This window comes from Leuciscus leuciscus (genome assembly GCF_965113295.1).
Source record: "Leuciscus leuciscus genome assembly, chromosome: 2".
Taxonomy (NCBI): Eukaryota; Metazoa; Chordata; class Actinopteri; order Cypriniformes; family Leuciscidae; genus Leuciscus; species Leuciscus leuciscus.
This window is the reverse complement of record NC_138726.1, coordinates 33,140,247-33,284,425: the sequence shown is the minus strand read 5'-3', so window position 1 is coordinate 33,284,425 and position 144,179 is coordinate 33,140,247. Positions and strand designations below refer to the sequence as shown.

Sequence of the window (144,179 nt, the reverse complement as noted above, 5' to 3'; positions counted from 1 at the left end):
ATTAATATGAGTTCCCCTAGCCTGCCTATGGTCCCCCAGTGGCTAGACATTTTGATAGGTGTAAACCAAGCCCTGGGTATTTTTTTAGAAAATGAAAGCTCAGACGGGCGAATCTAGAATATTCCCTTTATGTCGTCATAAGGGGAAAGGTTACCTCCCCTTTCTCTTCTTTTCCCGCAAAGAGAATTTGGCCGCCCATGAGAATATGAGCTACGCCAGCGCAATATTGTTTTTTCCTCTAGAGACATCAAGGCTTGCAAATGAGCGAGGCATGGCAGTTGCTCAGTGTTTGGATGCACAAATGAACACAAAAGTATTTTTTTAGTTCCTTCATCCGAGCCTCTGAAGAACCAGTGGGTTATGTGAATTTCTGATGTGTAATTGTTCAAGTTCAGACAGATAATCTTTCTCTCAAAATCGTTCAATACTGTTTATGCATAAGTAAATCAAGCCAGTGACTAAACGATCAACTTCACATCGTTTCTCTTGGTAGGATGAAAATAATCTTATTTAAACTGTAATTAAAATATATACAGAAAGCAATCAAAGAACATTCCCTTTCCAATCGCCCAAGCTGTCAATCACACAGCGCAAGTTTATCTGGACACTTGCCAAAACTCGTTATGAAATCAATGACGCTGTTACACTGCACAATGAAGTTCTTACTGTACTTACCTCATGTTTGCATTGGTGATATCATTAGTGAGAGTGCAGAAACTGCGTTGCAATGATAAGATCTTCAATCACGCGATTTTTTAAATACTTAAACTTCTCAAGATTCGTTAATCTCGATAGCTGTAATAGTAAAAACGTATAATAGCTGTAATAGTAAAAGTATTCGAGAGAGTTCCACATGTAATGCTAACTATATCATATCAGCCAATCACAGCAGTGGGCGTTTACACTGAAGTCTCACAGCAGACACGCCCCTCAAACAGAGCGTTCAAATCAGAGGCTAAAATCAGGCTAGGAAAAATGCCTTTTATTTCTAAATTATTTAAACTTTTGATCTTAAAAACATACTTAACATTATAAGGGCACCCCAGGAAACATTATAAAATAATGAAATAATCCATGTCATGGGACCTTTTCATTCTTAATTCTTTAAGTCAGTTTTTGTAGTGTTTCTTGGAAAATGACCTTTGACTGAAAATCAGGAGTCAGGAATCAGAAGCAGGAATTAAGGCCCATTAACATCAAGGACGATAACGATAAAGATATCATTCTAAAAATTGTTCTCAGTATTAAAAAGTAGCTGAGTTCACACCACAGCCATAATGATAACAGGACAGAGAAATGATATCGTTGGAATCACTTTCAGAACAATTTTATCCAGCTGATGAACGATAAAAACATTGACAGCCAATCATAATCCATCCTGCTGTGATTCGAGTATTTAGAGTGACATGCTTAGAATAAACAGAACGATATCATCTACTGGTTTGGACGCTAATGTAGTTATCAATATAGTTATCGTTCTTGGTGTGAACGGGCCTTTAGCCTATACATATCCTTGTTATTGTTGTTTACCCTTTTTTTGTTTTGGCATAAGATTACAAATAAATTATAAAAATAGTAGCCTATTCTTGATTCTACCGATATGAATCTCTCCCAACAACATACAAAAACACCAAGGGCAGCTGAATACATCAGAACATACTACAGTTTAGACCAGTTGTCTCAAGTTATCTGTTATTTCAATGAAGCTGCATTGCATTCTATGCCTTCAGGATTCATTCTTTTAAACATTTATTTAACATGCAGCTCATGTTTTCTCTTTACTTTGAATGGAAGACAATGTGGTGGGTCAAACAGTAACGGTAAAAATATTGCTGTTTTTTAAAGATGTTTTAGTGTAAGTTGCAGTTGGAAACAATATAAATCAAAGGGTGGGTAAAGGATTATTAAATATGTGCATTCACATACATAGACATGTACAGTCAATCATAATTGCTGGTATAAATAGATGAGGGGATAGGGGAGATAAGTTCTCAGATGACTTCCTCTTGGTCCAGACAAAAGGGGAGAGAATGAAGGCAGAAAGATAGAGGAGGGAGAAGGATTTATTTGGAGAAAACATGTTAATCAGTTTGAAAGTATATATGGAAACAATACACTGGAAACATTACATTTTTATTTAAAAAGATACTTAACATTCTGGTGTAAATACCTGATTAGATTGACCAAAAGCTACAAGAATGTTTCACATATAAAAATGTGTTGAAAACTGCTTGTTTCTCAGTCAGCTTCTCTGCTCAGTGGTGCGAGGAACAAGGCAAAAAGCAACATTTAATGCACTTAAAAGTAACTTTAGCTTGACTTTTTGCAACCTAGATATTTTGAAGATGAAAAGCTGGCCTTCATAGGTTATACAATTTAACTTAAACCCGAACCACCATTTATGACTCAAAATACTATATACATTAAAAATATATATTTTAACATTTAATAATACAAACTCCTGCCTGTAGTCTGTTGTTGAATTAATGTTATTGGGCAGAAGAGCTCAATGGAACCAGGTTAACAACTCAATGAAGGAACATTATACAATTTGACATTGTATTAATGAATAAAAAGCTTTTTTTAATGATAAGCACACACGTCTCAAGAATAAATGAATAGCTCAGACTGTTGTACAACACACAATTTTATTGAATTTCATTCATCATTGAACCTAAAATAATATAATGAACCAAAGTGTTAAAGACACATGCACTCACTCCTAGAAACACATAATTGTATTTCTCTTTCCCCTTTAAATAAAGCTTTCATTCAGTTTTACATCTCTCATTCCCTGAAGCTGAGAGGTTCAGACAGAGCCTGTTACTCCTGAGAGCAACGTTTATCATGGTTTTAAAACATTTCCCTCATGTTCTACTTCTCACATTCCCAAAATACAGCACACAGCATTTTGCTTAAAATGATTTTTCTCCAACTTACTACTGCTAGTAAAGACAAAGAAAAACATGATGTTGTTGTTGTTTCTTTTCAGAACAGTGGAAATGGTCATTGGTATCATTTGCAAGATTATCTTTTGTGCGTGACTTCTTTTAAAAATGAGTTTGCGGTCATACTAAACCTTCACATATACGCAAGAACAATTTATTTATTGCTGGTTTGTTGCTATACTGCATACGAGTCGTCTGGGGTACCTTAACATTGTAAAAAGTAATAAATATGAAAGAATACCAGGCTCAAAGAAACTGATTGCACTTAATTTGCTGAGATCCCCAAACCTACACACTAGCCCGGTGATACCTCTCATATTAACTATAGAAGCCGCTACAGATGATAAGCAATACACAATAAATGAAGTAAAAAGAAAAATGACTGTACTGGAGAACAAGTGACAAAAGCACTTAATTCTATAATACAAAGGCAATCACAGATTGCAAACCTTTGAGGCCTTCCAACCTTTAGAAACCTTTAAATGGACTTCATTACACCACGAGTTTACATTAATACAAATAGGCATCCTTGACGTTTTAACTTATGTTCGACTTTTATTTCAAGATGCCACTTCAATTCTCGATAACTAATGTTTCTAGTTTTACTTTTGGTCTGCGTTAGCAACAAAGTATGACAAAAGTATGATAAATTCAGTCAATATACTACACTAACCAGCCTGCACAAATGTGATTGGCAATCAAACCTCTCTGGTACTCATAATAAACACTCAAGGCGGTCAGTCTGTATGGGAGTCTCGCAATGCTGCAGGTTTTTTTCCCAAAAATTAAACTACAACAAATCCTATTTATACAGTACACAGACCTCTTTGGATATTTTGCACAGTCTTGAATTTTTTTTCCCTTTGATTTCTCTTTCGGTTCTCCAGCACAAAGTAAAACACACAAAAAATGTGCACTTCCACACCACTTTTTCCCCCCCTAGTCTTAGACATAGGACCAGCACACACACTCATTTGTATATACAAAGTTTCACTAAGCTATGATTTTGTACAGTCCTATATTGGCAGTCCCAGCAACCTGGTAATAAGGAGACTGATGTTACCAGTAACACTACTGCAAGGAACTGTAACAATGACAACGCTGATGGTAGTAATGAATGCCAGGGGTGTTCGAAGGTGCTGTTCATGGCACACCGGGCCATCTCAGACCAACCCGCTCTTTTGTTTTCTTGTATCATTATAAATAGGAGAAAAATTAAGAGCAGAAGTTACACTTGGACAGAAACCAGGGACACCCAATATAGTCTCAGTTTGCACGCCCTCTTTTTTGGCACTCTTCAGAGCTCATTTCATGGCCTCTGACACCCGCTTAGTCATTATGAGGCTTCTCAGTCGAGCCCTGTGGAAAAACAGACAGTCCGTTAGTAAAGAAAATACAGTGTTTGCATAACCAAATAAATTCATAACCAAATCTAATTCCCATAGAATATAGGGCATAAACTGTACTAGAGTGCAACACATGAAGCAATTGAATTAATATAGTTAAGTATTGGAAGTCAGTTAAGCAATTCAAAATTGGTTGTCACAAAGCTGAACCTGGTCCAGTTAAAGCCCACTTGGCCCCTCAAAATTGTTACTATAATTAGTATGCACTATATATGACAAACACAAATTATACAAGGCTTGTGTGGATGGGGGAGTTCTGTAAAATATGATAGCCTCTCATAGGTCAACACTCTCTCACATGCCTCACCCATGGGCAGCTGGCTAGCCTCCCAAGAAGAAGACTAAAGATTGCTATATTTAATCATCCAAACTAGGGGTGTGCATGAATATTCTATCTCTATTTGAATTTTGCAACATTTTGCTTTGCGGGCCGTAAATGTAGTGAAATCCTAAGCACGCAAACTAAAACTCGCAGTTATTACTAAATGCACTGGGTGGCGCTCTGGAGCGTGTAAACAAGTTGAATGTATTTGATCACAGAATGTCATTGTCTGCCTCTAGGGGCAGCGAAGTTTGGAATTACTTTGATAAAAAATTATTCCTATGGATCAACATGTTGTGTGGAAACAGTTATCATACATATCAACACCATGAAATCCAAACACCAGTCGAATGAGGAAAGAGATATCCATCACTGCATTTTCTACAGGTAGGCCTAAGCACAGCTGTACCCCGAGTTATCCGAGAACTTATCCTTCCCTAAAGGTCTCGTCGAGGGAGACCAGCAGTTGCAACATCTGTCGACAGAACGCATTTTCTCTGCACCCGGCCTTATCAGACTGAGGAGCCAACTTTAACCTAGCATGTGGATATTCTTTTTTTCCTCAACATGACCATGTGAAACAAACACTAACAATATGTCAACTCGAGTGTATATGTACGTTCTGCACGATAACTGGCACAGTCGGCATTATTAGAGGTTTTTTCCCATTCACTCTGCTTCCATCTTAAATGCTTTTGTTTTGTATATTTTTTGTATACACACCGTTTAATGTTTTCAACTAAAAGAAAATCTCAAGATAAAATGTAAGCTGTTTGTGTATATTTGCTAATCAGAGGCTTGTTCAGAAATGGTGACAAACTTAATGATTAAAAAAATAACGTATTTCTCGTTAATCCAAACAGTGTATAGTCCAAGTTGTTTAATGGTAATCAATCAATGTTTTACTTCAAATCTTCACAAATGTTTCAGAGGTCTGTTAGTACTAATACATACAAATTTTAATTGGTAAGAGTTATATTTAGAAATAGTCAGTTGAAGACATCGCTTCCAAATAGAGAGTCACAGAGGTCCTGGTTTAGTATATTCAGGTACATCTAGTATGGGAAGTCCATTGAATCTCTCAACTGGCCATTTCATAAAGAAAGTTGAGAAAAATACTAGCAGAGCACTAATCCCAATTGGTCAAGCAAAATCAGCTGGTGCCAACTCGAAAACAAAAAACACCAAGTAACAACATGTAGAATGCACCACTTGGAGCCAGTAAAGCACTTTGACCATTAGCATGAAAAACAAGGAGCGTAATCTGCTTTCACGCCCTTATTGAGAAAGAACGAGGTTATGTCAGCAAGACAAAGAGGCACAGCTGACTGAGAAGGCTTGGATGGGATAGCACAAACATGCCTCAGACTACAATCAGCAACTAATTAAGATGTCCAGGCATGACGTTTCAGCCCAAGCACGAGATAGTGAGGGTGTCAACAGCACTGGAAACTTAAACTGATCACTCTAAAGGAATGTACTTGATCGATTTTTACACATTTAACCTTACACATACTAATTAATTTAGGAGTGTTGTAAGAGAATGAAGTACAGTCTAAATCCCTAGTTTTTCGTGAGATCAGGTACATTTTCAAATCAAACTTTTTTTGGTTCTCTAAAACAACATCTATAAAAGTTACAAGGAAAACTGCCAACCACTTTTCAGCTAACTCATGGGTACACAAAGAAATCCCATTTAGATAAAGTTCTGACCTTCATCAAATACAGTAACCAAAGCTAAAGTTTGTCATTGTGCTGCCTTTTATAAATGAAAAACTTGGATACCAACTACGTCTGAATCAGTTTGTGAAATCAGACATTGTTTGTTAATGACTATCTCAAACGTTGTTAAATTGTAAACATTGAAATTGTTGTGTGTAATAACCTGGGTCTGAGTCTGGTTTGGTTCCTAAATCATTCAAGTTTGTTATTATGAGAAGAACTAAACATTTACACTGAGTGCTGTGAATTGCTGAACCATTCCAGGATACAGTTTCACTTTTGCTTATGTGCGTGTGCCCCATTTTAAGTTTCATTTCTGAACCACTGGCCTAGTGCAAAGCACTCCAGGAAACTAAAGACAATACTTGAGTCATTTAACAGAGTTACTGTACAGGAATGATTTAATGGAATATAAAAGACAGCAAAAAAAAAAAAGGTTGAAGCAGAAAATATGAGGAAATGTTTCTCACCATAGCTAGCTGTCGGCCGATATTTCCTACGGTCACTCCACCAGAGAAGAATATACAAGGCAGCCACGAACGTACATACAAGAAGTCTGGAGACGTATACCTGAGAAACAAAGAATAAAGCTCTGAAACAACTAGCTAATAACCTTTAACAACTGTTAAATCCAAGCAATTGGGGAAAAAGTGACATTCAGACCAAAACACTTACAAAAATATCCTATCTGATGACTGAACATGTTCTACAACTGCAGATCTAAGTATGGAAGCGAGTCTGTAACTCAGCCGTTACTTGGTAATAGATGACACAATGTTTTCCACTGCATGTGTGTCAGTCATAACTTACTGGTAGATGCCATTGTAGACCAGCAGCTGAGCAATGAGAGTGGCTAGAAGAGCAGTGGTCAGCCCTAAACCAAAGCCACTCCTGGAACGGTCAAACGTCCACCACAGGCCCAGAGACAGGGCAGCCAGAGTTAATGAAAGCTGCACATTATTGGCAAAGTCCAGTTTCTGTGAGGTACTTTGACTTAAGGAAATAATTAGTTAGTACTAGTTGAGCACTTTTCTTGGATAAATGTTAACAAATGTTTTGAGACTTCATGTGATGTTAATTAAAGTACTCACTGGTATTTGAAGAAATCTGTTATCTTGATGTAAGTACAGTAATAATACATATCTTTTTAAATTAAGACTGGAATACAGTACACCACTTTTGCCTAGATTTTTTTTTTTGTGTGTGTTCAGAACGAAAGTCTGTGATCATCAGTTGTTTAGGGTATGATGCCAGGTTTTTCCTCATTAACTATTTATAATGTCGGCAGGTGTATGATGCAGAGTGTTTTAAAACCTTTTTCAAAATCAGATTTTAAAAGTGGTGTGGTATATTCCAGCCTTAAAACACAAATCTCAAAAACAGTTTAAAAGTTTTCATTTTCCACAATGTCTACAATTTCATGAGTGGCACTGGTAAGGATACAGCACTGGCGTGATTGATGCCCACAAAAACAGCAATGCAGCGCATCACACTTGCCCACTCCCGTTTAAACTTGTGTGGCTCTCCGAGATGGCGATCCAAACAGGGGTACAACAGACCAACCACAGCTGCGGAAAGAGAAAACGTAGTTCTTTAAATAACACTAATTCTCAAACAATGTGAGGAAGAGAGAGAGAAAAAAAGAAAATAACATTTGATGTCTGAATCTCATTTTAAAGTTAATTATGTTCAAATGAAATTTGTTTGACCAAATGTTTAATAAATAAATAGACAACATTAGTTTTAGACATACATTGAGTCACATTAAGTGTAAGTTCACAAAAAGTACTACTGAAAAGGATGTAGACTGTGTATGTGTCCACATCACCACTATGTGGACTGTGAGGAATGCAGGAGGCGGAGTCGTTATTAATTTATGTTGCACACGACTTCCGTGTTTCTCTTCTCGGCTAAGTGGCATGTTCGGCGTACCAGCCAATGGCGTGCCTCCCTCGCAGCTCACCCGTTTTGAGCGCAGCCAATGAAAAAGCGGCACCCCAAGAATGAACCCGAATGCCCGGCTGTTTCCAGGGCAGTACTTACCGATAGCGACAATGCCCAATGTCAACAAAACTGCTATCAACCACCAGTCTAGAGACTCTTACGTAATGTAAACACGATATCAAAAGGCCCACAGCAAGCAGACCGTGTTTGTCTAATCGACACATACAAAACAGTGTATTCGAGCCCTAAGTTACCGTTACTGACTTACCAGCAGCTGTGCCGCAGCAGAGGGGAATCCACCAGGCGGAAGAAAACAGCGTGTCCAGCACTTCTTCTGGGAACAATGTAACGTTTCTCTGGATCTGTAGCAAGTTTAACACCAAGGCAAGAACTACTCCAACGATAAACAATACAAGCCCCCGTCGAATTAAATTAGCGGACTGGAGGCTGTGCAGAGAGCCGTATGCGTGGCTCAGCACTGAGGTTATGATGGACATCATTTCACCCGTTTTACAAACAATCCAGCTGGCGCTTGACAGGTCCTTCGTCTTTACACTGGTTGAACAGGAGCAGCTCCAACAGTGTTCCTCTAGTCTTGGCATTTGGCACTGTGAGAATCAAAAACGTAATGCATGAGGGGAAAAAACGCACAAAGAAACGTTGTAATAATGTTGAAAGCCAAGCTGTTGCGCTACAAATACTTAAAGTCTTAAAGACAAACTGTTCTAAGTGAGTTAGGGGAAGTAACGTATAGGCTATGAAAACCCACCTTGATCCTTAGGCAGTATCCTCGTCTGCAACGCGACTGTGTTTTAAAACTATTTTGCAAACAAAAGATGGTTTCAGATGTGTTGTTTGGTCATCTCTTCACGAAACGCTGCTGTCTTTTTTCTTTCCACAGTACAATACTGCCGCACGCGCGCTTCCTCTGCAGAAAACAAGCGCGGTCATGTCTGGTGAGTCGGGCTGGCCAATCAGAGAACGGCGGGCCATATGACGCGAACGCACGCCACCTCCCTCTCACTGACACGCGTTGTTGATGTTCACGTCCCGTCAGCTGTTCGTTCGCTGGAATGTGTGTGTGGACTGACGTGATGATGTAAAAGAGTTGTGCAAAGTTTTAAACTTCTGGATTGCTAAATGGTTTAATGATCTTACTTGGCCAAATCCTTTTCAATGAACAATACAGCAATGAATAGAGATTTTCTTGTTTTTCAATTTTAAGTGGTGTACGGAGTCCCTAAAGGGACATGGTGAAGAAAAAAAATTAGATGGGAGGGAAAATAAGTCAATGCTTGTGCGTTCTCTCGCAAATGTTTTGCGTTGCCCAAGAAAGTTTGATTTTACTTGCAAAAAACACAAACGTTTTTGCCAGCGAACGCAAAGTTTCTTGGGGTAGCCTAACGCAAAATCTTTGCGAGGGAACGCAAAAGCATTGTTTTATCGTTTTCCCTCCCATTTAATTTTTATTTTTATTTTTCCACCACCAAGTCCATACTACATAATCACCTGTTTGAGCTAAAACAAAACTGCCTGTTGGGGAAATGAAGTTGTACAGGCTAATCTTTTTAGCGGAGCGAAAAGAAACCATTATGTGAATCTGAACACTTCTTGTGAACGAACAGGCCCTGTGAGAGCTTCAGATGATAAGGATGTGTTGGTTATACGTGACAGTGTGCAGTATGTGATGCGTGTGTTGGACAGTGGCCATGAGACTGAAAGGAGGGAATTGGGTCATGATGATCAGTGGGCTATTCCCCCATAGTAAATAAGCTTGTGTACACATAGTACATTTATTGATTCAGAACAGAGCAGAGTTCAAACTCTCACCTGAGTGGAACCACTACTCACTAGATAGATGGGTCAGATGTTTGCCCTTTGTCAATAGCGAAGCGACCGTCAACAGCTAAATTGTGGCTTATCGTTCATGCGAGGACATGTGATTGCATAACTTTGCTAACGTGGTCGCATACGCTTTCACAAAAACAACATGTAGCCGACGTTACTGACATGTGGTTAGCATTGTAGTTGTGTCTGCATTTCAGTTGTGTCTTGTTATTCAAGCTCAAACAGTAGGCCTATGTCTGTCCTTCACCCAGAAACATGTCTCAAGTGCTATGGCTGGTGCTGAAGATCATTCATTTAGCAAGTAAGCCCCCTTAACTGCCGGATCCAATTCAGTGTTCAGTTCAATTAGATTTATTTGTCTTGCGCTTTTCACAATACATAGCCTATTGTTCCAAAGCAGCTTTACAAAGAATAGTGCCAAAGGCGACAGCAGCAGTTGAAAAACTTAAGTAGACGAGGAAGAACCTTGGGAGGAACCGAGAGTGGGCTGGGAAGCCTTTCTCTAAAGGGCTGGCGCATATTTATACAACAAATTTATGACAAAGCATACAAACAATCATAGACCTATCTGTAATGCTCAGGAGTGGAAAATAAGCAATTATTTTGTAGAGCTTGGAGATTAACAGAAATCCATTGTGAGCCTACTTCACATTATCTGGGTGAAAGTACCAAAACTCACAGCTTTGGAATGTGAATGCTCTTTAGCTTCTGGCTGAAGTGAATCATCTTTCATCTTCAGATTGTTTTTCTAAGTGTTGACACTTTTGTTTAAATCCTCAGGCAAGCACAACAGAAAAGCAATGACTAGTGATCAATCGTATATATATATATATAGTAATTAAAAATTTAGTGACTGTTGTTATTCTGAGATATCAGAGATATAGTGCTCTCGTTCTCATTTACCCAACATGCGGGAAAGACGCATTCTGACAAAAAATAAGTAATTTGTCATTTCCTTTATTTTAAGTGCGCAAAGGATATATATCTGCTCAAAAACTTCTTTCATTCCATTACTTTTAAAGTTAATAATGATTAAATAATATAGATGAATTAGAACGGTATTTCAGCTTGAATGCAAATTCAATTCAGTGTACACCTTTGAATAGGAACCCTTATTGACTTGAAGGTCTTCAGGTCTTTAGTTTTTTTATTTTATTTTTATTTATTTTTTGTGCACATTATAACCTAGAAGAGCTATTTTCTAAATCTGTATAGGTCAGATTCGTACTTGGAAGTTTTCCTATACAGGGGTTTCACATTTTAATGTCAGTACACACAGTTAATACACTATTAGGATGAAATCAAAGACCTGAAATCTGTCAACACAAACAAAACTATCTTTCAATCTTTCATTGTTTTGGGCACAATAAGTTCAGTCACTGTTTCCTCAGTCAAGAATCAATCAGTTTTGAGACATGATGTGACCCAGGTTAGTGAACAGGCTACAAACAATAATCTTTAATTGTTTCTAGAATACATTTTCATCCGTTTCTGTCCCTTAGAGGCTTCAGGTTCTAATTTAGCCTCATGAACTGAAGACCGCATTCAGTGCCATAATGAACAGGAAGCTCATGCTTGATTTAATTTTTGTCCGGTTGAGAGGACAATACGCCATGTGGAAGTTCTGCCCTATAGTGACTTAAACTTGCCAGTGCTTTGTGGCAAAACATCTGTGTGGCAATGTGTGGGAGAGAGATAACGTCTGGGGAGGGGGAATTGGTGGTACAGAAGCATGAGGCAGACAGGAAACTCCCTACGGCCATCCTTCCTCATATTACTGAGGTCCCAGTGAGGCTCTTCTCATCATTCAACACCACACGCACATGATTTCATACAGTTATCACACTGCAGCACTGTATACAAACATTACATTTTTCTTCTTCTCCACAAATGTTTGCAATCAATTCAGCTGGGCCACTTTAATGAACAGACGCCATTCAAAATGTAATTTTGACTATATAAGCAAAGTGGCGGAACCAAAGGTAAAAAATGTCTTTACTTGCATTGACCTAAGAGCTGAAGGACATGGTACTGAATAAAGAGAAATCGGGGAAAAGAGAATCCTTGAAATGGCTGGTAGAAACGTGATTGTATAAAATGAAAGTGAGGGCACTCAACAATGAATTTAAGGATTTGGACACAAAAATAATAATATTTTATTATGTTAAGAAATTTATAATTATGCATAATCATTCAAAATATTACCACTTCTAGACACCATTTAAAAGATAGTTCACCCAAAAATGAAAATGATGTCATCCAAACCTGCATGACTGACTTTCTAACACGGGTAAATGGGAACCGAAACAGTTTGATTTTCAACATTCTTCAAACTATCTTATTTTGTGAACAATTGTAGGTGGATCCTATTGTATTTTGTGTTCTAGAAGAAAAGAAATGCATAGGTTTGGAACGACATGAGGGTGAGTAAATGATGACTTGCAATGAAAGTGAGCACGAAAGAGCATGCCAAAAATGTATATTTAAATTAAAATATTTACATAAAGGAACAGTTTTGCAAAACACTGTACATGTTTCGTATTTGTATACAAACACATTTGCAATATAAACGACTCACGTTTGTCTCATTATTTCTCTTTATTTCTGCAAAAAGCAAAAGATAAAAATATTTTATATTCATCCCTGCCTTCCCCATGCAGTCTCTCTAGACGCTTCAGCAGCAGGATGTTATGACAGATCAAATGAATCCCAGATGAAGCGTGGCAGAGATTAAGCAGCAAGTCTGGGTGGAATATAGCATTTTCAAAATAATGAAAATGTTAAAGTGGCTGCTTTAAATTGACTCATCAGGCGAGACATCCTTATGCCCTCCCCTGACACAACATGAAGTTATGTGGTTGAAATGTTCTAATCCATCCTTTGAGACACAGGATTAAGCTCAAGGGCCAATTTTATCCTCTTTCACAGAATTTCTGGCAATACATTGCTGGGTGAATGCTTGTTGATGTGTTGCATTTTGCTTCCATATATTTTCCCCCCTCCTTTTAGATGTAAATACAGAGCTCATCTTCATTTGCTGTTGGACGTAGTTTTTGACTTCACCTTACCATTTTTAGAATGAATCTCCTCAACCACCTTTTGTTGGGTCCTCTAGAATCAACACTCTTCTATGCCTCCCAAAAAATTTAAATTGCTAATGAGAACAGTTCATTATTTGAATAACCATTGTTGCTGTTGGAGAATGCTCAGCAGTTATCATTTGCAAGTTAATTGGAGACAAAATATTCTAGCAACAATAACACATAAGAGCACATTTAGAAATACGGCAAATGTACTATAATTATAGTATAATTAGCCTGTGCTATATGATCTGATTTTCCTGCTAAAGTACAAAGGTTTTGAAAAACAACATGAAGTATGGGCTCAGTATTGTTAGCCAACCCGCTGACTGCCAGAGGACCTTGTGGTTGAACCAACCAATCATGAAACAGCAACATGTGGGTGTGTGACAGACACTGGCAATGTTCATTCATAAAAAAGTCAGGTGCGGTTATAGTGCCTTAAGAAGTACATAGAGTACACTGTTTATACCTTTGCTGATTTAATAAGACTGTTTGATTTTTAGTTTTCAAGGTTATTTGTCTTGTGCACAAGAGGTCAGTGGCAACTGTACACAGAAATGCTTGTAGTGTAGTGGGGTGGGAGGAGACGTGGGGAGAAACAATTAATGTCTTCTTATCATGGAGCTTAAAAAAAGCCTGGTTTATCAAATGTACATATCATTCATAAACAGCTTTATGACCTGAGGCAGTAAACATAGACTATTGAGTCTTGCTTTGAGTATGTGTGTGTGTGTGTGTGTGTGTGTGTGTGTGTGTGTGTGTGTGTGTGTGTGTGTGTGTGTGTGTGTGTGTGTGTGTGTGTGTGTGCTGGGAGCATGAGAATCTTGCCACCTCCCACAAACTCTGGTTAATATTTAATATTTGTTCTAAAATGTTCTAGTGGAATGTTATTTCTGTCATCATTCTGTCAACAACAATATAAAAAAAGAAGCAAAAAGCAAACTTTTCTTCCAACAAATGAGCACAACAACAGAACATGTCACTTTTAACCTGATATTAAATTATTTTCTGACTTCAGTTTTGTTATACAGCAACCAGAAATATAATGTTTGCTGCTGTTAGAAGATGTTTATGGCAAGATTTAAGACTCTTTGTTATCTCGCATTCATCTATGAATTGTATCCTTGTCTTTTCTTTTTTTTTTCTTCTTGTTATTAGGAGAGCCAAGTTTATCTTGGTCATTTAGTGTGACCCTCTGTGTGGTTATCTAAAAGATTAGTTAAAGCTCAATACTCCCTCATCTGGCCAGGACTGGAACTAGGGTTTTAAATGCCATGCTAGTAGCAGTGAATAGAACAGTAGTGTACAGTTTAATGCATTTTGTGCAGTATGCACTGTATATTCGCAATATATTTTTAAAATAGCGAAAAAACTAAAGCTGCGTGTGAATTATAGAACTACTACCTGCAGAGTGGTCATAAAAACATCAGGATGTCCTTTGAAAATAGTAGGGGTTTAACCCCAGCATCCTGTCCAAATTTGCCCATTGGCTTCTGTCCATCACCATGGCCCCCTAATCATCCCCATATGGTATAATGATTGGCTTTAGCTCTCTGTGAGCGTTCTGGCGCACTATGGCTGCTGTCACATAATGCAGGTGAATGCTACACATTGGAGGAGGTTAAGAAGATTCCTCCTGCCATTATGTAAAGCACTTTGAGTGTTGAGAAAAGTGCTATGAAAATGTAATTAATTATTATTATTATTATTAGCATCATCATCAAATGTATCAGACAGTATATGTTGTTGTCAAATTCAGCATGTGATGCATATTGCATATTTTTTCATATGTAATAAGATCTAATTTGGCTTTAAACAACTTCTGGGAGGACGTACAGTTTTAAAAAAAAGTTAACAATATAAGCTATTCCAGGTTGTTACAGCCCGTGCTAAGGATTTGCCAAAGTTCGCAAGGTTAGTGACATCAAATGCTGTCGCCATTCAAAATAATTCTGTTCTTCTGCAATTCATTAAAGCTGTGGAAATACGGACTGTACGATGAGGGCTCAGCATGTATTCCAATATTTTCCTACACGAGGATTTAAATTATGTAGAAATGTTAGTTGACTGTCAACAATTATTATAGGCTATTTCTGATAGACTCACATGCTTGATTTCATTAAAGGTACAATATGCAAGAATTTTTTGCCGCTAGAGGGCGCTACATTCCAAACAACAACAACGGCGTAGCTTGATGACGATGTGAAGGAGCGTGGAATGATGGGAACTGTCGTTTTAAACTCCACCGTGGATGTAAATCAGTCAGACGGGAATCGAAAAATCATGTTCATGGATGAGGCAAGTTCTATTTTTATAAATGTTGCGTTTAATGACATGCTTTTTGTGGCGAGGGGGGCGTGGTTCAGCGCGGTCTGTGATGGGAGAGAAAAGAGACGAGCAAGTAGGTCAAGTGCAAATGCACCTGTGTCTTATTGCAGTGATCGGCGTGGAGAGACCGCTTATAAGCCGCGCTGGAACGAGAGAGAGACTGGAGAGAAAATTGGACGCAGAGGAAGAAAACCGGTGGATCCAAGCTCTCATTTTTGAACTGTTTTGTGCCGTCGCGGTTGCCACAGTGAATGCGCGTTGTGCGCGGCTTTTGTTTGTTTTGCTTTATTTTAATAAAGTACGAGTCCCAGTCACGACGACGCGTCTTCTTCCTTCCTGACTCTTAAACCTCATCACACTTTTATTTCATTAAAATGAATTAACCGCAAGAAAAGTAAGGTTTAATACTTCATAGATGTTACTGTATTTGTTGAATTCATTGTTGTGATAACGCTGCGCAGTTTTACATGTTCTAAACAATTGTTGTAAAAGTACATTCGAACATGCCCACATCATTTGCCAAAATACTGATTAATCTTTATGTATAACACATGCTATGTTTATTTACATGGCCATAAACACCAGACGTGATAAACAATGTCAATAAACTAAACACAAATCTAAAGCAATAATACTTTCCTTACATAAACATAACTATTACCGAATGCTACATTTGGAAAATATAAAATTAAGCATGCTTTGTCGACAGAACCAGCTGCAATCGGTAAAGAATAATTGTGTCCCATAACGACTGCAAGAAACAAGCTAAAGTTTGTAGCTTGATAGACGCTACAACTACAACTTTCGCATTTGTCCAGGACTCCACGCAGTACGAGCGGAAACCGAGGGTGACGCGGATATGACGCAATTGACTGGCGACTCCCAGCTCACCCCTGCCAGAGAATGTCTAATATGGCCATAGACAGTATAAGAAATGGACAGAGTCATCTCATTGGAACTCAATTGAGGCAAGTGAAGCCCATTTTCAGCGATTTTTTCGGACTTCCGTTCCTGACGCGCAGACTCAAACTGAGCTTGACGACGTATATGTGACGTGAGCAACCCGTCTGTCTTCTAGTGGCTGTGGCATGAGAAATCTGAATCATTCCCTTCCGAATCTTGCAGAGACGGAGATCGTGAGTAGGAGGTGTCCATGAGCTAGGAGCAGGAGAAACTTTTGCTAGGTATTCTGATTAATTATTTTGTCATTTTGCCTCCACATCTCCCCGATTGCCCGTGAGCTTCTCCTCCCGTCAATACGGTAATCTCTCTACTGTGCGACAGAGAGTCGTGTGGTTATGACGCAATCGTTAGCCTACTTTTACAAAAACTGTTTTTACGGGGCCATAACATAAGCTACAAGGTAATGGGGCATTTTATACATTGTCGTGTTTCTTTAGAAATAAATAATGGACAAATGGAGTCTTTAAACGCCTCAGATGTAAAGTTATTCGCTGTCAAAGTGACGCCAAAATGAATGGGATTCAATGGGATGCTAACAGCAGGTGAAGTTCTGCTACAAGATTGTGGCACGCGGCCGGCTTCAACTTCCGGTCGACTTCCTTCCCGCTTGAATATGGCGAGAAGTTTCACTCTCACTACACTTCCGGCTTCTGAACTGGTTGCAGTTCCACTCTGATTCCATATGAGGGCGCTCACAGGACGAGTGCAGAATGAATGGAGGTCAATGGCGGTATACCCCTCAAAATCCACTTTTCTCAGGATATAATTTTTTGTCTAGTAATTTGAATGTTGTATTCGAAAGGAGATGCAAAGAAATTACACATTGCTGGGTGTTAGATTTTTTAGAGTCACTTATTTGATTTAAAAAAGTCTTTCAAAATGTCAATGACGTCAGAATGCTGACGTCATTAGCAGAATGCTAGCGTGTTATGGGCAACAACAACTCAACCTGTAAGAAATCAAAACGACATAAGTACTCGTTCATTCAACTTTCGACCTAAAACCCATGTTGAACTTGCAAAATCTACAATCACATCTGAGATTTCTCAACGGCAATCGGGTGAAAGAGACAAATTTAGCCGTCTAGCCCCATTGACTCCCATTCATTTTGCACTCATGGCGAGCGCCCCCAGTGGAACTCTGGTGGTACTACAACCAAAATTCGGTACAATAGGGCTTAATAGGGAGTGGACAGGCTCTCCGTAGACGGGCTCTGCCCCTGCTCTAACGCCCCGTTTCCTTGGTTAAAATCGCAATTTTCTCACGATTTAAAAATAGTTGGAAACATTTGGGATATTGTAAGTAATAAACTTAACAAAATATATAACACTGGCCTTGAGATTTTGGGATATTTTAATGCAAAATTCTTACATATTGTACCTTTAAACATGAGAATATATATTAATATTTGCAACGTTGCTGAACAAATCTCAGCATGTTTATTTTAAAGATATTATTTAATGTACTTCATGATTAGTTCAGCTTTTTTGCACTTAAAACACTTAAATGATCTGTATAAATAAATACCACTGCTAAATGATGTATTCTGACCAGAGTCCCATGTTAATGTTGTTTATTTTTTTAATGTCCTGCTGAGCAAACATTCAGCATGAGACGGGCATTAGGAAAAAAGGAAACAGTAGGAATCTATTAGCCTGTGCATGAATAATTTGACTCTCAAAAAGATGAGTAAAGCCTAAACTCACAAATGAGCCACTCGTGACTTTATGACTGCTGGACACTGTATTTAAAGTACAAATTATTACATCTTACTGTTATAGAACAGCATGTGGGAAAAAAGCAGCTGTATGCATCTTGTGAACTCATTGTGGCTTGTCTCTGTGACCATACAGTACTGGGTGTTTATTAGTGTTTATTTGCAGTGCTAATTAATTGTAATCTAGTGGGAGAGGAAAGGAAAGACTGTTTTGAAGTAATGTTGAAAAATGTAAATGTGTCAAGTTTTGACTACATGATGAATATCCCTGGATTTGACCAAACAATAGCCTCGAGGCAGAACTACAAACATTCCTGGTTATTACGCAATAAGAACTGCCCTTAATGCTCTTTAATCTTTTGATGACTGTTAATAGATGCAAATTATAGAAATGAAAAAGTGGTAATAGAAACATTAAATTATACCTAGTTACCAACAGAGAAGATATTATTTAGAAAGTGACCATTAAAAGGATGGCTGCAGTTCATTTATCAGCCAGGAGGGGGCAGAAGCAGAAAACCTTTTACCTTGTTCAAACTGAGGAGTAAGTGAAAAAGGGAAATTATGTACTATTATTATTATTATTATTATTATTATTATTATTATTTAAATTTCAGTCCATCTGTTTTATTGTCAGTTGAATTTCTTTAGGGGTTATTAAGTAATAAATGATTAGAACTTTTTAGGCTTCCTCAAATCGAATCTTTCTTTCTCGCTGGCTCAAACACAAATACACAGACCCACAAAGCAGCCACATCTGTCCTTTTATGGCACAACACTTCTTCAACAAAGAACAACAGAGATGCTAATTGATAACATTTGAAGATAATTACAGCAATTATTTCTAAAGTTCTCTTGGGCAATAATTGAGGCTTGTTGTAGAATCACGACCTTTATTAGACAATAGAACGGGGCTGGATAGCTATTTACAATGGATTCATATCAATTACTTAAATGCACTAAAAGAAAATGACAGTCTTGATATAACTTGAAATCATTAGTCTGTTGGATTTACATAAATTAACTAAGAAAGATGTTTTAATCAACTTCCAGTTACTGAATTAATTTCAGAGCTGAATATTTTGGATTCTATTGTGATTCCATTGTGACTGAGATACTGAACACCTGTGTGACCGTGGGATTTTCTTCTTTGATGGAGAGTCATAAATATTGAAGAAAAATAGGTTTCCTCGCTCTGTCATCTCAGGTTTATTTAGTGACTAGAATGCTTATAGGGCCCATGAAGTTGAAAACTGTTGATCAGCAATGTTAGCTACTCTTCAGACTGCTTTTCATATAGCCTAACTGAGCATGTCTCTCAAAATGAAGATAGGACTGGTAGAAAAATGCATCCAAAATAAATTGATTGCAGCCACAACAGCTAAGCAATATGAGATATTATCTGGACAACCTGGATAATATGGATGAATGAGCACTTAAATTAAAACTGACAAACAAAGTTATTAATCTTACTTAGCAATGGATGTTTGTTGGTGCCTTTACTGATTTGTTATTGGTTGGTTATTTTCTCATTAAATGATTGCATTCTTAAATTTCACAAAGAAAAATCTAGGGATCTAGTCTTGTTGGACTGCATACTGGATTCTGTCAGAGAGGTAATTCGTCATATGTGTTTGTGCGTGTTGTCTCATCAGACACCTTAAATATTTTAAGTTTTATAGCGTATTAGCCCTGCTCGATATCGAAATATCGCAAATGTAGCCTAGGGAAGACCGGGGACAGTTGCAACGCTTTTTGCATTTCTCTCAGTTAGACTATTTGGACTAGACCAACCAAATTTGTATATATTAAACTTGCATTTGTCTGCTAATTACCCATACCATTTAAAGATGATTACATATGACATATCGTTCACAGTAGTTATTTGAATGGAAGAAGCCAGATGTTGCAACTGACCCCGACCCATGGGGACAGTTGCAGCAGAACCCAGGGACGGTTGCAGCAGAACCCAGGGGACAGTTGCAGCAGAACCCAGGGGACAGTTGCAGCAGAACCCAGGGGACAGTTGCAGCAGAACCCAGGGGACAGTTGCAGCAGAACCCAGGGGACAGTTGCAGCACAACCCAGGGGACGGTTGCAGCACAACCCAGGGGACGGTTGCAGCACAACCCAGGGACGGTTGCAGCACAACCCAGGGGACAGTTGCAGCACAACCCAGGGGACAGTTGCAGCACAACCCAGGGGACGGTTGCAGCACAACCCAGGGGACAGTTGCAGCACAACCCAGGGGACGGTTGCAGCACAACCCAGGGGACAGTTGCAGCACAACCCAGGGGACAGTTGCAGCAGAACCCAGGGGACAGTTGCAGCACAACCCAGGGGACAGTTGCAGCACAACCCAGGGGCGGTTGCAGCACAACCCAGGGGACAGTTGCAGCACAACCCAGGGGACAGTTGCAGCAGAACCCAGGGGACAGTTGCAGCACAACCCAGGGGACAGTTGCAGCACAACCCAGGGGCGGTTGCAGCACAACCCAGGGGACAGTTGCAGCACAACCCAGGGGACAGTTGCAGCAGAACCCAGGGGACAGTTGCAGCACAACCCAGGGGACAGTTGCAGCAGAACCCAGGGGACAGTTGCAGCACAACCCAGGGGACAGTTGCAGCACAACCCAGGGGCGGTTGCAGCACAACCCAGGGGACAGTTGCAGCACAACCCAGGGGACAGTTGCAGCAGAACCCAGGGGACAGTTGCAGCACAACCCAGGGGACAGTTGCAGCACAACCCAGGGGCGGTTGCAGCACAACCCAGGGGACAGTTGCAGCACAACCCAGGGGACAGTTGCAGCAGAACCCAGGGGACAGTTGCAGCACAACCCAGGGGACAGTTGCAGCACAACCCAGGGGCGGTTGCAGCACAACCCAGGGGACAGTTGCAGCACAACCCAGGGACGGTTGCAGCACAACCCAGGGGACGGTTGCAACATGTTAAAAATACCTTAAATTTCACTGATTAACTATAGCTTTTTGTCTCAATGAACATAGAATTCTGAAAATATTAACTGTTTTAGGCCTACTATAATATTTTAGTATTATTAATTTATACAATAATACTATTGTAGCCTATTTATTTAGTCATATTTATCAAATAACAGTTATTGAGTTTTGTTTGTTCATGTGTAGAACATAGGCCTAGATTCAGTGTGCAGGTGTTACAGATGCTATTCAATCTCTCCATATTTCAGTGTCAGACAGGAAGAATTGAACAATTTGCAATGCAATAAACTTTTACTAAACATGCAATATATAACTTGTTGCAACCGTCCCCGACCCTATCAGCCATGACAGAACATCATAAGCCTGCTGGACACACTGACTTTGACACATGCTAACCATGTCACTTAGAAGTCAACAAAACAATAATTCAAACTAAGTAAGTTTTGATTAATTCATACAAAATGTCAGGACAGTATGACAAAAATACATCTCATGAAAAAATTAACTTTCATACCTCCAAAACAAGTTTTGTTCAATAAATGCAGCAGCAACCTTTAATAGGCTACTTCAAAAAGTTTTAGGTCGACGCATATAGCAGAGAATAGACTGGGCACACGACTGTTACTTACATGTGACTTGCTTGATGTTAAAAAGAGTCATTAAGTACAATAAGCTGCGGAAAATAACTCATTGCTTTACTCGCTCTGTCTGACACACACCCAAAGTGCGCGCACAGAAAGCCTCTCAGACAGCGTGCAATGCCGAATTAAATTCTCTTTCACTGCACTCGAACAGTCAAACACAGTTATGTCAAAATGCATGTCTTGGTGAGTATTCATGTAAACACAGTCGGTAATGTCTTAAGTTAATGTATCGGATGTGTCAATAAGATTTGTGCATTAGGTCTTACAGTGACAGCCGCCAAATACTGTAAACCTGCTGCTGTCTATCAAACAAGAAAATAACTCACTGCTCTTGACTGAATAACTTTTGTTGCTTTATTATAAATCAATGTATATTTAATTCATGTAAAGACAGTATTTTATTTTTACATTTGCTTATTCAGTTTCTGTATTGTTTCTTACTTTAATGTTATTAAAATAGATCTAATGTAGGCAAACCTACCTGAAAAACTTGGCATTGTTTATTAGGGGTTCAAGCGCTTAGCACTGAAACACTTTTGTAATTTAATTTGTATCTTTGTCAGCAGCCATGTCACCCTGTAGCCCAAGACCGGTTGCCCACTGAAGCTAAGCAGGGCTGAGCCTGGTTAGTACCTGGATGGGAGACCTCCTGAGAAAAAACAGGTTGCTGCTGGAAGAGGTGTTAGTGAGGCCAGCAGGGGGTGCTCACCCTGTGGTCTGTGTGGGTTCTAATGCCCCAGTATAGTGACGGGGACACTATACTGTCAAAGAGCACCGTCCTTCGGATGAGACGTAAAACCGAGGTCCTGACTCTCTGTGGTCATTAAAAATCCCAGGATGTCTTTCGAAAGAGTAGGGGTGTAACCCCGGCATCCTGGCCAAATTTGCCCAGTGGCCTCTGTCCATCATGGCCTCCTAATCATCCCCATATACCGATTGGCTTCATCACTGTCTCCTCTCCACCAGTAAGCTGGTGTGTGGTGAGCGTTCTGGCGCAAATTGGCTGCCGTCGCATCATCCAAGTGGATGCTGCACATTGGTGGTGGTTGAGGAGATTCCCCCCTTCTATGTAAAGCGCTTTGAGTGCCGAGAAAAGCGCTATATAAATGTAATGAATTATCTTTGTTTTATTGTATTTATATTGTTTATAATGTGCCTTTTCTTTTTTCTTTTTAACAACAAAGATAAATTAAAACAACAAAAATATCTAATCGTTCACCCCTAGTTTCAGGTGTTTTTGTTTTCCTGGATGTTCTTGATGTTGTGTTTTCAGTTTTCCAAGTTGAGCAAAGAGTTGTTGGTATTTAAATCGTTTTTTATTTTTTTACACTGATGTTAAAATGACATTGTCAGATTTGTGACATTACTTTTTTAAGTCAGTTTAAATATAATTTAAATAGATTTTACACTTAAAGCATTATCGTATCTGTCATGATTCCTGTCTTGTGTTCCCCTTGTCTTGTGTGGACTTTTGTTATTTACTGCATGTTTTGTAGTCCTTTGTAGTTTTACTTGTTTATTAGTCTTCCCAGGTGTTTCTAATTAGCCACGCCCCCTTGTTATCTAGCTTAGCTTGTTTGTCCTTGTGTATTTATAGCCCTTGTTTCACTTGTTACTTTGTCAGTTGTTGTACATGTATGGTTGCTTCTAGTTCGGTCATTCTCGTGGTTTTGTTTCTTTATCCCTGGAGTTCTTTATTATTTGTTCTATATGTTATTTAATTAAAACCCTGCAGATAGATCCTCGCCTTCGCCTGCTTTCTCCAGCACGTTACAGTATCGCATATCGAATATTACATTATTTCACAAATTACATATTGCATTTTTCTTCAATATCGTGCAGCCCTGTTAAATAGGCTATATATGTCATAATGACTATCCACTGCTAGAAAATATAGCGTACTGTGATGAATATCAAAATGTGAAAGTAAAATCAATTTAAAATCAATTAGGTCCATGTAATTGATTAAAATGGAATGAAGATAATTTTTTCTTTTTAATCAACCGAAGTTATTAAAATACTCCATTTAATGTATGTTAGAGGGGTAATTGAAAAATTGATCAAAATTAATCAGAGGGGAGTTTCCATTTCAGGATAGGTTTTGTGAACAATACCTTTAATAAGCTGCTGTGATTTTTAACATTATTTAATACCTATAACTTTTAATGAGGTGTCTAGTGTAATACCACTAAAATGAGTGATATTAGGTTTCTAATTTCCTAAATAAACCTGTTTAAATTGTTACTGAAAAATACCTTAAGAAAAAGGCTAGGGTTGACAGAAATGATATGTTAATATAAATGCTTCAGTAACATCAGATACATGTAGATAAAAGCAACCAGAGTTATGTTTTTTGTTTTGTTTTTTTTTAACAGGCCCCAGTGCATATGGAAGAAGAGAGGCTGATTTTGACAGGAAGACACAGGGACAAAGAAGCAGTGGAAAGGTATTCAGAAACCAAAAGGTGTGTTATATGAGTGTGACATAAAGAAAAAAAGAGCAAGAGATGGAGACAGAACAGCTCTAGTATGAACAGGTGCAGTTGTTAGGTCCTTTTGATCTTGCACCGAGCCACGTCCCATAACACCATCATTACTCACCATACAGACCCACAGACAAATACACATAAAGGGTTCTGTTCTTTGCCAGCATCATCCTTTTTAGCACTCAATCCATCTCTTCCTCATTCTTTCTTTTTCCACAACATGCAGGTCCGTTCAAAATGGCATGCACTAAAATGACTCGACATCCTTTGTCTGACCTGATGTAGCCAATATAATTGTCATAAAAACTCCATATGGCAAATCTGTGGACTCTTGCAGTTCTCGAACGGATAGTAGGCCTAATGTTGACCACTGTGAGTATGAATTTGGATTGCACCTTGCTATGTACCACTGTGAAACAATAAACCAACAAAGAGCTATGACCACATAACTTTCAGATACAAGAATATCAGTATTTGTGCAAGTTTTATGCATTTTCTTGACTTGTAAGAATAATAAATGTAACATGCATATAGGTCTATAGTTCTCAAATCGCAGAATTTCAGAGACTTAAAACTATTCAGTACAAAGAAAGTTTAATTGACAGCATGTGTGGCATAATGTTTATCAATGCAAAAAAAATGGCTAAACAAGCAACAACAACAACATAAAAGTAAATGGGGCAATCTACAACATTAAAATACCTACCGTTTCAACAGTGCATACGCATAAACGTAGTGTTAACATGATTTTAGTGTGAACAAAATCGCTACCTTTTAAGTATAAAATTATATCCAATTTTACAACTTAATTGCCATGACGATGTGACCATAAAATGAAAAAAATATGATTTAAACAGCCGCAGCTCAAATAATGCATATGTTTTAAAAGATGCATTAATGTAAGTGCATAAAATTATAAACTACTTAAATATTTACATTTTTTCTCAAGATAACAAGGTAAACATTGGAATTAATTTTTATGGTAATCAGCATAATGCCCACGTCCACGTCAACCTTCAAGTATCAGTCAATTCTCTCTTGGGATTAATGTACATCTACTTCTCTCCATCAACTGGGTGCTTGTGTAGTTTTTTGTGTATTGGTGACTGTATTTGTACAGGTGCCTGATATGACCTCAGAATTAGTACGTAGATCTTTCGGTAACACTTTATAATAACTGCACACTATTAATCATTAATTAAGCATTAGTAAATAGTTAATTAATAATTTATAAAGCATTAATAGACATTAATAAGCAGTTTATAAATACAGCTATAAATGCTTTATTCTTGATTTAAAAGCATATCTAATATGTTTACTAATTGTATTGCAATTCATCATTTCTAAATGAAGTATAGCATTATTTACAAACCAGTTATTTAGGAGTTGCCAGTGATTCATAAGATCACTTAGAAAGTGCACTGTAAAAATTAAAGGAGCCTCAAATATCCTGTCGGATACTCAAGGAACTTCAAAATGTAATTTAAGTGCCTCAAAGCTCTTTCTCCTAGTAGGGTTACTGGAGGAGCATTGACATTCTTTGAGGTTCTTGCTGGAACTTATGGGATCCTTTAAGCACTTTGTATTTAGTTCAGAGGTTCTGGAGTCACCTTTTCATTACCATGAGACCTCGAAGTGCTTTGGGGGAAAATAGAGGAACTTGAATGCGATAAAAGGGTTATTGGAAGATCTTTTAACATTTAAGTGGTTCCTGGAAGATCTCTTATGTTAAAGCCAGCATCTGGAGGAACCCAATGGTTCTGTGAGGCCAAAATGAGAATATTATTATCCTATTATTATTATTATTATTATTATAGGCTATAAGTTTGATTCAGTATAGCCTACATACCCAGGTGAAAAAAGACGTACTATTAAAAACGTACTTGAGTGTGTTTTTAGTAGGCCTACAATACAAATATACTTTAATGCATTTTTAATACATTTAACAGTAGCCTACGTCTTTTTCACCTGGGTAGCTTACATTTATTTAGTATCTATAGGCCTATTTTGTTGATTAATTTAAACCTTAAACAACAACACTAAATTATAATAATATTAATAAGAAGAATTCATTAATTATTATTGAATAAATAATAGTAATAAAATAATAATTTTTACCTACTTCTTCATAAATTATTATTTGAAGAAGAAGAACTAGGAGGAGAAAAGTTTTATTCTGTCACGAAACTGCTGCTATTCCCAGAGCTATTCCTCTGCTGTCGTCGCTTCAGTGATCCTTCAGTGGATCCAGTGATCCAAAGCTTCCGCCGTTTGATCGGCTCTCCGTTACAAGGTTTGTAAACTCGCCAAATAAATATAAATACAGAGTCTACTCACTATATATTCAAACACACATATATATAAACTAAATTGATTATACATTACTACTTTTTTACAGTGTTTACCACTCGTTTATTGCACAGTATCTGGTATGAAGGTTTTAGCCGCGATGCTAACTACGTTGATCTAACGTAAGTTAAAGGTATAGCGGAGGATGTTTTACTTCCTGGTGGGTAGTCTAAACTATTGGTCCTCCTAATTGTCAATCATTCTGGTGAATCAATCAAACTTTTCAAAAAGTGGAGAGGGCGGGTCTTATCTAAAATTTGGAAAGATCCTCCGCTATTCCTTTAATGAACAAATGGAAATTATTGACTTATTGTCTTAGATTGATTTAGTCATTCAATTCAACATATTCTGTAAAACTGTGTCTTCAAATTGCTGAGATAGCCTAACTAATGTAGCTGATTCCTGCTGTCGTCATTGGCGTTTGTTATGAATAACAAAAGCAGGTTAATATAGTTTGGTCTGTTTTTGTTTAGCCTAACTTTACTTACTACAGGTGCCCTCATTCTCTCAAATACCATTTTAAAGCCATTTACTGGTCAATAAATATTATGTTGTGAATAATCAGCTTTGTTCTTTTGTTTCCCCAGAACAACCAGTAAGTTACATTTCTAAAATAATCTGAACATTTACTTTATTACTATGAACTTTCTCTGTGTGAAATTGTATTGTTTGACTGTGTACTTTTTTAATAAGTTATTCTCTGAAAATCTTCCCTCATGCTCTCAAATCTCATTCATGTTACTCAGAAAAATAATATAACAGGTTTGGAGCCAATAATGCTATGCATTTTTTATAGGCTATACCTTAATCATATGCATTTGAATATAAGACATTTGAACCCTGAATTATAACTTAAAGTTTAGTCTTTTTCGACAAAAAAAAAGGAAAAAGCTATTATATGACTTCAGAAGACTTACAACACAACCCATAACACATGAGTTGTGAACTCATTGACTATTTTTAGGATCTTTTCTGGGACATTTTTGGAGCTTAACCATTTTTACATAAATTGTTGCATTGAATTGAACTAGACAAGTGTACATAAGAATAATTTGAATGAATTACAAAAAAAATGTATGCTTGTGTTTCATGCAGTGATATTGAATGGTGACGGGTTGCATTATGCCTGAGATCTGCTTTCGGGTTCACAGACAGAAAGTCAAACAGGTTTGGAACGTCACAAGGCTGAGGAAATTATTTAATAACTTTAATAACTCTAACAGTAAATTTTGTACTTTGCAGGGATCTCGGTAAGCTGAAATACAAGTTTGATCAAGAATAAAAATCCTCCTGTAGACCTGAAAATCACTGAAGTGCCTGGACCATCCACCAGAAAAGAGGAAAAGCAAACAGAAAATGAAGCTGATGCTCCTTTTCACTTTTCTAACTCGTTAAGTACCTCACGTGTCACTCGTGAAGATTTTATAATTGATTGCATTTTATGTTGCAGCGAGTAAAGGTGCATCACATTTGTGAATTTCGTGAAATTACACAGGCAAAAAGACAAAATTGCTGATCGTGTGGATTCTTATTGAAATGACTGAATTCACCAGTGAACATTCACAGAACAACAGATCATTTTACTGCACCTTAACTCTGTTAAAATGGAAAATGTTTTCTGCTTGTTGTGACATAAGGAATACTGTTTCCGGGTCGAAGCCTCTACTTCTACTTTCTCTATCTTGTTTCTAGATATTGAGAATACTCAACAACCATTTATGGGAACTGTTGATTCAAGTCACACATGTAAGCTTTTCAAAAGGCATAGTGTACATTTCAGTCTCCAGTCTCACGGCATCCCAGACTTCAACATTTTATGATTCAAAATAGCTGAATAACTAACCATCTGAGATTTCGGAATAGAGATAAAGGTTAGGATCCTAATTTTCAGGAATATTACAGCACAATGAGTGTATATTAGCACTGTTTGTTGTTTGTTTTTGGCATCTGATAGAGCTTTTGGACTTGGAAACAGTGACGTTAGACTTAACAAGCGGACTGAAACACATGTTTTAAAATTAAGTGAAGATGGACATTTTTAATTAGTCAAAATTGTAATTTTTTACATTGATTTATTACATGGAACATGTGTTTTCCATGCATTTTGATGAGATGTCTTTTCTTGTGTAGCCTATTGTATACACATGGTTGATTATTCATGTTACTTATGTATTATACTATTTTTTGTGTGTGTGTGTATTCATTGATATTAATCTATTACTAGCTTTTTTTTTTTCAAGTGCATGGAAGTGTATGTATTAAAATGGATCTAAAATATGTAATAAACAATTCTTATTTTGTATTTGGTTCAGTTTGTTTATTATAATAGAAGTTAATGGTGGTAACCATAGTAACAACATGAAATTAATTTAATACAAATAAAATAAAATTGAAATTTGGTTCCTGGAGGCACCCACAGTGGTTCCACACAGTGCCTAATATAAGAGTTCCTCAGGAAACCTGTGTGGTTCCTCAGAGAACCGCCCCTTTTTAAAGGGTGCCTAGAGGATCTACAGACGGTTCCGCCGGTGTGGCAAAGTGAAGAACCCCAAAAGGTTCCTCCAGGCACCTTTTATTTTTACAGTGTGTAAGTAAATGTAGTAAATTCAGGTAGTTATAAAGCATTTAGTAGTGGTCAGTTAACTATTTGTGTGAGCTCATCTAAAGTGAGGACTAGTTATGCCTTGTAAAGCATTTATAAAGGAGATTTAAAGACTCAGTTATCTTCTAAACAGAAAAAAGAAACAAACACAACACAGTGATACAGAACATAAAAATATCAACAGCCTTTAAATCTCCATTGTAAATGCTTTACAAGGCATAACTTGTCCTCACTTTAGATGAGCTCACACAAATAGTTAACTGACCACTACTAAATGCTTTATAACTACCTGAATTAACCATGAATTACAGTAGAAATACATGTTAATAAACCATTTATTAACACACTAAGTAACTATATATGTCTGAATAATAAGATGTATGAATGTATTTATATATTTTATTAATGATTTACTTAAACTTTCTAAGTGATCTTATGAATCACTGACAACTCCTAAATAACTGGTGTGTAAATAATGCTATACTTCATTTAGAAATGATAAATGAATCATTTATAAAGTATGAAAATACAATATTAAACACATTATAGATATGCTGTTAAATCAAGTATAAATCATTTATAGCTGTATTTATAAACTGCTTATTAATGTCTAATAATGCTTTATAAATGATGAATTAACTGTTTTCTAATGCTTAACTGCTGATTAATAGCGTGCAGTTATTATAAAGTGTTACCGATCTTTCTCATCCCCCTCTCTCTAACTAACATGTACACACACACTAAGTCTCAAGACCTGTAATTGCTCCACAATCAATGACATCAAACACTTTCCTCGGATGCATGAATTTAAATCAGCCTCTTTTACCGTCCAGCACTCTCCCAAAGACACACACACACACACACACACACACACACACACACACACACACACACACACACACACACACACACACACACACACACACACACACACACACACACACACACACACACACACACACACACACACACACACACACACACACACACACACACACACACACTTTATGTTCTCTGAGCATTCATAACAAGAGGTTGTCATAGATACCAGCACAAAAAAAATCCTCACCATTTTTCCATTCATGTAGGCTATCTGAATGTGTGAACTGCCGCCTTTTTCAGTTATTTTTTTTTGTGGACATGCTCAGAGTTTGGCTATTAAATTTCAGTTTGTGTGTGTGTGTGTGTGTGCACTTACAGGTTTATATTACATTGTGAGGACCAAATGTCCCCACAAGGATAGTAAAACCAGAGATTACCTATATTATGGGGAGCAGCCAGCGGTCCCCAAGAGGGAAATGGATTAATAAACATACTAAATTATATATATTTTAAATATAAAGATGGGAGGGTTTAGGGGTAGGGTTAGTGTCAGGGGATATAGTTTGTACAGTTTAAAATCATTAAGCCTATGGAGAGTCAAAGAGATTAAAAAAAGAGACAAAAAAAGAAATAGACTCTTGCTTTTGAGCTTTTTGTTTTCTCAGATGGTGAGCTGCCCCTTCACAATAAAGGTTCTTTCTTTAGTTTCACAAACTTTTTCCCTCACATATTTTAGTCATGTGCTTGTAGATTGAGTAGCCTAGTCTGCTGCTGCGCAAATGCCACAAATACCGTGACGTCCACATTTCGTCAGTAGGGCAAGGTTTGCAACACTGATAATATTTTATCTACAATAGACTAATCGTTAAACTTTGTCAAAGGTAAAAAATATAAATTTTGTTGGTTCGTTTTTTTTCTTTTCTTTTTGGACATTTTATTAAAATAAGCTAAAAAATATGTCAGTCTTAGTTTGAATGAGCAGGATAATTCTGGTTTCAATAAAACTAAATCAAAACCCGGGTGACACTGGTTTAACTGGCCAAATTTCAATAAGGAATATATGTGATATGTGATCATGCTTCATCATCCTACAAGATGGATCTGTGCACCTTTTCTGTATTCTTCCACTCAAGCTAATTATACTGTTTAGAAAACAGCTCAAAGATTTAGTTGAAATAACTGAACTGAAAAAACAGAGGAATGCTGAAACCATCCATTGTTCCTTTCAGTATAAATAACAGCAATCATCCAAAATGTATAAACCACCTGATGATTTTCCATCCTGTAGTTCTCACTCAGGAGGGGATCCAAGGTGCTTTGTTTCCACCTGCATATATTTTGTTGTTTACCAGCAATGCCTGCAAGAGGAGGTTATACGAGTAGAATTTAATCTTGATTGTGAAACTGGGATGTTTTGATACACTACATGCATGTGCCATATAAAATACATTGACTTGTTTTCCATATTTCTATCATGACAACTCTCTGGATATTTTTAGCATGGTAATGAATATGACAATGTTCATGTATTTAGTCTTGTCTAATACAGAGCTGCTCATGTCCCGGGAGTCAAAAATTTGGGTGCGGACATGCTATCGAGAAACAACACTCCCCCAAGCGAGTGGTCTCTCGACCCACAGACCAGACAGTCTGATATGGAGTGTATTCGGCAAGGCAGAGGTCGACCTCTTCGCCTCGGAAAACAACACTCACTGTGCAAAGTTCTTTTCGAAGAGCAGGGACGCGCTGGCCCATCCCTGGCCCAAACGCCCTCTATATGCGTTTCGCGCCAGTCTCTATGATCCCTCAGGTCATCAGACGGATCAAGGAGAGCGGATGCCCAGTCCTTCTAGTAGCCCCCCTCTGGAAAACCCAGGCGTGGTTTCCAGAGCTGGTGCAGATGGTGGACATTGTTCCCTGGCCAGCGCCAATGAGGAAGGATCTCGTCCTTGAACAGGACGATTTGGCACCCTCAGCCCGAATTATGGGCCCTCCAAGTGTGGCCCCTCAACGGGTATCCTGGGACCTCCCAGAAAAGGTCTTGAATACCATCACTGAGGCTAGAGCACGGTCTACCAGGTGCCTCTATGCTCTTAAGTGGTCAGTATTCACTGGTTGGTGCTCAGCCAGGGACCTCAAGCTCCTTCCTGCAAGAGCTTTTGGATAAGGGTCGCTCCACATCCATGATCAAAGTGTATGGGGCAGCCATAGCAGTTTGCCATGATCCTGTGGCTGGCCAGTCACTGGGGAGAAACGACCTCATCGTTCGTTTACTTAAAGGAGCTAGGAGGATGAACCCCCCCAGGCCCCCTACTATACCGGCATGGGACTTCTCCACGGTCCTTGGGGCCCTGAAGGGTCCTCCATTCGAACTGCTACAGTCGGTTGATCTCAAACCACTTTCGCTGAAAACTGCTCTGCTGCTGGCTCTGGCATCAGGCAAGTGGGAGATTTGCAGGCGCTCTCTGTGAGCCCTTCCTGCCTGGAATTTGGGATAGGTGACACCAGGGTCACTCTCAAGCCAAGGCATGGTTTTGTACCTAAGGTGCTCTCAACTCCGTTCAGAGCTCAGGTTATTACATTATCAGGACTTCCACCCTCGGAGAACGATGGGGAGGCTAATTTGCTCTGTCCTGTCAGGGCTCTAAAAATCTACTTGGAGCGTTCTACGCCGTTTAGGTCAGATCAGCTCTTTGTTTGCTTCGGTGGCCGCACCAAAGGGGCCCCGGTCACGAAGCAGAAACAATCTAGATGGATAGTGGATGCCATCTCTCTAGCTAGCATATGAGGCCGTGGGCCAGGTTTGCACCATAGGCGCTAGAGCCCATTCTACGAGAGGCATGGCCTCTTCGTGGGCTTGGTCTAGTGGTGTACCAATTCAAGACATATGTGCGGCGGCCGGCTGGTCCTCGCCGTCCACATTTGCGGGATTTTATAACATGGAGGTTCCTTGCCTGCAGGCTCGAGTCCTCTCAGTATGATAATTAGATCGGACGATGTCTGGTCTTATCAGTCTATCTATTACTGTCCATAAGCACAATTGTCCTGGGACTTATGTTTGGAATGAGCCTGGTTCTTATGCTCCAGCCCCTTATTCATGAAACCCGACTCAGGTCCGGTTACTGTCACTTATGTTGGGGTTTTATTATGGGTTGTTTCTGTGATCCTTGGGGTGCTTCCCTAGGCTCCAGTTGTATGCAGCCAGTTGCTAATAGTGCGGCGTTTTACATTGCGTCCCCACTGCGTATTAGCTATGCAATATGAAGTGACTGTTCTCGAAAGTGAACGTACTTGGTTACTAACGTAACCTCGGTTCCCTGAGAGTAAGGGAACGAGTATTGCGTAGCCTGCCGCACTATTGCAATCTGTCAGGATTTGTCGCTTCAGTCGATTTAACCTGCTATATGGCCAGAATGGGCTCCCTTTATAGGCTTATGCCACGCCCATTTAGGCGCGCTCTGACGTGCTTGGCGCCAAGTCACTTGATTCAGGCACTTAACCATAGGATATGCAGTTGCCGCAGCACAGCCAATGGGCAAGCTAGATGCTCTGCTGTGTTCGCTGTGCAGCTGCACTGCGTTTTAAACTATTAGCTTCAATATTTCTCGAGGAAAGGAGTTTCTCCACTGCGTATTAGCTATGCAATACTCTCAGGGAACCGTGGTTACGTTAGTAACCGAGAACGTTTTTAGTCAGAGATTTTCCAATCTAAAAAAGTAAGCAAAATTTTGTTCTCCTTCTTAGAGCCAGCGTCTTCTAGACCTTACAAAAGCAGTATTGCCTTTCTGGACTGTTTTCTGCTGTGAACTACAGCCTGTTTCTGATTGTGAGTTGGGATGTCCCGGTTGGTTCTGTTTGTTCCTCGCCCGACAACCTTGCTGGTCTGATACTGATTCTCGCCTCACGATTTGGATTTGATTGAATATGTTAATCAGTGGTTGTATATCAATCAATTTGTTTTGTGATTTCACTAGAACAAATAGAGTCTCCGCAACGGCAATAGATTGAAGCGTGTGTCCAAGTGAAGACGAGTTACGAGAATGCTGTATCCATGCAACTGATAGCAGCGGCAACGAGCTCAGCAGCTTGATTCCAAAAACAACACATTTCAGCGCTAGAACGCCTTTTATTTTACCAACGAACAAAATGCATTCCCTACTAGTTAATTTGAGATGTTTTATTTGTTTGTATTATGTACATCCGTGCCGCGAGATGTTTCAAAAAGTGGTCGGGACAATATAGAGCCTGGCAAAAACCCATATTGCTCCGCGACGTGTCAACGATGGTCGCTTTGGCTAGGTGGTATTTATAGCAGAAGGGGCAGGATGCTTTAGATTCTAGAGAGCACTTGATTGGACCGAAGATGTGATGAGAAGCTGAAGTCCGCGGTGACATCACAAAAATCCGTTATCCATTTTAGCGGAAGTGAGAGACTGTGTGGTTTGAATGCTTATATCTCCTAAATGCGAATTTTGTCATTGGTTTGGAACAGACAAGCTTATTCATAACCTTTAGCTTAACATATTCATAGCTAAAAAACCTAAACTTTGATTTCAGGTGGCCTTTAAGAAAAGCGTGCACACACAATTAAAATGAGAATTTTCTGTAAATTACACCGTATTTAACTGTAAAATGAACTGTATTTTACTGTAGGACAGTTAATACAGCATGTTACTGTATTTTAAAGTTGCATTGTGGGAAATATCTAGCCTGGTAATCCAGAGTTCTCGCGAGAGCACAAGTTGAATTTGCTCAGCGAGTTACTCTGATGTCGAGTAATGATGCTCATTAAATATGCCCCTCGATCTGAGCTGCACCAATCACATCAGGTTATCTGATATAGGCGGGCCAGAGGCGAGATAAACAGATGACGACAGCACTGTGACGTCGAAGTCATTAGTAAACATTGCAAGATGGCTATGGATGAACACCAGTTGTTTAAAATGGGTTTGGCCGCTACAATGAACGAGTTAGACTTGGCTTTTTATCTAAAACAGGAACAGAAGACGCCGCTCGAATCGTTCCTTTGAAAGAAGGAAGTTTTTGCTGTTTTGCCGACAGGATACGGTAAGAGTATAATCTACCAGTTAGCTCCGCTGGTAGCTAAGCGTATGGGGTTTATTGTTGTGATTGGTCGTAGTGTTATCCTATTGCGTGCAGTGAGATTTTCAAATGCATGCTTGGTGCCGCCCCTCGAGCTGGGCGATTTTCATTAGTCGACGCCAGACCATTAATCTTTTAGATTTAGGTAGATTTAGCGCAAAACCTGACCAATCACAGAAAAGCTTTTATTTCCCGCTTGGAGAAAGAAGAAAACGAAGACGATGCGAGAACCAGTCAGATGCAAAGGTGTGTACAAATATTCCTCCTTTTACTTTACATATATTATATTTTTGGTTTAACAAAAAAAAAAAAAAAACGCTTCCACTTAACGGCGCGCAGTCACCTCACACTTTGTGCTGTGGGGAGAGCTTGAGAGAGTTGTGGCGACACTCTGTGCAAACATTCATATTTCTTTCTTTTCTTTCCCTTTCCTGAACGTTTCACTGTCAAAATATGGACATTAACAGGTCTCTGCCTTGGGTTTGACCACACCAGGAGCTGGTGTTTCAGTAAGAGTAGACATTTCTGCCGTTACTGTCTTATAAACAGAGACATGTTTGAAAGCAAAGGCACAGACTTAGGTCCAACAAGAACAAAACAGAGTTACCAAAACAGTGTGGCAATGTCTGAAGGGCAAGAAATTTGTGATCAAGTATGGTGTCAAGTTCGATTCTGTGTTCAACTGCCTAAAACACTTTCATGTGTGTGATCTTGGGCTTCCTCCGTGTTTGGCACATGATCTTTTTGAGGGAGTTGTTTCAACAGATCTGGCTTTGTACATAAAACAGCTTGTCACTAGGGAAACACTCCAGCTATGTTCAGCTGAACAGAAACATATCTAGCTTTAAGTTCTGTGGAAGTGACATGAATAATAAGCCATGTGAAATAAAACCTGATGGTGGAAAGTTGACAGGACATGCAGCTCAGAACTGGTGTCTGCTTCGATTGCTCCCATTACTAATTGGGGATCGAAAATCCACTTGATGATGAAATTTGGCAGTTGTGCTTGAAGTTAAGGGAGCTTGTTGAAATTATATGTGCACCAAAAAGTAGCCTACATGAAATGTCTGATTGAAGAATATGTGCACTTAAGAGCTACTGTACCTTGTTTCCAGATGCACCACTGAAACCAAAACATAATTTTTTACTTCACTACCCTGAACTCACAATTAAATTTGGACCACTGATTAGACTATGGACTTTACGATTTGAAAGCAAGCACACATATTTTAAACAACGAAAAAAGCTGCTTTACTCTGGCTTAATGCACTTTTTTAAATCAACACTTTATTGCAAGCCTATTTGAGTGCTGGCTCCATCTTTTCTCCAAATGTGCAAGTAGGTGAAGCAGATGAGTTTCACAGTCACTTATACAACACCCACATTCAGGAAGCTCTAAGGATGCAAGGCTTTCATGACGCTACCTTTGTAACATTAACTGCTACATACAAATGAACCAAGTACCAGACATCAATGGCTATTGTGGTAGATCAAACTGATGATGTATACACACTCGGAAAAATTTAAATGATTCTGATACACTTCTCAAAATTATTCTTTGTTGTTGAAAAGTGTAAATCAGTGGCAGTTGTTGATCTGGGCTACACTTTCTACAACATGAGTCAAGTCCCCATTATTTATGTGTAAACGTAGAGAATCTAGCTGACTATAACCCTCTGCCAGTATACAAACGATTTGTTGCTAATTTTGTTGCACTTCACCACTCTGTTTGTCTTAGGTGAGAAGCTAAAAGATGGAATCAATTAGAGGTGTTCTCCCAATGCTGGATGATGATCAACTTAACCACCTGATATCAGAATTGACTAGAATTGGTGTGAAAACAGACGATGACCTCCAATATTTAACATCAGATGACCTGAAAGACTTCCTTTCACCAATAGACTGCAGGAAACTGATTCATTTTTTCAAAATCAGAGGTTAGTCATTTGTATATAATATGTATATAATATACAGTAGTAAAAAAAATGGGTTTTAAGCCATATTCATTATCAGTGAAGTAGAAATATGTATATTTGTTAAATGATTAATTTACTGTTATTAAATACTTTGTCACGTTTCTACACTACATCTGTTAAATTAGATTTTTATGTTCAATATTCCATTTAGTTTTGTAATAGTAAAAACGGCTTATGTGGGTTTTAAGCATGATCAATGAAGTAGAAATATCTACATTTGTCAAATAATTAATTTACTGTTAGTGAATACTCATAATTTCACGTTCTACACTACATCTGTTAAATTTGTTATGTTCAATTTTTTATGTTCAATATTTCATTTAGGTAATGAAAATATTCTAGCTACTCAGCCAAGCAACCATCCCAACTCTTCAACATTCCCTGTGCAGTGTCATGGATCCAGTCAAGTTACAAATGAGAGTCCAACATCCACTCCAGTCCCAGTTCAAAGTGCAGCATGGGTGTCAGATTTTCAAATACCCTGGGGTAAGATGACACCAAATTTAAGAACATGTCTTGCACAAGGAAAGCGACCTAAAGCCTCAGATAGGAGACACATGGTTAGGGTGATTGTGGATTCGATCAGAGAAGTGTGTTTAAATCCAACCAAGTGGCAATGTTCAGAAGTTGCACAGTCAGTCATCCATAAGTATCCAAACAGTGACAAAACAGAGGAAGGAGAGTTAATTGGTTGTGGTTACTACTCTTTGTTGTGTCAGTTGAGGACAAGGGTGGAACATCTTAACCGGAACAATACAATGGCTCGACGAACAGGAGACGAAGTGGATGATAGCCAACCTTCAACATCTAAATCCGCTAAACTGGATAGCTATGGTTGTGTGAACTGGAACCCTACTGAACTTCCTGAAGGGGAAACCTTTGATTCTTTAGAGATAAAGAGACAGGAGATTCTTAGTCTATTTTCTCAAGAAGGACCTTGTGCAGCCGAGCGCAGCAAAGTCCAGGAATTAATGAAAATGACATTCATTGCACAACGTCACAGCATTAATGCCAGCCCTCCACCCAGTATCTCAGATCTTCAGGCAAGGTGGCCTTTTCTCTTTACGAAGAGATTCTTATGCGCTCATTTTAAGGAACTGACTGGGATTGATCCTGACATCAGATTAAAGGACTTCTATGTAATTTCATTCTGCCGGCCCAGAAAAGTTAGTAAAGACATCGTTAAAATAGTCCAAGTGACTACAGTGGCCCAACCTTAAGTTTATCAAGCGACGAGAATACTTTTTGTGCGCAAAAAAAACTTTATTCAACTATTAATTTTCTTCTGTGTGGGCCTCTGACGCGAGTTCACGAGAGCGCCACAACGCATGCGCAAGAACTGAGAAGATGACGCTCACGATCATTTGATGGGAAAGTGTGAAAGGTAAGCCATTCATTTCGCGGCATTGGTAAGGCACTTTTACGTTTTCTCGTTGGTTTCTCACGATTCGGACATCCAGGAAATGCACACTTTAGAACAATTTTAAACACTACATCGAGACCCATCTGCGTCATCTTCTCAGTTCTCGCGCATTCGTCGTGGCGCTCTCGTGAACTCACATCAGAGGCCCACACGGAAGAAAATGAATTGAATAAAGTCATTATTTTTGTTTTTTTTGCACACAAAAAGTATTCTTGTCGTTTGATAAACATATGGTTGAGCCACTGTAGTCACTTGGACTATTTTAACAATGTCTTTACTAACTTTATATGGCAGATATCGATTACCTAGCAGCCTATGAAGGAGTGAGACAGCTCTCAGATTTCATCAAAAATATCTTAATTTGTGTTCCGAAGATGAACGAAAGTCTTACGGGGTTGGAACAACATGAGGGTGAGTAATTACTAACAGAATTGTCATTTTAGGGTGAACTATCCCTTTAAGAAAACACATGCAAATAGAAAAAACAACTGCAAATTAAGAAAACATCTTCATCAGTTTTACAACACATGTGTGCTCAAAATACTCACAACACAACCAAAGACAGAAATGCGCTGCAAATGGCACAGAACACAACGGAAATGTTTTCAGGGGACCCCAATAAGTGACGAACCCAGCTGTGTACAACCGATGTACGATCAACGGATGTCCGAATTCACTCACTTGTTTTCATTCACTCCTTCAAGTGAACTGTGTTAGTGGACTAACGTAGCGATTAGTGAATGAGGGTTTAGGAGGCGATTTCGGATTTAGCCAACGTAATTTCCTCATTATTTTCACCTGGGATGTTCCCATGACAACGCAGCATGGTGTCCATCAGCTGAATAGCTGTTCTTACGACAGAAATGTCTTATTATTGCTGTTAACATAACTGTTGCAAATAAATACATTTTATACAAAAAAAGTTTTTATAATATGCTTTATTTATTTGTGTGTGAGTGTCTCAACTTTAAAAATTGCTGTCTCATCTTTGGACCCTACATTACCTAACATTTCTTACCTATGAAACATATTTAAACATAACATTACAAACAAATTTTACAATGTTACTGATGTATAGATTAATATCGTACCCTCATGTTCTTTTTACATTTTGTATACAAAGTTGTATGTCATAAACATGTAATCTCTGTATGTTTTGCAAGAAAACAAAAGTAAAAAAAAACAAAAAACAAATTAGACATTGAGAAATAAGCATGTCCCATCCGGGTTCGTCACTTATTGGGGTCCCCTGGAAACATTTCCGTTGTGTTCTGTGTCATTTGCAGCACGTTTCTGTATTTGGTTGTGTTATGAACTTTTGCAGTGCGTTTCTGTATTTGGTTGTGTTGTGAGTATTTGGAGCTCACCTGTGTTAAATCTTTGTCTTAACCTATGTTTAAAAAATGTTTACACATCAAATGATCTAACAATGTTTTTCTGTTATGTAAAGGTTCATTGTGAGGATTAACCCTGACAACAGCAAGTGCTCCTCAAAGTTCCAGGTCAACAAAAGAAGTGGGAAGATGGTGCAAAGGAAGAACTCTGGCCTGAACCCTCATGTATCCTCCTTCATTAAGGAGTTTCTGGATTTTAGCTGGCAAAACTATTAAGCTACTAAGAGCAAATACACTCTACACAGGAGTTTTCTGACTGTAAATTTTTAAGATTGTTCTTATGACTGAATCTGTTCATGAATTGTTTTAAAATGCTCTTAATATGAACATCTGGGGCCCTATTTTAACGATCTGAAACGCAAGTGTCAAGCGCAAAGCGCAAGTAACTTTGTGGGCGGGTCTTGGGCGCTGTTGCTATTTTCCCGGCGGGATAAATGACTCTTGCGCCAGGCGCAAATCTAAAATGGGTTGGTCTGAAGTAGCTTCATCATTCATAGGTGTGGTTTGGGCGTAATGTGAAATAAACCAATCAGAGCGTCATCTCACATTCCCTTTAAGAGCAGACGCGCTTTTTCCATAGCGGATTGCTATTGTAACGGCAGATTTGCCAGACGCGCGCCAGGAGCGGTTCACAGCCAAGGAGAGCAACGCTCTCGTCACGGCCGTAAAAGAGAGAAGTTACATTGAAATGGAGAAACCCACCCAAATTAACTTCGGTTAAACAGGCGTATGATAATTTGGGTAAATGTGTAAGCTAGATGTATGCTTTTATAATAAATTGTCTATCTATCTATCTATCTATCTATCTATCTATCTATCTATCTATCTATCGTAATAATGTATGATTTGCAAAAATGAAAACTGCTGCTTCTGTGTAGATGAGAGAATCAAAGTGCACGTTGTGCACACGCTACATTGATTATGGCCAAGCATGCGCCCTTAAAATAGCATATGAATAACATGCGCAAGGCACCGCTGACTTTAAACTATTTTTCCTGGTTAGTGGCGCAATTGTTTTCTAAACCATCAAAATAGCATGAAGGAACGTTTGCGCCGGAACACGCCTCCTTTTTTGCGCTGAACCGTCCCCGGGAGCGCAAGTTCATTCCCTAGTTTAGCGACGTGCTTCTGTGGAGGGAAAAGCGCGCTTTGCGCGGGTGCAAAATAGGAATGATACATGCGTTGGTGTACAAAGTCAATTGCGCTGGGTGCAAGATAGGGCCCTTTATGTATTAATGAAATGTTTTCAGGTTTTTGGAAAACTAAAAGTACAATCTGCAAGAATATTAAAATGTTATTTCAAGTATTACAATTGAACAATTAAATAAATAAAAAGTTAAACAGTTGTCTTTGTTTCTTTTTATAGCTATTTACTAGTTTTTACAACTGAGACCTGTTGAAATACAATAATTTGTACAGTTTTACAATAAATAGTCAAAGTGGACAACAAATTACAGTAAATTTCACAGTGTAAAGTAATATATTTGTATTTTATTAAAATATATTACTGGAGAAAAGACCATAACATTATTGTGTTTTACAGTAAAAAATATACTGTATAATATAATATACTATATAATACAGCAAGTTAAATGGAACTGTAAATATGAATACAGTATTCATACTGAAAGTTTAATTTACAGTAAATTACTGGCAAACTGCTGCCAGTAAGTTACTGTAATTTCTACAGGAATTTTTTTTACAGAGTAGACTAGATAAACCTGGATCAAATTTGTGGGATTGCGTGAACTTCAATGACCTTTTATGAAACCGCTTTAGCCCCAACTTATTTGTTAGGTTCATTCAAGTCAGGTTTTGGAATTTAATCCCGGTTTTTCTTAGCGTCTTTTATGAAACAGCCCTCCGATCTCAAAGTTGAGATAATTCAGCCTGACCAAAAGATCTCTTTATTTCTCCACTAAGGCACGACCAGCTACAAAGTAGGAAACCTTTCCTGCTTTCCGTGCCTTGACCATTGACTTATCAGACATCATGTTGATGAGCTCAAAGTTTTTTTCTTTGCTGACGCCTCCGACAGCCATTTCTCAGAATTCTTCCATTTCTTATCAGTTGAAAATTTTCTCAAACGTGAACAAGTAGCACTTAACATCCAAATAAGGTGCAGACTGAAATAAAAAATTATATTTTATTGTTTAAAATCTAATTTGTTGATGGGCGCCTCTAGGTCTCAACCAACCGATCTCACAGCAATTCATAGGCCTATTTTACGAGGTGGCTAATTTGTATGAATTCATAGGCTACGACCTCTTTTTTTTTTTTTTTTTTTTTTTTTTTTTTAAATCGTAGCCTACATGTATTTTACGAGTTGCCCAATTCGTATGAACTGTACGAATGACCCCGCCCCAAAACCCACTGGGGTTTAGACAAATCGTACAAGGTCGTACAAATTAGCCACCTCGTACTCACGCCTACGAATTGGTGTGTTCACGACGCCATCTTGCGCACTCAATCGAGACAATTGTCTATTTCTGCAGATATATTCATCTATATTCGTCATTCATAAAGGGAAAAGCTGATGCTGCAGATTCCAAGCGTGCTGTTTTTTTTTTTTTATATCAATCCTGCTGATCACTTTCTTTATTCCACTCCGCTCATGTTATTAATCCCATGGAACATTCAGGTAAGATGACGTAAAATTAGAAACTTCTATCTGTACGGTTTTGACTTTGCTCACTGTTTTGCTATTTTCGTGCACTGATTCATTCACTAAACTGAACAGCCAATCAGAGTTCTCTCTCATACTGACGGCCCGACGCCTATTCTACATGGTGAATCAGCCCCCAAAAAAATCCAGACAGCATCCGACTAGAGACAACGTGCGAACACACCGAATAAAAACAATGGCCGATGCTCAATTTTAGTGTGTCCCGGGCTTTAGGTAGGGCTCTGTATATGTCTACTCATGTTAATTACGTGCACTTCTATGTTTGTTTGTTTTTTCTTCACATTATTACATTTTATTTTTTATTTTTACATTTTTTGCACAAGGCTAACATGGACTTTTCATCTTTTGCATATTTGTAGGTGGAATCCTCCTATCAATGCCCTTAGGTGGGCGTGTAAAAGCAGTAATGAAGCATATTCCATTGGCCTCTGAACTCTTTACCAGCAAATGTGAAGTTTGGTGGAAAGAGTCTGCATTAGTGAGAGAAAAGATTTGATGTACAGGTCAGTTAGAGGGCAAAGGTGCCAAGACATGTTCAACATACATATTCAACACACTTCAATGAATTATTAAAAGAAGTTGGAAGGCATTGCCTTGTTTACTTAAATATGCTTGTTGATAGGCTTATGTTCAAACCTGTTTATTCCTCAGAGATCTTACAGTGTAATTTGAAGCACAGTAATTGCGGAGTATTTAAAAGCAACAATAGTTTTTCTGAATTATCAAAGACATACAGGTCTTTCAGGCTAGAGAAAATTGCTATATACTAAGTATATAGTATATGTATATAGTTTTAATAACATATTGAAAATGTAAAAAAAAGAAAAAAAAAGAGAAAAAAAAGTGTTTGTAATGTTTATTTAACCTGGAAAATATCAACATGTAATTGTAAGTGCAACTGGAACATTAATTGAAGTGAATGAAGGCATCTGTGCAGGAGAACTTTATTTAAATAACAACCAAAATAAACCTGAGAAAACCAGAGAGCAGATGGCTGTTTCATAAAAGATGCTAAGAAAAGTGGGGATTAAACTCCAACACCTGACTTCTTCTTCCTCCTTTAATTTTTATTGGCGGTTGGCAAACCAACTTAAAGGTGCATTACCGCCACCTACTAGACTGGAGTATGGACAGCAGCTTGACAGGAAGGAAGGATGAGTAAAAAAAACAACAACTTTATATTCATATTAAATTCTTTCACTTATCCCAATATTTTTTTAATAATTCATTAGGAGACTGTACATTTTCCAAGACATTGTTTTTCCCAGCAGATTTTCTAGTGTCATATTTTGTTTTCCACCTTGTATATATATATCTTTTACAATCTAATAAAATGTGTTTTACTGTCTCTTGTGTGTTACAGTGGGTACAAAGTCCAGTGGGGTGTTTTCCTATTCTATGTAATGTGAAATTTAAACCAGCATGACCTATTCTAAGTCGAGTAATTATCTTTTCTTCTTTTTGATTTCTGCCCTGCCTAAAGCTTATGCCTACTTGTTTTTGTACATTATACAAATGTCAGTATCAGCTATATCCCTGTATTCTTGCCATATTTAGTTTGTATGTCCCTTTATAATGTTTACTTAACGGCATAACGGTACTTGTATATCAACTTTTTCATGTTTTATTGATCCTTTAGCCAATTATATAGTAACATTTTATGTATGTTTTGTAAATTACGTTACAAGTCATTTACAAGTGATTAGTAAATGATGAACTAATTATTTACTAAACATGACTATGCGTTCATAAATGATTAATAAGTCATATGTTAATTATTATATGTATGTTTTGTAGATTCAGTTATAAGTCATTTACAATTGATTAGTTAATGATTAACTAATCATTTACAAAACACGAATATGCGTTTCATAAATGTTTAATAAATTATGTTATTTCTTTTGTATGCATGTAGCAACTAGAGGATGCAGAAAGTGTTGTAAATTCCTTGTATACACGTACAGATCATTTGTAACAGGTAAGTAACAGTGTTCAACACAATGATGAGTAAAAGCATGAATAAATCATTTACAACACTTTCTGCATCCCCTCATCTAAAGTGTAAACTATTCATCACTTGTAAATGCGTTACACATCATTTGTAGACAACATTCGTTGATCTTATGCCTTACTGATTCTTGAAGTGGTAATCTATGAATGATGTGTAACACATTTACAAGTGATGAATAGTTTACACTTTAGATTAGGGGATGCAGAAAGTGTTGTAAATGATTTACACATCATCTATAACAGGTGTTGAACACTGTAGTGTGTACTGCAGTGTAAGTGCTGACTGGTGAGGGTATAGACCGCTGTCTTCTCTGAAACACATGGAGTCTTTAACCACTGTGCACCTGATGTGAGCAAAACATACAAAAAAATTGAACAATTTATTAAACATTTATGAAACGCATAGTCATGTTTTGTAAATGATTAGTTAATCGTTAACTAATCAAATGTAAATTTCTTATAACGGAATCTACAAAACATACATAAAATAATTAACATATCACTTATTAATCATTTTTGAATGCATAGTCATGTTTCATAAATGATTAGTTAATCATTTACTAATCACTGGTCAATGACTTGTAACGGAATTTACAAAACATACATAAAATGTTAGCATATCCCTAGCTAATTATTTTTGAATGTTTTGTTAATGATTAGTTCATCATTAACTAACCACTTATAAATGACTTACAACTGAACGTTATTATAAAGTGTTACCGAATTATTTTACAGAGCAGAATGAGTGCTATCCTCTGCTATTGTGTGGTGGTTTTGTGTTTTAGATATAGATATTTAACCCCTTTATAGGCAAAGATCGCAGATGGCCCCAGATTATTGTTGTTAAACATTCACTGCATCTGGACAAACTTGAGTATCATTAGAAAGATTAAAGACTCCAGCTTTGATATTTGACCTCTGTTTATGATAAAACTAGGTTGCAGTGACATTCATTTCATATTTTATGTCAGGATTGCAAAATAATCAATCTGTAATGTATGATATTTAAAATAGAATATCAACACTCATATGAATTTACTCATGTCTACTGCAGTTTATTTGTGTTCACATACATACAGACAGCATCCGTTAGGGCACTTAGTTCAAAAGTGTGCATATTTGGAGAAATATTGATTTATTACCATATTTGCAAAATGTTTTGTCATATAGAATACACTTTTTATTTATTTCCCACTGAATTATGCGATCTGAAGAGCTGAAAGAGCGTTCAGAGCGAGTTCTGTCTCTCCTCTTCTTAATTTGCATCAGTTTATGACTCGTCGCACATTCATTTGATCTCTACAGCTGTCAATCATTGTACGCGAGTCAACATTACCATAATCCTGCCCTTTGCATGACACTGTCCTGTACATTTCCTTGCCCTGTGCTCTGTGAAGAACGGACCAAATAAACATTTCTACACTTGAAATAAGCAGCTAATAAACACACGAATAAGATGGTTGATGGTTTGTGTGTGATTTTCATATTTTCATATTTTCATATGAATAAAGAATGTTTACATTATACATTTTAAACAGGTGTAGCGATTAGCCGCACACTGTAAAACCCAACAAGTTCAGCTAACTCAAAACATTTGAGGACACCAATTACCTCAATTCAATTAATCTGATAAAAAACTAGAGTTCTCTGAACTTATTTTAATTGAGTCCACTAATACAAGGATATTTCTTAATACACAATTAAACTTCACTGCATTCAAATACTTTATATTGGCTTGAGCCAAAGATTCCAACGATATAAGACACTTGAGCCTACGCCTAACGGTTTAGGAGTGAGCAATTTCGTACTTTTGACCGCTGTAGCGCCCCCGTCAGGCCGATCGATGGAGAATGCTGCATCATGGGAAAATTAACAATAACAATAGGGTTTCAGCACTACATGCTTGAACCCCTAAAAATTTAACAGAAGTAGCCTAATTCAGGGAAGAATTTAAGAAACCTAAAGCATTAAAAAAAACTCCTCACATACACATTAAAACCGAACAGAAACATTCTGAATTGAATATCATTTTCACTTCAAACTAACACAGCATTAAAAGAAAGATGTTTGGGTATAATAATTTAAAATTAAAATATGACACAATTGATATTAGAATTTAATCTCATCTCATGATGGCATTCTGTCAGAGGAGTGCATGCAAGTGTGTTCCAGAATTATGAGCAAAGTGTATATTGTGACAGATGGAGAGCTATAACACAATAAGCAGCAACAGCTGGAGGATGGAACAAGCAGGTTAGGGTGACAGAGCTGGAGAATGTGTGTATAATTGTGTTTCGTCAAAAAACATCAGGTTCAGACATGCATGATATGGACAGCAGCATGTGAATGTGTTTAAGTCAATCTCACATCTTTGAGTCACTAAGATCTGGGGAATACATCTCGCTCTCTTTCTCTAAAATCATCTGAATGAGGGAACAAAAGGGCAGACAGCTGCATTCCCTCCTTTGAGACTTCTGAGAAAAGAGAAAGTGAGAGAGCCGGGCAGCTGAGAATATAATAAGTCTCTACAGCACGACTTCACTATCCAGCTAGATTCAGCATCAATCACCCCATCAAGGTCGGTCAGAAATCTTGGAGTAATATTGGATGACCAGCTGACCTTCACAGACCACATTTCAAAGACAGCTCGATCATGCAGGTTTGCACTGCACAACATCAGGAAGATCAGGCCTTTCTTGACTGAGCATGCAACACAACTTCTCGTCCAGGCCCTGGTCAGTTCTAGGCTTGATTACTGCAATGCTCTTCTGGCTGGACTTCCATCATGTGCAACTAAACCTCTACAAATGATTCAGAATGCTGCAGCTCGTTGTCATGAAAACTAAAGAAAACTAAGGGAAGGACTCAATTGCAGAAAAAGAATTTATTAACAAACTGAAACAGAAATCGAAACCAAAAACCCACAAGGGGGAAAACAAGAACTCAGGAAAACAAGAACTCAACAAAACAACAACTTTAGAAACAACACATACCAGGGTTACACATGAAGCGGGAGACGTAAACCAGACAACGATCCGACAAAGACTGAAGGAACAGGTGGGACAAATGAAACCAATAATGAGATAACAAGATGGGAGGGGCTAGACAATAGACAGGAGCACATGGCCCAAAATAACAAAACACCCATGTGCAGCACAAGACAGGACAGGCATGTGACATTACCCCCTCCCTACGGAGCGGCTACCAGACGCTCCATAAGACCAGGGCGGGACGGGAGGGACAGACCAGGGCGGGACGGGAGGGACAGACCAGGGCGAGACAGGGGGAACAGGAAGGACAGACCAGGGTGGGGCAGGGGAAATGGACAGTTCGGGAGGCCGGGGCGGAAATGTCAGTCCATCGGGCGGCCAGGGCGGAGACTTTCCCTCGGGCGGCCAGGGTGGAGACTTTCCCTCGGGCGGCCAGGGCGGAGACTTTCCCTCGGGCGGCCAGGGCGGAGACGACCCCTCGGGCGGCCAGGGCGGAGACGACCCCTCGGGCGGCCAGGGCACAGGAACAGACACCGGCTCAGGAACTGGAACAGACACCACTGGCTCAGGAACTGGAACAGACACCACCGGCTCAGGAACTGGAACAGACACCACCGGCTCAGGAACTGGAACAGACACCACCGGCTCAGGAACTGGAACAGACACCGGCTCAGGCTCAGGAACAGACACCACCGGCTCAGGAACTGGAACAGACACCACCGGCTCAGGCTCAGGAACAGACACCACCGGCTCAGGCTCAGGAACAGACACCACCGGCTCTGGAACAGACACCACCGGCTCAGGAACTGGAACAGACACCGGCTCAGGAACAGACACCACCGGCTCAGGAACAGACACCGGCTCGGCGGCGGCCGTCTGGTCCGAAGACACAGGCTCGGCAGACGTGACGTGAACAGTCTCTGTGGCGGCCATCTTGTCCGAAGACACAGGCTCGGCAAACTTGAAGTGAACAGGCTCGGCGTCGGCCATCTTGTCTGAAGACACAGGCTCGGCAGACGTGACGTGAACAGTCTCTGTGGCGGCCATCTTGTCCGAAGAAACAGGCCCGGCAGACGTGACGTGAACAGTCTCTTTGGCGGCCATCTAGTCCGAAGACACAGGCCCGGCAGACGTGACGTGAACAGTCTCTGGCTGGGTAGACGTGACGGATCGCTGGGGTGGTGCAGGCAGTGCGCGCAGGTCGGGCGGGGCCAGTAGAGCATGACGCCTGGGCGGCGCGGGCAGAGCAAGACGCCTGGGCGGCGCGGGCAGAGCAAGACGCCTGGGCGGCGCGGGCAGAGCAAGACGCCTGGGCGGCGCGGGCAGAGCAAGACGCCTGGGCGGTGCGTCAGGGACGGCAGTCACCTCCGGGATGGTCTCCGTGTTAGGAGCCACCGGACTCGGGACCACCGGAACAGTTACGGAGGGAGCCTTTCTCCTCCTCCTGTGTTTCGGGACCACCGGAACTGGGACCACCGGAACTGGGACCACCGGAACTGGGACCATCGGAACTGGGACCACCGGAACTGGGATCACCGGGCTCGGGACCACCGGACTCGGGACCACCGGAACAGTTACGGAGGGAGCCTTTCTCCTCCTCCTGTGTTTCGGGACCACCGGAACTGGGACCACCGGAACTGGGACCACCGGAACTGGGACCACCGGAACTGGGACCATCGGAACTGGGACCACCGGAACTGGGATCACCGGGCTCGGGACCACCGGACTCGGGACCACCGGAACAGTTACGGAGGGAGCCTTTCTCCTCCTCCTGTGTTTCGGGACCACCGGAACTGGGACCACCGGAACTGGGACCACCGGACTCGGGACCACCGGACTCGGGACCACCTTCCTGGCCTCCCGCTCCTGAAAGCGAGCGAGACCCTCCACCATAGCCTCAAAGGTACACCCATCATACGCCCTCCTGAGAACCCAATCCATTGGCTCATTAAGAGCGTAAAAAAAAAGGTCCTTAAGAGGCCCGTCATTAAGTCTTAAACCCTCCGCCGCTCTAAGGAATTCCCTAGCGAACTTCCTCAGGTCAGTTCCTTGTTGGCGGAGGGCACTTAATGACTGGAAACGTACAATGCGTTGGTAGTGGGGGCACGAGACAGGAGGGCCATGTGGGTGACGTGACTCTTTCTGCTGAATCCTAGACATGGTCGGATCGTTCTGTCATGAAAACTAAAGAAAACTAAGGGAAGGACTCAATTGCAGAAAAAGAATTTATTAACAAACTGAAACAGAAATCGAAACCAAAAACCCACAAGGGGGAAAACAAGAACTCAGGAAAACAAGAACTCAGGAAAACAAGAACTCAGGAAAACAAGAACTGAGATAACAAGATGGGAGGGGCTAGACAATAGACAGGAGCACATGGCCCAAAATAACAAAACACCCATGTGCAGCACAAGACAGGACAGGCATGTGACACTCGTCTTGTTTTCAACGAGCCAAAAAGGGCTGTAACAAAATTAGCTCAAAGGGGAAATATACACACGCACAGTGACGCACTGACGAGCACGACCTCGATGGGAGGGTGCTCGCTGGTAGTGGGGAGGGGTATGAGAGTTGTAAACATTCAAAATTTTGGCTAATCGACCCAATCTGCCAGACTTGCCGACTGCAGCTTTAATACTAACTCATAATTATCAATTATGATTAATTATTAATATTTGGGTCAGTTAATTGGAGTAACTTGAGGTAGCTAAATTAATATTACAATCAATTAATCAGTTCCAACGAACTCTTTTGATTATTCATTTATTCTAAGAAAAGCGTATCTTTCATGACCACCGAAAGATAATTATGTCTTAGCATGTACAGCGCTTAGAGCATGTAACAAGATCAAGATCGTAAAAGGGACTTTGTTGCAAGCAGAGAATCAGAACCAAATACATGTTGTGCACAAGTTTTATTAACTAAATCACAAACATAACTAAACTAAACATACATACATACATTCATACATACATACATGCATAGGTAAAATGGTGAGTGATATGGAACCGGAAGCAGGAAATGGAACTATGGAAAAGATCTATTTAACTATGAAAAGAACCATCAGCTTATCATTTTCAGAGCACCTCATTAAATTGATACTTGCATGGTCTGTGCAGTGGACAATTCTTGAAGTGGTTGAAAATTGAGTTCGTTGATGGGTCAGCTCGTGTCAAATTACGAAACTAAGAAAGATTCTTGTAATACTAATATGTTGCACAGCTATCGGCATATCATGTACACAATCATTTCGATCTTCAAAGTAGCAATTTATAGAGACCAAACATGGTATGCGTGAGGTTGTTGGTTCTATAATAAAGTATCAACAGATGGTATCAACAGATAATAGTATTAAAAGACACAACACAAGACAGTAAATCATTCACAAAATGTTCTGGAATGCATGTTAATTTCATGTTAATCAGTTCATCGATAAATGAATGCAGGAAAGTCTGTTCTGATGTCTGTAGGTTTTGTAGCAGGGGCCCTGTTCACATTGCTAAGAGTCATAAAACCAACTTATCTGATCGTGGTCATGGTAACCAAGACCTTCTCGCCCTATTTGGGGGGATGGGGCCACAGATCCCAGAGTGAGTTCTTTTGTTCATTTAATTTGTTCATTATCATTTGTTAAACTATAACAAATACTTGTGTCTGACTTGTCTCAGTCGTTACAGGGCCCACATCACTCCTCTGTTCATCTCTCTGAACTGGCTGCCACTCGCTGCACGCATTAAGTTCAAGGCATTGACGCTTGCTTACAGATCTATCACAGGGTCAGCTCCCTCCTACTTTCACTCACTCCTACGAGTCTACATCCCTACCAGAAGCCTACGATCAGTCAATGAGCGAAGTCTCGTGGTACCATCACAGAGAGCAACAAAATCACTTTCCAGAACATTCTCATTCACGGTTCCATGCTGGTGGAATGCTCTCCCCACCCTCGTCCGGAATGCAGAATCCCTGACAACATTCAAAAGACAACTGAAAACTCATCTCTTCCGTGAGCACTTAACCTCATACATTTAAAAAAAAAAAAAACCATTTATTTCCTTTTTCCTTTAATCCTCCCTTATCGGGCTTATGCTACTCTGAACCAGTGGCGATTTCTTTAAGACTGCAAGGGAAGCTCGGCTTCCCCTATAATGTCAAAAAATGAATGGTCAAATATGTACTATTGTATTAACATTTTATTGACTAAAAATGCGTTAGAAAACGTTCATCTCAAAGACGAGTTCGTTCAGAATCAGTTACATATAGCAGGTCGGCTGACTCGATTTCCTTCTCATACATTCCCGTAGCGTCACAGTGCATTTCCCTGTTGAAGCCCAGCTTCCATTGACTTCAATGGAGCTGCTTCGAACGTTTTTTTTCAGCGCTTCGAAACTAGACGGTCATTGGATAAATGCTGCGATTATGTCCCGCCCATGGAAGCTCAGCTTCTCTGGGGGTGAACGGGGAGTGGGCTGGCCTGGACTCCGGGCTTCTGCGTGATGATTGGAGGGTCTGTTGAAAGGCTGCGTCTCCTTTTGATTGACAGCGATTTCATACAATAAAAAGTCGCTGATGTTGAAGCTGTTCGGCTCAGTCCCATCGCGGATTTTTCAAAGACAAACTGCTGCAACCTATTTCTTGGTATTTGCTTGTCGAAATTGCTAGCCAATTTTCATAATACATTTCACACAATTATACATTTATACCTTTATTATATTATTACTTATTATATTTTTTATATTATTATTATTATTAATAATTCAAAAATAATTATATATAAAAAAAAAAAAATCGTATTATTAGTAGCAGTATTATTATACTTATTATATTATATTATATTATATATATTATTATTTATACCTTTATTATATTATTACATTCATTTTTCACAGAGCATTTTCTTGAAAAGGAACGTAGAATTTACGTATAAATAAATGAATATTTTTTATGATGTAGGCCGAAAATGAGCTTCCCCTCTTTGAAAGACCAGCATCCGCCACTGCTCTGAACAATGCCTGAACTTCGTATTTTGAGCACTTCTTGTGTTGTTTTTGCCTCTTCACGATGACTCGCTTATTTTAGTCCTAAATTGTAAGTCGCTTTGGACAAAAGCGTCTGCTAAATTACTAAATGTAAATGTACGTAAAATGGTGAAATGGTCAATTTTTCCCATTTATGTGAAGATTGGACCCAAATAAGTATCCGATTGATGGGATGCTTCTTTGTCTGTTTCAAGGTCCTTTAAACTCTTAGTTTCTTTGCAGCTGAAGGAACCAGTGACTCAAAGTGCTGCAGTTTAATCAGAACACTGATTTGGGCCCCAAAGAGCCCCCCTGCGGAACAAGAGAGAGGATCTGAATCATGTTAAACTGACCACCTGGTTTTGCTTCAAAGGGGTCATCGGATGCCCATTTTCCACAAGTTGGTATGATTCTTTAGGGTCTTCATGTAAAGTTTGTAAAATACTTTGGTTAAAATTCCTCAATGGTTGTGTAAAACAACACCCTTTTTACCTCCTCAAAAACAGCTGTGTTCACAGTGACCCGTTTCGGTGCATGTCTCTTTAAATGATAATGAGCAACTGCTCACCCCACCCCTCTCTTCCGTGGGGCGTGTCAGCACAAGACACAGCTGTGTCCCAATTCAGGGGGTGCTTCTCATTTCTTATTTGTGCATCCTCATTACCTTTCCTTGTGTCTCAGCTCCACTCCCTGTAGGGTGCGAGCCGAGGGAAGACTGCAAAGAAAGAAAAGGAGGATGGAGGAATCGAAGGAAAGCTTTTTTATACATTGGAATACTTGATCACTCGAGTGTCACTTCATAGAGTCATCAGCAGCACTCAAAGGATCTGCCCTTATGTTGTTGAATTTTGTTTTTGACCGATGTGTAGGGGGAGGAGAATTTATATGTGCGTCACGTTTAGTCGATAAAACACTTCCGCATATCACTTCGATCATGACTACTCTGGAAGCCTCCTCACTCCTCGCGGTCAAGGGGGTAATCCAGCACCCGGAAAGCGTACCTTCCCCGGGGGCCAACATTGGTTAGCAAGCCATCACCAGCTGTTAGCATTCCATTGACTCCCATTCATTTTGGCGTTACTTCGACAGTGAATAACTTTACATCTGAGGCGTTTAAAGACTCTATTTGTCCATTGTTTATTTCTAAAGAAACACGACAATGTATAAAAGGCTCCGTTACCTTGTATCTTACGTTATGGCCCCGTAGAAGCCGTTTTTGTAAAAATAGGCTAACGATTGCATCATAACCACGCGACTCTCTGTCGCACAGTAGATAAATTACCGTATAGACAGGAGAAGCTCGCAGGCAATCGGGGGACGTGGAGGCAAAATGACAAAATAATTAATCAGAATACTTAGCAAAAGTTGTTCCTGCTCCTAGCTCATGGACACCTGCTACTCACACTCTCAGTCTCTGCAAGTTTCGGAAGGGAATGATTCAGATTTCTCTTGGCACAGCTACTAGAAGACAGACAGGTTGCTCACGTCACATTTACGTTGTCAAGCTCAGTTGGAGTCTGCGCAGTACGCTCAGCCATCAGGAAGTGAATGCTACTAATTGACTTCACTTTTCTCCGTTGAAGTCTATGGGGTCGCTGTGTCCATTTCTTTTACTGTCTATGCTCGCGGTGCATTTAGAGAATTGAGATGTCCTTCAAGATGGCTGAGCTCGATTAGTTTCCGGTGTGGTGAACAAATGAGTCCTATTGAAGAGATGAGTCCGAGCTTAGGACCCCATTAGTATGCCAGTGGTATGCCTGATCTAAATCTGTTCTCGTGATAACTTGTAGCTAACGTGAGCTGTTTTAGTGTTATTATGTGGTAGCTTTATGTAGAATGCTAAATCCCGCTGCTATATGCAAGGTAAGATTAATTTAAATTGTATATTGTATATGTAAAATGTATATATTCTATAGCTAATATTTAAAATCTCAAATTGCATCAGTAGCAGAGGAGAAAGACCGCGAAATTTAAAAATACTACTGTTATTGTGTCACGAAATGTAGTTTTAAGAGTTCTTTTTTTCGGAGAATCGGATTGCTTGGGTCCTAAGCTCGGACTCATCTCTTCAATAGGACTCATTTGTTCACCACGCCGGCGGCGAGGAGAGTTGAAGTCAGGTAAACTTTATGGTAATGAGCTATGACGCGGTTCGGCGGCAACCGGCGGCAATCATTAGGAACCCTCTTTTCCCCTTGCCGTTGTTGTGCAGAATTTTGACCCACGCCAAATTATTAAGCTGAGCAGGAGATCCTGGTGGTGCTGCTGGACCGGGATGGGCTGCACAATATGGACGCTGGTAAGGCCTCTGCCAGTGGGACATCATCTGGGATGAGTGCATATTTCCACTGTCCACCAACAGGTTTGCAGGGCTGACTCAGGGAAGACTCTCTTTTTGTAAATCCACTGGGATGTTCTCAGAAAGAGGGAAGAATTAACTCACATACTCAAAAATCCAACCATAAAATATTTTAACATGAAAAACCGTTCTATGAGCTAAACTCAGGACAGCGGCCCTCCAGGACCGACATTGCCTATCCCTGATCTATAAGACATATTTTTAGTGTTTCTATTATATTCTGTTCATATTTTTTTAAACAATATCTAATATCTATGGAAGCTTATGGGTAGCAAATTTCAATTTGAAATGTAATATGCAAAATGACAATGCATTTCTGTATTTTAATTTTAATTTTCCCATACATTTGTGCAACGTTTGGTGCAAAATGAAAATGAAAATTCAATTATATAATTTACATTTGCCATTTCATACACTAGTTTCAATATGTAAATTGAATACATATTTTAACGCTTTATAAGTTGCAAAATTAAAATGTATTACAGAAATGATTAGATATGTTTAACATGTTCAAGCAAAAACTGTAGCAAAATTGTAATTTAAATGTTATTTTTTCTTAATTGCATTTACACTCACAGTTAAAGCAGCACTCAGTAGCTTCGGGATTTCTTCGCTGTATTCTCACTTTTTGCTCGCAGGTTTCTCTCTAGAGCTCCCCCCACAGCTTCGGAATAGATATTTGACAACACTGTTGTAAAAACTCGTTGGTGATTCTCAGACACCAGAGGCTATAGATCAACGACATCAAAGCAGATGGGACATTCTTTAAAACGTCTTCTTCATTCGGGTTCGGACAGCGTGAGGGAGCGCAATAATGACAGCATTTTAGCAGATTTCTTTTAGCCGTAAAGCAATTGTTTACATCGCGAGACCTGATATCACGCGAGACTTCCTGACGCAGCGGCCGGCGGCCCACCGGCTCAAAGTTGCAAGTGCGTATTTTCCGCTCACGGGCATCAGGGGGGTGCGAAACGACCACCATTCAACCCGAAATAAGTAATATAACCATTCCAATGACTCCGAAGCTGTTCAGTTAAGGTAAAAAAGTTACTTAGTTCACCTTTAAGACACTTGCGATTGCATTTCCATTAAGTGTCCCGCAATGAATGTAGCAAAATTCATTGTGCAATTTGAAAATGCATTCTGAGCCGATCACGTGCCCGCCCCGCCCTGTCAGTCTGTCTTCTAGTAGCTGTGCCAAGAGAAATCTGAATCATTCCCTTCCGAAACTTGCAGAGACGGAGAGTGTGAGTAGGAGGTGTCCATGAGCTAGGAGCAGGAGAAACTTTTGCTAAGTATTCTGAATAATTATTTTGTCACTTTGCCTCCACGTCCCCCCAATTGCCCGCGAGCTTCTCCTCCTGTCCATACGGTAATCTCTCTACTGTGCGACAGAGAGTCGCATGGTTATGACGCAGTCGTTAGCCTATTTTTACAAAAACTGCATCTACGGGGCCATAACGTAAGATACAAGGTAATGGAGCCTTTTATACATTTTCGTGTTTCTTTAGAAATAAATAATGGACAAATGGAGTCTTTAAACGCCTCAGATGTAAAGTTATTCGCTGTCAAAGTGACGCCAAAATGAATGGGAGTCAATGGGATGCTAACAGCAGGTGGGGGTCCGCTAGCCAATGGCGGCGCCCGGGGAAACTTCAAAATAATATGAAACCCTGCCCCCCTGATTGGGACAGCCTTCGTCGCGGCGCGGTGACGCAATCGGCTATACGTTCCCCTTTAAACAGTGCGCAACTTTAATCTTATATAACTGACTGTTTATAAGAGGTTACAAGTTTTTATTTTTTTATTTTTTATATTTTTTTGTTTCAGAGTTAGTTGTTTATGTCATTTTCTGTTATATCTTTGAATACCAGGGGTTTAAGAGAAAACGTTAAGTGTAAGGCTTTGTTTTTGTTTACTAAGCGGTTTAATAATGACTTTGTATTTTTTCAAGAATCTCACTCTATTGCTTCTGATGTTAATTTTTGGAGATCACAATGGGGTAGTGATATTTGGTGATATTATTCTCATGGAACAGAACACTCAGCAGGGGTTTCTTGCCTGAAAAATAAGGTGAGGTTTTGCATTTGCACTGTGATAAAAATGGCCACTTTATATGCTTAATTTTAAAATGTTTTAGTGTAATTTTTATAGTAGTTAATATCTATGCATATAATTGCAAATCCGATAATGACCAGTTATTATGTTTGTTTGAGGAAAGGCTTACACATTGGTTATCCAAATTTCCTGATTCTTATTTAATAATAGGGGGTGATTTCAATGTTGTTTTAAATGAATCAATAGATAGGTGGCCACCACCAACAATTAAAATACTAATTTAAAATTGTTTATGGACAGATTTGATCTGATTGATATATGGAGAGATAATTTTGACACAATTTCTAGCTTTTGCTATAATTATTACTCTAATTTATACGCTTCTTAATTCAGTGAGCATAATATGACATCTTTTTGTAAACATTTTAAGAATGTAAAAACAATTACTGAAGAGGACCAAAAGTTATGTGATTTCCCAATAACTATTACGGAAATTAAACAAGCTATTGAACGTTTAAAATGTAATAAATCACCCGGTAATGATGGAATTACTGAGTTCTATAAGCAGTTTTCTGAGATTCTTGCCCCATTTCTTTTTGAAGTATATTCTGAAAGCTTAAAGTGCTCACAACTTCTTACAACTATGACGCAAGGTATCATTTGTTTGATTCCTAAGCCCAAGAAAATTTGTTGCTTATTGATAATTGGAGACCCATTAGTCTGTTGAATAATGACTATAAAATATTTGCTCATGTCTTTGCCAAAGGTTCAAATTAGTATTAGATTCCATTATTGATGAAAATCAATCTGGTTTATGAGAAACAGACATATATTTAATAATATCAGACTTATTTTTGATCTTATTGATTATTCTGACCTTATAAAAGATGTTAGCTTTATCCTTTTTTTAAAAATATTTTTTCAAAGCCTTTGATTCTTTTGAGCATCCTTTTATTTTCTACTGTTTAGAACACTTTGGGTTTGGGGCTTATTTCTGTAATGCCATGAAATCTCTTTATGCAGGGGGAAATAGTTCTGTGAAATTAAATAATGGCACTAAGATTTGATCTAGAAAGAGGAGTTAGGCAAGGTTGCCCAGTTTCTGTTTACCTCTTTCTCATTGTTGCTCAGGTGTTTTGTCACTTCATTAAATCATCCGATATAAAAGGAATTGAAGTTGAAGAGAGAAGTGTCCTGATAAGTCAGTTGGCTGATGACACAGCTCTTTTCCTGAAAAATGTTGATCAAATTCAGTCAGCTGTCAAGTTCATTGAATTTTTTTCCATTGCCTCAGGTCTCTGCCTTAATTTACAAAAATGTGAATTGTTTGCTTTAAAAAGTTGCCATGCCAGAACAATTTGTAATATTCCTGTAAAGGGTGCTCCAACTTATTTGGGTATGGTTATTACTAAAAATGAGCAGGAGAGAATCTCACAAAATTTTGACCTGGTGTTTAAAAAAGTAAAGAACAGATTTAATATTTGGTTGCAAAAGTGGAAGGTATTTCTAGGCTTACTTATCTACCTCGATACATTCAGATAATAAAATAAATGAGATAACTGATCAAATTATGCTGAACTTTTTGTGGAAAAACCGTATACATTATATTAGAAAATCTGTAATTGTTCAAATTAACTGGTTGAAATATTTTCTAAAAAACTCTAATTCTGTATGGAATATGATTTTTTAAATCGTTTTTTTACCAACTTGGTGGCCTTCCATTTTTGCTTATGTGTGATTACAGAATCGAAAAACTTCCAGTTAAACTGTCAGCTTTTCACAGGCAAGCACTTTTGGCTTGGAAGTTAATTTACAAGCATACTTTTTCACCACATCATTATTACATCTGGAATAATTGTAATATTTTGTACAAGCATAAGAGTTTTTGAAAACTTGGTTTGACGAGGGTATCCTTTTGGTTGGACAGTTGTTGAATTATCAAGGGTATTTAATGACTTATGATGAATTTATTTCATACTTTAACTTCCCTGTTTCCCCTAAAGAATTTGCCTCTGTAATTGGTGCTATTTCTTCGGGTGTTGTCTCTTTATGTAGAGGTATTTCATACTCTAAACGTGTGTCTTTATTGCATCTAGCTGATACGTTCTGTAAAGTTTGTTTTTCGTCAAGCAAAAATAATAAGGCATACGTTCCCTTTTTCAAAAAGAACTAGTCAGTAAACCACATGTCATTTCCTATTGGTCAAGGTTTATTGTAACTATTAATTGGAGTAAGGTCTGGCTGTTACCTAATAAATATATTATTGCAAATAAGGTCAAGGAAATTTCATTTAAGATATTGCATAAATTTTACCCCGCTAAACCTTTTCTATCCAAATTTAACAAAGACATAGATGTAAATTGTTCATTTTGTTTTTTGCAACCAGAAACTGTTCCTCATATTTTTTGCCACTGTCAATATACAAAGAGGTTATGGTGGGAAGTTTCTACATTTATTGATAACAAATTGGAATGCAACTTTCTTTTGTTATACGAACATGTAATATTAGATTTTTTCAAATATGAAAAGAGTCTGGAAAATTAAGCTTATATTATTAATCTTGTGATTATATTAGTTAAGTTTCATATTCATCTGTGTAAATTTAGTAATCAGAAACCTCTTTTTTCTGTGGTATTGAAAGAATTAGAAAATGATATGGTTTCCATTAAGGACAGTACAGACAAAAAAGCGGTTAAAACCATTCATTTGTTGAATACATTTAAGATTTTGTGAAATGTCAAAGCCTTTTATTGTTTGTTTTGGTCTATCAGTTTTGTTTTTACTCACTTTTTTTGTATTTTTGTATCCTTAACCCTGGCATTTTTTATTCTTTTATTTGTTCATGTTCTGTAATTGGCCTGGATTAGTAACTGACTCAGCCTTCAAAGGATGCAGCCCCTGAATTGGGACACAGCTGTATGGTGCTGCCATGGCAACCTGCTTGGCAGAAAGTATACAAATGGCTGAGGGCGGAAATATGCTAATACGGGACAGTCCGTCAGTGGTCGGGGGCAGAGCATGAGCAATATGTCAGAAAATCCAAACGGCTTGATTATTGAGAGTGTTTAGGCTTTTTGAGGATTAAAAAAAAAGCAGTAAATGGATTTTTTTCATTGTATGGTGGTTGTGTCCACACACTGCAAAGCCACATTTAGATGCAAACACCATATAAAAGTGAATTTTGCATCCGATGACCCCTTTAAAAGAGGTCTGGACAGACTGTGGCATTAGAGGTGGTTTAATGAGGATAGGGGTACAGTCAGAGCCTAATCATCAGGAGCTTAAATAAAATAAGTGTTCTCTCAGAGCAGTTCAATGTGTGTTGGGTCATATAACTGAATGAACTGCTGTGGTATTTGCATTGCTTTGATATAGTACAAACGCAGTTGAGCAACCATTTATTCTAAGCTTTCGATTTTTAACAAATTTAGGGTCCAATTTACCATAATTTATTCTCAGTAATAGTTTTTAGTCACATGCTCTCCATGAATTATCATCACTGAAAACAATAATCACGTACACTTTTTCAGCTCAGAGATGAGCTTGATCATTGAGGCACAGCCTATTAGTTGTGTAATTATCTCTAATCCTATTGTGTTGCAGACGTGTCCCAATTCCAATTGACTTTTCAATTTCTAGCATATTAACCACATCTCCTTTGCTGCAGACTGGATCTTTAGTTTTTGTCACTTAGACTAAATGTTGCTGAAGCAAAGAATGGGCATCTGCCTTTTTTAGCTTTATTCAGATCTGTATCTATTTAATTGTGTCATGTCTTGTTTTCGGTCATGTTTCATGTCTTGTCACGTGATTCCCTGTCTTAGTCATGTGATCCTGCCATGTGTTCCCCATGTGATTGTGTCATGTTGTCATTGGTTCATTGTTTTATTGTGAACAGGTGTTCCTTGTCTTGTCATTAGTCTTGTGTGTATTTAAGCCCTCATGCTTCCACATGTTCTGGTCAAGTATTATGTTTCTCTGTAACCACTGTTGTAATGTCCATGGATCAGAAACAAAACAAGTGACGGTAACACTTTATTTTACACTGTCCTTGTTACATGTACTTACCATAGTAATAACAGTTAATTATGTATAATTACATGCAATTAACCCTCAACAAAATCCTATTCCTACCCTAACCCTATAGTACAGGGATGGGCAACTTCGGTCCTGGAGGGCCACTGTCCTACAGAGTTTAGCTTCAACCCTAATCAAACACACCTGAACAAGCTAATCAAGGTCCTCAGGATTACTAGAAAATTACAGGCAGGTGATTTTTTCAGGGTTGGAGATAAACTCTGTAGGACCGAAGTTGCCCATCCCTGCTATAGTAAGTACATGTAGTTAATTATTATTACTCAGTACTTAAATATATAATTACACTGTAACAATGACACCTTAAAATAAAGTGTAACCCAAGTGACTGAGTTAAGCCATTCACTCAACTGATTTGTTAAAAACCAATTCGCTAGGAACAAAATACCACGCCTATCTTTCTCTGAGACTCGCAGAGGTGAAATTCGCTGTGGCTTAATTTGGAACTATTTTATTGCTGGTGCAAAGTTTAAATATGTTGAAAATGTAAGTTAGCCTACTCGGTATGAATTTCTTTTATTAGTGAACTGTAGCATTTCACTTAAGTCACTGACTGAACCTTGTGTGAAATTTCAGCTTTATTATTCTGTTGTTTTTTTCTGGGCATGATGTCTTGTTTTTGTTTGCTGTGCAGTTATGGACCCAAGTTTGGACCACAGTGCATATGATTGTGTTAACAAACATACTTTTCATATAGGGTAAGGTTGAACCTGTGAGATCTAAGAGTTTTACATTCAGGAGGAGCAGGAGACTGAGGATCAGGAGACTGCGGATCAGGAGGGAGATCAGCAGGTGGGATGATGCACTTCACCCCATCTGGTGAGCAGTTCTCTATACCAATTCATCTGGGGGTGGTGCGGAGCCAACTAAGGATAGGCAAGAATCAGCTAGAACCCAGAGCCTGGCTGAGATGAAACGGACCCTGTGCCAATTAACACACAGACAGAGTGGAACAGTGTCTGCCAAAACGCTTCTGTCCATGTGACGTAAAATGGAAAGTTGGTTTTGAGTAAATTCAGTATCAATGATATTGTAGGCACAATAGAGTCTACATGTTTTTTGATTAACCTGATTCTATATGTTCATCTGAGGATGAGTAATTGCTGAAAGAATTTTCATTTTTGTGTGGAGTACCCCTTAAAATTAAATATAATGTGTGTTCATTAATTGGTAAAGAGAGTCTGTCTAATTTTAATTAAAGGTGTTGTTGCATGAGGATATTTTCTGGGTTGATGAACACATTTTGTTTGACCCTCTTACATCTATGAACTTTCCAGTTTGAGAAGCATGACAATAATCATGAGGGCATCACTAAATGGTTTATGGCTAATGGATTTACAATGCATGGCCCGTGAATCACCAGAGATACAATACATTCTGGAAAAGGAAATTAAAAGGAAGTGAACATTTTTGATAAGTAGAGTATTATATCTCCACACATGCTAGAGGACATTCACTATACCCTGCAATCAGCCAGCGGAGCCATTCTTATTCTAATAGAGCTTGGCCACCTCTTCAGGGAAATTCACACAACTCTCAATGTTCATCATCAGTCAGGCTCAATCAGATCACCTCTTTGAGAGCTTAGTGCTCTTGAAAGACTCGAGACCATTGGCAAACAAGAACTTCAGTGAATTAAAGCTACATCAGTTTAGAGAGGAGAAGCAGATCATTGAGGCTTAATCAAAGAAGCATATCGAGAATCATGTTGAACTATGTAACAATTACACTGTAAAATGACCAAAAATAACAGAAAGAGACATTTTTATTATAAAACAAAACCAAACATGAGCTGTTCACTGATAAAATAAAAAATTAAACATGCAGGATGCACAAGGTTGATCTGTTTTTGCTGAAATCTCATCTTCATATCAGTTGCTCTGTCCCTCACTGATTAAGAATGAGAGAAGGGGGAAAGATGAAATGACTGCCTGTGACATTTCGAGTCACGTACTGCAATCCCCCATTTGGCAGCAAATCAATGTGGATCTGAAATTAGAATGGAAGCACCAGGCATAAGTAAACAATTGTAATAGACAGAATTAAGATGCAATTCCTGTAGTATATTTGCCCTGTGAATGAGTGTGAGGTGTGTTTGTTCCTTCAGGGCTTGCTGTAGAAATATGCTTTTGCCTGCCTCAAGGGAGCAAAAAAGATTTACATTCAATAAGCAATCTTTTGTCTCCTCTTTGTTTGTAAGTCATTTACATTTAGGCAAATCCTAGAAAAATGCTTGGTTACACATCAGTATAGCAATCCTTACTGTGCCTTTACGCATTCAGAACAAAAATTTTGACAACACAAGGCATGGAGATCAATAGCTCATCAGCATGAAAAATGAGCTCAATTGTCACTGCTAATGCCAATAAAATGAAACCTGTTTCTTGGAAGCCATTAACTCAGTTGAGTTTTGTTCAAACCAGTTTATTTTAACTGATTCAGAACTCTGATGTGAATTACTACTCCTTTGAGTTTTTCAAAGCTTTGAAAAGCTGGTATATTTATAATGTGGCATGAATGTGAAAATGATCTCTAACCACATCCAGAGTATTTCACACCCCCTTGATGATCAGCCATGAGATGAAATTGTACAAGAACTCTATGCTGACTTTCATCTTTGTCTCTACCAACTCTTTCATGACCATTATGCTTCTGAGACAGAAGCTGGTCAGTCTGCTGCAGTGATGACTCTGACTCTAGCTTCTGACTCTTCTGTTCCAGAGCCTAATATTTGTCTTTAGCCTATGTAATGCAAGCAAGTTAACTCATTTGAATGCCTCACTTTTCCTGATTCCTTGGCACAGAACTAGTTCCAGGACCATATTTACACTTGTATTTTGTGCCCGGACAGGACATCTTGTCCATCTTTGAATATTATCACATGTTTACATAACACAAAACATGGAAGAAACTAAAGCAAAATGTGTAGATAAAACCACATCAGCATCAGGCACTTAAAGGGGGCACTTTTCTCCAATGTGCAGATATTTTTAGTTGCAGTACTTTATGAATTACATAAGTTAGTGTGACTAAATCAGCACATTAGAATATAGTGCACTCAATTAACAGGCAAGCAGGCAGTAAGCACTGTTACATACATTATATCACTTCACAACAGTTTTATATGAGAGAGGAGTACAGTCACATTAATGGAAAAAAACCCATAAAAGTAGCTCATACAACTCATGCTGTATTCCAAACCTTCTGAAAACCATACAATGGCTTGGTGTGAGGAATAATAATCGCAGTATAGCTCTCAAATCTTATTTCACATTTCAATATGTATACGTAAAATTGGCTTCACAAAACTTGCCATCATACATTAGTGCGGCACATGGATAAAAGTAAAGTGACTTTCCTTATGAGAGTGTGTTGGGTTGGATCACTCAAGTCGGATGTTGATACTTTTCGACTGTCTCCTTTTATGGCACACTGTGGGACAATGGCACTATTTTGTGTCCTCCAATGAACTTAAGTTGCTGTCAAGTGTTATTTGTCTTCCCCACTCCACCTGCAAGCCGCATGCTTTTGTGTATCTGGTCGATACATTTTTGTCCAGTTTAACGTGTTAAAATGTTTAACGCAATTAACGCAGCATCCGTTAATTTTTGTCATCCTTTGGCTAGCTTTACATTATATGATCCCACTCTTATTCATGCAAATGCTTTTAAACCATTCAAGTGCGACAAATCAAAAGAGGACAGGCTTGTTTAAGTTGTAGGCAAGAGTAGGCGGCTGCAGTGAGGGAAGGAGTGAGAAAGGTACAGGCAAGCCGGACAGTTCCCTTTCAAAAGCTACAGTCGATGCTGCGCTGCTTGTGAATATAATGTGTATCACGTTGTAATGTAGTTCAGATGTTATGGGAAGAAGGAGGCGGGAACCGGCGAACATTCAACAGACTTTAATGATAAAAATAAAACAAATACAAAACGAAAGTATATTGGGATTTGGTAGTTGCTATGGTGTTACTAGGTGGTTGGTAGTTGTCAAATATGGTTACTATGGAGTTTTTATAGAGTTCTTAAAATCTTTAATAACGAGTTCCTTCAGTACGGCAGAAGACTAGGAAAGACTAGGAAGGCTAGGAAAGCTTCAGGCCCAGACGGCATCTCATCTGCTTGTCTAAAAGCCTGCGCTGACCAACTGGCCCCAGTCTTCACGCAGATCTTCAACAGATCATTGGAGCAGTGTGAAGTTCCCTGCTGCTTCAAACGCTCCACTATCATTCCGGTTCCCAAAAAACCTAAAATCACTGGACTTAATGACTACAGACCTGTCGCTCTCACGTCTGTGGTCATGAAGTCGTTTGAAAGACTGGTGTTGGCCTATCTGAAGGACATCACTGGACCCCTTCTGGATCCCTTTCAGTTTGCTTACAGAGCAAACAGGTCTGTGGATGATGCAGTCAACATGGGACTGCACTATATCCTGCAACATCTTGACAGACCTGGGACTTATGCACGGATCTTATTTGTGGACTTCAGTTCGGCCTTCAATACCATCATCCCTGATCTTCTCACAGCCAAACTGACTCAGCTCTCCATGCCATCCTCAATCTGTCAGTGGATCTCCAGCTTCCTGACAGACCGGCAGCAGCGAGTGAGACTGGGGAAGCTCACATCCAGGACCCTCACCATCAGCACTGGCGCCCCCCAAGGGTGCGTTCTCTCCCCACTGCTCTTCTCCCTGTACACTAATGACTGCACTTCTAAAGACCCCTCTGTCAAGCTCCTGAAATTTGCAGACGACACCACCGTCATCGGTCTCATCCAAAATGGTGACGAGTCTGCTTACAGACTGGGGGTTGAACAGCTGGCTGTCTGGTGCAGCTATAACAACCTTGAGCTGAACACGCTCAAAACAGTGGAGATGATTGTGGATTTCAGGAGAAAATCCCCAGCACTCCCCCCTCTCACCATCATGAACAGCACTGTGGAAGCAGTGGAGTCATTCAGGTTCCTGGGCTCTACCATCTCTCAGGACCTGAAGTGGGCAAATCACATTGACTCCATTGTGAAAAAGGCCCAGCAGAGACTGTACTTCCTTCGCCAGCTGAAGAAGTTCAATCTGCCACAGGAGCTGCTGATCCAGTTCTACTCAGCCGTCATTGAGTCTGTTTTAAGCACTTCCATCACTGTCTGGTTTGGTTCAGCTACCAAATCGGACATCAGGAGACTACAACGGACAGTCCGGACAGCAGAGAGGATTATTGGTGCCCCCCTGCCAACCCTCCAGGACCTGTACTCTTCCAGAGTGAGGAAGAGAGCAGGTAAAATCATCACAGACTCCACTCACCCTGGACACCCCCTGTTTGAACTGTTACCGTCAGGACGGCGACACAGATCACTGGCCACAAGAACATCCAGGCACAGGAACAGTTTCTTTCCACAGGCCATTTCCCTTCTGAACACTTAACATGCCCCCCAAGGCATATGCCTGCAAGTGCAATACTCCCACTGTCTAGTGCAATATTCTCTTAACTCAGGTGATATTTATATTTATATTTATATTATTCATACTACTCAAAATACTGTAAATATGTTCATAATCTGTAACATGCACTAGACTCCCACTGTCTAGTGTAATATTCTCTAACTCAGGTGATATTTATATTATTCATACTTCTCAAAATACTGTAAATATGTTCATAATCTGTAAATGTTTATTCAGACTAAACCCAACTGTGACCCCTTTTTTTTACTTTTTATACTATTTTATTTTATTTTATTTTTTTATATATTTTATTCTTAGAATTTGTATTACTATGTTTCTTGTTGTATTTGTATTTGTATATGTGCACTGGAAGCTTCAGTACCAAGAAAAATTCCTTGTGGGTGCAAGCACACTTGGCAATAAAGCTCTTTCTGATTCTGATTCTGATTCGATCACGATGCGGGCACAACTGTCTCCCGCTCGAATCGAGACCATTCGGCACACCATAAGCAAAGTCAGGCTAGGCCAAGATCGCACTGTTCGTCAGTACCACAAAATGTTAGGTTTCATGGCTTCAGCATCCACGGTGATTCCTCTGGGGCTGTTGCACATGAGACCGTTTCAGTTGTGGCTAAAAGCCAGGGGATTTCATCCAAGGGTCAATCCTCAAAGGCAAATAAAGGTGACGCGCCGCAGGCTTCGTACCCTATCTCTGTGGCTCAGACCCCGGTTCCTCGCCTTGGGTCCCATTTTAGGGGCGCCTTGTCGTCGCAGACTGTTAACGACAGACGCCTCCCTGATGGGCTGGGGAGCGGTCTTAAGTGGTCGTCCAGCTCAAGGGGAATGGGAGGGTCATCAGCTCGATTGGCACATCAATTGCCTCAAGCTGATGGCTGTATTTCTGGCCCTGAAATACTTTCTCCTTCAGTTGAAAGGCTGTCATGTCCTAGTGCGGGTGGACAACACAGTGGGCAGTCTCTCACATAAATCACCAGGGAGGTCTGCGCTCACGCAATCTGAACAGAATAGCGAGCCAGATTTTTCTCTGGGCCCAGGAGAAGTTCCTGTCACTCAGGGCAGTCTACATTCCGGGGCATCTGAATGTAGGAACGGATTTACTGTCCAGACAGAAATTACAGACGGGGGAATGGAAACTCCACCCAGAGATAGTCAAACAGATCTGGACCAGATTTTACGAAGCGGAGGTGGACCTCTTCGCCTCTCCCATCTGACAGCGCAATTTCCCCTCTACTTCTCTCTGAGTCACTCAGCCCCCCTGGGTCTGGACGCGATGGCGTACATATGGCCCAAAATGCGCCTGTATGTGTTTCCTCCAGTTTCCCTGCTCCCGGGAGTTCTAGCCGGAGTTCGCCAACAAGGGTCGCCTCTTAATGATAGTGAACAGAATAGGGTTCTCGGAGATAATATCTCTCCTCGACGGCTCGCCATGGGCGATTCCAGAGAGGAGGGACCTTCTGTCTCAGGCGGAGGGCACGATATTCCATCCCAGGCCCGACCTGTGGAACCTTCATGTTTGGCCCCTGATGAGTAGCAACTGAGGGACACTGGGCTTTCACCTAATGTTATTGAGACCATTCTAAGTGCTAGGGCTTCCTCCACTAGAAAGAATTATGCCAGTAAATGGGGTGTCTTTGAATGGTGGTGCACAGCACATAATGCAGATCTAGTCAACTGCCAGATTGCTTCAGTTCTGGACTTCCTGCAGGAAAAGTTGTTGACAGGCACATGCCCCTCCATTCTCAGGGTTTATGTGGCCGCTCTTTCGGCTTGCCATGCCTTGGTGGACGGGGCGCCACTCGGGAGACATCCTCTACTCACTCACTTCATTCGTGGGGCCAGACGACTGAGGCCACATGTTAGAACCAAGATCCCTTCATGGGACTTAGCTATAGTCCTCGAGGGTCTGTTTGAGACCCCCTTTGAACCTCTAGAGTCAGCATCTGACAAACTTCTGACCCTAAAGATGGTTTTTCTAATGGCTATAACTTCTTTAAAAAGATTCAGGGATATGCAGGCTCTTTCGATCTTATCATTCTGCTTAGACTTTGCCCCAGGTATGGTGAAAGTGATTTTGCATCCTCATCCTGACTACCTGCCTAAGGTTCCTTTCTCGACTGTACATCCGGTCACCCTTGAGGCCTTCTGCCCTCCACCGTTCATAACGCTGGAGCAGGAGAGATCTCACAGACTGTGTCCAGTCCTTGCTCTCCAGGCCTACGTCCACCGCACTAGCCAGTGGCTAAGTCAGAGCAATTGTTCGTCTGTTATGGGGGCAGTAATAGGGGGGAGGCTGCCACCAAGCAGACCATGTCACATTGGGTCAGGGATCATGGCTGCGTTTCCTGATAACGTTGTCTCTTTGCACGCTACTAAGACTCTTAAGGTATAACTTAACTAAAGGTATACCATTTCTAGGCATGTTCCCCGAACCATACCTTAGGAAGCTACTTAAGATATACCTTCTTACGTGCAACGTTACCAGGTGCTGTCCGTGGCAATGGTGCTGAATTGGTTGATATCGATGGCTCGAGAATCAATTATTCTCTCGTGCAGGGGCTGCTTCACTGCGTTATGCGAGAAAGCGGTGTTCTTTATAGAAGCACTTCAGAAATAGTTGAAATTGCATTTATTAGGACTCATGGGATATTATAAAAAATAATCCAAACTATACTAGCCTATAATAGCCTAGCCTACACATTTTAAAATTGTATCATATATTGCTGCCATAATAACCATTTAAATTTTTTACGTGCTTTCTTCTCTTTCCCATTTTTGTTCGCTGAGGTGGAGCTGTGATGAAATAGTGTTCTTGTAAATACTTTCCAGCATTTCAGTAATACAAGTGTACATCTTACGTACGGTGCTCGGCAGTGATCAAAAAGGATTTAAACAGTAAACTCAGGGATGTGGATTCAGACGGCAATTAAATTACCACACGACCTGTTTGTCAAAAAACAGTAGGCCTAGGTATTAATTTGGCCAGGGATTTTTACGCGGACTGGGTGAGAAAAAACACTGACATTATGGATTCAGATGGCAATAAAATCACCAACTTACCCCTGTAAATGTTTAAAATACCGTATGTGCCCATGAGAAAAAATTAGCGTCCGAATAGGACTTAACTGACAGTACGGTGTCACTGGCCTTTGAAAGCGCTCCGCGGACGGCGCCGTCTTTTAGAACAACTATTCGCTGTATCGCTGCCATAGTTTGAGCAAACTCCCCACCACAATCATTCCCTTTAAATAGACAATTAAGCCTTTAATGGGTTGCCAGCTGATGTACCTTTGGAAAATATAATTAAAAATCTAACAACAATCAGTATAATGACAATTTTATTCTTTGCATGAAAACACTTGAATTAGCCTAATAGAACACTGTCTGGGTGTATTAAAACTTCAGAATTATATTCATATAGACCTGCAACAGTGATAAGGTAAAGCTAAGAGTGGTCCAGACCAACCTTTCCGAACGTATGACTTACGGAAGGTATACTTAACTAAGAATGTTTCGGGAAACACATATTAACGATAAGGTACAGCTTAAGGTGTAACTTACGAACGACGTAGCGTTAAGAAGGTTTCGGGAAACGCAGCCCAGATTGCTTTTGCCTATGAAGCGTGCGGTCAAGATTTTATAATTTGGATGTTCGTGCCACTCCGGGCTCTCACGTCCTTGAGTCGACATCCCAAGATAATGTCTGAGGCCTTCTTGCGTTCTTGTGAACACACCTACACAACCGTAAAGGGTCCAGACACCTCCAAACACAGCGGCGTGGGTATTCTAGTTCCCAATGCGTTGAAAGGTAATGGTCCGGGTTACTTGACTGAAAAAGCGGAACGAGATGCTGCGCTGCATTGCCGTGCTGAAGATGTCCCAGGACTGCTCTTCAGAAAAATATCCTGACGATGCACCTGTGGCTCATCTATTTATAGCCTCGTGTAGCAGGTGCACACCGATGACGTCACCGACCGAGGCTATATTACCTCCGGGTCAATTCTATTGACGTGATACACACTATATTCACAGCTGGTCACGATTAAAGACGTTCCTAGTGCGCTAAGCAGTGCAGCATCTCGTTCCGCTTTTTCAGGGAACAGGGTTACAGTCAAGTAACCCGGATCGTTCTCTCTTCTCGTAGTGGATCAGACCTGCGAGATCAAAGACAGATATTGCGGGATTTACACTCATGCGCCGTGTTGATGATAAACTGGATGTAATTTAAGTTCTGTTGCTTTTATATGAAAATAAATATAATGAACAAGACACCCAAAGTACTGTTATTTCCATTCAAAAGACACGTTTATCAATAATTTTTACTTTAATTCCAGACATGTTTTTATATATATTTTTTAATTTTATAAATATGACAACAATCAAATAACCCAGATCGCACTGTCAGAGAGTTTGGGAATATTCACACTTATACACATAAGAACATGATATCAGAGTTTTAAAATTAAACATTTTAAAAGAGAACAGTCGGTGGAGAGCAACTGCGCTCGAATGTTGAATGTCTTGCAGTCGCGAGAGTTTTTTTTTTTTACATACGTCAGCATGACATCAGAGCCAGGCGGACCGCACTCGGAGTCATGTCTAACCGGCATGCATCTCGCGGTGATCACCGGTGATCTGTGCTGTGTTCCAGTCCAAAATTAGGCTTGTTTGAGATGCACCTTGCCTCGCCTGGAATGTATGCGAGAGTAGGCGGCTGCAGTGAGAGGAGGAGTGAAAAAAGTGCAGGCAAGCCGGACAGTTCTCTCTTCTCTTAGTGGATCTGACACCTGCGAGATCAAAGATGGATATCGCGGGATTCACGATTTGCGCTCGCGAGAGTTTTTTGACATACGTCAGCATGACATCAGAGCAAGGCGGACCGCACTCGGACACATTTCTAACCGGCATGCATCTCGAGCTGATCACCGGTGATCGGTTCTGCGCAGATTTTGCTCATCTCAAACAAGCCTAAAGTCATGCCCTTCACTCGCTAACTTCCCTCCGTCTCGTTCACTCGGATGTACATCATTGCTTACGTTGCACGAGAGCCCTTGATCACTTGGAGTTGATTTATTATTTTTTTATTTTTTTATTTTTTGTGTGTAATGCAGCATACAAATGTTTATATGTTTGTTTGGGTTGTTTTAAATAAATAAAAATATATAATTAATATATCATAGAGTTGTCTGTTGTGGTGGTGATTAGACGAGATCTGTGGTGACGTCACAATCGTACTGCATTGTGGGACATATAGGTGCCTGAAGTGTACATTTGAAGTAGACTCGCTCCCTCAGTCAAAATCAAGGGAACGAGGGTCTGTCCATAGACCAGGGATGGGCAACTTCGGTCCTGGAGGGCCACTGTCCTACAGAGTTTAGCTTCAACCCTAATCAAACACACCTGAACAAGCTAATCAAGGTCCTCAGGATTACTAGAAAATTACAGGCAGGTGATTTTTTCAGGGTTGGAGATAAACTCTGTAGGACAGTGGCCCTCCAGGACCGAAGTTGCCCATCCCTGCCATAGACAGTAAAACTCATAGACAGTAAAAGAAATGGACACAGCGACCCCATTGGATTCAACAGAGAAAAGTGAAGTCAATTAGAAGCATTCACTTCCTGATGGCTGAGCGTACTGCGCAGACTCAAACTGAGCTTGACGACGTAGATGTGACGTGAGCAACCTGTCTGTCTTCTAGTAGCTGTGCCAAGAGAAATCTGAATCATTCCCTTCCGAAACTTGCAGAGATGGAGAGTGTGAGTAGGAGGTGTCCATGAGCTAGGAGCAGGAGAAACTTTTGCTAGGTATTCTGATTAATTATTTTATCATTTTGCCTCCACGTCCCCCCAATTGCCTGTGAGCTTCTCCACCTGTCCATACGGTAATTTCTCTACTGTGCGACAGGGAGTCGCGTGGTAATGACGCAATCGTTAGCCTACTTTTACAAAAACTGCTTCTACGGGGCCATAACGTAAGATACAAGGTAATGGAGCCTTTTATACATTTTTGTGTTTCTTTAGAAATAAATAAATAATGGAAAGTCTTTAAACACCTCAGATGTAAAGTTATTCGCTGTCAAAGTGACGCCAAAATGAATGGGAGTCAATGGAATGCTAACAGCAGGTGATGGTCTGCTAATCAATGGCGGCGCCCGGGGAACCTTCAGTATTTTCTGAAACATTGGCCCCCTGTATAAACTTCCCCCGTCCACTTCACGAAGTGGAAGGCACTTCAAAATGGCGGCAGGGATTCCCCAGAGGGGAAGTGCTTAGGGAAGTTCGCAAACTGATTCTTGAGAGTCGGGACAAAACACGTTTTAAAAAACTTTTTTTTAAAACACACACAATATCAATTAGAGTTATATGCTTCTGCAGAGAAAGGTCTTAGCTATTTAACCATGTAAAGGAACAGGTTCTAAATAAAAACACATTTTTAACAAATAAACATGTTTCCCTTCAGAACTGGATTTGTGTCAACTCCGTCAGACACACTAAAAAGTATACAATTTTAATTCTTCAAATCCAACAAGAATCTAAAGTTCTGAAGTATATTGTAATAGTGTTTAGTTACTCTGATATGTAAAAAAAATCCAATATATAAACTTAAGTTGTGATTTCACACTATTCTGAAAACTCAGATTTCTAAATATTTGCATTTTCAAACTTTGATTTTAATTTCAATATTGTAAAAACAAATTCCTTAAATAAATAAAACATAAGAGGATGTAGATCAGATTGTCCTTTATTACAAAAACAACATAAACTGAAGGAAGAATATTTTTTTCCCCAAAAAAAATTAACAAAAACATACATACATCCAATGCTGTTGACGAAAATCTGACGGTGTTGACGAAAAACTGACGGTGTTGACAAAAAATGTTTGAATGTTTTACCTCAGATTTGTGAAATGTTCACCTGTTTGTCATGATATGTTCTGACAATAAAGAGTAGTTTAAAACCACAATTAACACTGTTTTCTACAACTTTCACTTAGGAGCAAAAATCTGCCTTTAAACTTGAAAGAAAGAAAGATTTGACATTTATCGTGATAATTATCAATATCGACTGATATAAAAAAAATTATCGCGATAATTTTTTTGGGCCATATCGCCCAGCCCTACACTGGCTTCTCATTTCTCTGTCTCTGTCTCTACATATATAAATATATATATTAAAGTGCTGGCAAAGTTACACGTTACACAATAATAAGCAGACCACTGCCTGCCCATTATCTACAAGTCAGATGCGTATGGTTAAATAATGTAATGCATGCTATGTATGAGCATTTATGTGTAAATAAAACCCTGAAATAACAGTTTAACCCTTCACTATATTCACAAATAATATTATATTTGCACATTAAGAGGTTATTGGTGGATTTGTCAACTCCGTCAGCTTACAGGTCAACTCCGTCAGACATAGAACCTGACGGAGTTGACGTCTGACGGAGTTGACGTAAGGGCATGTATTTTCCCGCCAAAACATGTATTGTACACTGCAGCTAGGTAGTTTTTCCTCAGTTGCTAGCTGTCCCAATAACCTCACTAAAATGCTTAAATTCAATCCACTACGGTTTAAAAAAAAGTATCTTAACAGAAAGATGGTATTGACATGGTGCAGCTGTGACCATAGGAATATTGACATTGTTTGTCTAAAATATAAAAAAATTTAAAATGTACCAGAGCATGTGTGGTAGTGCTGCATTCACCACAGGCAGGGAGATGCAAAGGGGTCCTCCGGGATATAGGCTAGCTAACCATGCTATTTCCTGATTTAAAGAGCTTTATGAATTTATGAGTTGACAGAAACTGAGGACACAACTTTAATAGGCAGATTTATATGGAAAATATTGTTTGATGTTCACTTCATGCATTGTTTTTAATATTTATACCCCTTATTTTTTATTTGAGATATATGTTTTCACAATTGTAGAGCTTTTTTAAAGTTTTTTGGGATGGTTAATATTGTGACCTCTTGCTGAGGACAAGTGCAATAACATGGACCTTCTAACCACAGACCATACATTTAAACAAATTTTCCCCAAAAAGATAAAAAAGTTTATTCTAAAAATCAGATAGGTATATACAATTCCTTTAGATTTAACTTTGTAAGTATGTCAATCATGATGAATTTCTTAATTTTTGCTATAAATTAGACTTTTCTATGTGGGACATGTTTTGTCCCGACTCTCAAGAATCAGTGAAGTGCATGTCTAAAAAATGGACTGGAACGCAGCACGGTTCTGCGCAGATTTTGCTCATCTCAGACAAGCCTAATGTACAGTGGCCGAGAAGTGCAAAACAAACCACAATTCCGAAAACAAAACAACAAATTTATAAACGCAATGGAAAGACTAAAAATAAATTAACAAGTTAGAAAACACAATAACATTTCCGAAAACAAAATAACAAATCAGAAAACATAACGACAAATCTGAAAACAAATTAACAAGTCAGAAAACACAACGAAAAGTCATACAAAACGGAAAAGTTAGGTATATGTGGCGGATGGAATACTGACTGCTGATTGGACGAGACATCTGTCAATCAAGACATGCAGAAAGTACAGCAGACTGCGGCAGGAGAAAGTCCATTCGCGTGTGTATGTGTAAATATTAGAGCTGTCTATTTAACCGGCTAATTTAGTGCAATTATTATAAAAAATAAAATAAAATAAAATAAATCATATTAAAATCTTCCTACCACTATCTGGTTTGGTCAGACAAAATTATAAAAGAACTCGATCTGGTAAAGTGGGAGAGTGGCGTGTAGCAAGAACAGCAGATTTAGCTTTTGACGCAAACGAAAACTAATTAAAAAATTATTATTATCGTAGACAATACAGCTAATATTTACACATGCGAATTACCGACCTGCGAATTGACTTTCTCCTGCCGCAATCTGCATGTCTTGATTGACAGATGTCTCGTCCAATCAGCAGTCTGTATTCCATCCGCCACATATAGAGAGCCTAAGTCCCTCCCCTTCCGGTGGACCACTATGGGACCTTATTTCGGAAAAATATTGTATGGTAGTCAATGGCGAGAGACAACAAATATTTTGATCTCGTTTGAATTGTGCCCTGAATTACACATATGATGTTTTTCAATTTAAAATATACATTTTAAAGTCAAGAAAGTCGCAGTTTGATGAAAAACTTTTGAGGTATAAGACTGTGAAAATACGTAATTACAAAGACTACAAACCCAAAAACTAACTTTACAGAAGCTAACGTCTGTCATTTTTTCTATAGTCTTACGTTATAACGTTACGCCGTCATGCCTGAGTGTTTTGTACCAGACTGCACACATACGAGCAACGGATCTTGTGACGTACATAGTGCGAGACGAGAGATGTAGTTCATGAGCGATTTTCACACAAAACTAAATGTTACTCTTGTTTTATGACAAACTGTGACTTTCTTGACTTTCATAATTATCTTTTAAATTGACAAACATGTGTGTAATTCAGGGCACAGTTCAGACGGAATAAAAAGATAAGTTGTCTCTCGCCATTGACTACCATACATATTTTTTCCGAAATAAGGTCCCATGAGCCGGAAGCGGAGGGGAGGGACTTAGGCTCTCTATAACTTTTGTCTGACTTTTTGTTGGGTTTTCTGACTTGTTCATTTGTTTGCAGATTTGTCGTTGTGTTTTCTGATTTGTTATTTTGTTTTTGGAAATGTTATTGTGTTTTCTAACTTGTTAATTTATTTTTAGTCTTTCCATTGCGTTTATAAATTTGTTGTTTTGTTTTCAGAATTGTGGTTTGTTTTGCAGTTCTCGGCCACCTGCTGATGGTCATGTCCGGAATAAAGAGTAGGCCTTGTATGGTAAACCTATATACAGTTATACATCTTGCGTATTGTTTGGTCACACCACAAGGTGTCACTGTGGCCTCAAAGCTTCGGCACTGCCACTCTGAGCTCGATTGCTATGTCTGAGGTAAAACACCTCATGCTGTATGCTTCATTAGCATACAGAGCAATAAATGTATAAATAAATAAATGTGGAAATAAATAAATGTAGACATAAATACATATATACATAAATAAATGTGAAAATAAATAAAAGTGGAAATAAATAAATGCATAAATAATTGTGGAAAAATATATAATTATACATAAATAAGGAAATAAAAGTATAAATAGTCTTTTTTTTTTTTTTTTTTTCATTTCTTTGCATATTTATTTAAGTATTTATTTATTTATTATTAAGTCAGGTTTGGCATTCCATACTTATTATCACATTAATTTATCTATTTATTTATTCATTTATCTATTTATTGATTGATTCATTTATTCATTTTTAATTTCTGCAGGTTTGGTCCTCCATAAAAGTAAACATGTTTCCCTTTCTTGGCGAATGTCTCTAAAGAGCATAGCGCAGATGATTGAACAATTTTATCATGAAAGCGCCTTTTCCTGCAATGCATTCCACGGTGAACAGCATGCCTATTTACGACACATTTCTTCATTGCACCAGGGTACAGACAATAACATTATGTGATGTGCCTGCAAACCACATGACACAAGGCACAATTTTGTTTCTCTTTCATCTTCTCAAATACAACTCATAGGTACCAATTTAAAAGCAAATATATGTTATGTTCCATATACTTTTTCCTTTTCCTGTTGAAGAAAATAATATATTTGGCTGGTTGGAAAAAGACAAGGAATTTAACGTTTCCATATTCACTCTAAGAAAAGTCTGTAAAAATAGACACCATGTACTGTCTTAATAGGATTTTTCACAGGTGTTTTACATGTATTTTGAATTATGCATTGGATTGTGTTGTGTTTTAGATTTGAAGGAAATTACAACTACTGTCCTGGCAGAAAATTGCCAGTACCTTTTCAATTTTTCTACTTTTTTTAAATTTTTTACAGTGTATGCATTCCTTTTGAAGGCATCTAGCCTTGACATTGTAGTTTTAAATGAATACATACACAACAACAACACAATGATAGTATAAACTACACTGTGCACCACATGCTTATATTTCGTTGAAGTGCAGCTGACATCACAGCAGATATACTGAAACAACATTCCAGCTTGTGTTAAGATGGAATTCAATTAAAACCTTTACAAGGTCAGGTAAGAATTTTGATCAGAGAAGCATTGGTTTACTTATTATCACAGTAGGTTAAATGTAATGAACCATGTAGTGCTGTTACACTTTTGAATGTGGTGCATTCTGAAATGCAAAATTTTCTTCAGTTGGGATTTTCACACAGCATTTAATTGGGTTATCGTTTTTTTTTTTTTTTTTCATGGCATAGGTCCGTTGTACTTGTTTTTAAAGGGATATTGCAGTGGGTTTTTTTTATGGTTTATCTGTGCACATCTTTTTTCTTTTTTATTCATGTGCTCTCGTAATCTCGTTAGAATGGCGTGTTCTACGCAAGACGTAAGCGTAGCAGTTACAGAAACTTTAACATGCTATATTGCCTTTGAGCATTTGAGGGGAAAATCTAAATTTAAAACACTGATAGAAAATGAGTTCATTATAAGTGAAGTGAAGTATGGTAACCCATACTCGGAATTTGTGAATTTTTTTGCTGCAGTGCCCGGGGAGCAATTGGGGGTTAGGTGCCTTGCTCAGTTGTGGGTAATGAGAGTGGAAGAGAGCGCTGTTCATTCACTTCCCCCACCCACACTTCCTGCCAGTACTGAGACTTGAACCTGTGACCTTCAGGTTAAAAGTTAGACTCTCTAACATTAGGCCACAACTGCCCACAACTCTAAGAAGAGACTGTTTTATTCTTACTGTGATTTCATTTGTTTAGGACAAAATGGTTGTACAGTCAGAAATACATCCATTGATATGAAAGAGCAAGACAAACCGTCATCTACACAGGTTGCGTGCTGTAGTCGTCCAGTCAATAATATTGACACTGCAAAATTTACGAAGGTACAGTGTGATTGGGTCAGAATTTTAAGTGTGTCCTCTCTCAAGTTGAAATTAAGCATATCAAGAGAGAGCATATTTATGTTCTCACTCTTTGCCTTTCCATTTCCTTTTTTATGTCTCACAGTCTCAGTTATTTTATTCTCATAGACACACATGCAAAGTAAAATTGTGTACTGCCCTGAAGCTGATTGTTAAATGGATAATGGATGAGCTGACAAATTGATGAACAGATGTGATACATGGACAGTATTTCAAAGAGATGGGGTGAGATCAGTGCTCTCATACTTATTGTGATTCTCTGGATATGCATTGGAAGCATTGTGATAACTGCTCGGGGCAAAACAAAGCTGTCACAGACCATCTTGTTTAGTTTAGTATTAACAAGGTATTTTTGCAAATAAAAGCAGCCATTTCAGTGAGGACAGCTTTCACAAAACTTGGGACATGTGGACAGGCTTCTATGGCAATACAAAATCAGATGGTTTCTTTTCAGCATAATTTATAAAGACGAAGAACTGCAAAGAGACATTCAGCTTTTAACATTGTATGTCTTATTTACTGATCCTCCAATTATTGATAACCAACAGAGTGATCCTTTTCTGAATCTTTAATAACCTTGCATGATCAATCCATATCTTTTATTTAACAATTGTAGCATAGCTCCCATCACACAGGAATTACAGGCAAGTTTACATTTCGTTACATGTAATGTCCCAGTTTACTTTGCTACAATGGTAGCTTACAAAGAGGAAAGCTGAATCCATTCATGAAAATGTACATAAATGCTGAGATGTGCTGCCAGGAAACCAAGGCATATACCACTGTTAACATAACCACTGTTTTGTTCAAAATTTCCATGGAGTCTTTCTTTGCATCAACGCAAGTCTGTTCTATTTAATTACATTTTTTCATGTCTCTATGTTTTGCACATTGACTTTCTTTTCTTGACTTTAATGAAAGGAAATGTGATTGAAATATAAATTGCTCCTTAGCCATGTAATTTTGGAAGAAGTGAAAGGATGTGAATTAGGCCAGATTTTCATAGTGTACATAAGTGTACATATGCCTACTTGTGTCTTCTTTGACTATTAGATGAAAAGTGGCTTTGATGTTTCACCACCCTTCAGAACAGTGAGAACAGTCATGGTTTCTCTCTCAAGAGTTTACAATGATGGTGAGGGATATGGACAGTTAGTTTCAGTGGTTCAGTTTTGCTAAAGAGAACACTTGCATTATCTCAGCACTGCTGATTTAACAGACGGTGGCCAACTTGTCTAACCATGAAGACATCAGCAGCCGCCATATATTGACAGATATATGACCAGCAGGTGAAGATGTGAACCCTAGAGACATCACTTGGCCTGCAGTTTCTTGATGTGGGTTGGCAAAATTCCCTTCCTCTGGTTAGAGCCAGTGCATTCATGGCCTTGCTTCTGTATCGCTTATGTCTTCTGTGAGAGAAGATGGCTTCTTTTGATATTCTTCTCACTTTCTACTCCTAAAATCCAAAGGTTATCATTACCTTTGTTCTTCTTTCCGTTCCTTATCGCTGTCTGGAAAAAAGATTTCTAAACGCATTGTTGTAGTTCTTGTTAAAGGCTGTGTAAATGAGTGGGTTGAAGAATGAGTTTGAGTAACCCAGCCAGAGAAAGACACTTTTCCAGAGAGGGGGGATGTCGCATGAACAGAGCGGAATGATGAGCTCAGCAAGGAAAAAGGGAATCCAGCAGAGCACAAATACACCAATCAGGATGCCCACCATCAGAGCCGCTCTCCTCTCTTTCTGCTCTCGCCACGTCTCACCATCCGTCTGGAACGATACAGTTGCGTGACGAATTGTAAAGGCCATCTGTGGCTGCCGTTCGGCCTCCTTTACCTGGCAGTAAACAAGTTAAAAGATGATATGTACTAGTAGTGTTAATCAAGTACACAACTATAAGGTACTTCAATAACACTATTGGTGAGCAGAATGCAGCAACTACACATTTTGTCAAAACTGACAGAGCAACTGCAAATTTCTTTTGCTACATATTTGTGGCTAGACATCCCATTTTCCTACTCTGATCTTTAAGCATTAATTACTTATGTACAGGTCTCCATTCACTCTACCTGTTACAGAATATTTAAAATCTTTAATTCAAATTATATATTTTACATAAAGCTGTTACTGGACTAAACAATCTGAGACTATTCCACATACAGTACGGTACATGCATTAAAGGCACAATATGTAAGTTCCGCCGCTAGAGGTCGCTTATTCAAAACTATAACAAAGGCATAGCTTGATGACGGCATGAATGAGCATGGAATCGTGGGAGTTGTCGTCGTCACCTCCACATCTGATGGATGTATTAAAGTTTTATTAACGTTACTGTGGTATGAACAGGGTGCGGACGAGAGCCTTTCAGTGGAGCTAATGATGGTTGATGCTAGAATGTTAATGCTAAAAAGCTGGTTGACTCAATTAATTTTTAAATATATTGTATGGCAGAATTATGTACTACAAATAAAGCTCTTTCTGATTTTGCTATGTTAAGCCACTTGTCAAAATAGTGTCTCTGAGTCAAGAAAACAAGAGATTCAAACAATAAGACCAACCATGTTGAACTATATAACAATTATTTTCTGTTGGGTTTCCAAATTGTTGGAAACATTTGGGAGAGTATAAGTACACAAGTCAACCAAATATACAACATTGTTCTAGTGGTTTTTGGATATTTTTATCTAAACATTTTACATGTTGTGCCTTTAATGTTGGAAAATGTGAAGCGTCTTTCCCCAGCTTTACCCACTTTGCTTCTGCAACACATGACATAGTGAGACAAATCTCACATAATTTCCCTTGAAAGCAGAGGTGTGAATTTTCTAAATCAAGATAATATATTTATATTTCCTGTATGTGCTCACAAAGTTCCCTATGATAATGTAATCAACTAAGAAGTCTGCATCTAGCTCAATTTGCCCCAAACCAGCCACCCTTTTGGAAAATTGTTTTTAGTAATATTCTAGATTAATCTCTATGTTGGCAAATCACCAAAATGTAATTAAGCAATATCACATATAAAAAAGTTCTTAAAAAAGCCAAACCATCCTGCTTTATGTGTTGCCAAGCAACACACAGAGGGACAGCATGTTCAAAATCACACCATTTCACTCCGCTTCCATACCGCTCACATACTATAGTCTGGAATGCTGATATAAACTGTGAAACTTCCCAGTGCTGTTATATGAACTATTGGCACTTCTGAACTGTAGCTTATCCAATCAAATTAGAGGACCGGAACTAACTAACTAACTGTGAAAATTAGCTCACATAAAATCTTACATGACAGTATAAACATTGTTTGGCTTGTCTATGGCATCTTGAATCTTTAAAATGGGTATTTAAATTAGCTTTTGTTTGAAATGCTGTAGTTTAGTGAGCGGAGTACAGTGGCAGAACAAAACAAAATTACAGCATATGTGTGTTTTTTTGTGCATTTCAACAGATAAAGGAGTCAACGGGGCAATTAAATGATTTTTGGATCAGTGTACGTTTGTAATGGTCACCAGCTGGAGTGCCCTTGAGAGCCACCAGAGGGCACTCCACATCAGACTTTTGTCATTCCCTCATAAATTACATTTCCCATTACTCACTGCCCGGACTCATCATCCCTGATTGCATCCACCTGTGTCTCATTACCTTGTCAGTCTCAGCCTATTTAAACCACATACACTCATTCATTCTCTCCGAAGTCTTGTTTAGTGTCACACTGCAATTCCAAGCATTCTCTTGGGCACCGTTTACATGTACATGGTTATTTTGAAAAACTGACACATTTCCCTTCGTTTGCGCCCTTCGTTTACACGCAAACGGAGGATTCGCCAATGAAACCGATTCTTTCTAAAAATTCCGGCCAGAGTGGAGATTTTGAAAATCTTCGTTTGCACGTTTGCATGTAAACTGAGAAAAACTGAGTTTTAGGCAGCGACGTCACAGAATGTGACTATTTTCGGGATTCTGATTGGCTAAGGTTAGTGGTGGGCAGATCGAGGCTTCGTGAAGCAATGAAACGGATGAACCAAATGGGCCATATTGTTTCGAGGCTTCGAATCAATCCGACACCCGTCTCAACGGTGACACCTAGTGGTCACTTGCAGGTGTTGATCTGAAACAACCTTGGCGTGCCATTAAAAAAATGTGTTGTTTTTTTATTATTGTATTTTTCTAATATGTGAAGCTTGTGGCTCCTCACTGTGCATAATGTTATTTTGGTCCTGCAAAATGAATATTAATAAAAGAAATCAAGCCACAATGTCTCACTTTTTTAGAGATTTTTATTCCAAAATATTAATTTCTCTGCTGTGGAAGGACTTAGCCAACTTCTTTTTTACAAATAATTTCTCCAGCCTTTGAAAAAATACGCAAATACGTCCTGTGTTTCTACTGGTGGTGATGGTGATGGTGATGATGATGATGGGTCTGATGTTGACACAATATCACAATACACACATCTCACTTTATTTGGGGTTTCTAAATGGAAATGCACCCACACCACAGATGTACGGCATCTCTTCTGGGGAGCCTCCATTTTATCTATTTAGCCTATCCAAATCTATCTATGTATCTATCTATATGAATCTATCTATGTATCTAGATATGTATCTATAATCTATCTATGTATCTAGATATGTACCTAGATATGCATCTAGATATAATCTATATATGTAGCTATCTATAATCTATGTATTTGTATATGTATAATCTATAATCTATATATGTATCTATCTATTAATCTAGCTGTCTATATATTTATATCTATGTATCTATTAATGTGTCACTATATGTATACTCTGTCTGTCTCTAGCCTATCAGTCAATGTGTTGTGTAAATTTAAATGTAAGCCTAAATAGCCTATAACTAATCAAATCACACTATGTCACTATATCACCAAAAATCCGCTATCTCAAAATCAAACTCCTCTCACAAAAACCCACGAGGTCAATATGCGTTGATTTCACTTTTATACAGATGTGCGATTGTGTGGTCTGTTCCCGACCGTGTCAATCAAACGCTGATTCGGCGGACCACACCTGATGAAACACTTAGTGAAACACTTCGAGGCTTCGTTTGGCCATAGTCACGTGACATGGGTGTTTTGAATCACGCTTCGGATCAGTGACTACGTTTACATGCTGTCAAATATCGGGTTATGGTCGGGTTAAGGTCACTATTTAGGTTTCTGAAACATTCGGAATAACCCGTTTACATGCGTGAGTAGAGAGAGTTACTCCTGTATACATGGAATTTGTAATCAATTGGCAATATCCCGATGTAAACGGCGACGCACGGTTAGCGTCTGGACGTACGGACAACGTTAAGACGCAATGTGCGTCATTTCCGATTCTTCTTCCTGTATCCAAAGGCAACAACAACAGCAGCAGCACGCGGATAATGAATAGTTCGGGGCAGATAGCGATCGCCTTTGTTTGCGATTTCCTCCTCGCTCCAAAAGTGTGGTGCTGTGCTGCGTCTCGCCATGTTTACCTCTACTTCTTGTTTACTTCCGGTATACTGCACGCGGGTTTTTGAATGCGCCGTCTCTCCTCAAAAGACCAAGATTCCTTGCGAATAGAACATGCGCAGAACACAAATCAATGTTCCTTTTGATGGGGATATGCCGATACGCGTTTACATGACCAAATATTCGGGTTAGAAAAGGGGTACCCCAGGGATAATATCCGGGTTTTTAAAAACCGGGATATGAGCATATCCGGGTTTTTGCCGGTGTTTACATGGCCGTGCGCGACCGGGTTATTGCTAATATCCCGGTTTTGAACGGGTTATTGGCTGCATGTAAACGTAGTCAGTGTTTCGAAACATCTGCGCTTCGGGATCTCGCAAAGCTTCGGAACGACTGTTTCGCGTCAGCCATCCCTAGCTAAGGTGGGCTTGAGTTTCTCGTTACACTGCCACCTACAGGTTTGGCATGCTCTTGACAGCATATACACAGGTTCGTGTGCACGATGTTATTTTCGAAAACGAAGAGGGGTGAAATGTCCGTTTATGAAAATAGCCATCAAAGTGTAAACGTAGCCTTGGTTTTCAATCTTTTGTCTGGTTTTCATCTGTTTTTGCCTGTGCCCCTTTGACCCTGTTATTGTTTGGACTGATTACCCGGTGTTTATGACCTTTGCCTGTTTATGTCACTAACTCTCATAGCTTGTTCACACAGTGGGGTTTTCGAGTCTGACAATCATATTTATTAATGTGTGACTCAAATTATTTTGTCCATATAAAAACTTACAGGAGCAACGTATGAACGTATTATCTGTATGAACAAATAAATAATAATTAATTAAGGACATCTGGCCTGACAGACTGTCTGTCTGTACTAGTGTTGTCACGATACCAAAATTATTGTTTCGATACCGATACCAAGTCAAGTATTGCGATTTCGATACTTTTTCGATACTTTTCCTGAAAAGGGAGAAACACTCTCAAAGATCACTGCTGTGCTTTATTTTAAAACCGGGACAACATTCTAATCATATAACACACTAATAAATGAACATATGAACAGCAGATATATTAAACATTTGAACAAAATATGAAATATGAAATATAAAAAATAAATTAGAGCAATGACATTCAAGGAAAAAAAAAAGATAAATTTAGCAGCATTATCTCATTTATCATAAGAAACATAAGAGCTTTATCTTGATTCTGAACTTTGAATAAAAATATGAACAGCGATTATATTAAACAATGTTTAATATTGGTAACATATGATAAGCCTCATTGGTGATATATTTGACATGTGGGGAGAGAGTTGTGGAAGGCCTATACTTCATGTTAAACATATATATAGCAGCAAAGACAACAATAGGCTACAGAATAATTCGTTCTGTATTGAGAGGTGCAATATTTGAAAATCGATAATATTTTTTTAAATTACATTTATATTGTATTTATGTCAAAACTTTCAAACATCAAAATGTCATTTATTAATATGTATTCGTGTCAAAATGACATAGAAACATCTTTTCCTATTCTATTTTGCCTGGAAACGCTTCCAACAGGCTTGCGTGTCGCGTGAAAAATAGGCGTCGGTTCTATTTATAGCATACACGCGTTTTCCGCGCGTCTCGAGCTGCGCCCAGACGCGTGTGTCACGCAGGCAGTTAACATGGGAGCCGAAATAAAAACGGACACGACACGCAGACAGTGTGTCGCCGGCCTTACAAATCTGGAACGTGGTCATTCTTAGAAGTATGATACTAATAAATTAAGGAATCGTGACGTTTTTCATTTCCTATTTACTTTTGAAGTATCGGTGCACCGTGCAACAGAGCAAGGTAGGCAACGTACTTCCATATGTCACTCCTGTACATAGTGGTGGCAGGTGGGGATTTTTAGTAACTCTTTTTGCAGGTTATATTGCTCTGCCAGTTGGCTGTCTTTATAAATGTGAGGCATAATTTAATCATTCAATCTATTCATTCATAAATGACGATTCATTTGTGAATGGTACAAGTGTCTGCCTTTATGAGTGGCTCATTGAATTATTTACTCAATCGACTATTTGAGCCCTCAGATGGTACTGCATAAGAAACCATCATCCTACTCTGTTAAATATAGCCACATGGGCTCGGGTATTCTTTAGAAAACCGTTGTCACTTAACACAGTCTGCTGCTGCATCATGAAATGCCACTTGAATCTCTTTTACGCAAGGAGAAAGCTATACATCAATTCTATGCAGATATGCCTCAGAGTTCTCTGGGCTTAAGCTCATCTCAGATGGTGCTGCGGTCAGATGAGTCCACGTTTCAGGTTGTTTTGGGGAAAAATGGACATTGAGGTATCAAAAGGGACCATCCAGACTTTCATCAGCAACAGGTGCCCAAACAAACATCTGTCATGGTATGGGGGTGCATCGTGTAAATGGAATTGGTGACTTGCATATGTACTACTGACGTAGAAGCATATCTTGGGATTGTACAGAGACATTTAATGGCATCAAGATGACATCTTTCCTGGGAAGCAAGACAATGCCAAGCCTCATTCAGCATGTGCTACACCGTAGAGTCGATGTGCTTGACTGACCTGCCTCTAGTCCAGATCTGTCTCTTATTGAAAATGTATGGCACATCATGAAGAGGAGAACCAGACAACGATTACCATAGACTGTTGAGCAAGTGGTGCCCAATCTTGCCTGATACAAAAAAATCCACGTTCAAAACTACAACAATTAGTACCCTCAATTCCTAAACTATTAAAAAGTGTAATTAAAAGGAAAGGTGATGTGACACAGTGGTAAACATGCCTCTGTCCCAACCTTTTTTTTAAATATGTTGCAGCCATCAAAATCTAAATGTTTTTATTTACAAAAGACAATTAAGGGTGCAGTAAGCGATTTTTGAAGTGGATCAGACTGAGCACCAAAACACCCTTGTAGCCAATCAGCAGTAAGGGGTGTATACACTCATGATGGGGGAGGAGAGAGAACTCAGTGCGCAAGACAGACATTAGTAGAACGACTATTGAAAGAAAGATGGCAGAGAAAAAATTAAAGAGGAAAAGGCCAGGGAAATATAGCTTTAAAAAGAAGGGTTACGATCAGGCAAGAGGTAGCACCTGTGTTAATATTGGAGAAGCTTTCCAGCGCTCAAGAGACCTTAAGGAGTGGGAACGCCTGAAAACTGATGCAGAGGTTGCTTTATTTCTTCTCGATACGCGAGTAACATTGGTTTTGCTGTGTATCACAGAACTAGAACATGTTGTCTTTGGCTTGAATGTGCTCGTATGCCATCTTCGCCTGTTTGATTCGATTATTATTACTATAAGCCTAGAACTTCTAAACCTCTTCCACCGCCCATTTCAAGCATTGACTCCCAAAGTGTGCCCAAGTGTGTTTTTTGACTCCCCTTTTAGTGATCGCTATAACCTCTTAATCTTGTCACATTTGTAATATATTAGTTACTTGGACTATTGTGGTATGTAGGGAGCTGTTCATGAAAACTGTGTTTGTAGGGGTAGGGGCATGTTTGTTTTGGTGATTACAAATATCAACAGTGTTTACCAGAAGTCACTTACTACACCTTTAAGTTGTTCAGTAAAAACAATGGAAATATTTTCTTTATACTTTTGTCAGTTAAAGAAAATGAACAAATCACAGATTCTTGATTTTATTGCATTTTACAAAATGTCCCAACTTTTCTAGATTTGGGGTTGTACGTTTGAGAACCCTTAGAAAATATCAGAATTTCTAGTGATTATTTATAAAATGTGGTCTGATCTTCAAATTCACAATTAAAGACAAGCATAATCTGACTAAACTAATAACACACAAACAGTTGTACTTTAAAATGTTTTAATTGAAGACACTGAGTGATCATTAACAGGGCAGGCTGGGGAAAGAAAGTGAAACTCTGTGTTAAGACTTCTTCAAAGGCTAATTGGATTCAATTAAGGAGATGAGATTGGAAGTGTGAGTTGCACACAATAAAGGCACACTGGTTACTGTCAAATCTGTTCTTCAAGACGGATTGGTTAGTGTGGACCATGCCTCAATCCCAATTTCTTAAACACATCACAGAGATGCACAAAGATGGAAAAGTCTATACAAAAGCATTGCTAAAGACCTATGTGTTCAGGTTTTATTTTGACATTGGTGGGGACATAACAACAGTTCCCGCTGAATTGGAACAGTGATGATTCTAAAAGAAAACATGCACAGGTCCCATATTTCTATAGTAGTGAACAACTTTCACGCTCATCTAATAAACAGCATGCTCTTATTTCAGTGTTGCTTTTAATTTTGTGGATATTCCAGCTAACAATTTGCATTCATATTGTACATTCAGTTTAACAACATTAAGGTTAAAGAGGGTAAACTTTATCATTAAACTAAACTGTGCACATATGTTTTAAACACATACCTTATGTTCTTACTCCGTCCATGCAATAAATGCACATCCTTGGAAAAGCACAGTTTTCTACTATACATGTCTCTCAGGTCATGTCAAATGCGGATAGAATTACATCAACAGTGATTACATTTAAATATATTTTAATTGTTTGATCTATATTGGTAGGGACATGTCCCCAGCGTCCCTACTAAATGTCCCTACTATGCCCTTGCCGTCTTCAAATGTAGAAAATTCTGTATTGATGCTACTTTCCCTAGGAGTGGGCATCCTGCAAAGATCACTTTCAGAACACAACAAGAGGTGTGAATGAACCCAAGGATAACAACAAAAGACCCCTGAAAACTCTACAAACTGCAGAAGTCTTTGTTCATGTCTCCGCTATTTCAAAAGCACTGAACAATAATGGTGTTCATGAAAGGACAACACTAGGGGGGAAAAATAAATAACATTTTGTTGAGGCATGTCTCATGTTTGCCTAAAACCACCAGGTTGTTCCATAATGCTTTTGGCAAATGTTCTGTGAACAGTGGAGACAAAAGTTGACCAGTTGAGACAAAAATGCACAATGTTTTGTTTGAAGTAAAAAGGGAACTGCACACCAACTCTAAAACCTCATCTCAAATGTGAAGCATGGTGGATGGAGCATGGTTTAATGCTGCTTTGCTGCCTCAGTGTCAGGACACTTTGAATTAATTAATGGAACAATGAATTCTAAAGTCCATCAAGACATTTTACAGGAGAATGTTGGGACAGAAGCTAATGACTTCAAACTTTAAAGAGGATGGTTGATGCAACAAGACAATGATCCAAATCACACAAATAATACCAACCAAAGAATGGCTGGAAAAAAATGTGACATACCCGAAAGAGGGCTGTGCTATCAAGACAAGACAATCTAGAATTTCTTAACTGAAACAGGTTTGTGGGGAGCTGCTAATGGAGGATCTAAGAGTTACAAAATGTTTCACTTACTTTTTGCTCAATATATTTAATAAAAATGTGAACAATTACAGTTATTTGTGTTATTAGTTTAGTCAGATTGTGTTTATCTATAATTATATATAATATATCTATAATCTATAAAATAAGATTTAAAGATCAGACCACATTTTTATGAGTAATCAATGCAGAAATCCAGGTATTTTCAAAGAGATCACAAACTTGCCACTGTGTATACATAATCTTATATCAACTTTTTTTTTACCTCTATGACTTCAGCCATGGGTGTGATGGTGTTGGTCTTGCGAGAGCCAATGCGGAACTTGGCAGCCTTGTAGATCTTCCAGTAGACAAAGAGCACCACACAGAGGGGCAGGTAAAAGGCTCCAAAGGTGGAGAAGACTGTATATGAGGGCTCCTGGCTTACTTGACAAGCCAGGCTGACTTCTGAGTAGGTCTCACCCCAACCAAAAAGCGGAGAAAGCGAGATAACAGAGGAGAGTAGCCATGTGAGGCCAATCATCACATTGGAGATTCGTTTGCGTGTTTTTAATGTGTACTCCAGGTGGCGTGTTATGGACCAGTAACGATCTAGGGCAATGGCCGTCACATTCCAGATACTGGCTGTGCAACAGAGTACATCGCATGAGATCCAGACCTGACACAGGGCCCGACCCAGAATCCACCGCCGTCCATAAAGCTCCCTAACCAGACTTAGGGGCATAACCAGTCCTGCAACCATCACATCCGAGATGGCCATGGAGGCAACCAGATTGTGGGGAACACGATGGAAGGTGCGCACCCTCAGGATGGTCACCAAAACCAGAAGGTTCCATACAAAGGTGGCCACCACAAGCATGGCCAGCAAAGTGAGCGTGAGAACACTGAACACAGAAAATGGACGGTACAGATTACCCAATTCAGATCCTCCAGAGATATTAGCCAAGAGTACTGTAACATTGGGTTGAGTCATGGCAGCATGTGACTGTATGCAAATAGATATCTGGCTCTAATTAGAAGGCAAGGTGAAAATAAATGAAGTCACTTATGAGAGTGAATGGTTTTTTAGGTCAGGCATGGTTTTCTTTTTGGATGTTTTCAAGTTAATTCATTTGAAAACATTTATAAGAGTTTGTTTTCTGAGTGGGTGTTTTGTATGCCGGTCACTGAAAAGGTAGGAGTTTTAAAGTGCTGCCATACTGATTATAGATGACATTATGATTGCACATATTGATAATCGTGAGTTTATAGCCTTCAGCAATTTAAAGGTTCACAGGACACACATCTGAAGATGGGAGAAGCCATCCTCCATCCTTAATCCTAAAAGACAAGAAAGAAAAAAAGGCATAAATGAATTTTATAGTTCATCCCACAAAATAGTCTTATTCAGCTACCACCTGAAATAGAAAACAGCTCTAGGCTATGGAATGGGTTTCTTTTATATATACAGTATATATATATCTCATGTGTTTGTGCCAGGACATTGCAAACACATCCTGGCTGAGGATGTGCACACTGTGAAGGGTTTTATTCTGGCCTCGAACAGTACAAACTATAAGCTTTGCCTCACTTCCCAATCCCATGAATGTCCCATCTATAAGTGCAAAATCAAGCGTAGCGTTAGTTCTGGCAGGTCACTTCAGTCAAGCTTGCATCAGCAGACTCTCACCTATCACAGCATCCCTATATATAAGGTCCATTCGGTATTATTGTAGAAAGTGTTCCCCTTTGGCACATGGACTCTCCCAGTCACCCCTGTCATTAAGCGAGAAATGGACTATTCCAAACTTTCCACCGGAGTTCACGAAGTGATGGAGAAGAGAGTAGACGGATGATAAAGGGAAAATGAGATCGACTGAATATTGTATATAGTTTGTAGAGTGAAATATAGTGTATTAGCCCAAATCGGAGGAGTTTTTACCGATTTTGCGTGTGCGTGCATCACACTATAAGTAATCATATAATTATTGAACATTCTCAACGAACGCCAATCCGCCTGTATCCATGTTTACAGTTAATGTTGTTTACTTAAAGGGTTAGTTCACCCAAAAATGAAAATTCTGTCAGTAATTACTCACCCTCATGTTGTTCCAACCCCGTATGACCTTCGTTCATCTTCGCAACACAAATTAAGATATTTTTTATTAAATCTGAGAACTATCTCACTCCTCCATAGGCTTCTAAGGGACTGAAACTTGCTGGCCCAGAAAAGTTATTAAAGAGATCGTTAATATAGTCCAAGTGACTCCAGTGGCTTAATCTTAAGTTTATAAAGCGACGAGAATACTTTTTGTACGCAAAAAACAACAAAAATAACGACTTTATTCCACTATTCATTTCCTTCTCTCTGGGCCTCGAGTTATTTCACGTAGTGTTTTAACGCAGCGCGTCTGTGTTGTACGTCACCACGTAGGCTCACTATTGGCCGACGCGGGTCATGTGTGTGATGCGTGTGGCGTACAACACAGACTCCAAGCAGCACAGCAGTAATGACTTTATGAACTTCTTCACTTATAAAACTGATAATATCAGGGAGAAAATGATAACTATGCAACCGTCTACACTGTAAAAATAAAAGGTGCCTGGAGGAACCTTTTGGGGTTCTTCACTTTGCCACACCGGCGGAACCGTCTGTAGATCCTCTAGGCACCCTTTAAAAAGGGGCGGTTCTCTGAGGAACCACACAGGTTTCCTGAGGAACTCTTATATAAGGCACTGTGTGGAACCACTGTGGGTGCCTCCAGGAACCAAATTTCAATTTTATTTTATTTGTATTAAATTAATTTCATGTTGTTACTATGGTTACCACCATTAACTTCTATTATAATAAACAAACTGAACCAAATACAAAATAAGAATTGTTTATTACATATTTTAGATCCATTTTAATACATACACTTCCATGCACTTGAAAAAAAAGCTAGTAATAGATTAATATCAATGAATACACACACAAAAAAAATAGTATAATACATAAGTAACATGAATAATCAACCAAGTGTATACAATAGGCTACACAAAAAAAGACATCTCAACAAAATGCATGGAAAACACATGTTCCATGTAATAAATCAATGTAAAAAATTACAATTTTGACTAATTAAAAATGTCCATCTTCACTTAATTTTAAAACATGTGTTTCAGTCCGCTTGTTAAGTCTGACGTCACTGTTTCCATGTCCAAAAGCTCTATCAGATGCCAAAAACAAACAAAAAACAGTGCTAATATACACTCATTGTGCTGTAATATTCCTGAAAATTATGATCCTAACCTTTAACTCTATTCCGAAATCTCAGATGGTTAGTTATTCAGCTATTTTGAATCATAAAATGTTGAAGTCTGGGATGCCGTGAGACTGGAGACTGTAATGTACACTATGCCTTTTGAAAAGCTTAAATGTGTGACTTGAATCAACAGTTCCCATAAATGGTTGTTGAGTATTCTCAATATCTAGAAACAAGATAGAGAAAGTAGAAGTAGAGGCTTCGACCCGGAAACAGTATTCCTTATGTCACAACAAGCAGAAAACATTTTCCATTTTAACAGAGTTAAGGTGCAGTAAAATGATCTGTTGTTCTGTGAATGTTCACTGGTGAATTCAGTCATTTCAATAAGAATCCACACGATCAGCAATTTTGTCTTTTTGCCTGTGTAATTTCACGAAATTCACAAATGTGATGCACCTTTACTCGCTGCAACATAAAATGCAATCAATAATAAAATCTTCACAAGGGACACGTGAGGTACTTAACGAGTTAGAAAAGTGAAAAGGAGCATCAGCTTCATTTTCTGTTTGCTTTTCCTCTTTTCTGGTGGATGGTCCAGGCACTTCAGTGATTTTCAGGTCTACAGGAGGATTTTTTTTCTTGATCAAACTTGTATTTCAGCTTACCGAGATCCCTGCAAAGTACAACATTTACTGTTAGTAAGGTTATTAAATAATTTCCTCAGCCTTGTGACGTTCCAAACCTGTTTGACTTTCTGTCTGTGGAACCCGAAAGCAGATCTCAGGCATAATGCAACCCGTCACCATTCAATATCACTGCATGAAACACAAGCATACATTTTTTTTGTAATTCATTCAAACTATTCTTATGTACACTTGTCTAGTTCAATTCAATGCAACAATTTATGTAAAAAATGGTTAAGCTCCAAAAATGTCCCAGAAAAGATCCTAAAAATAGTCAATGAGTTCACAACTCATGTGTTATGGGTTGTGTTGTAAGTCTTCTGAAGTCATATAATAGCTTTTTCCTTTTTTTTTGTCGAAAAAGACTAAACTTTAAGTTATAATTCAGGGTTCAAATGTCTTATATTCAAATGCATATGATTAAGGTATAGCCTATAAAAAAATGCATAGCATTATTAGCTCCAAACCTGTGATATTATTTTTCTGAGTAACATGAATGAGATTTGAGAGCATGAGGGAAGATTTTCAGAGAATAACTTATTAAAAAAGTACACAGTCAAACAATACAATTTCACACAGAGAAAGTTCATAGTAATAAAGTACTTGCATGTGGTGTATAGGTAACTTACTGTAATTCAATGTTGCCTCTGAAATGTTCAGATTATTTTAGAAATGTACTGGTTGTTCTGGGGAAACAAAAGAACAAAGCTGATTATTCACAACATAATATTTATTGACCAGTAAATGGCTTTAAAATGGTATTTGAGAGAATGAGGGCACCTGTAGTAAGTAAAGTTAGGCTAAACAAAAACAGACCAAACTACGTTATATTAACCTGCTTTTGTTATTCATAACAAACGCCAATGAGGACAGGAGGAATCAGCTAAATTAGTTAGGCTATATCAGCAATTTGAAGACACAGTTTTACAGAATATGTTGAATTGAATGACTAAATCAATCTAAGACAATAAGTCAATAATTTCCATTTGTTCATTAACTTACGTTAGATCAACGTAGTTAGCATCGCGGCTAAAACCTTCATCCCAGATACTGTGCAATAAACGAGTGGTAAACACTGTAAAAAAGTAGTAATGTATAATCAATTTAGTTTATATATATGTGTGTTTGAATATATAGTGAGTAGACTCTGTATTTATATTTATTTGGCGAGTTTACAAACCTTGTAACGGAGAGCCGAACAAACGGCGGAAGCTTTGATGAGAGGACGGAGCCGTTACCCGATGACGTCGTTCAGCTGAGCTTTGTTGCGCGCGAGCAGCGCGACCATCACTGAAGTGACGACAGCAGAGGAATAGCAGCAGTTTCGTGACAGAATAAAACTTTTCTCCTCTTAGTTCTTCTTCTTCAAATAATAATTTATGAAGAAGTAGGTAAAAATTATTATTTTATTACTATTATTTATTCAATAATAATTAATGAATTCTTCTTATTAATATTATTATAATTTAGTGTTGTTGTTTAAGGTTTAAATTAATCAACAAAATAGGCCTATAGATACTAAATAAATGTAAGCTACCCAGGTGAAAAAGACGTAGGCTACTGTTAAATGTATTAAAAATGCATTAAAGTATATTTGTATTGTAGGCCTACTAAAAACACACTCAAGTACATTTTTAATAGTATGTCTTTTTTCACCTGGGCATGTATACTGAATCAAACTTAAGTAGCCTATAATAATAATAATAGGATAATAATATTCTCATTCTGGCCTCACAGAACCATTGGGTTCCTCCAGATGCTGGCTTTAACATAAGAGATCTTCCAGGAACCACTTAAATGTTAAAAGATCTTCCAATAACCCTTTTATCGCATTTAAGTTCCTCTATTTCCCCCCAAAGCACTTCGAGGTCTCATGGTAATGAAAAGGTGACTCCAGAACCTCTGAAATAAATACAAAGTGCTTAAAGGATCCCATAAGTTCCAGCAAGAACCTCAAAGAATGTCAGTGCTCCTCCAGTAACCCTACTATAGGAGAAAGAGCTTTGAGGCACTTAAATTACATTTTGAAGTTCCTTGAGAATCCAACAGGATATTTGAGGCTCCTTTAGTTTTTACAGTGTACTACAGTATTGCATCAGGGAGTGCATTGTAGTCTCCCTAAGGAAAACATTTATTCATTCATTACTATACGAGAGGAAGAATTTTCTAAACTCGTTAAATCATCTAAATCGACAACATGTATGTTAGACCCTATACCAACTAAGCTACTGAAAGAGATGCTTCCAGATGTCATAGATCCTCTTCTTAATATTATAAATTCATCTTTGTCTCTAGGATACGTACCAAAAACCTTTAAGCTGGCTATGATTAAACTGCTTGTTAAAAAAACGCAACTTGATCCTACAGAATTAGTCAATTACAGGCCGATCTCGAATCTACCCTTTCTGTCAAAGATACTAAAAAAGGCAGTATCTTCACAACTATGTTCCTTTTTAGAAAGAAATTATATCTGCAAGGATTTTCAGTCAGGATTTAGATCGTACCATAGTACCGAGACAGCTCTCATCAGAGTCACAAATTATTTGCTCTTATCATCCGATCGTGGTTGTATCTCTCTATTGGTGTTATTCGATCTTAGTGCTGCATTTGACACTATTGACCACAACATTCTTTTAAATAGACTTGAAAATTATGTTGGCATTAGTGGAATTGCATTAGCATGGTTTAAATCATACTTATCTGACCGTTATCAGTTTGTAGCAGTAAATGAAGAGATGTCTTATCGATCACAAGTTCAGTATGGCGGTACGGTACAAGGCTCAGTACTAGGACCACTGCTGTTCACTCTGTACATGCTACAATTAGGAGATATCATTAGGAAGCATGGAATTAGCTTTCACTGTTATGCCGATGATACTCAGCTCTATATTTGTTCACAACCTAACGAAAACTACCAATTCACAAAATTAACGGAATGCATAGCTGATATAAAAAATTGGATGACTAGTAATTTCCTACTACTAAATTCTGAAAAACAGAGATTCTAATTATTGGACAAAAAACTTCCTCACGTAATAACCTAGAATACTGTCTAACACTTGATGGCTGCTCTGTTAAGTCTTCGTCATCGGTTAGGAAGCTGGGTGTGCTCTTTGATACCAATCTTTCATTTGAAAGTCACGCGTCTAGTATCTGTAAAATCGCATTTTTCCATCTTAAAAATATATCTAAATTACTCCATATGCTCTCATTGACAAATGCGGAACAATTAGTTCATGCGTTCATGACCTCAAGGCTAGATTATTGTAATGCTCTACTGGGTGGTTGCCCTGCACGCTTAATAAACAAACTACAGCTGGTCCAAAACGCAGCAGCTCGAGTTCTTACCAGAACCAGGAAGTATGACCATATTATCCCTGTTCTGTCAACACTGCATTGGCTCCCTATTAAACATCGTATACATTTTAAAATATTGCTGATTACTTACAAAGCAATAAATGGTTTAGCTCTGCAGTACTTGAGCGAGCTCTTAACGCATTATAGTCCTTCACGTCTATTGCGAGCTCAAAATTCCGGCCAGTTGATAATACCTAGAATATCAAAATCAACTTCTGGCGGTAGATCCTTCTCCTATTTAGCACCACAACTTTGGAACAGTCTTCCTACCATTGTCCGGGAAGCAGACACACTCTGTCAGTTCAAAGCTAGACTAAAAACACATCTCTTTGACCTAGCATACACATAACACATTATAGGCTTCTATAATTCAATGTTAGGCTGCATAGATCAGGTCAGCCAGGACCGGGAACACTTCCCATAAATCCTGATGTACATCATGGTACATCACTCGTTACATCATGAGAAGGATGGCGTCTACGCTAATATTAGTCTCTCTGTTTATCCGAGGTTTACCGCAGTCCGCCGGATCCAGGCTATATCCAGATCTGATGAAGGACCTGCGCCTGGACACAATGACAACGCAGTCCTGAAGTGTCAACCAGTCCCTCCCCTCTTTACTGAAGTCAGCCGGATCCCGGACGTATCCAGATCAGATGGTGGACCTGCACCTGTACCCATCCATGACGCATCCCTGAAGAGCCAGCCTCATCAGCCCTGTGAAGGCCTCATCGACACGACAGCCATCAGCACTGATCCTCATCAAACTCGTCTCCATACCGGCGTGATGACTCTTACTTCCAACCAGATGGAACTGGATAAATATTCTGAATGTTCTGATCCAATCTGACTTCTGACCTGTAATGCTGCCTGAATCATAATCATACACTGTTCGCTCGTTGGCCAGAGGAGAACTGGCCCCCGACTTAGCCTGGGTTCTTCCAAGGCAGGGCTTGAATTTCGGTGCGGGAATACGGGGATTGCGCATAATTTAAACCATTCCTGCACAAATATATTTGCTTCATCTCAGAGCAAATGATTAAAAAATAAATTCACAGATGCGAAAAAAAAGATGTCAAACTGTCTTTTATTTTCTAATTTAATTCCTCACTCAGCACTGGACCGGCATTCTCTGTCTTCCGCTGAGCCCTGGCTGTAGACAGATCATATGTTTCATGCTGTCAATGCAGTGGTCTGCGTTTCGCTGATCTTATTCACACTATCGAGTGTAGGTGCGGCATTCTAACATTTTGAGTCATAATGAGCTGTTTGTGAAGAAATTATCCGCTTCCAAATTATGTCAGTTTAATCACGAAATTGAAACATTAAAAACCATTTTGCTCTATATGGTGTGCGAGTGATAGAGCGTGGCAGCAACGAACTAACTGATCAGCTTACAGCGTAACAACATTGAATGCTCGGCCGAACAGCTGATCATAGCTGTATAGGGCGCCTTATTTTTCATCTCCATAAATATATCTAGTAGTAAAGCTAATCCAAGGGCTAGAAATCAATTAATCTTTTGCTGATACTTCCTTGTCATCATGGAGAGCGCAGTTCATGGTTGCATAGCAACGACAGACGCCACGGGAGAGCAAGCGCTTGTGGAAAGAAGGAGACAGTGGTGCGCCCGTGCTTTCCACTTGTTTTTACACATCTAGAGCGACGTTGTTGATTGTTTGAGCATGTGACTGCGCGTTTCTCCTTGTATTCTATTGTTATGCGCAGCATGTTTCCCGCGCGCACAAACACGGCCACAGACAATGAATTGTTCGGTTAGCGTAGTTTAAATATGGACCGCTGGCTGAAGCTAAAGACAAGTTCGGATGATGCAGATCACGATCCAAAGAAAAAAGTGTCCGACAACGAAAGGCCGACAAGCAGCCAAACCGAAGATCCACAAAAAAATCTCACAGAGGTGAAGCAGTCAAAGGATAAATTTCAAACGAACTGGCTAAAAATTTACCCTTGGCTAGAAATAAACGATGGGATAATGAGCTGCTCAGTTTGTAAGATGTACAGCAGTCCACAATTTACCAGTCAATGCTACAAAACATCTACATTAATTAGACATGCCAATGGAACTGGCCATACAGCAGCTTTAAAAAGAAAGAAAGAAGCAGAAACATCCAAAAATGCTATGGCTAATGCTATCCAAACTGCACAGCTGCAGGGAGAAAAGGAGTTGAAGGGGTTACTTAAAACTGCTTACTTCCTTGCAGAAAATGAACTGGCAAATTCAAAATTTCATAATTTATGAAGGAGATGGATTGTCCTTCTTTCAAACATCTAAAGACAGACTCAAGCTATGGAAGCTATCTTAATGGCAAAGCATTGTCAGCACCAGGCTATTGCAAGTACACTGGTTGATGACATTGATAAGGCTGTCCTAAAAAGTCCAGTGTGTTCCTTAATTCTGGATGAGTCCACAGACATAAGCAACAGCAAACGGCTGATTACCTACAGTATGTTCGGTACATAGAAAACAACAAAATTCAAACAAAATTGCTCAGAAACTCTGAAATTGTGGATGGAAAAGCAGACACAATTGTGGATGATGTGAAACAACTGTTAATAGAGAAGAATTTAGATGGAAGAAAACTTGTAGCAGTTTGTACAGATGGTGCTGCTGTTATGACAGGATGCCGTAAAGGAGTTGTTCAAAAACTCAGAGAGGAATACAATTCTGAATTGGTAGGAGTGCACTGTATAGCTCACCGTCTCGCTCTCTCTGCAAGTGATGCAGCCAGATCCGTTGAACAGGTGAAAAAGTTTCAGCAAGATTTAAGAGCAATTTTTGTGTTTTTCAGCAACTCTGCTGTCAGAAGCAACAAACTTCATTAATTGCAAAGACAACTAGATGAGCAACAACTGAAATTTACCCAGCCCCACACAGTGAGATGGCTGTCAATTCACAGTGCAGTATCGGTGGTATGTAGATCCCTGAAAGGCCTAAGAGATGCACTGAGACAATTAATAGCTCATCCTGGTCCAGCAGAACAAGAATTATTCAGCTGTCTTGAGGGAAACAAATTTAAAGGAGACAAACTTTTTTAATTCCATACTCAAAAGCCAGCCTTTGATAACATGAAGAGCAGGTATGTTGGATCCTTGATTGATGAAATCGACAGAAGATGCCCTGCTGACACAATCAGTCTTCTTTCATGGTTTACCATTTTGGAGCCAAAAAAGGCCACCGCTGCCAAACAGTCTTCAGAGAATTTCAGTCTCTATGGTGTAGAGAAATTAAACAATCTGCTGAAATACTTCTCATCCAATGTGAAAATGCAGGAAGCTCATCAGGAGTTCATAAACCTGAAGCAAGTCATGGTCTCCTGTGATTCATATACTTCATTGTCCTTTCAGCAGTTTGCAGAGACTGTGTTAAGTGAACATAGTCATGTTTTCACTGAAATGGAGAAACTCATTCAGACAGCCATGGTCATACCAGTTGTGAGTGTGTCGTGTGAACGTGGATTCAGCACACAAAACAGGATCAAAACTAAATTCAAAAATTCACAGAATAATACAAGTCTCACAAATCTAATGATAATTTCAGAGCTTGGACCTTCCCTTGAGCAGTTTGACTTCAACAGAGCCATCATCAAATGGAAAGAGATGAAGAGGAGGAGACAGATGAGAAACTTAGAATAAGTCACATGAAAAAAGTAACAAGAAATGGAAAAAAGTGACTGAAATTTAACTGAAACGCATGAAAGACTCTGAAACTGAGAGACATAAATACATATAGTTTAAACTGAGTTCTTAATATCAATTTGAATGAGAGCATGGCGTATTTTGTATGACGTTTTAAAAAAAAAGCAAAGAATTGAACTGAACTGAAACACATGAACGACACTGAAATAGAGAGACATTAATATATAGCCTAGGCCTAGTTTAAACAGAGGTCTTAATGTCAATTTGAAGAAGAGCATGGTGTATTTTGTATACATTTTTTTTGGTTTGTTTTGTTATTAAGTGTTTTGAGAACTTGAAATGCACAATTCATGCATACAAATCTGTAGATATTAATAAATGAAGATGATTAAATTAGACCGATTGTTAAGTAGGTTTCTGGACTGTATTGACTGGTTCTGACTTAATTGGGATCATCACGGGGCATCTGTAATGCACAAAAGTCCAATCACTGTTTTTAATCGTAGGTTCAAGACATCAACACACTTAGGCCCAATCCCAATTCTATTTTATACCCCTTCGCCTACCGCTAACCCTTACCCCTTGCCCCTTGAAACAGAGTGGCAAGGCGTAGGGGTGAAAATATTCCCCTAAGAAATGGGACACCACTACTACACCGTTACATGTCATTATACATCGTCGCTAGCGCCTACGTCACAGGAGATGCGCCAATGTTTATCACAAACTTCCAAGATGCTGTCGTCAGCTGTAGTCTTGCGTGAGTTACAGCTATTTTTTGTATTTTTCTTCTGAAGTTTGCAGAAAAAAACGGAGATGACGATATCTTCAACGCCTAAAAGCTGCGTTCACACCAAACGCGAATAGAGCGTCTGGCGCGAGTGATTTCAATGCGTTTACGCGCGTCTGGAGGTCTTGCGGCACGAATGAAGCGTTTAGTGCGGCGCGGTGGACGCGAATTCGCCTCATTTGCGCGTCCACTTCGCTTCAAACTTTTGCTTTTTACACGCGTCATATTGTTAACGAACTTTAACGATTTTTTTGCAACCGTTTCTTTGAAGAACATGACCGTAAATATTAGAGATGCACTGATTACAATTTTCTAGGCCGATTCCGATTTCCGATTTTTCATTGAGTTTGACCTGCCGATACCGATTTTAGCCGGTTCCGATTAAATTTTTTCTAACCACTTTACAACACACACAAATATTTATTTTTTCCTTTAATAGAACATTTTGCATAGAACATAGAACATTTTTGAACAGATAATAATCACTATAAAAAAGAACTATAAATTACTCCTGGTGTGGGAAATTCACACACATCTAAAGTGTAAATCCAATATCTTAATATCACCAAAAAACGTGATATATTCAGCAAACTAAACTTCTGTGTGAATACAGGGAAAACAGCTAATGGCAATAAAATTATATATAAATAACAAATAAGAATAAAATAAATATAGCCTTGCAGTATAAAGGTATTTCTCAAAACACACACAGGCCTATTGCAATCATTTGTACATCAATGGCAAGTTTTTCTTCACAAACAGAAGCATTTCTGCTTTGTCACCAGATAGTCTGTTTCTTCTCTCATCTGCCACATGTCCAGCCAGGCTAAACAAGCGCTCACTGTCAACGCTTGTACATGGAGCAGAGAGATAAGCTCGGGCAAGTGGAGCAAGTGCAGGGAATTTATCTTTGTTGATCCTCCAGTAGGTCAATGCATTTTCACTTCTGCCAATGGGCGCCTCTGACAGGTAGCTCTGTACCTGCACAGACAAGGGGCTGGCCAGTTGTTGCTCCACCTCAGTATTTTCTTTAAGGATTTCGTCGTGAACTGAAAACAGTAAGCTACGTGGCTTTTTGGCTGCAGATGCTTCCTCTGGGTCAGGTCCACGAGCCATGGATGCTTCAGCAGCAGGTTCCTCTGGTGGACTGCTGGTCTCCCTCTGCAGTGCAGTCTGAAGCTCCTGTTTCACTTGATCTTTCACTTCATTGGAGAAGTAGCGATTCTTGTACCTTTGGCACAAACCAAATTCATTCAAATTCATATATTTATTCATTCATTAATAAAATAGGCTAAATAAATACATAAATAAATGTATTAATAAATAACCAACCAACCTTGGGTCAAGAACTGTTGCCAACATGTAAAGAGGCTCCTTCTCGACGTCACTAATCCTTCTCTGAACTGCCTCCAACAAGGTGGCTTTTGTAGTGCCCACTCCGAAGTCTGTATCAGCTCTTTTCTCCAAAAGCCGTTTCAGCACGGTGATTGCTGGAATGACGTCTGCAGCTGTTGCTGTCGATGAGCTTATTTCTTTGGTAAGTTCTTTGAAAGGAGCGAGGAGAGTGAGCACGTTCTCAATTAACCCCCACTGGTGCATAGTGAGAGTGGCCGGTAAGTCATGCTCCGTAGCGAATGCCCCTAGCGCACATCTCTGCTCAATCAGCGATTCTAGCATATAGAAAGTACTGTTCCATCTTGTGATGCCATCTTGCTGCAGGCATTTCCTTGGTTGGCCGAGTTGTTCCTGGATATCATGAAATTGCGAGTAGGCCTGTGGTGAGTGTTTAAAATGTCCAACAATTTTCCTCCCAGTTTTCACCATGTCAATGATGCTTCGTTGGGACAGCAGCCCCTCGTTCACTGCCAACTGTAATGTGTGTGCCATGCAGGGCAAACTAGCCAAGTTGATGTCATTCAGTGCTTTGACCATGTTCCTTGCATTGTCTCGCAACACCACATGCACCCTACTCCTGTCGATTCCCCAATGTTGTAACATTTTCTCGAATGTAAAGGCCAGATTGGCAGCAGTGTGGGACCCGACCATTTCTTGACATTGTAACATGACTTGGTGCAGTTGGAAGTCATCATCCACCCACTGTGCAGTTAGGCTTAGCATAGACATCAGGCTCACATTTGACGTCCAAATGTCAGTTGTAAAACTAATCGCTGCATTGGGATTGGCATGTAAGATGCTGCGAGTGTGTTTTGACACGTTGTCAAACATTTCTTTCAGTGAAACATCTGAGAAATACCGTCGACTTGGTATGACAAATTTTGGGCTCAGATAGTTTATGAGATTTCTGAAACCCAGATTTTCAACCTCAGAAAACGGCTGGTCATCCAGCGCAATGAATTCCATTATCTTTCTGGTTATGCCTTTGCTCTTTTCGTTGCTTAAAAAAGCTAACAGAGGTTGCTGACTTGTGGATGGCTCAGTGCTAGTTTGAGCTTGGTGTTTACCTTTAGCCCCTGACTGTTGGCCTTTGCTAGCTTCAAACTTCGCACATTCAGCTGGGTGATGTTGTCTCAAGTGTCTGATTAGATTCGTTGTGCCAAAGGTTTTTGGTGTCGTCCCTCCACGCCCTACTTTTTCCTTGCAGGTGTTGCATATTGCAAACTTGTTATCTTCTTCATACACGCTGAAGAATTTCCAAACAGCTGACATGTTGCAGGTTAACTGCCGTTTCACACTACAAATGTGAGCGGCGCGTGAACACCACGTGAGCGTAACTACATCGTCACTGCAGCTGCAGACGCGCGGGAGTGTTCACACTGGAAGCGTCTGTACACGCGGGTTTGATTTGGGCATGTACCTGTCTGTGTAGGCTATTACATAAACTAAAAGAAAGCTTATACTGTATATTCAGGCTAGTTTACTTGTTTTATTTTATAACCGAAAATGGCCGATCACGTGAAAATCGGCCAATTCCGGTCACCAGCCGATCAATCGGTGCATCTCTAGTAAATATGAACACAAGATTGAATGTGACAAAGAAAATGATTATTGGCAGTCATGTTGCCTCTGTAGCCGGTGTATGCAGGTACATTTCTCATACCCCTTAGTTTGAAGTGTAGTCCCGAAAAATCTTCGTTTCAAGGGCTATCTGGCCCTTCCCCTTACCCCTACCCCTCCAACCAAAAGAGAATTGAGACAGCCCTACCCCTTCACGTGCACACGCAAAACGGAGGGGTAGGGCCAAGGGGTGAATTGGGATTGGCCCTTAGTGCGGTGCATGAACAGATGCATGTGATATTAAGGGTGTGTGAGTGTGGTTTCTATAATAAAAACAGTAATAAATGATACACATTTTACTCAAAAAGAATAAATGCGTGAGGATACATGGCTATAAATGTAAACAATTGACTATTTATATACACGTGACTATCGTCTTATAACCATATCTCAATCGAGTGTAATCTTCACAATCCACATAAATATGGCTTAATAACATCTGTAAAGTGTAAACACTAAAGTAAACATATGGAAAATATGAGTCGTTATCATTATTTCACTTATACAGCGCGCATCGGAACACACGTGCAAAGATAATGCACACAGTCATACCGCTAACATTAGCTTCACGGAAATCCGAAAACACTCAACATCAGAACGTTTCAACACATAATACAACAAATAGCAATATACACAAGATTAAAGACGGTATATGTGGAAATTAAACTTACTTTCAAAGTTACGCACACTCATCTATGGCTTGAATACACGCGAGCCCTCCACAGCTTTCAAGCGAAACATAACCAGTTGCGTCAAACTCTGGGGGCGGGACTAAGTTACGACTGTCAATAATTCACAACCCAACAATAAGAATTAACTTAGTGAGCCTTTTCAACACCGATGCATCAAAAGTTATTCTCCCCCTCATAATCTTTAGATCCCCCCCATGTGACCCATGTAAGGGGGGAATTCCCCCCCAGTTTAAAAAACGAAATTCAGGCTCTGTCCCAAGGTTTTTTTCTCCATTCTGTCACCTGATGGAGTTTTGGTTCCTTGCCACTGTTGCCTTGGCTTTTGGCTTGCTTAATTGGGGACATTTAATATTCAACAATAGTACTGATCTGCCTTACTTAAGGTGGACGATGATGCAATTTTCTTCTAAAAACAAACTTTGTTGTATTATTTTCATGTTATCACTGTGAAGCTGCTTTGATACAATCTGTAATGTAAAAAAAGCGCTATATAAATAAAGGTGACTTGACCTGACTTATTCCTTATAATCACCAATGCAGGTCGCGCGCATGCGCTCATAGTTGTTTACATCTCGGTTTGACCACACATGCAGCAGTAGCCATGCTCGCATGCACAGATCGTGCACAGCTCGTGTACAGCGTTAGCACACATATTTATATGCGTATTTTGTATTCACAGAACCACACATCTATGCACCTTTAATAAAACAACGATTTGGAATATAACCTGAGTGAGACATCATTGTTCTGACTGGACAAACTGTAGCCTTCAGCCAACCTCATTCAAACATGGTTACTGTTAGTGTTACTACAGTACATTAAATCCATATACAATGAATGTTGCTGATCTATGGACTTAAATATAACTAGTTCATTCATGGCACAATGTTTCTCCTGGTTTCCACATCAGCGCAGTTTGATCCGTTAATAACGGAGAAATTTGAATGTTTCTCACTCGATCTCACGCTGATGTTATTACTTCAGTGGCGAATTCAAATGCTTTCTTTACTGGATCTCTTAGCGCTGTGTAGTAACAACAGTGTCGCTTGATCAAGATCGGCTCGCGCTGCACTGACATTGATGGTCCAAACTGATAAACGGTCCGTGGAGCACATAATAATAACGCAGTTTCATTCCGCTTGCCATTTGATGTCGGGCGACGTTATGGTGGTCGCGCATGCATTTGAATGAAAATATTGAGCGCTATATCGAACATTTTTTATATCGTTACCGACAATGGTGTACCGTCGATAAATACCGATACCGTTTTATCGCCCAGCCCTATCTACATGCACCCAAAGAAGCTGTCCAACCACAATTAAGGGGAATAGAGAATCGGCTGAACAAGAATCCTGATCAAGCGGCAGCCTACCAAGAGGAGATAGTCAGGTTACAGCAAGCTGGCTACATCACAAAACTCACTCCTGAGCAGGTGGACTGTTCCAAAGAGAGCTGGTACATTCCACATCACCTGGTGGAGCATAATGGGAAGAAAAGGGTTGTCTTCAACTGTTTGTTTGCTTACCAAGGCCACAACCTGAACGAGTACTTGCTCCCTGGTCCACCACTCAGTCCTTCTCTTCTGTCAGTTCTTCTGCAATTCAGAGAACATTCCATTGCCATTGGTAGTGACATTCGTGGGATGTTCCACCAGGTATGCCTTTTGCCTGAGGACAAACCACTACTGAGATTCATTTGGAGAAATTTTCAGAGAGACAAGGCACCAGACGTGTATGAATGGCAAGTACTTCCATTCAGAACAACGTGCAGTCCTTGCTGCGTAACATACGCGTTACATAAGCACGTCCTGGATCACAGTGAGTCTGAAGACACACAGTTCTCAGTAGAGAACTCCTTTTATGTTGACAACTGCCTTCAGAGCTTCACCTCAAGTGAGACAGCGAAAGGTCTTGTAGATAGACTCCGCAGCACCTTAAGTTCCGGAGGCTTTGACCTAAGAAAGTAGTCATCAGCCACCTGCCATCGGACACTCAATCTCAAAGCAGCATCCAGTGGCTCAGCGAAGGTCATCAAGATGCACAAGAGTCAACTCTTGGGTTACACTGGCATTGCTCATCAGACACTCTCTCCTTTAAGCAGCGGCGGACAGACCACCCACTTCCATCTATGTGGAGCATATACCATATCCTCGCTAGCCAGTATGACCCCATAGGTTATATTGTGCCATTCACAACACGGGCCATGGTGATCGTACAGAAGTTATGGGACAAGAAAAGAGAGTGGGACGATCCCTGTCTGCCTGAGAACCTGTTGAATTTGTGGAAAGCATGGGAGAGTGAGCTGGATGGTTTACATCATGTAAAGCGCTTTGAGGTCTCAGAAAAAAGCGCTATATAAATGTAACGAATTATTATTATTATTATTATTACAGCACGCTGTTTTGCCGAGGTCTTACTGCAGTAAAGAACTGGATCAGCCAAACAGCATGAGGCAGATCCACATTTTCTGCGACGCTTCAGAGCGAGCCTACGGTTCTGTGGCCTACTTACGAACTGAAAACCTGGAAGGTAGAGTGGAAGTAGTCTTTGTAACCGGTAGATCTCAAGTATCCTAGAAAAAGCAGCAAACCATTCCACGGTTGGAGTTATGTGCAGCTCTCACAGGTGCACAACTCGCAAAAGTTCTGAAGACAGAGCTAACTTCGCCCATCCACAGTGTTACTCTGTGGTCTGACTACACAACTGTCCTTACCTGGCTGCTGTCACCCTCATGTCATTTTAAAGTGTTCATAGGCATCAGACTGGCAGAAATCCAAGAACTCACAGAGTCTGATAAATGAAAGCTTTAGCGTTAAGTTCTGCCAGGAAGACTCAATCAGCGCGTCATGTATTACCTCACTTCTAACCAATCATGTGCTAACACTCGCAGTATAAAAGATTGGTACTTACATTTGTCTGAGTTCGCAGATGCTGACACTGCCAATTACCTCCATCCTCCCCAACCACCACCAAGATGGTACCTTCCCCTTCATCCTCCCCACCACCACCAGGATGGTCCCTTCCTTTACCTCCAGGGGGTCGGCTGCGCCCCTGCCTTCGTCTTCAGGCAGGATATGCAGCTTCCGCTACCCTCGCATTGCGCGCTAAGGCCAGGAAAGCAGATGGAATAAGGGTCCAAAATTCCTCAGACAGACAACTGACCACTGGCCAGAGATGCCACCATTTACGACCATTGATCAGGACAGTGAACTGAGAAAGCCCATCTTCATTGGTGTATCAATCTCCACACCACCTACTCCCGATCCACAGAAATACCATACACTTCCAGAGCTACTGAAGCTATTATAATAATAATACTATTATTATACAAAGCAAAGGAAAAATAAAAATAATGCTGGTTTCTTCTGTCTTTTCAGATATCTAATTATGATAATATAATCATTTAAATTAAATATCTATTTAAATAATAATAACATGTTATTGTATTGTTGTATAAGATCTGAAGTAACTAGTAACTAGCTACTTGAGTATATTTTTCATGGGATACTTTTTTACTCTTTTTATTAAGATTATTACTTTTTCTTTGAGTAATTATTTCTATAAGTACTTGTACTTTTACTTGAGTACAGTGTTTGGATACTCTACACACCTCTGGGTAATTTGTTCTTGTGTGCTTTCGGATTCGGTTCAGTTATTTGTAGCAATTGAAATTACACAGGAGACTTCAATTGACTACCTGTCTTCATATTGACCTTCCTGCAATAATGTCAGCTGCTAAAGATCCATCCTCCAGGAAGAAGCATCTTTATCCCAGAAGCACAGAAAAGTAGCTGTACTAGAGGCTGTCAAAGAGGCAGCAATTATTATAGAGCTAAAAGGTTTTGATTTTCATTAAGTGTGTCAAAATTGAACCTCTGTTGGCCTTCAAAACCCGATTAAGGGTACAAAGGCCAGCATGCTTGTCAAGAGAGCTCATATGTAAAATCATCAAAACATCAAATACCTGTCAGCAGCACAACAGTGCAGGGAATATTACAAGCTGTCATATCAGTAATAACAACAATGAGAGGCCTGAGTTTTCTGCACTGATTGCTGTGTGTCTCTTTTCAGACAAAATAATACATGTGTGATTTTTGTGTTAGCTTAATTCATTTCAAACAAAGCATAAAAATAGAAAATAAATGGGATTGGTGACAGAAGGGCACTAAGGTGTCAACAGACATTGTGTCTTGATTAGCACACCTCTGATTGCCCATAGTGCATCTCATTACCCAGCATGCTCATCATCAGTAAGTCTGGAGTCTGTCCTGTCAGGAGGAACAGAGAGGAAACACACAATGTCCACACTCGACAGGCTCATTACCACACACAAGCACAGAGGAACACTGATTACAGATTCCTGCTCATTTTCTCTCCGTGCTGCTGAGCTCTGTTTACTCTGTTGGTATGACAAAGTCACTCCAAAGAAAAAAATGATATTTATGGAAAAGATCTAAGATGTGCATCAACAACTCTGTCTTAGTGACTGGCCAAAAATAGTCTACCCTTATTTTTGATAATATTCCTGCTTTTTACCCATCATTTCCTCTACTTTCATCTTCCTTCTCTCTCAACATCTCTTCATGTCATCTTTAAATATGTCCCTACTATCATTCGTCTCCATCTCTTTTATTAGATTGTGCCCAGAGCCATGAAATTGGACACACATGCACCTAAACACATAATCAGTGGCAAGAAAAGCCCTCAACATATTGTCGTGGCAGTGTTTAACTAATCATCCCTGACAGTTATACATCAGCAAATCAACCAGGGCACTGGACACATCCTTAGAGATAAAGAGACTTGTCATTTAATGCCATTCCCTCAAGAGTTTGTTTCTAGCTTCTTTTTTTAACTATACTATTCCGAGGATAAAAAGCATTCTGTTGTGTTTGAGTTTGTTCTGACATAAATAGACAGTAAGAGATTAAAGGAATAGTTCACTCAAATGAAAATTCTGTCATGATTAACTCACCATCATGTTGTTCTGAACCTGTATGACTTCATGTCTGTAGAACACAAAGGATGATGACAAAATGTTAAAGGACAAGTTTGGTATTTTACACTTAAAGCCCTGTTTTCAGATAGTTTCTGATGAAATAGAACGGTTAAGATTGAAATTTGGACACATGCTGCTGGCCCGAGAATTTTCGGTTTCTGTGGTAGCACCCCCCCCCCCCCCCCACCTTCTCCACAATGGCTGCATAGGTGCACTGGAACAATCCTTCCTAAAACGCATTAAACTTTCGTTTACAAAGACATGAAACTCTCAGAGTGGTCAGGGGTGTTCACTGATATGTTCACACAAAAATCGCTGCAAAAGATGCTTTCCAACAGGTGTTTTACCATTCGTTGTAAAACTGTGGACCTATTTTTCAAAACGCCTCACACCCGTACATTCTTCCGTTGAGAGCTTGAATAATAGACACTATAGCGGATAGCAGAGTAATACTGTACCTCACAGCACATCCAATACAAGTCAATGGAGTTGGACAAAAACTACGATAAAACCTGTTGGAAAGCATCTTTTGCAGCGATTTTTGTGTGAACATATCAGTGAACACCCCTGACCACTCGGTGAGTTTCACGTCTTTGTAAACGAAAGTTTAATGCGTTTAAGGAAGGATTGTTCCAGTGCACCTATGCAACCATTGTGGAGGTGGGGGGGGGGGTGCTAACACAGAAACCGAAAATTCTCGGGCCAGCAGCATGTGTCCAAATTTCAATCTTAACCGTTCTATTTCATCAGAAACGATCTGAAAACAGGGCTTTAAGTGTAACATACCGAACTTGTCCTTTAATATTAGAGTGAACCATTCCTTTAAATAACAGAAAAAGATGCAAGGAAGAGAAAAGAGAATGTGTACAAATATACTGTTTTACACATATGTGACCCTGGATCACAAAACCAGTCTTAAGTCGCACAGGTATATTTGTGGCAATAGCCAACTAAACATTGTATGGGTCAAAATTATCAATTTTTCTTTTATGCCAAAAATCATTAGGATATTAAGTAAAGATCATGTTCCATGAAGATATTTTGTAAATTTCCCACCTTAAATATATAAAAAATATATTTTTGTGAGTGGATGCAGCACAATCGCCAATAGAAATGGACAACTTTAAAGGCAATTTTTTTAATATTTTGATTTTTCTGCACCCTCAGATTCCAGATTTTCAAATAGTTGTATCTTGGCCAAATATTGTCCTATCTTAACAAACCAAACATCAATGGAAAGATTATGTATTCAGCTTTCAGATGATGTTTGTGGTCCAGGGTCACATATGCTGTGCTCTAGGGACTCTTAAATGGATTGCTCACTACTCTAGATCAATATTTAACAATGTTCTCAGGATGATAAACTCAAGCAATTAACCTGCATAAACTTTATTCTTAAATGTTTTGAATCTTTTTTTGTTAACATCTAGCTTCTCGACCTGATGAGAAAGACAAGGAGCCGGTTCTCAGAGTGGCTGCAGGTAAATGGTTAAGAGTCGACCAGCTTCATTTCCAATTAATATAACGCAGGAACTGAATTGTTACCAAGATCACAATCCTGCGCTGACAATATTGTGCTCTCGAGCACAGCACATGACCACAGGCTGCTGCAGGGGGTTGTCTCTGCAATTAGCGTAGTGTATGCTACTTTGCAAAAGTCATATTAAATAATATATCTGACTTTACCTAAACTAGTACATTTAGGTGTTACCACATGAATCACATTTTGACTAAATTTTTACAATGCAATTTATCTTGTGAATGTTTACTTCATGTTACATTGGATATTATAACTCACTCATTTACAATAAAAGTGCACTGAATGGTCAATTTCCTTCATTAAAGCCTGACCAGCAACTGTCAAAAAATCTTAATTTTGGAATATTGCAGTAGCTTATTTATTATAAATGATTTATCCATTCACAACTTTCCCTCATAATCTTTAATCAAAATATTGCCACAACATCTTCTCATCTTTGATGACGTGTTTACTGGCGCGAAGGCAGGACATCCTGTCACTCAAATGAGATCATAGCAATAACAAGCCAATCAATTCCCAATGGATAAAAAGCCCCTTCCTAGATTTTTTTCTTTTTCTTTTTTTGATAAGCTGTTTCACTTGGATATACATCACATGTATATGTATCACACCCATGATTAAGAGATCAAAGGAAATCGTGGAATTTGGGAAGCTGTACAAATACAAAGTGCTGCAATGCCCTACACCTAACAGACACGATACAATAAAATCAAGTGAAAAAAACACCTAGTGATTTTTTTACTATAAAATTATGCAAATGATCACGCATGATTGGTCTGTGCTGTAGTTAAACCAGTAGTAGCTACTTAATGACGGCAATTTGGACAGCCATTGAACTATATTAAACTATTATTATATTCTGTGTAGTAGGCCTATGTGCTTTTTTGGGGGGGGTCAAAAAAAGCAACCGTGATAATAGTGCACTGCACAATTAACACAGTGATTAAATTAAATACCCAATTACATTTGTTCTAATAAAAGAAAGAATCTTTCAAACGCATCTCACCTCTCATTAATTTCTGTAGCCTATTTTAATTATTTTTTATTAATAATTTAATAGTAATTTTGTTATTTAATTATATTTATACTGTGCACGAACGCAAAGCATGTAGATATGACCCCGCATGAGTGCAAACTCTCTGATTTGAGCACTTGTCACCAAATGAGGGTCTCGCGGGGTGATGAAACATCAGTCGCTGATTTCTATGAAAATGCTCGCGACTCGTAGCCTACCAGTCCAGCAACATCGCCTGAAGCTCCAGTTCGGTACAAAGTGCTGAAAGCATCTCACTTCAACAACCTACCTGTCAAGTTCAAATCAACAAATTTCAGAGTCAAGCGAGAGCGATCGTGAACCAACGTTAAATAACGTGGTCACTTCACGACACGGGCTCCTGTTCCTGCATTCATTGGGGACATTACTTTTTCTCTGATATCTGCCTTTTAAACGTTACATTTAAATCCCAAAGGCTTTAAAGGTGCTGCATTAAAAACGCTGTGTCTACACTTCACTTCAAGGGCAGCCGATTTTTTTTTTCAGTGCTCTACATCGTCTAGGACAGGACAAACATAAATAAGATTTGTTGCGACGACCACCTCGTGCCACTTATTTTGAAATGGATATGAAAAGCATTTCAGTCTGCTTGTGTCTCGATTAAATGTCGCTAATTCAGCACACTTAACATAGCGTTATTTACACTTTGCACACAGCAAACGTCTGATAAAGCTCTCAATACTCACCCTTAATCACAATAGCAATACGAAGATGCCACTAAAGTGCAGGATTGATTCGCTTTTTACTGTCAAACGCAACTGTTCTGCCCACCTGAAACCGTCTTCATCTAAACACATTATACTTCAGCCAAGGCTTCTTCAACATTGCATGTGGGTTGAACCAATGTGTGGCGTAGGGGTGTTGCATCAATACGGAACGGTGAAGTATAGACTACTTGCGTTAAGAATCACATATTCAGTCGATTAAGGACTTTAAACGCTGTTGGCAATGACCGATTCCTGAAATTCGTGAAAATATAGATAAGTTGTTCAGTATCCTACTGTAAATAACAGATCAAGAGCACGATGATTAGCCTATCTCAAACTTTTTTTTACCTGTCTTGCACTAGTTGTCAAACATTATGTTACAGTGACAGGCAGTTTAGATCACGTTAAGGCTCTGTTCCACACAGTGATCTATAGCCTATTAATATTTAATTAGTTCAATCTGAAACCTATTTCAGATACAGCTTGTTTTTTTCTTTTTTCACGCTGTCTAGCTTTTCCCTGAGCGCGCGCATTCCTTTTGAGATACTCTTGGGGGGATCGCGCGCATCAAACTGGAAATGATAAAATCCTGGTGGGCACTCGGCTTAATTAAATGGGGAAAAAAGTCTTCATATGTCCAACACAAAAACTGCCAGAGATTCCCAAATTTATAAATGGAGAGGAAACGATTTCTTCAATGCTTTGACCCAAGACTGTCTATAGGCCTAGTCCAATAACAAATGATGTTGTTGGTGTTGTTTGGTAGGCTCAATCACAATATCAATACAATAGAAATGTAATGAAATGTAATGGATGAAATGTAACACAAGAAGGTCCTTGCATCTCTGGTCGATGCCATATAAATTATTTTACTTCCTCATAGACTGGGCCAATTGAAGAAACTAATTAGACCTACTAATTAATTTATAATAAATCTAAGGCATGTTTTTCAATGGTAAGTGAAATCCTGTAACTGTTTGGCAATATTGGGGAGACTTTGGTATGTAATGTGTACTGTATGCTTACTGAAAACTTTCATGTTAATCACCACATCACCATTTATGTTCAAATTAAACTAGCCTTTCTTGTGAGTGAGACATTCATGCACATCAATGTGCATCAAGGTCACTCTATTGTGGAGACCATAAACCAGAATAACAAAGGGACAGCTTAAATAGAAAGAATTAGCTTGTCCTAATGCATCTATTGTTTGTCTCCTATACTTGTCACACAGACAAAACTTTAAGTTAAAGGGGTAAGGGGATTAAAGTTCACAAAAAAATAAAATAATTTTGTCATCATTTAGGCTACCCACCCTTTTGTTGTTTTAAAATGGTTACCGCTATTTCATTTTGGGGTGAACTATCCCTTTAAGATACAGAAGGTCATACACAACAATCTTTAATACTCTCTTCTCCCAAACAGTTTTGTCCAGACATTATTTGTACAGGCCGTTTGAAGAACACTGGCTACCCACCCAACAACTACTCAGCTTATACAGGAAAATCACTATGAGACAACAACTAATATACAGTGCTTCTATACAAAACATGTTGAAAATAATTTATTTCACTTGGGTTGCTGTTACACATACTGTATCAACATAGAACTTCAAATAAGCATAACAATTAAAATCACTTGAAAAGGGTGAATTTAAATGGTCATAACAAGGGTAATATTTGAGACCAGCAGAGTGACCTTTTCATTCACTGTGCTTTTTAATGAATCTGTGGCAAGAACCCATGGGAAAAATCAAGCTATTCATGCATATTTTAGCTCATGCTCTTAACTCAGTGAGTGATTATAATGTCATCAGTGATAATATCATCTCTATCTCATGGGGACACTTAATATTCAACAATATTATTGATCTAACTCTGACTGTATTGGTGCTGTTGTATGAGAACTGAACTGAGCTGGACTGTACTGTGACATAATTTGATGCAGAACTGCTTCATAGATTAAATGAAAATTTAATAATTGATGATCTTTAAAATGGAACTGGATCCACACTGAACTGACTGAACAACAGCCCAAATTAATATTTTTTTCTGTTATCACTGTATAAAGCTGCTTTGAAAAAAATCTGTATGATATAAAATGATATATAAATGTAGGTGATTTGACTTGACTATCTGAGACCCGTTTTGTACTGTGTGGTGTAAAAACATTATCATTGAACATATGATAAACTGGTGTTTGTAAGATGATCAACCTAAACATTGATTTTTGAAAGTATGGAGTATCAGAGGCATGTGAAAATATTTAATGTTCAGTCAACATTACGGATATTTCAAATGCAGTCCCTCTTTTGAAAATTTTGCTGAACTTAAGATGACTACACATATTCACTTTTAAAGTGCATTTATGATCTGACTGATGTGACTGTGTGGAGGCAAATTATATAAATATATAAGACTTCAGACTTCTTCTGAAACGGAATCTACTCTACTTAACCTGGATGCGGATGAACATCTTAGTTATTTAAACTCCACATGTTCTATCCTGAACAGTATTGCACCTTTAAAGCTTACATTCTGTAAATCAGTGCCAATTCCATGGTTCAATGAATCAGTGTGTTGTCTTAGACAGGCTTGCCATCGGGCTGAGCGCAAGTGGAAAAAGGACAAATTGCATGTCTCATATGAAATTATGAGAAACACCCTTTCCTCATTTCAGAGGGCTGCTAAAGCTGCTAAGAGTAAATATTTCTCTGATTTGATTACGCAAAATAGAAATAACCCTCGTGTCCTTTTTTCCACTATTGACACTGTGTTAAATCCACCTGTTAATCTTTTCCCTAAGCCTTCTGTCTCACTTTGTGAAAGTTTTGGAAACTTTTTCACAAATAAGGTATTGGCTATTAGATCTAAAATGTCTCAGACTGGATATACTTTGTCAGAGATTCCTTTATATTCTGCCACATGGTCTGTGTTTGAGCCACTCTGCTTAAGGAAATCGTGGATCGTCTTAAGCCTACATCATGCCAACATGATATTGTTCCTTCACATTTCTTCAAACAAAATATGGGTGCAATTGGTTCAGGTCTGTTGTCAGTCATTAATAAGTGCTTATATATGGGCACTGTTCCTGTTTGCCTTAAACAGGCTGTGATAACACCATATATTAAAAAACCTAACCTAGATCCCTCATCTCTCTCCAGTTTTCAACCCATTTCAAATCTTCCTTTTATCTCAAAGATCATGGAGAAAGCTGTATTGGCTCAATTACAAACTTTCCTGTCAAACAATTCACGTTTTTCAATCTGGCTTCAAAGCTTTACATAGCACCGAATCTGCTCTTTTAAGAGTCCTAAATGATATATATCTCATCACTGATTCTGGCAAACCATTGGCTCTGGTCCTCTTAGATCTAAGTGCTGCTTTTGACTTAGTAGACCATAACATCCTTCTGTCTCGTCTTGTGTTGGACTTCGTGGTTCTGTTTTACAGTGGTTTCACTCTTATGTCAGATAGATGTTTTACTGTTCAGCTAGGACAATATTCATCCTCTAACAAACCGCTTGGATGTGGTGTCCCTCAGGGATCAATCCTTGGGCCTGTGTTATTTTCTTTATATTTGCTCCCTCTGGCTGCTATTTTTAAAAAGCATGGTGTTTCTTTTCATTTTTATGCTGATGATACCCAACTTTACCTTCCCCTGCAACAACAAATCTTCTCTTCAGCCGCTGTTAGACTGCCTGAATGATCTTAAGTCATGGCTGTCAAGTAATTTTTTACACTTAAATGAAAACAAATCTGAGTTTATTCTGTTCGGTCCGACGGTCCCAAGGAAAACTGTGTTTTTGACTTTGATCTTGGCCTTCTCACCCCGTACAACACTAAGTGTGTCAGGAATCTGGGCTTCCTATTTGACTTCAGTTTAAAATTTGATAAACAGATTTCTGCTGTTGTTAAGTCATGCTTTTATCAACTCCGCCTTCTCGGTAAAGTAAAGTCCATTTTATCAAGAAGTAACTTAAAAATAGCAATTCATGCGTTTGTTACTTCTAGGCTGGACTACTGTAATTCTTTGTATTATGGCATTTCTCAGGCATCCATCTCCCGTCTGCAGTTGGTTCAAAACGCAGCTGCTAGATTGCTTGAAGGGAAGCGTAAGTTCGATCATATAACACCTATCTTAATGTCCCTACACTGGCTTCCGGTTAAGTATAGGATTGAGTTTAAAATTGTATTATTTGTCTATAAAGCTTTTAACATTCTGGCACCACAATACTTAACTGATCTCTTGGTTTCCGTATACCCCATCTAGAAACCTGAGATCCAGTGATCATGGCCTTTTAACAGTCCCTAAAGTAAAACTCAAAAAACGTGGTGATCGCGCTTTTGCCGCCGCTGGTCCGAAGCTGTGGAACAGCCTTCCTCTGTCTATCAGGCATGCCCCATCTATCTGCACTTTTAAAACTCAGCTTAAGACTTATTTTTTCTCTTTGGCTTTTAACACTATATAAGCTACCTTCCGCTTTTTATTTTTATTTTTATTGATTACTTATTTTTGTTTGTATTTATAAATGCATGCTTAAACGTGTATCTTTTATTCTTTGTAAAGCACTTTGGTCAACCTCGGTTGTGTCTTAAATGTGCTCTATAAATAAAGGATTGAATGATTGATATAAAGACGGTTCACTCCTATTACTTATGAATGGGAGAAACTGCAAGTGTACAGCTTACTCAGGGTGGGGTGCTAATAGGGCAGAGTCCGTCAGCAGTTTTTATTTTATTTAATTTTTTATGCATTAACAAGAACATTAACATATACACTTACAGAGGATCACAATGTGTTCAACTGTTACATTCATAATAACATCAAGGAAACAACAAAAAGAGAGAGAAAAAAAGTATATGGGGATAATTTACATGAAATTACCAAGAGAAAAGGATAAAAAAATCGATATATCCGTTTTGCTTTTCCATTTCTAGCATCCTTTAGGGCCTCAATATAATACATATGTTCAGTTTTGAATAATATGATGTTAAGTCTATTATTGGTCCATTTTTGTTTGTGTATATGGTATTTTCCATTCATAATTATTAAATTAATTACCAAACTTTGCTCACCAAATCATAGATATTCAATGTCAATCCCCAAAAATTTGGTAAATACACGAGTCAGTCAGCAGTCGTGGGCTGGGCCTGTGCAATGTGACGTCACAGTGCACAAAACGGCTTTTTCTGAGACATTGCTTATGATTTATGGGAATTAAAAAAAAGGAGTGGGTAGATTTTAACACCAAAATATTTTTAATAACAATAATTTTTTAACTGAAGAAAATATGCTGTTTCTCTCAGATTGCTTTAGCAGCGCAATTTTGACCTAATTGGTCAAATTAACATAATTGTGAAAAATGTACTTTATAGGAATGACAACACTTGTGCTGCATTATACAGTGGTTCCGGTCCTCTAATCTGAATGGCCATCCAACAGCTGTTCCACTCTTGCCTATGTGATATTGCTTAACTGAAGCTCATTTGAGTTCTCAAAAGGGCTAGAAGCTGAGAATTGAGAGAGTCTTGCAATGATTTCTGAAACGGGTGGTTGCTTCTTGATTGATGTCTTGTCTTCTCTTCAGTCCAGCTTATCGTGCGAGAGATGGTTAATATATAAAAAAAAAATCACTTTCCAATAAGTCAGACAGTGGCTCCATGTCCAATCTATTTCACACCTGACTAGTATAGCTACCTAAGCCTGGCCACTCACATTTTCTGGAGCAGAGGTTGCAAAACAAAAGGCTGACGAATATATGTACTCTTTGAAGCAAACATTGGTCTATGTGATCAGAACAACCTTCACCTTAGCTGCCTGTTCACACAAACTTGTGCATGGAAGAATGGGTACGAAGGCCATGTCAAAATACAGTGTGTGTAATCAAATGCACACACCCGACAGCAGATGCAGGAAAAGACAAACAGCACAGCTGCCACCGCCGCTCAACTAGATCTGAACATCAACAAACAGAAGACAAAGATCCTCACGGTGAATAACACCAACAACGACCCAGTCCAGTTGGACAGAGAGGCGTTAGAAGAAGTGGAGGCCTTCACCTACCTGGGCAGTGTCATCGACAAGCAGGGTGGAACAGATGCTGACGTCAAGGCACGAATATGTAAAGCAAGAGCAGCCTTCCTACAGCTGAGGAACATCTGGAGCTCGAAGGAACTGGGCCTAAGGACAAAGGTCAGGCTGTTCAATACCAATGTCAAGGCGGTCCTTTTCTATGGTGCAGAGGCATGGAGGAAAACAGTGGCGACGATGAAGAAAGCTCAGACCTTCATCAAATCCTGTCTGCGAAGAATCCTCCATATCCGCTGGCCAAACACCGTCAGCAGTCAGGACCTTTGACCAATCAGCTTCCTGCAGAAGATGAGATCCTGAAACGACGCTGGAGATGGATTGGCCACACTCTCCGCAAGCCAGCTTCCAACATCACCAGGCAAGCGCTCACCTGGAATCCCCAAGGCAAAAGGAAAAGAGGAAGGCCAAGAAATACGTGGCGCCGAGATCTGGCAGCTGATACCAAAGAACTTGGATACACCTGGAGCCAGCTGGAGAGAAAAGCTCAAGACAGGGATGCCTGGAGAGCTCTTGTCGGCGGCCTATGCCCCAGGAGGGGTAGCAGGCATAAGTAAGTAATCAAATGCACAGTGGCTGAAAGGGATAATGTATAGAATTTTTGTACCATGCAGATGGGTATTCTGTTATAATGACCAACTGACTGTTCATTATCTCACTTCTACGTCTACTCAACAAATAAATAAATAAGAAAACATTATAGGCTATATTATAAATAAATACATGAACAATATTAAACAATATTAGCCAGCTGAGCAGACTGATATCAGCATTGCTGTGGACAGCAACAAATACAGTATAAAGACATTTTAAACTGCCAAATGCAGTGATTGATCAATTAGATTTAATTATAAAAGAGTGACGTATAAATTCATAACTAAATATCTGAATATACACTCCCCTACAAGGGAAGTCAGAAATATTGTAATTACGAGTTCCGAGCACTTGAATGACTGAGAAAAGTTGTATGTACAACTCAGAAATTTAGATGATACACAAGTTGCCGAATTGTGATGTTGGAAGGGGCAAGTCAATTTGAAACATGGCAGAAACATAATAATTATATTATATATTAATTATAATATATTAATACAATCTAGATATTGTCATATCTGAGACAGAGACAAAAAAATGTACTCCAATGCAGGGCTTTATTGAAAGGTTGGTGACTGACAGGAATACAGGTGAGTAAACAGGTGACTGTTTTAACAGACTTCATATTGCAGATGCTGACAGACATGGAGATACAATAGACAGTCAATGGAGATCAAAACTGGAGAACAGACGATGGAGAATCCACAATGAAGAATCAAGACTGAGAACAGACAGGTAATTAATCCACAGGGAAGATACATGGAAGTCTGAACTGAACAGTCTTTGTGTGTAACACAGCACTCACACTAACTCTTTGTCTGGTATTGTCTGAGTATAAGTCCTTGAGGTTAACAATGTCCAGATGTGTAGCCTGGAAAATCATGTGATTTGAAAGGAAGGATGTCAATTCAATTCTGGAAAGAAACTGTAGGGGGCATGTCTGGCTGACAGGATCCAAACACAAAGGTTACCTCAATGACCAGTTCCTCACATTGACTGTCTCAGTGACGACAAGCTTTTTATTATTTTAGAAATGGAAACATACTTGAAGTACCAAGGACATGAATTATTTTAATTTCTCCTCAGGGGAAGAGAAGCAAATGGCTCAGAAGCCGCTATTTCACATCTTTGACTATACCTAAAGCTATTTCCTGCCAGTAAGTCTTATCTTCTGCTTCCCATGTCTCTCTCTATCTCTTACTTAAAAAACACACATGCTCCTACTGTCGGCATCCCACACAGCACAGAGGCAAAGAGAGAGTGACAGAGGGTGATTCAGGTGATTTCCTGTTAAGGCACCTGCTGAGAGAGCGGTTCTGCTGGGTTAGTCTATACAGATTTTCCATCTGCTAAATTATAATTTATGCTGCACCTCTCTCACAGCTCTAATGTTATTTTAACTTAATCCCTTTTTTCACATTTAATGTTCCTACTCCCCTCACCTCACAATATTTGCTCTTTCAAGTATCAAACCCTTCTGGTCGTATCCACTCTTTTGTCTTTTTTTTTTTTTTTTTTTTTAACATTCTAGCTTAGCTTTATATATATATATATATATATATATATATATCCTCCAACAATCTATAAGTGCATTTATATGTTTCTTTTGATAACTGAGCCTTGTTTCTTATGCGAATCAGAATGAAAACAAAACAGCTAATTAATTTAGAGTAGTTTATGTGTCAATAAAAAAACTGGCAAGTTCAAACTCACTATGCAACAGTTACCTCCCTCCAATATTCACCAGCAATGGAGAAATGACATGTGGTAACATGCATTCATGAATAAACCTGACCACACACATAATGATACATTTTATGGTCCCACGTGAGGGTACAAATAATAATAATTCATTACATTTATATAGCGCTTTTCTGGGTACTCAAAGAGGTCAACCAATTACCAAGCAATGCTTAATATTGTTCAGTCTGTGGTGTAAAAAGGTTGCATTAGCAACTAAAGAAAAAACACTTAAGCAAAACATAATAATAATAATAATAATAGGAATTCATTACATTTATATAGCGCTTTTCTAGGTACTCAAATAGAAGGGGAGAATCTCCTCAACCACCACCAATGTGCAGCATCCACCTGGATGATGTGACGGCAGTCATATTTCACCAGAACGCCCACCATACACAGCTTATTGGTGGAGAGGAAACAGAGTGATGAAGTCAATCAGTATGTATGGGGATTATTAGGAGGCCATGATTGACAAGGGCAAGTGGGCAAATTTGGCCATGGGTTGCCGGGGTTACACCCCTACTGTTTTTCCAAAGGGCATCCTGGAATTTTTAATGACCACAGAGAGTCAGGACCTCGGTTTAACGTCTCATCCGAAAGACGGTGCTCTTTGACAGTATAGTGTCCCCATCACTATACTGGAGTGTTAGGACCCACACAGGCCACAGGGTGAGCACCCCCTGCTGGCCTCACTAACACCTCTTCCAGCAGTAACCTAGTTTTCCCAGGAGGTCTCCCATCCAGGAGATGGCATGTTGACATCTCCCTTAGCTTCAGTGGGCAACCAGTCTTGGGCTACAGGGTGATATAGCTGCTGGCAAGGCTTCAGAAGGCTTAAAGGGATAACATGCTTAAAGACCCACTCCGATGAAAATCATGTTTTTCTAGGTGTTAACATGTTCTTGTGGCATTTTTCTTATGCTAGAGGACATATCTTGAGAAAAATAAGCTCAAAGTTGTATTTCTGAGTATTTCTGCATTCAAATGGCTGTGAATCAGTAGCAGACGCTAAAATGCCGGCTAAAATAGACTGGAGTTGTGACGTAGTAACTCCACTGGGCGGGGCCACAAGCTCATACTCCCCTCCGCCCCGCCCGCTCAGGTTCTGAGGAGTAGAGAAGACGATGGCGGATCAATACCTATGTGCGGTAGCGGGTTGCAATGCTAAGACGAGAGATATTGGTATTAGCTTTCATGCTTTACCAAAACATGTTGCTGTGAGAGATGAATGGATTACGTTCCAGGGTTCCAGACTGCGACCATTTTTTGAGAATGTGCGAGTTAAAATTTTATGTGGTCGCATTTGTGCGAGTGCATGGTCATGTACTAACTCAGTTAAATTCACGCATGAATTTTCCTGCATTGAACTTGTTTTAGCGCCCGCCAAAGTGAATTTTTGTCCCGCCAAAGTCTTATTTGATCGGTGAGTAATGTAGATGAACTGCTGCGCTTGTGACAGGACATGTTTATAACTGAAAGAACGAGCAGAGAGAGAGACCCGGACGCGCGCGCGCGCACTCTCTGTCTTCGGAGCCAGGCGAAAATGTAAACAAGACCTCACCATCTCCAAACTAAGCGCTGTCTTGCTCTCTCTCCCTCGCACATATTAATCAAAATAAATCGACACGGCGGTAAAAGGTCGGAAGACCAAAGTTTCATGTGGAGCATTCGGAGATTTTTTTTTCTTTTTCTGAATTGCCGCTGGGTGTGAATTGTGCTAAAAAAGTTGCCTTATCTTCTCTGAAAAGCGTTCCGGACATTCAGCTGACATAAAACAACACTTTAATTAAACGAAAAAAACTATCCAGTGATGAAATGTTTTCTGTGTTGACAGAAAGAAAGAAAGACAGAAAGAGGCTGTTGCTGCCTATGTATCTCGCTTCAGCCAACGGCTCCGCCCACAACGCAGAGGCGAATTGCTAATGAGCTACTGCCGCTCTGCTGAAGCGAAGTCCCAGAAAACGGCACAGGTTTTGTGATTTTGGCTAAAAACGGCATAATCATCATTTAAAGACCACTGAGAATGTTTAAAAATAGCTCAAAATATGATCGGAGTGGGACTTTAAAGGGATAGTTCACTCAAAAATGAAAATCAGCCTATGATTTATTCACCCTGAAGACATCCTAGGTGTATTTGACATTCTTCTTTCAGTTATATAAAAAAATGTCCTGGCTCTTCCAAGCTTTATAATGGGAGTCAATGGGTATATTTTTTTGAAAGTCCATCAAAGCGCATCCATCCTTGATAAAAGTGCTCGAAATGTCTCTGGGGGGTTAATAAGCCTTCTGAAGTCAAACGATGCGTTCGTGAAAGAAAAATATCCATATTTAAATCTTTATCGACTAAAATAACTAGTTACTCTACACTGTAAAAAAAAAAACTGTGAAAAAACGGTCCGGCAGCTGGGGCGCCAGAAAATTACCGTAAAATAACGGCAAAAAACAATCTCGTTAAAATACAGTAATTTTCCATAATTAAATAACAGATTATATCTTTAATATTACATAAAATCTTATGTAATTATTGGGATTTTTAACGTTTAAAAAAAGTCATATACACCTTTAAAACAATTAAATACTGTAAATTTAAGGTTTTATACAATTATTGTATATAATAATGCTGTCTATCTACAGTAATTTTCTTTTAATATAGTTTTTCTGTGTAAAATAACAATGAAATTATGTATAAAAAATGCACACAAGTACATAAATTCAAATACAAATGTTTGTAAATTTACAGTTTTTATTTTTATTTGTACCGATCCAATTTCACAACATCTCTAATTAAGTTCTTAATAATAGCAAATGTACAGTCAATTTCTTTTAAATTAACTAAATGTATGAGTACAGAATACCTGCATATTTACAGTATTAGTAATTGAACAAACACTAAACATCAAGATAAGTGATTGATAGGAAATAGATGCTTAGTATATAATTTAGAACATGTAAATATATCCACAATAAAAAGCAATTACTGTATACCTTTACAGTATAACTTATTTTAACATTTACAATTACATTTTATCTAAAGTGACTAACCAATTAAGATAATAATTAAAGATAATAAAAAGCAACAAGTGCAGTGACAAGTCCCAGTTAGTCGCACAGTACACATAGCAAGGTTTTTTTTTTATTTTATTTTTTTTACAAAGATATAGTATTATTGGGTGAAGTGTTTATGAAAAAGATGGATCTTTAGCAGTTTCTTGAAAATGTGTTGAGTTGCGCCGGTCATTCCACCACCAGGAAACAGTCCAGGTAAATGTCAGTGAAAGTGGTTTTGTGTCTCTTTGGGATGATGGCACCACAAGGTGCCGTTCACTTGCAGAACACATGCTTCTGGAGGACACATAGATCTGAAGCAGTGAGTTTAGGCATAGGGCTACCTTTAAAGACAACTCTTGCTGCAGCATCTGGATCAGTTGCAGAGGTTTGACTGATACTGGAAGAGCTGCCAGGAGAGCATTACAATAGTCCAGTCTGGATAGAACAAGAGAGTTGTGTAGCTCCGATAGGAAGGGCCTGATCCTCCTAATGATAAGGCAAATCAGCAGGATCACAGCAAGTATGTTTTGGCTGAAAGTTGAACCATAAGCAGTTCTGTCTTGGCAAGGCTGATTTGAAGGTGAAGGTCATTCATCCAGCAAGAATTTTCCATCAGGTAGGCTGAGATGCGAGCAGCAACCGTCAGATCATCTGGCTGGATTAAAAGGTAGAGATATGTGTCATTAAGATATTAGTGATAGGAAAAGTCATGTTTCTAAATGACAGAGCCTAGTTAAAAAAAAGAAAGAAAGATGGGTGGAATCTAACACAATCGTAATCTTGCTGTAGCAAATCCAAACCTTGTGCATACTTTTAGTGCAATCATATGGAATCAGAAGACTGTTATGAACATATGGAATCAGAACCATTATGATTTTTATGTTTTAATGAATTCTTCCCATACCTTGTTTGCCATGATCATCTGCTTTCCACGTGACCTGAAATCACACACACACACACACACAAGTTATTTTAAAACTCAGTATTAGATTTACACATGTCAGAATATGTTCCATTGGGACAATGCAAAAACTCAACTGACTATGATCTTGAAGCTGAGCTGGAAAGGCCAGCAGTAATATTTTGAGCTGCCATGTGATTTTAGCTAAGTTACATTTATAGAAAGTAACATTAAATGAATATGATTTACTGTGACCTAGACCTAGATACACCTAGGGGTTCATCATGTTGTATTCATATTCTAGTCTTCCTGTTCTAGGCTTTCCTGTATCATCAACAAGTACGTTAAGTTACAGACAGTATTTCGATTTCTTAACGGTCTTAATAAAGTTAGTCATGTTAACTATTACGAAATAAACAAAAGAAACACAGTAACGTTAGGCCTATTTTTAGTAAAACTGTGGCTATTACAATGGTAAAAAAATCAGCTAAAAACGTGTTTACTACAATTTTACTATAATAAAATAAAGTTAAAAAAAAGTTAACAAAAAAAAAAAAAAAAGTTAAAAATAAAGTTTTCAGCTTCCAGACATGGTTTCAAAATGTCCCGCCATTTAAGAGATTGGTTTAATGTTACTGACTATCATAACGAAGATTTTATACACAATTATGGACTTTAATATGAATAACAAGTCTACTAAAGATTGTTTTAGGTCTATAAGTTAACCCTCTACTGCATGAATTTTGATGACACATGATAAAAATTATTTCACATCATTTCCTGGCTCATTTGGGAACATTTTATTGATTTATTGAAAAATGTCCCTCCCCCAACCCCCCCACCCCAAAATATTTTTTTGTTGCCTGAGGGCAACGTTATGCAACAATGGTAAAGAATCATAGAAAAATGATCATTATACAATTCTCAGAGAGCAATACAAAAATAAAAAAAAATATTAAAAAATGTCAAGAAACCATTTAAGTAAAAAGGGAAAAACACTTAAATAACTCTGACTGGCAATCCAATGGACGAATCTGGGTTTGGCAGGAAAACGGTACTTGCCTGACTGCATTGTGCCAAGTGTAAAGTTTTGTAGAGGGGGGATTATGGTGTGGGGTTGTTTGGTGGAGGGGGGATTATGGTGTGGGGTTGTTTGGTGGAGGGGGGATAATGGTGTGGGGTTGTTTTTCAGGGGTTGGGCTTTGCCCCTTAGGTCCAGTGAAAGGAACTCCTAATGCTTTAGCATACCAAGACAATTTGGACAATTTCATGCTCCCAACTTTGTGGGAACAGTTTGTAGATGGCCCCTTTCTGTTCTAACATGACTGTGGATGCTGCACATTAGTGTCACTTTGGTGACTTTGGGTGTTCCTGTGCACCCAGGAACCCTACATCTTCCCTACTTGTAACACATTATTTGCCATTGTGAGGTATTGTCCAAGACATCCTTGAAAAGTACCCCTTATCGCATAACGTTGCCCTGAGGCAACAAAAAGAAAAACTGAATTTGTGAACATGCAAAATAAAAAGAAATTCACAAAACCTGCCAAAAGGCTTCTCTACACCTTCATACACACACACATATTTTTTATGTACAGTTCATGTCATTTTAAATATGATTACTAAAGCAAATAATCTTGCTTTCATCTCACACTATGTGCTCCTGTGACCATGTGTCAGAAAAGGACGTCCCGCCTTCAAATGGTGCTTGATAGTGACTCCCAAACCTTATTGGACTGTTCTTTGATACTTTTTCAAACATTCTAATTGGTTGCAATCATTTAAAGAAAAATGTACTGAACACAGGGCTTAAGAAAACTTTCCGTTGCCTGGGGGCAACGCTATGCAGTAGAGGGTTAACAAGTAAGTTAGAGTGGGTTCAACTGATCTTTCTTAACACAGATCGATAATTGAAAAGACCCATGCTGCATTTGTGTTTTGCCCTCGACGCCAGTTATGACACATTCACATTGTTATTGGGAAGATGGCGCCGTTGTGTGTGGCTCGCCGTTTACCTCTGCTGAGATGTTTGTTAATTTTTCTGTTCCTTTTACTAATCTCTCAAAATGTGTCACCGCTGCTGGTGTATGATCGCCTGACCCTTTTAACTATAGGCAATTCTACGGACTATACTTCTCCAATCTACAGTTTTGGCAAACAGTCGAAGACCCCACCGCCTTTCCTTGCATCTATACCAGCTTATTTACAACGTCAGCCCTGCCTTCTACCTCGTAACAATAAAAAAAAAAACCGTCGCAGGGGACGTGGAAAGAGAGGTGGAGTTCGTGTCAGGCTACGAGCTTACCTGGATTCAATTTCCGTATGCGATCTGGACTATTCCTGCAGCGGGTTTCCAGCGGAGTTTGTCGGCTATAAGTGGCGGCGCTCGCGGTGGCTTCGACCTACTGCGGATCTGTCTAACTCTGGGTGTCTGTTTCCTCGCTGCCGGAGTATGAGGCTTTCTGAACGTGGCTGTGCGCTCGGGAATCTCCGCCCGCTTCGTCGGGTTTCACAAGAGACTGGACCGTACTCGATCCGCATGGCATTGGTCAACACCAGATCAGTCACCAGTAAGACTTTTATCCTTAGTGACTTTTTTATGACTAATGCTCTTGACTTTTTTCTACTGACTGAGACATGGCTGAAACCAGGGGAGAGTGGTGTTTTCACAGAGCTCCTCCCCGCCGGTTGCTCTTTTTTCAATACCCCGCGAGTTTCAGGTCGAGGTGGTGGTTTGGCTTCTCTTTTTAAGAATGATTATAGAGGCAGATTATTACATACTGTTATTCTAGTTTTGAGCTTCAATTGTTTGTGGCTGACCTGAATTCACCTGTGTTATTTGCTGTCATTTATCGTCCACCAAAACCCAACAAAGATTTTATCTGTGAGTTCTCTTACGAGAGGTCTCTCGTACTTGCGTAAGAAAATCTTACGCTAGGGGAAAACCTCTTTTCCTCGAGATATTGAAGCCAAAAAATTATCCTTAATTTTGCAATAATGTAAAACGCATTGCAGCAGCATGCAGACATGGGCGAGACAGCTCGCGCGCCCATTGGCTGCTCTGCGGCAACTGCACCAGCCTGTCGATAGAGGCTCCTCATGACGTCAGAACCAATGAGGGCGCTTCGCGCCCATTACGTCATGTCCCGCCGAAGTCGGGTGGGGCCAGGGCTATAAATACGGCCCAGAGAGGCTGGTTTGGTCAGTTTTTCATCTCTTCAGCGGACTTCGCATCGCTGGATCTCGAGAGGAAGCCACGCCGTCTGAGCCAAGCACCCAGCGGGATTAGTGCATCTGAAGCAGCTGGTCGACATCTCGCCGCCTTCAGTCGCCGTTTCTGCTGACGCTTTCCGGCGTACTATATCCTTTCATTGCTGTGTGTGTGTGTTCGCCGCTGCGACACGCACATTCTCCTTCTAAAAGAGCACGAGCGTCTTTTTCAAGATGCCTCGTTCTTCCTGCGGCTCTTGCCGAGCTCCACTCAGCGACGGGGACCACCACGTCATCTGTGTTTCCTGCCTGGGTGAGGATCACGCAGCTATCGCGCTCGACGAGGGCGGCTGCCCTCACTGCGATTTAATGCCTTTGGTGACTCTGCGGACTCGCCGAGCATTCTTCCGCAAAGCTGCGCCCGCGCCTTCGCCCGCCGAGCTGCCGCGCCGTAAAAAGCGCCGCGCTCAGCGGGTCCCTGAACCTCCTCCATCCCGCGAAAGCTCGCCGGTGCGCCCGCCAGCTTCGCCGCCTGCTTCACCCGAGTCTCTCACCGCCGGTCAGCGGCCGCCGTCTGCCGCCGCGTCCGCCATTGAGAACTATGAGGAAGTTTTACGAGTGGAGGACGACAGTTGCTCTATCCTGGCGTCGGGCAGTGAGGACTGGTCGAGCTCCGCGGACCTCGCACCACCCTCTCACCGGCCCTCTGGGAAAAGAGCTAGCATCGAGGCGGAGCTGATGCGTCTGCTCGAGCAGGCCGTCGAGAGCCTCGGCCTTGAGTGGTCGACGCCCCAACAGCCTGCACTCAACCGCCTGGACGGCTGTTTTCTACAAAGGGAACGTGCTTCAAATCCTTCAAGACCAGCTCCCTTCCTTCCTGAGCTTCACGAAGAGGTAGCTAAGTCTTGGAGCGCCCCCTTTTCAGCCAGAGTGCGTGCTCCCGTGTCCGCAGCATTCTCCGTAGTCGACGGTGCTAAGGACAAAGGGTACCACTCTCTTCCTCCCGTCGAGGAAGCGGTAGCCGCCCATCTTTGCCCGCCCTCTGCTGGACGGCGCGCTAAGACGGCGCTGCCATCTAAAGCCTGCCGTACTACCTCAGCCCTGCACGGTCGCGCTTACACCGCCGCCGGACAGGCTGTCTCGGCGCTTCATTCAATGGCCGTGCTCCAGATCTTCCAAGCCAACCTTCTCCGCAAATTGGACGAGGAAGGACCGGAAGCTGTGAATCTCACGGATTTGAGGAGCGCGACGGATCTCGCCCTTCGCGCCACTAAATCCGCCGCACAGGCCATGGGGCGGAACATGGCGTCTCTCACCGTTGCTGAGAGACACCTCTGGCTAACGCTCTCGGAGATGTCGGATTCGGAGCGCTCTGCTTTTCTCGACGCCCCCGTCTCCCCCGCTGGCCTCTTCGGATCTTCTGTCAAGGATTTCGCAGACAGATTCGCCGAGGTTCAAAAGACATCGCAGGCCATGAAACATTTCCTGCCCAAGCGCTCGAGCTCCGCAGCAGGTCGCTCAAAACAGCCGTCTGCTCGCAGCTCTCAGCCGCAACCCCCAGCTGCCGCCGCCCCACAGCGCCGTCAGCCCAAGGATCAGAGACCGCGTTCTCGCTCCGCCGGCCGCCGCCCCCCGCCGCGTGGGCCACGGCCGAGGATTGAGGTAAAGCCCGAGGCCTCTAAGTCTTCCTAGCCAGCCTACGGAAGCGACGGTGTTCAAGTCCCGCTGCGGCCGAACTTCCACCGAAAATTTTCGCTCGCTCAGTTCCAGTAATTGCGACTGTTCCAGCGTATTTCGCAGTAAACAAGTCGGCAGTACAGCCCGCTTGCCTGCACACAAACGCCGTTTTTACGGCGACCCAGATAAATCCCAAAAAGAGTGTATTTTCTGGTATTCCGGCCACGGCCGATGGTGTTATGAGTGTAGTAAACATGCCCACTGCCCAGTGCCCATTCCTACACACAGACACGGCCCGCCACACACGGCCCGCACAAATAAAACCGACTCATGTCGGTTGTGCACCAAATGTAGTGATTGTGCCCACGCCCCAGTGCCCGCAAACACTACACGCTACATGTCTCACGGTTTCTGTAAAAACGAAACCAACGCACATACAGTCTGCACAAACAGACGGTGTTCTCAGCGTTATGCATGGGCCCGTTGTCCCGCGCCCTCATTCGCTCACAGACATATTAAACCCCACGGGGCTCACCGCGCTCGCTCTCCCTCAGCACACAGCTGCAGGAGAACTGAGCGCGGGCAGACCGCTCGCTGTGATCAGCGCGCCCCCAGTCTCGCATGCTGCAAACGCGGCGCTCATGTTACAGCACACTGTTGCTCTCCGCTCGCCACTAGATCGCGGCCAGAGCCCAGATATCATTCCACCCCTAGCCACTCACGCGAAAGCGTGGGCAGAGCTCCCCGGGGTCTCAGAGTGGGTGCTGAACATTATAAAAAGAGGCTATTCGCTACAGTTCGGTCGACGCCCGCAACGCAAAGCGGCGCGAATCGAAACTACGGTGAAAAAGGAAGTAGCACACCTACTTCGAGCCGAAATAGCGAAGCTACTGAGCAAAGGGGCTATAGAACCCTTATCACAAGCTCAGAGCGAAGGGGGCATGTACAGCAGATATTTTCTGGTACCCAAGAAAGACGGGGGTCTCAGACCCATTCTAGATCTAAGACGGCTAAACAAAGCACTTCTGAAACGACGGTTCAGAATGCTCACGACCAAGAAAATCCTCTCGCAAATTTGCCAAGGGGACTGGTTCATGTCGATAGATCTGAAAGACGCTTATTTCCAAATACAAGTAGCGTCACGTCACAGGCGATTTTTGAGATTCGCCTTCGAGGGTCAGGCATACCAGTACACAGTCCTGCCATTTGGCCTATCCCTGGCACCTCGCGTATTCACGATGTGCATGGATGCAGCGCTCGCACCCCTCAGGCTGCGAGGCATACGAGTGCTGAATTATCTGGACGATTGGCTGGTTCTAGCTCGATCACAGTCGGAGCTCATAGAACACAGGACCGTATTACTCGATCACCTCGAGAATTTGGGTCTCACAGTCAATTGGACGAAGAGTTCGCTGTCTCCCAGTCAGAAAATATCCTTTCTGGGCACAGATTTGGACTCGCTGTCTATGACAGCACAGCTGTCGCCGCAGCGCAGACTAAGTATTCAGCGCATGACAGAGATTTTTCGCCACAACGCTTTGGTCCCGCTCAAAAAGTTTCAGAGGATGCTGGGTCTCATGGCTTCAGCATCCTCAGTGCTTCAGCTGGGTCTGCTTCGCATGCGCCCGCTGCAGTACTGGCTGAAAGCGCGCGCGCCGCGCAGAGCTTGGACCTCCGGTCTCGCGCTCCTCAAGGTCGATCAGAAATGCGTTGCAGCTCTGAAACCTTGGACAGCGACCGACTGGTACCGGTTAGGTGTAAGCCTGGGGACTTCCTCGAGTGTGAAGGTGGTGTCTACGGACGCCTCAACCTCGGGATGGGGAGCGCTGCTCGAGGGCAGACCGTTATTCGGCCAGTGGTCGGAACGGGAAAAGCTTCTGCATATAAACTGCCTGGAAATGATGGCAGTCGACAACGCGCTGAGGCGTTTTTGTCCCCATATAAAAAGACACCACGTCTTGGTCCGTTCGGACAACATGTCAGTGGTGGCTTACATAAATCACCAGGGAGGTATCAGATCCAGAATCCTTCACAGGCTGACGGACCGCTCCTGATCTGGGCTCAGCACAATCTGCGCTCGCTCAGGGCAGCGCATGTGCCCGGCCTTCTGAATGTGGGGCCGGACAGACTGTCCAGAAACAATATTCCGGCAGGAGAATGGTCTTTGCACCCGCAGACAGTCGAACTGCTGTGGAAGACGTTTGGCAGAGCGAAAATAGACCTATTTGCGTCTCAAGAGAACGCTCATTGCCAAGAATTTTTCTCCAAGAGCAGGGACGCGCTGGCTCACGTCTGGCCCCGCTGCCCGCTCTATGCGTTTCCCCCTGTCACGCTCCTACCCCAGGTGTTAGAGCGAATCAGGGAGAGCGGATGCCCAGTGCTGCTCGTCGCCCCATTCTGGACAAACCAAGCCTGGTTTCCAGTCCTGATGCAGCTGACGAGTACCGCCCCGTGGCCGATACCGGTGAGGAGGGATCTCCTCACACAGGCGAACGGCTCGATCTTGCATCCTTACCCGGAGCGTTGGTCCCTGCACGTGTGGGCCATCAACGGGTACCCGTTAACCTCCCAGCGGGAGTGTTAAACACGATCACACAGGCTAGAGCCCCATCCACTAGGCGGCTCTATGCCTCAAAATGGTCTGTGTTCACTAGCTGGTGTGCAACGAGTGGTACTCCGCCCTCATGCTGTGGGGTGACGGAGATCCTCTCTTTTTTACAAGAGCTGCTGGATAAGGGTAGAACCCCATCCACGCTCAAAGTTTATGTGGCGGCCATAGCAGCGTTCACTGAACCACCGCTCGGCCAGTCACTAGGAAGGAACGATCTGGTCATTCGCTTCCTTAGAGGAGCTAAGAGGCTGAACCCTCCCAGACCTCCCTCAGTTCCCGTTTGGGACCTCTCCACGGTTCTAGAAGCCATGAAAGGTGCCCCATTCGAGCCAATACAGTCAATAGACCTGAAACTCTTGTCTTTCAAAACAGTGTTTCTTCTGGCTCTCGCTTCAGTGAAGCGCATAGGGGATCTGCAAGCGCTCTCAGTGAGCGCGACGTGTATGGAGTTTGGACCTAATGACTCGAGAGTCATACTCAAACCAAAGCACGGATACGTTCCAAAATCCCTCAATACACCGTTTAGGGCACAGGTTATCTCCCTGTCGGCCCTGCCGGTATCTGAAGAGGAAGGTGACGCAGGCTTCCTTTGCCCGGTCAGGGCGTTAAGGGCATATGTGTCTCGCTCATCTGTTTTCAGACAGACGGAGCAGCTCTTCGTTTTGTTCAGCGGACGTTCTAAGGGACTAGCTGCGTCAAAACAGAGTCTATCCAGATGGATAGTGGATGCTATTGCGCTAGCTTACACATCCAGGGGCCTGCAATGCCCGATAGGTGTCAAAGCGCACTCCACAAGAGGCATGGCCTCGTCGTGGGCTTGGTCCAGTGGGATTGCCTTGCAAGATATCTGTATGGCGGCAGGCTGGGCCTCCCCGTCTACATTTATAAGGTTTTATAACCTCGAGGTTCCCGCTTTACAAGCTAAGTTGCTCTCGGTTTAATTTTTCAGTACTGCCCGCCCGATGCTATCGACTCGGGACGCTGAAACTGCTAGAGCGTCGATCACTGATCGCCTATATACTTCTGTGGGCAGTGTGTAAGTCCCCCTTATTTATCAGTCCAGGCCAAATTCGCCCTGGCTGTGTGGAACACTTGATATAATATGCTCTTATCAGAGTTTTATATTACAGGAATGATGCTATTCTAGCCCCTCTTCCCGGATTCCCTGTGAGTCCCTTGTGATTAGGCACTGTATGAGCCCTGGGCACCTGCCCCTGGGACTTTAGTGCTATGTCTCAAGCACGCACGGCGTTTTACATTGTGTTCCCCTAGCGTAAGATTTTCTTACGCAAGTACGAGAGACCTCTCGTAAGAGAACGTACTCGGTTACTAACGTAACCTCGGTTCTCTCTAGAAGAGGGAACGAGTACTTGCGTATCTTGCCGTGCATGCGTCATGTTCTGATTCGCTTCAGCGATGAAAAAACTGACCAAACCAGTCTCTCTGGGCCGTATTTATAGCCCTGGCCCCACCCGACTTCGGCGGGACATGACGTAATGGGCGCGAAGCGCCCTCATTGGTTCTGACGTCATGAGGAGCCTCTATCGATAGGCTGGTGCAGTTGCCGCAGAGCAGCCAATGGGCGCGCGAGCTGTCTCGCCCATGTCTGCATGCTGCTGCAATGCGTTTTACATTATTGCAAAATTAAGGATAATTTTTTGGCTTCAATATCTCGAGGAAAAGAGGTTTTCCCCTAGCGTAAGATTTTCTTACGCAAGTACTCGTTCCCTCTTCTAGAGAGAACTGAGGTTACGTTAGTAACCGAGTACGTTTTCTGAGTTCTTGGCTGATGTTGTTCCAAAGTTTGATAAGCTCCTGATTTCTGGGGATTTCAACATTCATGTTTGCTGTCCCTCAAATCTATTTGCAAATGATTTTAAAAATCTGTTAAATTCTTTTGGCCTTGATCAATGTGTAAATGGGCCAACACATAATCTCGGCCATACTTTGGATCTCATTATTTCCCTTGGTCTTTCAGTATCAGTTATGGAAATATTAGAATTAGGTTTTTCGGATCACTTCCCTATTAAATTTGAGATCAGTATTCCACAACCTCCTAAACCTGTACCATTAGTCTCGAGGCGTCGCTCTTTCACACCCTCTTCAGCTGGAAAGTTTGCTTCAATGTTCTTGGGCTCTCAGTTTTATGCCAAAAATGAGCTGGTTCTTCCATCTTCCCCAGATAACATTCTCTCTGCATTCCATTCTACAAGTGCGGAAATTTTAGACTCTGTTGCTCCTTATCGGTTTAAGTCTATTAAACCTAAAGCGGACCCTTGGTTAAACGACAACACAAGGTCCATAAGGCAACGATGCAGACAAGCTGAAAGGAGGTGGAAGAAGGACAAATTGCAGGTTTCTCTGGGAATGCTAAGGGATAGTCTTGTGGAGTATCAGAGGGCAGTAAAGGTGGCAAAGATGGACTATCTCTCATCGGTCATAGTTAACAGCTGTCATGAACCTAAAGTGTTATTTAACACTATTGACTCTGTTTTGAATCCACGTACTTTTGCTTTGACAGAGGCTTCGACTAGTATGTGTGAGAAGTTTTTATGTTATTTTGTCGATAAAGTAGCCTTAGTTAGGCAAAATGTAAGTGTTAATCTTAGTGTGTTTGTACCTGCTGATCCTCTGTATTCAGCTGTTTTTGGGGAATTTAAACCTATCTCACTGTCGACGCTCTCTCAGGTTGTATGCCACATGAAACCTACCAACTGTATCTTAGATATCGTCCCTGCTTGGATGATCAAGGACGTTTTTAGTACTATTGGGAGGAGTTTGCTTATGTTTTTAAAATTTTTGTCTCAGTTCTGGCTCTGTCCCGGATGTCTTTAAACATGCCGTGGTTAGACCCCTGCTTAAAAAAACCAACCTCGATCCTGATGTGTTGTCGAATTTTAGACCAGTTTCAAATCTGCCCTTTCTGTCGAAGGTGTTGGAAAAAGTTGTTTTTAATCAGTTACAAGCTTTTTTACAACAGAACTCAGTGTTTGAGAAATTTCAATCTGGTTTTAGATTGCGTCATAGCACTGAGTCGGCACTCTTAAGGGTTCACAATGATATAGCCTTGTCCGTAGATTCAGGGGATCCTACTGTATTAGTGCTCCTTGATTTAACAGCAGCATTTGATACAGTGGACCATTCAATCCTTCTCGCACGCCTTGAGCATTGTGTAGGTATTCAAGGATCCGCACTTAAATGGTTTAGCTCCTATCTGACAAATAGGAGTTTCTCTGTCACAATGGGTGATTTCTCCTCATCGTCGGCTCTTCTTTGTTGTGGTGTGCCCCAGGGTTCAATTCTTGGCCCTACCCTTTTTTCTTTGTACATGTTGCCACTAGGGGCTATAATAAACGAGTATAATCTGTCATTTCATTGCTATGCAGATGATTTACAAATTTATCTGCCTATGAAATCAAATGACAGTATTGCATTAAACCGTCTGCATAATTGCATCGATCATATTAAAGGGTAACTAAACCCTAAACCAACTTTTTTTAGTTAATGATCTGTAAGAATGGGGCTTTATTAGTGCTGTTCATTGATTCAAGTAGTTTTTTTGACATTTGTGTTTAAAGTGTTTTAATTTTACAAAATATGGTGTAAAAACGTCTGAGTGCTGCCCTCTTCAGGTTGAACAGTGGCTACTGCAGTTGAATTTTCCTATTGGAAGTTGTGGTACCCTCTGACGTCAGAGAGTACCAGTTAACCACGCCCTTGCCTAAAGAGAGATACGTCACAGATGCACGCCCCCTCTCCACTGGGCTCTGCCTACTTTTCCAGCATTTTTCAAATATTGCCAGTGGGTGGAGTCAGGCTCTGACCAGGGGTTTAGTTACCCTTTAAGCTCTGGCTTTCTCAGAACTTCCTCAAGTTGAACGAAGATAAAACTGAATGCATTATCTTCAATACAAAATGCATGTCAGTTAATCCAGTTTTAAGTTTGGGAGCTTTGACTTCGTGTGCCAAGCAAACTGTTCGAAATTTGGGAGTGATTTTCGATTGCGGCATGAAATTCGATAAACAAATTAGCAATGTAGTCAAAATGAGCTTTTTCCAACTGCGTCTTTTGGCTAAAGTTAAGCCTTTTCTCAATAGACGCGACTTGGAAAAGGCTTTACATGCCTTTATTAGTTCTAGGCTTGACTATTGTAATGCTCTTTATGTTGGTCTGAGTCAAACATCTCTTTCTCGCCTTCAACTTGTACAAAATGCTGCTGCTCGTTTTTTAACATGTACACCTAAAAGCGCACATATCACTCCAGTTTTAGCTACGTTACACTGGCTTCCGGTGCGTTTTAGGGTTGATTTTAAGATTCTATTGTTTGTTTTTAAAGCCGTAAATGGGCTTGCTCCTGACTACCTGTCTGAGCTCTTAACTCTTGGTGGACAAAATCGGCGGTTGCGGTCTTCTGATCAACGGACTTTACAGGTCCCGAAGTCGAGGTATAAACAGTGGGGCGATAGGGCCTTCGCTGTTGCTGGCCCTAAACTTTGGAATAAGCTCCCCCCGGACATTCGTACTGTAACAGATCTCGTACTTTTTAAAACAGAACTTAAAACTTATTTGTTTAAAATGGCTTTTAATACACAGTAGTGGTGTGACAATTCTACTCTTTCTTCTGATGATTTTAAGTAACCATATATAGCTTACTGTTTTTATGCTTCATGTTTCATGTTTTCTTCTTATTTCTGTTTCTTTGTTGTTAAATGTGGTGTTTGTTTATTTGTACTTGATGTGAAGCACTTTGGACACCTGGTGGCTGCTGTAAAGTGCTATAGAAATAAAGTTTGATTGATTGATTGATTGATTGATTGATTGTTTATTCAAAAACTGTTCCAAATCTATTTGGCAACAAAAAAAAATAACAAAATTATATAAAACCATATAACTATTAGGGCTGGGTATTGACACAAATTTCACGATTTGATGCGATTTCGATTCATAAGCTTGCGATTCGATTCGATTCGATTCCGATTCAATATCAATTATTTTGTATCATATACAGTACATGGCACATTTTCTCAAGGGAAAAAAATCTTTCAACTAATGCTATAAACTATAGGCCTACATGGGAGTCAGTTGCATTAGCCTATTGTAAGGACCACCCATTGGCCCAACGACGGAATCCAACGGTGGGCGAAGGAATAATGCGTGTATATCTTTTCAGCGCTCCAGTGAAGTTCACTTAATTATTGGAATTTAGTTTCAATATTACTTTAGCTCCACGCTTAATCTGACTCCAATTTCAAATGATAATCAAATTTAGATCGTGTTTCTGATTAGAAAATAACCATAAATATTGATTATGAATTAATTTAGATCTTTGATTATTCTGAGCATCTCATAATTTCAAATATTCGTTCATTAAGGACCCAGTGTCACTTTGAGACGTCACGTTGCGAATGTGCGCTCACGAACTCAAACTAGCCAGTCCTGAAATAGTCAGAGGATACAGTGCAACTATTTTACCCTAAGCGGCCGCTCACTGCTGACTCATAACAAAGGTGTAATTTTTTTAATAGTTGCGAGCTTGCAACGTGCTAAGTCAGTGATAGTCAGAAATCGGAAGGTCTCCCTAATGATGTGCCCCATGCTCCATTCATAGTGCCCTCAGTTTGATCTATCCTGGACAGAGATTTGCGGAAACACCAGACTGCACTTTAATCTACTGGAAATAATGATTTCTGAAAAATGCAGAATGAATCAAGGTTAACATTTATTTGTCAGGTAAAAATGTATCATGCCAATTACACAAGTAAATGATTAAAAGCCAATTCAGAAATAATAAATACATGACATCATTTACTCAAAGATGACTCTAAAAGTAAGCAATGCATTCCTGACAGAGACACACAGTGGTGTGTAATTGTTTTCCAACAGGAAAACACTGAAACAGCACTGTATGGGGGATGATCCTGGTAAAGGGTCCCAAAGACTGCTCTGTCACCTAGCCTTAAACACCCAGACCAGAACAAAAGGATTATACAAATATTGTTTAGAGTTGTTTTGGGCCAACACCTGGTTTCTGGCGATATCTTGAAGAGACATCACCCAGAGAGGAGAACAGGATTCTCCTAAGTTCTCAATCTTTCTCATTAAACCAATGACTGCAATGAAATTAAGACCATTTTACCAATCGCACTGAGACACTTAAAATGATACCAAAAATGAAAAGGAAAAACAATAGATTCACAAGATACATCATATGTGATATATAGACATTCTTAGTGAACTTTTGGTGACTTGACTCACAAGAAGAGGAAGGGAGGAGGGAGAGGGGGAAGCAGAGATAAGGAAGAAGAAAAGTTTGGACAGGCTAAGTCACACTCAGTAATGCAGGTCTGTGCTCTGTCTTTGCTATCTTTTGTCCAGGGTGCGTTTTATGGCTTTATTGCAGTGTGAGTTTGGTCTTAGCAGGAAAATCAGTCCTTACACTATAATATTGAAGGCTTAAATTAACTGATTTGTCTCCAAACACTTAATACACTCAAGGAAGTTTTTATAAAAAATAAAGTTATACTACTAACTTTACAATTACATAATTATATTTTAACTCCAATTCATTTTTGGAATATAAACATTTAAATAGTGGCTGTCTATTTGACGGATCTATTTAAACATGCATGAAATATTGAAGAACATTAAATATTATAATGAATATGTAATATGGAGAATATATTTAGCAAAATGCTTCTTTCTAAAATTCATTTTTCTAGCTGACTAACGAGTCATGTTCACTGAATATGTTATTTTTTCTTTGGTAAATGTGACGTTACTTGACATTGTTCATAAGCTGTTTTATTGACGTCTTTCTGCGGTTGAAACACAGACTGAGCGATTACATGAGACTTGATACAGATCTCGGAAAGTTGTATTGTATCTGTTAACATGCCTACCATCCGTGATCCGTGAACCTGTATTTCAGATTTTAGCTCAAGCTTCAGAAATGCTTGGGAAAATGTAGCTTGTTTGGACGCTACCGCACTACTTGATCAACAAAAGAGCTTTGCTACTGAAAAGCTATTTGATTTTTTTTTTTTAAACAGCGATGCTACCACCACGCTACTGAGAAATGTAGTTAAACTAGTAATGTCACTACTTGTAGCAATGCTACTGCCCAACACTAGAGAGGGGTTAAGGTGCCTGGCGATAGAGGGCTCCATGCTGAGAAAGGCCATATCCTTAATGTCTAGACCCGCAAGACGGTGTTTGAGGTTGAGGGAATCTACCCATCAATGTTTTATTAGTTTAGCACACGTAGGGTGGACTGGAAAAAACTGCTTTTTAGGGCAGGGAGGGGGTCCCAGGAGTTTACCATCATAGGTGTCCCGCTCTTGGTCACAGGCACTTTGATGGGCCGGCAATTCGATACTGAGGCGAGTGGCCGCTTGCTTCTTGGGGAGAGCCAGGCAATGGCTACAGTTCTCTGGGAAATCAATAGCCTCTTCGGCATGATTAAGGCCCATACACACCACACAGTAAGGATGGGAATCCCCAGAGACCATGAGGGCGCCGCACACGGCCGGGCAGGCACGCGACTGGTTGTCCCCGGGGGTAGCCGCTGTGGGTTTAGAGAGAGCCATCGATGAAATTAAAGAATAATCCGACAGGCGGGCAGCCGTAGAACAGGGGAAAATATCAAACAACCTGAGACGTTACATATGCCCCTCGATCTGAGCTGCACCAATCACATCGGGTTATCTGATATAGGCGGGCCAGAGGCAAGCTAAACAGATGACGACAGCACTGTGACGTCGAAGTCGTAAAACTTTATATATAAAGCTTGCAGGACAACTTGGTTGGCATTGCCTTTTCAGCGCGCTGTAAACCAATCACAACAGACTGAGCTGTCTGGCAAATCAGAGCAGAGTTGCTCGCGGAAAGGCGGGATTTAGAGAGATTGATTCATCTGACGAGTTGTTTGAGAATCATTGAAAATGTGATGTGCAAATGTATATTATGAGGAAATTAAACCGTTTTTTGACCTTTGATGCATGTAAACCTAGGAGACTCCAAAACAACATTAGTAAACTTTAAAATAGCATAATAGGGGCACTTTAAGCCCGGGAAAGGGCACTGCTCAGTTAAATAATGAATACCCGGTAATAGAAAAAGAGTGTTGTAAGGCAGAGAGAAAGTGGAAAAGAGACAAATTCCAAGTATCGTATGAATGTTTAAGGCGAGACACGGCAGGCAAAAACATCGTTTTTTTTTTACTGGTCAATTTTGAGATTTTTGGATATTTGTCTTCAATAACATGTCTTCTTTCAGACTTGTGGTGAAAAAAAGTCCGAAATACACATTAAGGTCTTTATTTTACTACACTTTGTCTGTTTGCGTCAGTAGATTTCTCATAAATTCAACAAAAGTTGGCGTTCTTAATCCTCCCGCTGCTCCGCGATCTCTGTCTTCTTCCTGTCATCACACGCACGGCTGGATAGCGCTCTCTCTCCTTTACAACGCTGTCGGATCCAAATATGGTAATTTCCTTTTTATCAGCAACCAATCGTGAAAGTAATAGGGCTGAATGCGCAATCTCATTGGCTGATGATAAATCTTTAAAGCCCGTTTTCTCAAAATGACCTTTCTCTCATACTCCAAGTACGAAATCTCCACTTCAGTAGCACCTATATACACCAAACTTTCCAGTCTTGTACCTAGTTATATTATGAAGACATTTACAGAGGGATTTGTAAATATATTATTCCTAGCCTGATTTATATAACATTTTATTCCAAAAAACATGGCGAAAATCTTTTTTTTAAGGCTATTGACAGTATATTCTGATTTACAGGATAACAAAAGTAGATATCCATAAATCCCTCTGTAATTTTTTTTCCATCTAATATGTGAACACAATGAAAAAATTATTTTTAACCTGGCTTTATCCAATACTCAGATTTCGTTTTTTTAAATATATGCAAAATAGCACATATTTAATTAGATATTGCCTAATTTGCATATTTAAACATTAAATTATAGAAAACTTGTAATACATTTTTTTCTCATCTTAATGTAGGTAATCAACTGGGAAAGTTTCATGGTGATATCTGCTAGTTAACAATTTTACCCTATTCACCTGTAGTGTCTCGCCTTAACTGCTTGCTTGACTAGTTACCAAAAGTCAGTGAAAGTGGCTAACTCTGAATTCCTCTCAAAACTCTCAAAACTCATTACTGAAAATGCTAACTGACCGAGAATGCTATTTAGACAATTGATTCAGTGCTAAATCCCTTACCAGCTCCTTCTCTTGTTCCATCTCGGGAAACCTGTGAGAAACTTTTAACAAATTTTGATAAAGTTTTAGAGATCAAGGCTTCCAATAATCCAGCAACATATGATACCCCTTTGATTTGTTCACCAACTGATTCACTAACTTGTTTTCATCCAGTTACCTTTGCTCAGCTAGCTGATATTGTTTCCAAGGCTAAATGTTCCAGCTGTGAGTCTTATGTCATGCCAACTCGTCTTTTCAAGGAAGTGTTTGAAACCTTGAGCCCAGCTGTAACAGCTATTATTAACAGTTCTCTAGGCAATGGGATTGTGCCTGCTAGTTTTAAACATGCAGTGGTTCACCCTCTGCTAAAGAAACCTCATCTTGACACATCTATCCTCAGCAATTTTAGACCGATCTCCAAACTGCCTTTTATTTAAAACTCTTAGAGAGAGTGGTGCATTGTCAGTTGAATTCCTATATCAGCATGTCTAATATTTCAGATACTTTTCAGTCCGGTTATAAATCAATGCACATTACGGAAACTGCACTGTTTTCTTCTTCGTCGGTTCCCCTATTATGCAGTGTGCCCCAAGGGTCCATTTTAGGCCCTTTTCTCTTTTCACTTTATATGCTACCATTGGGTGTCATTTTTAAGAAATATAAGATTTCCTACCACTGCTATGCTGACGATACACAGTTTTATCTACCAGCTAAAACTGACAGTTCTTATCCTTTAGATGTGCTTTGCGACTGTTTTGAGGAGATCAAATGTTGGATGGCATATAATTATTTTGCAATTAAATGAAAGCAAAAGCGAAATTTTGATTTTAGGCCCCTCCAGGTCTTCATCTCTTTTAATTTAGATTCTATTGCAGTCAGTGTTCAGTGCTGCAGCAAGACTTCTTACTGGCACAAAAAAGAAGATCACATTTCTCTTATTTTAGCGCCTTTGCATTGGCTTCCTGTAAAGTTCAGAATTTATTTTAAAATTGCTGTTTTTGTGTACAAGGCTTTATCTGGTGTTGCACCAAAATACATTAGTGACCTTCTGATTCCTTACTCTTCCCAAAGAACACTTAGGTCTGTTAATCAGCTTCTCTTAACTGTCTCACGTTTTTGCTGTAAAACTAAAGCCTAGTTCACACTACATGATTTTAAGCCCGATTTAAGCCCGATTTGCAAATCGTTGAGCTTGCCGACAGGTCGGGGTGTTATCGCGTGCAAATCGCGGGGGATTAGCGGGCGATGAACGCTCGCCAATCTGTTAGTATGAAAGAGCCAACAACGCATCAAAGACGCTCGCAGACGCCTCGCAGACGCGTCGCCGAGCCCAGAAAAATATCTAGCATGCTAGATATCCAGAGCTGTCGGCCGACTCAACCTCACTGATGTCATGAGCTACAGCCAATCAGAGCAAGGCATGGGTTGAGGTCACCGGGAAAATACGCGGTTTTCAAAGAAACACAGAAGAAGAAGACGAGTTTACAGAAAGATGAGCAACATGTCGTCAAGAAAGCAATGGACTCAGGATTTGGAGCAAAATTTAATTGAACTGTGGCAGGAGCATGAATGCCTTTATGATGTTGGACATGAGATGTACCACAACCGCTCCGAGAAAGAGAAAAGGTGGACGGAAATTACAAATGCTCTCAAACAGCCAGGTGAGCAAAATGTTATTTTTACATTATCTAAATGTTATAGGTTGAAATGTAAATTAAATCTTTTTACTGCGCTGTTTCGCGTCATTTCCGGTTCGTTTATCGCGTGATTTTTCGTGACAAAACGTGGTTTGTAGACAAGATAGAATCGTTGGGTGACAGAGTTGTTGTCAACTCGTGTAGTGCGTTACCTCCTGTTGTGGATCAATCACGTTGTGTCGTGTGGTGTGAACAGCTCAACA

At 39.8% G+C, this 144,179-nt stretch overlaps 3 protein-coding genes and 2 long non-coding RNA genes across 7 annotated transcripts; 2 read left to right on the top strand and 3 right to left on the bottom strand.

Annotated features, from left to right (window-relative positions):
• Positions 1–2,629: 2,629 nt before the first annotated feature.
• insig1 (insulin induced gene 1) lies at positions 2,630–9,291 on the bottom strand. Its single transcript, XM_082161280.1, has 6 exons — positions 9,112–9,291; positions 8,611–8,950; positions 7,842–7,966; positions 7,209–7,375; positions 6,869–6,968; positions 2,630–4,307 (listed from the first exon to the last, which is right to left on the bottom strand). Exons 2-6 carry the CDS (start codon positions 8,942–8,944, stop codon positions 4,278–4,280), a joined length of 756 nt encoding a protein of 251 aa, XP_082017406.1. The 5' UTR covers positions 8,945–8,950; positions 9,112–9,291; the 3' UTR covers positions 2,630–4,277.
• Positions 9,292–27,797: 18,506 nt separating this feature from the next.
• Positions 27,798–97,104, top strand: LOC309493123. The gene is made up of 3 exons (XR_014203804.1): positions 27,798–27,884; positions 27,960–29,300; positions 96,845–97,104. It is a non-coding gene; the product is annotated as an uncharacterized lncRNA (long non-coding RNA).
• On the bottom strand, positions 47,786–50,054 carry LOC309487627 (uncharacterized protein). Of its 2 annotated transcripts, XM_082155350.1 has the most exons (3): positions 49,443–50,054; positions 49,280–49,405; positions 47,786–49,219 (listed from the first exon to the last, which is right to left on the bottom strand). In XM_082155350.1, exon 3 carries the CDS (start codon positions 48,825–48,827, stop codon positions 47,913–47,915), a length of 915 nt encoding a protein of 304 aa, XP_082011476.1. In that variant the 5' UTR covers positions 48,828–49,219; positions 49,280–49,405; positions 49,443–50,054; the 3' UTR covers positions 47,786–47,912. The 2 variants fall into 2 exon arrangements, with proteins under 2 accessions (XP_082011476.1, XP_082011477.1); XM_082155351.1 differs by having other exon boundaries at positions 47,786–49,360; positions 49,547–50,054.
• LOC309493047 lies at positions 51,825–52,463 on the top strand. The gene is made up of 2 exons (XR_014203786.1): positions 51,825–51,930; positions 51,987–52,463. It is a non-coding gene; the product is annotated as an uncharacterized lncRNA (long non-coding RNA).
• On the bottom strand, positions 79,178–113,259 carry htr5ab (5-hydroxytryptamine (serotonin) receptor 5A-b). 2 transcript variants are annotated; one of them, XM_082162196.1, is made up of 3 exons: positions 113,164–113,259; positions 89,733–90,787; positions 79,178–80,491 (listed from the first exon to the last, which is right to left on the bottom strand). In XM_082162196.1, exons 2-3 carry the CDS (start codon positions 90,438–90,440, stop codon positions 80,159–80,161), a joined length of 1,041 nt encoding a protein of 346 aa, XP_082018322.1. In that variant the 5' UTR covers positions 90,441–90,787; positions 113,164–113,259; the 3' UTR covers positions 79,178–80,158. The 2 variants fall into 2 exon arrangements, with proteins under 2 accessions (XP_082018322.1, XP_082018321.1); XM_082162195.1 differs by lacking the exon at positions 113,164–113,259 and adding an exon at positions 109,860–109,895.
• Between the last annotated feature and the right edge of the window lie 30,920 nt (positions 113,260–144,179).

Bases quoted from the DNA above. Each gene is read 5' to 3' on its own strand.
- insig1 (XM_082161280.1), bottom strand. From the start codon at position 8,944: ATGCCAAGACTAGAGGAACACTGTTGGAGCTGCTCCTGTTCAACCAGT. The intron at 7,376-7,841 runs GTATCCTTACCA...AGTACCTCACAG, and splicing joins GCATCAATCACGCCAGTGCT to AAACTGGACTTTGCCAATAA. The intron at 6,969-7,208 runs GTAAGTTATGAC...TTTGTTTCTCAG, and splicing joins GTCTACAATGGCATCTACCA to GTATACGTCTCCAGACTTCT.
- LOC309487627 (XM_082155350.1), bottom strand. From the start codon at position 48,827: ATGGCCGCCAAAGAGACTGTTCACGTCACGTCTGCCGGGCCTGTTTCT.
- htr5ab (XM_082162196.1), bottom strand. From the start codon at position 90,440: ATGACTCAACCCAATGTTACAGTACTCTTGGCTAATATCTCTGGAGGA. The intron at 80,492-89,732 runs GTAAAAAAAAAG...GTTTACTGCCAG, and splicing joins CCATGGCTGAAGTCATAGAG to GTAAAGGAGGCCGAACGGCA.